Source organism: Oenanthe melanoleuca, chromosome 5 (genome assembly GCF_029582105.1).
Source record: "Oenanthe melanoleuca isolate GR-GAL-2019-014 chromosome 5, OMel1.0, whole genome shotgun sequence".
Classification (NCBI taxonomy): domain Eukaryota; kingdom Metazoa; phylum Chordata; class Aves; order Passeriformes; family Muscicapidae; genus Oenanthe; species Oenanthe melanoleuca.
Window position 1 is genome coordinate 58536350 of NC_079339.1, and position 120352 is coordinate 58656701.

Here is a 120352-nt window from a genome sequence, read left to right on the forward strand (position 1 = left end):
GTCCAGGCTGTGCAAAACATACTCTGAAAGGAAAAGCACAGCTGAGAAAAGTATTATCTTTAATAGTGACCTTGCATTGATGGTTTCTCATTTTGCACTTTAAAAAGTCCTTGATAGAGACGTGATTTAATTTAGAAAAAAGCCTTTTAGACACCCAGATTTCACTGGTGCTTTTTCCCCCTCTGATGTTCACAGGGATTTCAGAACCTGCTCTCACTTCAAGGACATCACTTTTATCAGCCACATTCACCTCACCCCTCCTGGCCAGGATTCCTCCTGGTTTTTGGGAACCCACCTGGGGCAGGCAGAATTCCAATGACCTAAAAGTTGTCACTTTTGGAAAAGGGAATTTCTGTAAGCAAAGCTAAATGGAAGTGAAATTTGTGGCTGGGAAGTTTCAAGGAAGGAAAAAGGAGGGAAAAGGGCAGGTTCAGGCAGAAGCTCCTCTAAAAGTCAGGATTAATCAAGGTGGGGAGTTTGGGAGGTAAAGAAAAGCTGGTCCTGGTGGGGAATCAGCCATGGAATGAAATCAGGAAGGGCCAAAGGTGATGTTGTCCAGCTCAAACCAACAACTCCAAGGACAAGACACCTGCAGGAGACACAATTCTCCCTTCTTCAAGCAAAAAAACCTTAAAATTGAGATTGTATCTGGTGTTTCTAAAGCAAATGGATGGAATTTCATCAGTCATCATCACAACTGAAACCACTGATTTCCAAGCCAACCTTTGGCAACCTGGCAAACACCAACAGCCAGCAATTCCCAGACTTTTTTTCCATTCCCAACCATTTTAATATCTATAAATACTCCTGCTTGACTTTTCCCTTGGATTTTTTTTCCTTCTGTCATTATTTCCTGTGGGATTCTCAGTTCCTCACTCCTGTCAGGGAGGAGCTGAGAGCATTATTGCACTTTTCCAGAAAATTCCACACCTTCAGAGCTACCAGATGCTGAGCAGCCATTCCCAAGGGCAGAGATGGAAGGAACAGGCAGAGCTCCAAGCATTCCTTGCCTGGATTTGTCTTCTCCACAAAGCTTCTTTCACAAACTGGAATTATCTTCCCACTCCAGGATTAATCCCAGTGTTGATCCCTTCAGCTGCTGGGGGTGGATGCAGAGTGGGAGGGCCCATCTGCACCTCCCACACCTTTTAGGCCACCACAATCACCAAAAAAATTAATTTTAAACATCATTTGTCAGCCCCAGTCTACATTTTTCGCTACACAAAACCAGATTTTATTACAAATTCTGGCTAAGCCTGGCATAAGTGAAAGGTCCTTCCCAAGCCAGTCTTAGCTAAAAATCACTCAGTGCAGCTTTGATTTATTATTCAAACCTGAATTTTCAAAAATACATTTTTTAGCTTCAAGGTTACCATTTTTATCCATGGAAGCAGCTGTTTCATCACTAAGCAGCAAGAACCTGACCAAGGAAAAAAAAATAAATAAAAGACACAAACACAGGAATCCAAAACTGGGGTTTTGGTTGGGGTTTGTTTTTTTTTTTTTTTTTTTTTACTTGAAGACTCTCTGAAAAACAAAATTATTGTTACAGGTCATTAATTCTTTCTGGAGTGAAACAGGCCTGGTCCAGGTGATATGGAAAGGGCAGTCTGGTTTTTACAAAATTGATATTCAAGCAACATCAGAAAACACAAAGGACAGGCTCTTACACTCAGGTTACATTGCTCAGCCCCAGTAAACATCTTTGGAATAGAGATTTTTAAAACAAAAATAAATCAAGGAATTTAAATATACACAGGACAAAACCATAATATTATGCAAAATGTGAAGGGTGAGATTAGCAGAGATCAGCAAACACAGGATTGTGGATAATCCAAGCAGGAGTTACACACAGGGGCTGGATTCCCACAAGGCAGGTTTGGGATTTGGTTCTGTGCCTAAGGCAGGGAGAATGAGCAGCAGGCAGAGAAAAAAAAAGTAAATTAATGCTGGAAGTTCTTGTCCAAGCAGCAGCCCACAAGCCCAGCACAACAAAGGAAAGGTTGGGTGTTTTTTAAATTAAATATTAGCCCAAATCAGCAGGGTGTCCTCTCTATATTGCACCAAGTTTGGTTGTGAAATGGAAAAATTAGAAAAGTTACATTTCAATATATCTCAAGTGGAGGGAGCAGAATTCAGCTTTTCAAACAATTCTGCACTTTTTCCTACCAGCTGCAACATTTCTGTCTTCTCAAGTCTCTCCAAACTGAAAAACTGCCACTGGTCAAGGACAGTGTTACTGCTGCTCCTCAGTGTTTATTTATTTATTGCTTTATTTATGAGTGCCAAAGGCTAAGAGATGGAAATTTATAGAGGATTTAAGGCAATTCCACAAAATCATCATTTTAAGGGTAATTCAGGCCTTCATCCCAATACCAGGAGAGGTTTTATCTTCAAAAAAAAAGGACAGGGACACTCAGATTTTAGCCAAAAAGACCCTTTTAAATATCAGTTTATCTTTCTAACACACAGCACTGAAGTCAAGTCATTCCAGAGCACCAATGTAGAGAAAAGAAAAAAGGGGAAGAAGTCAGATGAACAATTACAAAAAAAAAACCAAACTAAATTACTACAAATAAAAACTAATCACTAAAAAACCTAAATAACTACAAATAAAAGCTAAAAACCCATAAAGCTAAACAAGCAAACAAAGTATCAGAAACAGGCTTGTAAAAAAAAAAATCTAAATGTGCTCAGTATTAGGCTCATCCTTCCCCTGCAAAAAACTTTGGAATTTAATTAAAATTTAATTTAATTAAAAGATCATGGAAAACTCTTTACAACACTGGTCCAATGGGCATGTGCATTCTTTTTATTTCTATACAGAGTGAAAACAAACACCATACAGACAAGGGTAAACTAATCTTTAAAAAAAAAAAAAAAAAAGAAAAAATTCGGGTTTAATGTTCCCAAAAAAAAAAAAAAAAAGTTCTGTAAAAGAAATAAAGAAATAGAAAAGAGTCATTTTAACTTCAGGCCAGGATTTGAGTAAGAAATGATGGATTAAAAACAAGCAGAGTCCTGCTGGCATCCAGGAGGAGGAATGGAGAGGATTTGCACAGAGAACCCTGTGTGTAAACTCTTCCCACATGGAGTCACAGACACAGACAAGACTTCAAGGTGCTGCTTGTCACTTGTTCCTAGAGAAAAAAATACTTTGCCAAGAAGCTCAGAGAGTTTTCTACAGCTTTTTCTGGAAGAAATTGCTGCAAGCAGCAGGTTTCTGGTCAGCCAGAGGACCCCACTGCAGAGTGCTTGTGCTAAGTTCCAGCTCTTTGTAAGAAAAAAAAAAAAAAGGTTTGGGGGGGTTGTAGCACTCATTGTCATAGCAAAAAGCAGGTTTTGTCATGTAAAAAGCCTAAACTAAAGGAATTGTAGTTCCATCACTAAAGGAACTTTTTCCCTCAGCATTTCTTCAGGGCACAGCTGGAGAGATTTATACTGAAGAACAGTACAAGGACAGGGAACCCTTTTGGGAGGTTTCACCAACCACCAGGTGAGTGCATTTTCCCTGCTAATGCTCCCTAATGCAAGAATGACTCTGGTTTACACTCTCTTCCAAACAATCCCTAGGGAACAAATCATTCCAGAAGCCACAGCAATCATCCCTTGGCACTTCTCTGCACACAGGCAGGAGAAGTTCCAGCCATCTGCAACAGCAAGATTTCCTTTGGAATACCTTGGATCCTTTGGATGCCTTTTTTTATTACTTTTTTAAATTAAATTATTATTTCCTCCGAATTCAAGAAATGCAGCAATGTTACCAAGCCAGGAGTCATTCTTCTCTTCCAGCTGAAGGATTTGCCATGGATCTCCCCTAATGCTGGTTGAAGTGCAGCTAAGATTTCTCCAGGGGAGCAGCACTGGGCACGGGGCGCTGCCGGACACCGCCCGGGGATGAGTCTCTCCTGCTCCCCTCCTTCCTCTCTGCTTCATCATCTGAGATATCTCCCTCATCTGCTTCTTCATACCTGTTCTTCAGTAGATGAGCTGACTCTGGACCTTGTTTCCCTGAAGGAGAAAGGAAAAATTCACAAATTAATACCACTCCCAAGTAAAATCCACTTTTTTAACATCACGGGCAAGCACAGCAACACTGAGAGCTCCACTCCAATTCTCTCCCTGCCCATGTGGAATTTCATGTCTTGCAGCCTCTCAAAATTTTTCTATCCCTAAAACCAGTTTTAAAAATTCCTCAGCTTTACTAAAGAGAAAATCCCAACCCTCTATAAACCTTAAGGGTGAGACATCAACCCCAAATGCAAAATTCTACACTCCACGTCACATCCTGCAGACTCCAGGATTTCTTTAGCATTTTCTAGAAATGAGATTTACCAAACAGCTTCACTGCATTGGAAGTTTGCTGTGGCTTACTTGGCTGAGGCTGGAGCTGTGGTGGTCTGTGCCTTTTGGAGGGACAGATGCAGTCTGCCAGGAACACCATCATCTGCAAAAAAGAAACTCCCAAACATTCTGCACATTGGAACTCTTTAGGTTGTAAAAGACTTTTAAGATAAAATCTAACCATTTACCCACAGGTGGATCCCATCCATAGATTATGGGGGCTCCATCCTGCTCCCCATTCCTGTGTTCCAGCTCAGGATACCCCAAAATTCCACCCCAAAACTGAGGTGGAGGCAGCACAAGTGTAACAAATCACAGCCAGCCCCAAGCACTTCACTTACAAGTCCCAGGACCATTCCCAGGAACAGAGTTGCAAATCCAAAAGCAGCATAGGAGCCCCAGACTGGTATTCCAAGGTTTTCTGTTAAATAGCCATGGCCATGCTGGAATAAAAGACAAGAGAATCATTTCAGCAAGAGCTGAATTTCATAGTGAGGATAAAATGAAGTAGAGATATAATCAGATACCCTGATCCACATGGACAGCTTGAACAAGGCTGACATGCTGCTCATCCTGAAACAAAGCACAGAAGAGGAACTGAGAACACTTTAAAATCAGCTCAAACCTGTGTGAAACAACCTCAGCATGTACAGCTATAAATTCCCAAATTTCTTTAAAATGGATCTGCTGACATGTGAATCTCAAGTTGCTTTTCTGTTCTATCTGGACCAATGGTCTGTGAGAAGCCAGCTGGAACTCCAGTCAAGATAATAAAAAAGAAGCATCAGGAGGTTTTATTAAAACAAAAAATTAAGCTTTTAAAAGAAAATCAGGTTGTAAGGGCTGAGACATCTTCAGACACTTAAGTTTGGTGTCTGAATACAGAAAAAATAGAGAACTTGTTAATGGTAAGTCAAATATCCAGCTTCAAACACTCCTTGGTGTGGGATAGTGCTTTGTAAGAGAACCACCCTCACAGCCAGGAATTCCTTCCACATATCAAACCTACATTTCCCTTCTGGCAGTTTGAACCCATTCCCTTTTTCCCTGTCAGCTCCTGATGGAGAATCCCTCTGTGATTTCCTTCCAGGTAGTGGAAGAAATTTCCTAGAATTTGAGCAAAACCATCTCAGTGCCACAAAAACCAAACAACTTCAAGAGTCAGCAAGGTACCAAGAGTTTAGGAAACAATGAAGTCTCCACAACCTCTTCAAGCCTTAAACTTTGGGGACATCTCTGCTATGGTGACAATGCTCAGGTCACCTCTGCTATGGTGACAACCCTCCCACAGCTGAGGAAGAATCAGGACACCCCTCCTGCCCACACAGAGCTGGGAACAGGGAGCAGGACACACCTCAGGACATCTGATAATAAATTCTTACCAAAACCAACCCCAAACTTACAGGAAAGAGGAAGGACCAAACCAGGAGGACACTGGCTCAATGGATTTCCATTCTTCATCACTGATGAAATTAATGAAGGCAGCTTTGGTCCTTGCTCCCTGGTACCTCCTGAACTCTCCATCTTTGCAGCTGTAAAACAACAACAACAACAAAATCCTCTATTTTATATGATCCAAGCACCAACTGCAGCATTTGTTTCCATCCAACAAATCCCCTCCCATCACCTTGTCCATTTTTAAACATTTACTTATTCAGTGTTAATTTTTTAGCTGATATTGCCTCTAAAAAATATTTCCCAAACACCTGGACTAACTCCAAGTTATTTCCAGAACACTGGCTCCACAAATACCTTGGCTAGCTTTAGGCTGTGATTCCATAAAATAAAATAAAAAGATAATGATCTTCCTAAAGCCCTTGCCACACACCTGCACTGAAGATCAACCTACAGAAAAATGATTGCAAAACAGAAACACCCATGAAATGGCAGAAGAAATAAAGCCTGAAGGGAAAGGAAAAGAAATCATCTGGCAGCACAAGGTCAGAGCAGGTGAGACGGTGGCTGTGTCAGTGAAAAGCAGCTCCTATTCTTAAAGAGCATAATAAATCTCATTGATTTGTCCCAAAAAAAGAGGGGAAAAAATGCCCACTCTCACCCCAAAAAAATCCTGCTGTGTTGTGTACTTACTGATAGATGGTAGGGAGGGCTGTGATGATAAATCGTCCACTTAACCCTGTAAGAAAAGTTATTTTCAGAGTACTTTGAGTAATTTTTATGGAAAAAAGAGGTAAGAAATATTGTAACACCCCAATATACAACAGCAGGATTAAATATAATCTTTTAATGCAATCCAACACAACCTTGTGCATGTCAAAGCAGCACAAAAAACACCAAAAAAAGTCCCTGGACAAGGAGCAAGGAAATTTATCCATGGGGAAAATGAGATATCCAGGGATAACTTTTGCTTTAGCTGTTTAGAGGGAGACACTCCCCTTGGCACATGATCTGCAGCCTCCAGAAACCCTGAAGAAAATAATCCAAGTGAGGCAAGTTTCAAAAGTAAAGCAATTCTGGAAAAAGAGATCAGCACGGGCAGGGCCAGGTTTACAAATCCCACACAGGCAGGAGTTCCAGGAGAGGAGAGCAGATTGTCTGCACTCACTTCTACCAACCAGAAGGACTGGAATGGCAAGGCTGAAACCTGTTTTTGCTAAAAAAGTATGGCAAAAAATCTCCTTGAGATCATGCTCTGGAGAAAACCTCTATTATAGGATATCCATTATTTATTTTATCTACTGTCTGACAGTCTCCTCCTCGGCACAGGGTGCCCAGAGAAGCTGTGGCTGCTCCTGGATCCATGGAAGTGTCCAAGGGAGGTTGGGACAGTGGAAGGTATAGTAGTGAGGTGGAATAAAATGATCTTTAAGGTCCCTCCCAGCCAAAATATTCTGGGATTCTATGAAGCAAGATCAGGGCGTTTAGCCACACAGAATTTGGTAGAGATAAGCAAAACGCTTTTCTAACCCCTATGAGTTTGCTTCCCATTGGAGATGAGCAGGCCCAAATCCCTCAGCTCCCCCAAAACCCCCACAGGGCTCAGGATCCCTCACCCGGCTGCTCCGTGACATCCACCTTGGCCACGTTCACCCCCAGGTCCTCTCCCCACTCGGCGAACTTCTCCCACTCGGGCTGCAGGTTCTCGCAGGCGGGACACCAGGGCGCGTAGCTGTGGGAGCAGCACAGCGCCGTCACCCCCACACACCCCACACACACACACCGCGCACCCCCAGCGCGCCGCTCCCCACTCACAACTCCACCATCCACTCGTCCTGCAGCAGCTCTCGCCACATGCCGTCCGACAGCACCTTGACGGGGCTGGGCTTGCCGCGGGCGGCCGCCAGCGCCAGGCAGAGCAGGGCGCAGAGCGCAGCCCTCAGCGCGGCCCGGCGCTGCGCCGCCATCTTGGCCCCCCCCCCCTTCCGCCTTCCCGCCGCGTCATGGCCGCGCCCGCCTGAGGGAGCGGAGCGGGGAATGGACGGGCAAGGAGCGAAATCCCGCTCGTTCCACCCCCCGCCGGGATAATTGTAAATGGTTCTTGTTAATCACGGAAGTTTTGGAGTTTGTATAAACCGGAATACTTCAAATAAGAAAAGAACATGGAGCTAGGTAAAGGGAAATATATGATTAAACCCACTCTGTTTAAATCCCGCTGCTATGAATTTTGTATGTTGAATGTTGTATACCAGTTTGTAAAAGCAAAACAAAAGGGGTTTTCCACAGTCTGAAAGGTTTTTTTATGCAGAATCAGATTCCTGCCTTTGTGTAATCAATCACAAACTATCTGCTAAAGATCAGACTTCCCACTTCTTCTGTTTTTACCTACCAAAACCAGATGGTTCCACGACCAATTGTCCCAAGAGCTGCAAACCAAGTTGGGTGGAAATGTGGAATGGGCGCTGATCCCTCACGTTTTCCCCAGCGCTGCTTGCTCTGGCTGTATAAAATAAACCAATCTAAATTTTGCTGAATATCGAGACTTTATTTCTCATTTATAACAGTGCCATGGGCAGGCACATTTAGAGAGCTGCTCCAGCCTGGCCTTGGACGCTCCCAGGGATGAGGGAGCAGCGTGTGGCCTCGCCACCCTCACAGGGAAGGTTTTATTCCATACAGCTTAAGTTCCATTCAATTTGCTCCCTTTTTCTTCAGTTTGCTGCCTTATCACAGTATCATTGAGGTTGGAAAAGATCTCTGAGGTCGTTGAGTCCAAGCTGTGCTTATCCCCACCTTGTCCCCCACAGAGCACTGAGGGCCACATCCAGGAATTCCCTGGACTTCTCCAGGGATGAGGAATCCACCATTCCCTGATCAACCCCTTCAATGCTTGATGTTATAAATGAGAAACAAAGTCTCGATATTCAGCAAAATTTAGATTGGTTTATTTTATATAGACAGAGCAAGCAGCGCTGGGGAGAACGTGAGGGGTCACCCCCCACCCCACACTTCCACTGAACTTGGTTTGCAGCTCCCTTTTATAGGATAGTTTTCCTTGTTGTCATCAATAATTGTTATTGTTTTGTTGTAGTAATTCTGCAAGGTAAGCAGTGGTGGGCAAAGAAACTTCCAAACTTCCGTGGGACAGCTCTTGGGACAATTGGTCATGGAACCATCTGGTTTTGGTAGGTAAAAAACAGAAGTGGGAAGTCTGATCTTTAGCAGATAGTTTGTGATTGATCACAAAAAGGCAGGAAATCTGATTCTGCAAGAAAACCTTTCAGACTATGGAAAACCCTTTTTTTTTTTTTTTTTTTTTTTTCTTTTACAAGCTGGCATACACAATAGTCATAACAGGGGGATTTAAACAGAGTGGGTTTAATCATATATTTCCCTTTATCTAGGTCCATGTTCTTTTCTTATTTGAAGTATTCTGGTTTATACAAACTCCAAAACTTCTATGATTAACACGAATCATTTATCAATTATCACAATATCCAACCTAAACCTTCTTTGGCTTAACTGGAGGCCATTCCCTCTCCTCCTGTCCCTGTTCCCTGGAGCAGATCCCAAATCCCCCCTGGCTGTCCCCTCCTGGCAGGGAGCTGTGCAGAGCCACAAGGTCCCTTCTGGTCCTTTTCTCCAGCTGAGCCACTTTCCCAGCTCCCTCAGGAATTCTCCAGCCCCTTCCCAGCTCAATTCTCTGCTCACTCTCCAGCCCCTCAGTGTCCTTCCCAAATTTAGGGGGTGTTGGGATCACACACTGCAGGCTCATGTTGAGTTTGGCATTAACCATCACCCCAATCTTTCTCCACAGGGCTGCAGTCAGTCCCTTCTCCATCCTACCTGTGTATTCGGGATAAAGGGCAGCCACAGCTTCCCCTGTGCTTCCCCCTGGAAGTGTCCAAGGTCAGGTTGGATGGGGCCTGGAACAACCTGGGATAGTGGAAGGTGTCCCTGCCCATGGCACAGGTTGGAACTGGGTGGGATTTAAGGCCCCTTCCAACCCAAACCATTCCATGATTTTGTGATCTTTACTTATGGCAGAAAGAAACAGCACCTGAGTGCTAATTCTCAAGCAGAATTCAGGGAGAAGGTCAATGTTAATAAGCAGATAAATCCCACAGCAACTCACTCCTGACTCTCAGCACCTGAAGCATTTCCAGGGCAGGAACCTCTTTTTCCATATGCACAGACTTTCTTTAACACAATTTTTCCCCCCAGCTCCTGTGATAATGTCACCTTCCCTTTCCTGCCTGGAAAGAAAATAATAAGATAAAAGATAATTTCTTTGCCTGCCCCTTTGCCATAATTTCATATCCCGCAGTTCAGAGCCTTGGCAGCCATTGAGCTGTGCAGGGAAAAGAGAATAAATCAGCATTTGGGGATTTTTTTTAAAATTTTATCTTATTTTGGCAACTTTTCTCCAGTACAACGTGTATGTTCCTGTCTGTAGGAGAACAGGCATTATTAAGGACTTGTTATTCATTGATTCAGCACTCAGGAATAAATCACTGCTTGCAGCACTCTGCTGACTGCTGTTTTAGGCATAATTGAATTTTTGAAATTTGTTATTGATAATCCATGAATATTCTGTTCTGCATCAGCAATCAGGTGAAATGCAAAGAGCTGTCTCTGGGTAACAACTGGACTCAATGATCCTGAAGGTCTTTTCCAGCCTAAACACTTCTGTGATTATCCCTGATAATTTGAGATATGTTGAGGAATAAGTGCATAAAAACATGTTGTGTAACCATCTGTAAATAAATTTACCACTGTGAGTAAAAAAATTTTTTCAAAGGCACACTGAGCTCCCTATGGGAACAGCTTGAAAGACCCTGACAATTATGACTTCATACCTCCCCTGCTTGGTTCCAGGAATTATTTTAAGTGTGATGACTGCTCTAAATTACTTTTATCTCTGTTATAACATTGACATTGTCTTGTTTCTTTGGAAAGTTTTCAGAACAAGAAAGCCTTAACCTTATCTTTGAGGCATCTTCCTCCAGCCTGTTCCCCTCAGCCCTCCCAAGCTGACAGGAGAAATATCTGCCTCATCTTTCAAGGTTCATGGCAGGATAAAGAGAGTTAATAACCAAGTGACCTTAAGAAAGAAACACATCTTTCATTCTTTTTTTTTCATGTTCTTTTTCAGTGCTGCCACACAGAGGCAGAGTTGAGGCTGCTTCCAAAGGGAAAGAGTGAAGGAGGAGAATCCTTTTTGGTTAGAAATTACCTGGATTTCCTGCTGGGGACACCCCATCACCTTTCAAGGCTTTTTCCTTATCCCAGAACTCATGGTTTAGGTTGTTTTCCTGAGGTAAAGGGGATTTTCTGGTCAGTTTAAACCTTCCCATCAACACATAACCACAAATTGATTGTGGTTACAAAAATACCACCACCAAAGAGTCTTTAAGTTTCATGAAAAGAATTGTGAGCAGCAGTGATGCACAGGAAGAAGCACAAGCCCAGATAATTGTTTGACAGAGGGAAAACTATGAAAATCTTAATCTGGTCTAGTGCAAGATGTCACTGCCCATAGCAGGGGGTGGAACAAGGTGGACTTTGAGGTGTTTCCAACCCAAACCAATCTGGGATATATTCTCCTGTCCACTGAGCTGTTTGGTTTAGATACAGGATGGAGGATGATGAAATAAGAGAGGCTTGTGTCATAAAAATTCATCTTTTCTTGATGATGTCCTCATAAAATCAGATGCTGCAGGTAGGAGTGGAAATGGAAAGACTCAGCTCCCTTTGGGCTTTGCTTTTTTTTTGAGCTGAAAATAAAAATCCTCAAACACTCAAATGCCTCAATGTTGTCCCCAAAGCTAAAACCAAGGAGATGAACAAATTCTACAGACTCACTCCATTCTGTAAGTGCTCAAAACCACTTCAAAAAATTGCACTCAAATTGACTCACTGTGTTTCTCTTTTGCAAAATGTTGATTCATTTATATTTTAAATTGGAACAAATTAAAGCAGTTCTATTTTCCCTTATTTTATATATTTTTTCTCTCTATTTTTAAGCACCTTTACATGTCCTGAGGATGAGCTGAACACTAAACCAGATGAACAAGCTGCAGGAGCCCAGCACTTGCCCACCTGGGGCTGACCTTTTGAAGGATCACTTGAAGAGAGCAGAAATTTGGCCAGGTGATGATTCCAAGCTCTGCAGTCCCTGGATCAGGTACAGCATCAGAGCCCTGACCTCATTTACAGCTCCTGCATTCCTGAAATGCCAAGAGATGATGCAGAGAGCTTTCCTGAGTGTGATCATGTGAGGCAGGAGACATGAAATCATCCTCCTAGAGCCCAAGGTGAAAACCAGGCTGTCCCAAAAAGTCCCAGCCAGGCCTGGAGCTGCATTTTGTGGTGCTGCAGGAAGAAAAACTGCTCCTGGCTCATTTTTTCTAGGTGGTTTTGCTAAGGTGAAGGGGATTTTGTGATCACACCAACACACAACCAGAATTTGAGCAAGGTTGGGGTTATAAAAATACCAAATGTCTGTGCATTTCATGAGTTGTCCTGTTAGAGTGAGCTGTTTCCTGGCTTCATCCTTTTGGGAATGTTGTTGCCATCTAGAATTCCACTCAGAGCAGTTTTCTGGGCATCAGCATTAAAAAAATAAAAGTCAAGATGTAATTATTTCTCTGTGACTCAGGATTTCATTCCAGGAGCTCTACCCATACATGAATGCTTTTTCCCCTACAGAAAAATCCTGGATTTCACAGGAAATAATTCATCCTGGGCTGAAACCCCCCAGAGATTTCAGTGACTTCTCAGGAGCCACACTGAGCTTGGTGCATGTGAACATTCCCCACTGTCCATGTCTGGGAAGGATTAACAGAATCCCCTCCTCCTACCCTAGGAAGCACATTCTCATCCAACAGGCCCATTCCTTCTGCTGCACAGCACCTGTTCAGGTTTTTGGGAGCAGAGAGTTTCCCACCTCAGCTCTGCCTTTACACAATCAGTTTGCTGCTTCCCACTTTGAAAAACCACTTGGAAGACCTCAGAATTATTCTCACAGTCCTCTCTGAGCTGAGAAACCCCAGTAACTGCTAATTATTCAGTAATTAATTGTCTCTCTGGGGTTGTAATTGTGAGTGTGGCCTCTCTCCATCACTGTGTGCAGCAGTTTCCTCAATGCCCAACCAAATTCTCTTTCCCATTTGATCAGATTACAAAATTGCTTTAAACTCAGTGGAGATGATTAGGAAAAGTGTGGTTCTGCACAGGAGTTACCATGGGAACTAAAGTAGGGAGAAATCTTTGTAAACCAGAAGTCAAGCAGATTGTGTTTCAGACAATTAATATTGTCTCATTCATTAGCTTTAACTCTTCTGTGCTCTGTTCCAAAGTAGTTTATATCTCTTTTTCCATATCAAATGCTGTCTCAGAGAGGTTCTGCTCCCCTGAGGGTTCATCCCTCCTTCTCCTGCAAGGCCACCTTGCTGAGCCCTGCTTAGCTTCATCTTCCTCTTCTGCTTTGCTTTTGGGGCTGGGGACATCTCTGGGGGCATGCAGGTAGGATTTGGTTTGGGATTGGCACAGACATGTGGGGAGAAGTGTCCAGGCTCCCATCCTGTCCCTGTGACCAGGGCTGCTGGCTGAGCTGAGCAGCTCTCATGCTTCTGCTGCATGAACCCCTCTGCTCTCTTTCCCAACACCTTGGACTCCTCAAATCTTCTTTTCTTCTAATTCCATGTTTGGCACTTCAGGGAGGAGCAGCTGGGAACTGACCCAGTGCCAGTGGCTGTCCCTCTGCTCTCCTCTCTTTCCATCCCTCTTTTTCCAGCTCTCAGCCCCATCCCATCTCCTGACTTCTCTCCCTGCCATCCTCTGGCTCTCCCCTCACAGCACATGTATCACACTTAAAATAATCAGCAAATCAATGTCCTTATTTTCCTTCAGACCTCTGCCTGACTCTGTGAACAGGAGGAATTCCCCTCCCAAGGGAATTCAATATTGATGTATTTAAAAAGCAAACTCCTCCTCAGCCCTCTCCCCTGTGTGCTGCTGACCTCCTTCCCTGTGCTGGATACAGAATTACTCATTTTCCCAGGGGCTGACCCATCACTTTGTTGTTTCAGCTCTTCACAAACAATATTTCTGTCCCACCAGAGGCAAAAGCTGAGTTCAGCACAAAACTACTTCATTTTCTAGCTGCTGTTCAGATCACAGGGCCTTAATCCCTCTTTTTCCACCATCCCACCTGCAGCCACAGTTCATCACCTTGGAAAAGGCAAGAGACAAACACCAAATTTCCAGTTTCTAATCAAAATCCAGGAAGAGTGAAACAACCTCAGAGAAACCTGGGGGAGAATTAGCATTGCATGAGGCAAACCTCCTCCTTTCCCCAGCTCCAGTCTCCAACTGGTTTTGGCAGAAACCTTGCAGAGTATTTGTTCTGAGGCAGCCTGGAATACGTCAGTGGGTGAGATTTCAGCTCAGGGAGATGAGATGAGAAGAGAATGGAAGCAGAGGCTTGCAGTGGGAAATGTTGTGCAGCCAGAAATTGAGGTGTTGGCATTTCCTCTGCAGATTTTACTGCAAAATGTGAACAAACCAGAGAGTGCAGAGTGAAAAACATGGATTGAGGATCCTCTCACACACCCACCTGCAGAGCCAGATCAAAATGAACACCTCCTGCCCTCCAAATCCTGCTTTGTCCAGGTGTAAATCCCTTCTGACCTGCTGGTTTTCCAACCTGAGAGCTGCTCTTGGTTCTGGGAGCCAGCAGATGTTGTGCTGACTGAAACCCATTTTGCTGTTTTAGTGACAAGAAGCCTGCTGCCCTGAGGCCAGCACAGGAATCTGCCTGAGGGTGGCCAAAGACATGGAGGAGGAAATGGAATTAAAACTGCTTCCTTGTAAAATGTCACTTTTGCAGGAGCAAGGTCTGGGAAGGTATTTTTGTGCTTATTTAGGAGCTCCAGCAGCCCATACAGGCACAGGCCTTGCTCAGACAAGACCAAAAATAGGCCATATTGAACTCCACAGCCCATAAAAACATTCCAGCTTCTATCCTTAAAAATCCACAAGGCAGGGGGGATGTCTGCATGCATGGAATTTCCCTGTCACCATGGAGAAGGAACAACCTGAGCCAACCTGAGAAGCTGGAAAAAGAACCAGAAAGTGCTTGTTGTGGCCAGTGGTCCATGTGGAAGCATCCCTGGGTACCTGCAGACCAGTCCCAGCCTTGTGCAGGCAGAAAAGATCAAACCTGTGTGTTCACTGCAGTCCCTGAGGCTGGAGGGATTTTTCTGGGAAGCTGGGAAGGAAGTGATGCTGCTTTTGAAGACAAAAAAAAATTCTTTCAGATGACTTAATCTGTAGGAGGCCCTTTATTCAGTCTCAGATAATGCTGATGAGAGGCAGGTCATGACCTCCTGTTGGATTACTAGATCAGATTAAATTAGATTATCTTCCTGGATATTGAGGTCACAGGGGAAGAGAGGGATAGGCTGGTTTTCCACATATCCCCAAATGCTCTTCCTGGGGAATCACCTCACTCCTCCTTTTCTTTACATGCCTATTCAATTTAGTTCTGTCAGGGAATTGATGCCAACCTCTTTCTAGCCATGTCCTCACTGCTGGGATCAAACCCACAGTGCCAGGCAGTGCCACAAAAAAACCCTGGAAGCATTTGTGCCCTCAGAGAGAGCCAGGCTGGCTGGCTGCTGGCAGAAAGCCTCATTTTAAAAAGGGATTTTAAATCAAATTGGTGGTTTGTTGTTTTTTTTCTTTTTTTTTTTTTTCTTTTTTTCTTTTTTTCTTTAAATGGAGAGCTCAACTTCAAAGAATCAAACAGAGCAGCACAGAAACAGCTCCAGAGCATCTGAGGAGGCAGAGAATGACACTCCTGACCCTGGTGAGGCAGCAAGGCACACAGAGCTTCCAAAGTCATCAGCTTTGAGCACCAGGGAACATTTCTCCTTCTGTCTCTTCTGTTTTCCAGCAAAAAGAGAAGCCCAGTGGTAGCATGGCAAGAGAACAAAACTGTTCTTCCAGGAGGAACCAACAAGTCCAGCCAGATATCCCCTCATTGACACCAATGGGCTCTGAGCCAGGCTCACAGGAGGATGGAAAATTCTCCCCTGATGGATATTCACTCTCCTGGCTGGGATTAGGAACTTGCTTGGACCCCAAAAAAACATCCAAACTCCCTGAGACTGGAAGAATTTAGATCTGACTGTGGCCTTTATTATTTACATTTGTTTTTTCCTGGCCACGTGATTTTGCCTTTTTCCAGTGGGTGTGAATTTGCCACACTTGTTCTACCAGACAGCTTGTAAAGGTTTGCTAAAAACTTCTCCTGCTATTTTTATACCTAATATTTCCTTTGACTCTGTGGGGATTGCAGTCCCAGCCCCCAGGGAGCTGCAAGGCACCAGCTGTGATAAGGATGGACGTGCTGGCTCACTCACAGGGGGCTGGTTTTGTCACACTGTCCCTTCCCCTGCTGCTGTCACTGAGGGCCTGAGGGGTTACCTGCAGAGAGGAGCTGGCTGAGCTTTATGTCCTCTTGCAAATCCAAATGGAAACCTATTTTCACTAGCAAAATATGGATTTATTCACTGCTTTGCTGTAAAAACACAGTCACTTTAATCTGCTTTCAGGGCATAATTGAGTCAGTGACTGTGTAATGAGAGCTCTGTCCCCTGTTCCTCAGAGGGGGTTCTCTCTGGCACATTTATCCACATTCCTGCTGGGAAGAGCCCTGAAGGAGCTGCCCACGCTGGGACTGCTGTGTGGGCTTATGCAAAATGTTCCTTCACCCACCATCCCTACCTGCCTCTGCCTTGAAATGTCATTGACAAACCAGCCCAGAATCCTGCCTTAGTGGAGAAATCTCTGCCAGGAGTCTGCTCCAGCCTGGACCTGCTGACCTGGAGGTGGCAGCCCCAAATCTGCTGCAGAGTTTGAAAAGTGATGGGGGGTTTGGCATTCAAAGGAAGAGCATGGGGGATATCTGGTTGTGTGAAATCATAAAGTCACTGACTGGTTTGGGCTGGAAAGGATCTTAAAGGTCACCTTGTGCTGTGACAAGGGACACCTTCCACTGTATCAGGCTGCTCCAAGCCCCATCCAACCTGTCCTGGGACACTTCCAGGGATCCAGGGGCAGCCACAGCTGCTCTGCTCCAATGCCTCAGCACCCTCACAATAAATAAATTCTTCCTTAAATCTAGATTGAATCAATCCTCTTGTAGCATAAAACCTCAACACCCTCACATCCAGGAATTCCCAATTCCCACTACCCCATCCATCCCTGCCCTCTGGCAGTGAAGCCATTCCCTGTGTCTGTCCCTCCATCCCTTGTCCCCAGTCCCTCTCCAGCTCTCCTGGAGCCCCTTTAGGCTCTGAAAGGTCTCCCTGGATCCTTCTCCTCTCCAGGTGAGCACTCCCAGCTCTCCCTGCCTGGCACAGGAGTTCCAGCCCTCCATGACCTCCCCTGGGCTCATTCCAACAGATCCTTGTCCTCCCTGTGCTGAGGAGCCCAGAGCTGGGCTCAATATTCCAGCATGGTGAGCTCAGGGCTCCTGCCCCACAGGAACAGAAGATGCAAATGGTGGGAGAGAGTCTGAAGGTCAAACATCAAACAAGGAAAAGTGGGACCCAGAGGTTTCTATCAAACATCTAAATTGGAAGCTGGAGCCAGGAGGAATTTTGATAGAATGGGTCCATAAAGGAGCAGCTTTTCCTAGCACTCAGGCTTGCCTCTCATTTCCATTTATTTCTGCTTTTCCTCACATCAGCAACAACCCCATGTGCTTTGGAATCAAACTGAACCTCCAGACAAGCAAACAAACAGGCAATAAAATCCTCCCCAGGAGAAAGGGGTTCATTTTCTGAGTACATAACCCAAGGCAGCACTGGCAGGGAGAGGAACTGGCACTGCCATGCAGCTGAACTCTGCTCTTTAGCAAAATCCATCCCTCCCTTCCCTCCCAGTGCCTGAGCAGTCCCAGGAATGCAGCACCTCCTGCACAGAGTGTCTCATGCTGCCTCTTCTGCAGCAGCCTCTCCTCCTGCCTGTCTGCCAGCTGCAGTGAGACAAGTCAGCTCTCATCACTCCCAACTCTTATTCATCCAGGGTTTGGGAGGCTGCAGCAGCAATTTCGTGCAGATCAGTAACTCCTGAACATTTTAAAAGTGTTGATTTCACTATGGTTATAATAGAATTAGAGAATCATAAAATCATGGAGTGATTGAGTTGGAAGGGACCTTAGAAACCATCTGCCATGGGCAGGGACACCTTCCACTGTCCCAGGTTGCTCCAAACCCCACCAGCCCGGCCTTAAACAGGTATCAGATGGCAGGGGGATGGTTTTAAGGTGGAAAAGGGTGGATTTAGGTTGGATATGGGAAAGGAATTCTTCCCTGTGGGTTGGAGAGGCCCTGGCACAGGGTGCCCAGAGAAGCTGAGGCTGCCCCATTGCTGGAACTGCCCAAGGTCAGACTGGACTTTGGGCAGCCTGGGATAGTGGGAGGTGTCCCTGCCCATGGCAGGGGGTGAAATGAGATGATCTTAAAGGTCCCTTCCAAACCAAAGCATTCCATGATTCTATAATTCTGTAACCTCAGAGTCCTTCCAGTGCCTAAATGGAGCTGGAGAGGGACATGGGACTGTCTGGAGTGCCAGGACAAGGGGAATGGCTTCCCACTGCCAGAGTTCAGGGTTAGATGGATTAAAGCTGGAGATTTCCAGAATGAGAAGGGGAGAGGAGACAGCTGGGACACAGCTGTGGGAGCAGCACAGGTCACAGGAGAGCTGAGAGCACAGCCCAAGGTGTGGCATCCTGCTTTGTCACCTTGTCACCCCCACATTCCCAGGCACAGGGGCTGGGCTCTGATCCCATTGTCACCTTGTCACCCCCATTCCCAGGCACAGGGGCTGCTGCCCTGATCCCATTGTCACCTTGTCACCCCCATTCCCAGGCACAGGGACTGCTGCCCTGATCCCATTGTCACCTTGTCACCCCCATTCCCAGGCACAGGGGCTGCTGCCCTGATCCCATTGTCACCTTGTCACCCCCATTCCCAGGCACAGGGACTGCTGCCCTGATCCCATTGTCACCTTGTCACCCCCATTCCCAGGCACAGGGGCTGCTGCCCTGATCCCGTTGTTCCACACAGGCTCCCTGCAGAGAAAATCCCTCCTAATGAAACGCTTCCAGCAGTAATTGGATTCCCACTGCAAACGAAGTCATTATGCTGATTGTCCTTGTGCTTTTGCAGATGAGACAAGTGGCAGTGAGTGGCAGCTGTGGCTCGTGGAAAGTCAAGTCAGGAGAGGAACATCAGTGTGTGTGAGGTTCAGGAGGCTCCAAAGGTTCTGCTTCTGCTCCCAAAACGGGGTGGAGGAGAGGCTCTAAAGGGGACAGGGCACTTCCAGCATTCCCAGGCACAGTGTGCCCTCCCTGTCCTGGCTGAGTGACTTCCCAGGCTGTGACTGCAGAGCTGCTCAGGGAAGGGCTGGCTGTGTCCAGGGCTGGGAATGCAGAGATCTCCAGCCCACAGAATGGTGGGAGGAGGAGCAGGGGAAGGATGGGTTCCAAAAGTAAGTGTCAGCAGCAGAGGTGAGCTCTGAGCTTCTTGATTTTGGAGAGCTTGGCTGAGCTGGTGCCAAAAATCTGCTCCTGACTGGTGGAAAAGAGGTGAAGGCAATTTTAGGACACTCTTGGAACAACCAAGACAACAACAATTCCAGCTGGGGCTTCAGCAGGGATTTGTCATCGTGGTTTGATCAACAGCACATCTCTGCCTGTGCCACCTCCTCCCCCTTTTGTTTTTCAGGTTCTTTACTCACATAGGGAAATGTCAGGCTTAAAAAAAAACTCACAGAACAAAATCCAAAGCCCAAGTGAAAAGGAAAATACAGCTGCAATCTTTCTGGTTGGTTGTGACTGAAATCCTTCCAGCAGTGCCAGTAAGCCACACAAAGACAAAATGCCATGGGAAATGAAGGTGCCTTGTTGGATTTGGGATTGGTGAGAGAAATAAGTAGCACAAGAGGAAATGGCCTCGAGTTGCACTAGGGGAAGTTTTGTGTTGGATATTAGGGGAATTTCTTCATGGGAAGGGTTGTCCAGCCCAGGGTGGTGGTGGAGTCCCCACCCCTGGAGGGATTTTAAAGCTGTGTGGATGTGGGACATGGTTTAGTGGTGGCCTTGGCAGTGCTGGATAACAGCTGGACTCGATGGTCTCAGACCATTTTTCCAGCCCAGAGCTGATCCCAGTTCCCAGGGAGGCAGCAGGGAGCTCAGTGCTGGTTCCCATCCCAGCTCTGGGGTCACTCTCCCTCTTCCCTTGTGTCCCCATGGCCAGAGGCCAGCAGGAAGAGCAAAAACCTGCACAGGGCTGGCTGGCAGCTGGCAGGAGCTTCCCAAATCCAGAGCACACAGACAATTTATTGCATGTCCAACCAAACTGCTGTGAAGAACCCTGTCCCTCTGGAGCTGGGGCAGAGCCAGGCTCACTCCTGTGGAAGCAGCACCAGTGGGAAGCAGGGCCAGCCCTGGAAAAGTGTGGCCTGGGAGATTTTAGTGCTTTAGATGGGATGTGGGGCTGTCTAACCCCAGTTTTGGCAACGAGCAGGAGCAACTTGGAGATGCTGTGTCCTTCCTCTGGTGCTGCAGGAGCCTGTGGCTGTCCTGGCAATGTGGAACAAAGTGGGGAAATCCCCTCCAAAGACCTCTGGGAAAGCCAAAAGTTGAGGAAAGAGGGCATGGAAGGGAGAATTCTGGAGACTGTCCCAACAGATAAACCACATACAGATGAGGAAACACACAGGTGATGGGAGAACACAGAGAATAAATCAAAAATATTGTCCTGCTGTGACAGCACCATCCTGATCAGAGGAAAGGAGCACCTCTGCTGTGAGGAAAGGCTGGGAGGATTGGGATTGTTCAGCCTGAAAAGAGATGGCCTAAGAGTGACCTAACCCTGGTCTTCAGGCACCTGAAGGGAGCCTACAAGGAGGATGGAGAGAGACTTTTGACAAGGGATGGAGGGACAGGACACAGGGAATGGCTTCACTGCCAGAGACCAGGGATGGATGGGATATTGGATACTGGGAATTCTTCCCTGTGAGGGTGGGCACAGGGTGCCCAGAGAAGCTGTGGCTGCCCCTGGATCCCTGGAAATGTCCAAGGCCAGGCTGGACATTGGGGTTGGAGCACCTGGGACAGTGGGAGGTGTCCCTGCCATGGCAGGGGGTGGGATGAGACTTTAAGGTGTCTCTCACCCCAAAGCACTCTGGAATTCTGTGATGTTAAGCACACACCTGGAGACATGCACCACGTGCACCAGCGTGGCCATTCCTCTGATCTTATCCAAATATAGCTTAGTTGAGATCTGCCTGAAAATTCAGGGGAAGAGAGAAAGTTTAATATCCACATTACCAACAATGCAGAGACAATGCAGCCCCACTGTGCTGTTCCCAGGGGGGAGAGGTAAGGGCTGGAGACCTTTTTGATCTAATGAAAACATGCATCATGATACCTGAGGGCAAGGAGCTCGAGTCAGAGAAAAATTCTGGCTGGAAATGAGATTCACATTTTTAAGGGAAGGCAATGAATCACTGGAGCAGCTGGCCCAGGGATGGGATAAACATTGCAGCTCGTGGAGCCCTGCAGCCACACCTGGATCTCAGAGGGACAGTCTGTGTGGAACCACCAGCCAAGTTCAGCCACATCAAAACTGCTGCCCTGAAATCTGGGATGTGTGTTTTCCATGGAAAACAATCCAAAGGATCACAGGTTTGGCTTGGAAAGGATCTTAAAGCCCATCCCATTGCAGCCCCTGCCATGGCAGGGACACCTCCCACTGTCCCAGGTGCTCCAACCCCAATGTCCAGCCTGGCCTTGGACACTGCCAGGGATCCAGGGGCAGCCACAGCAAATCTGGGAATTCCAGCCCAGCCAGGAATTCCCATTCACCAATATCCATCCCTGCCCTCTGGCAGTGAAGCCATTCCCTGTGTCTGTCCCTCCATCCCTTGTCCCCAGTCCCTCTCCAGCTCTCCTGGATCCCTTTAGGCCCTGGCAGGGGCTCTGAGCTCTCCCTGGATCCTTCTCCTCTCCAGGTGAGCATCCCCAGCTCTCCCAGCCTGCAGCAGAGGGGCTCCAGCCCTTGGAGCATCTGAGGGACAAACCTACACAACCCCCTGTTTATCCATGCTCCATTTCCATACCCCATTTCCCTAACACTTCTCCTGGCTCCCCACACTTTGACCCATGGATTTGGAAAGAACAGACTGTGTCCACTCAGCTTGGGTTCAATTGATCACCAAGTCACGTCTCTGTTTGCTCAGTGACCCAAGATACCAAATTATCACATCTTAATCCAGCAGAACATAGGCCCAGGGAATACATTTGTAACACTTCCACTTAATTTATTCACACAATCAGATTAGTAAATGAATGTGTGCCGAGCCCTGTCTCTGTTACTGTCCATGGATATTTCTCCTTGCATCTGGATGTCTGACAGTTTGTTTACATGATCACAGACATGAATAACTTAAATTATTTGGCTTAACATCCTGAGCAGCCTCTATTTTAGCTGCCTGCAGTGGCAGCTCCCAGTGAATTTTAATAAGCCATTAACAATATGTGCAGGATTTGTTGTTGTCAGCAGAAGGAGGAGGGGACAGATATTTCCTGAGGGGTACAAGAGGATCAATAATTTATTTTCCTGCATAGCTGAGCTGCCTGGCAGGGTGGGTCATCCCCAGGCCAGAGCACAGACCCTTCCCTGACTCCTGAGGGAATGGCTGTGCCAGGGGAGGTTTGGGTTGGATTTCAGGAAAGGTTCCTCCCCCAGAGGTGCTGGGCAGTGCCCAGGCTCCCCAGGGAATGGTGACATTCCCGAGGCTGCCAGAGCTCCAGGAGAGTTTGGACACCAGGGATGCCCAGGGTGGGATTGTTGAGGGACAGGAGCTGCACTGCATGATCTTTGTGGGTCCCTCAGGATATTCTGTGGTTCTGTGACCTGGCAGGAGCTGTGCTGTCACCTCTCAGCTTATTCTCTTCAAGGAGACTCATGAAGAAGAAAAGGGTTCATGGTCACTGCCCAGATCTTTCCCATCCTCCTGGCAGGTTCTTCTCCAGCACTGGCTCATGTTGCCCACAATCAGCTGTCTGGAATTCCCTGGTTTGGAGCTGAACCATCCCAGCCATGATGTGTCACTGGGGCTCTGCCAGCAACGTTTCCAGCAGCTCTGGGGCTCCTCAGGGCCTTCTGCAGCCTTGGGAAGAGCTTTGCTCCAAACCCTCTGTGCAGGAGGGTTTGTGGCCATGGGGAGCCACATAGGGTGGTGGCTGAGTGCTCTGAGGAGTTTTCTGCTCAAAAAGAGAGAAAAGCAGCTCCAGGTGTTCAGCCCTGGTCTGGGCTGGGTTTGTGCTGGTCCCAAGTGAGGGAGAGGCATCAGGGGCACATCCCTGTGCTCAGGGTGGAGCAGAACTCCCCTTTCCCAGGCAGCTGCCTCTCCCCCAGTCTCCTCCCAAAACCAAGGATCATGGGGAGCTCCCACATCCTGCAGATCCTGGGACAGATCCCAGAAACCCCCAACTCTGTAAGTGGAGCCCACACCAATTAAAGGGACCCCAGGTCCCTCCTGATCATTCCCTGCTCTGTTCTGTGAGGAGCTGTCATTAGGAGGGAAATGGGCTCAGTTCCAGTGTCCTCCCAGGGGGACACTATGTTCACATGGTCCTGGAAGCTGGCAGGGAATGCTGGTTAATGAGGAGTGACAGAGCATGTGTGGGTGCTGGGAAGGTCTGCTTGGGAGTTTGGGCTCTTCATCCCATCTGATGGGCTCCAGGAGAGACCACAAAAATCATCAGAGGGCCAGAGCTCTGCTCTGGAGCCAGGCTGGGAGGCTGGAGAGGAGAAGGATCCAGGGAGAGCTCAGAGCCCCTGCCAGGGCCTAAAGGGGCTCCAGGAGAGCTGGAGAGGGACTGGGGACAAGGGATGGAGGGACAGGACACAGGGAATGGGACACTGCCAGAGGGCAGGGATGGATGGGATAGTGGGAATTGGGAATTCCTGGATGTGAGGGTGGGGAGGAGCTGGGATGGAATTCCCAGAGCAGCTGTGGCTGCCCCTGGATCCCTGGCAGTGTCCCAGGCCAGGCTGGACATTGGGGCTGGGAGCAGCCTGGGACAGTGGGAGGTGTCCCTGCCCATGGCAGGGGGTAGAACTGGATGAGTTTTAAGGTCTCTTCTAACCCAAATCATTCCATGACTCTACAGGCAGGGATGGCAGAATTTGTCTCATGGCCAGATCAGACAGCAGCAGACCTGGAGGACAGGATTTCAAACAGAAAAATATCCAAAAGAAAGGGATTTTATTAGAACATCTCACAAGGGAAGTTTTCACCAGAACCAGGTGCAGAAATGACCCATCCGGTTTTCCCCAAGCCCAGGAGCTCCTAAAAAACCTTTTACAACCAAATCCTGAACTTGAGCCAAGCCACATCTCACCCTCACTCCTTCCACCACCCCGGTGAGTGCAGAGCAGCATCCCAGCAGGAAAAGCAGCCAGCTGGCCACAGGTGCCCCTCGAGGGACACATGCAGGATGACAGGGGTGTGAGACACCCCCCGGGGCTGTGCCGTGCGGGAGGAGAGGCAGCAGGAGCAGCTAAAACGGGATTTGCGCACTCTCCCGTTTTAGCAGCGCTTTAGTCAGAGCAGCACGTCCTCCCCGGGTATTTTTATCTGTTCGGCAGCGCATCCTCGGGAATGCGGCTCCTTACGCAACATCCCGCTCGCCGATGTCCCCCGGCTGCTCCGGTCCCTGTCCCGCTCCCCACGCCTGCAGGGGATTTGGAGAGCTCGGGGAGAGCCGGGAGTGGTGGCATTCCTGGTGTTTGTGCACTGGGGATTTGAGCTGTTTGTCCCGCGGAGATGCGGGAATCATCCTTCACTTATAATATCCTTGGGGATGATGACAGAGCCACCTGTGACTTCAGCCTGACTCAGGCTTTCCCTCCTGCCCTTCCAGAGCATCCTGGAGGTGGCACCTCCTGCTGGGCCCCTTCCCTTTCCCATCACCTCATACTTTAAAAGCATTTTTGGGATGAGATCAGCTGAGCTGCCTCGGAGGCAGGCTCAGGTTGGCAGCCTGTGGAAGTGCAAAAAGTGGTTTTTGAGAATTAAAACCACCATCAGTGGGGCCCTCTGACTTATTCCTCTGCCTGGAGATTAAAGTTTGTTGGGGCTGCTTGAAATTTTGCCATGAAAAGTAATTTCTCCTATAAATACAATGAGTCAGTGATGCCTGGGAATTGTTGTGTGGAAGAGCTTTCCTACCTCCAGAGTCATCTTCTTTTGAAAAGGCAAATGTCTTGTTTATTCCTTACTTGGATAAAGGTTTTTCTTTACCATTTATTATTTCCTGTGAGTCAGGGCACCTTGTAAGGTTGTGTCATGCTCCAGCTGGTTTTTTATGTAAGGCATAGATAATGACAACAATTAATTGGGAATTAAGGAATTGTGTTCAGTCCCCAAACAGCTTTTTTGCTGCACAAAGGCAGAAGCACAGCTGTAATGAGCACAGCAGAGAAGTTCCTCACCAGGGCTACTCAGGGCTAAAGAAACATCTTCAAAAATCGAGTTAAGGCCTGTTTGAGAGCCAGTGTAAAGGTGATTGAAGCAGCTCAGGCAGAGCTCAGTGTCCCACAGAGCCTGGCCAAACCTTGGAAGATATTTTCAAAATACAGATTAAAGGAGGGTAACTTATGAAATCTTTTCAAAACCATAAATCCTCTGCATGAAGGATAACAAACATTGCCCAGAGCAGCTGTGGCTGCCCCTGGATCCCTGGCAGTGTCCAAGTCCAGACTGGATACTGGGGCTTGGAGCAGCCTGGGACAGTGGAAGGTGGTAGAACAGTAGACAGTGGTAGAACTCTGTGGGTTTTAAGGTCCCTTCCAAACCATTTCAGGATTCTATGCAAGCTTTTCCATTTTTGCTCTGTTTAGATAAACAGTGAGGCTCTCCTTAGCTTGTAGGATTTTTTTTTTTCCACAGCCAGGCAGCATTTGCAGTGTGGGGACATCTGTCAAAAATGATTCATCCCTTCCCCTCCTCTCTCCCTGGTATTTTCCTCCCAGCCATAATAATACTCATTTTTCTCTCCTAATCTTCCTCACATTTCAGTGTTTGGGGTGTTCCATGCCCCAGGAGGGATTGGTGAGGAGAGAAGTGGGTTCCCCTCAAGGGAGGGAGACCAAGATCATGGCATGGGGACATCCTGACAGCCACCTCCTCTCCTGGAGAGCACAGAGGAACAAAATCCTGGAATGGTTTGGGCTGGAAGGGACCTTAAATCCCATCCAGGGACGCCTCCCACCAGCCCAGGCTGCTCCAAACCCCAGTGTCCAGCCTGGCCTTGGGCACTGCAGGGATCCAGGGGCACCCTGTGCCAGTGAGGAGCCACAGCCAGCCTGGCACTGCCTCCAGCCCTGTGTGACCAGGCAGGGTGTTCCCAAACCAGCACAGATCTCCTCTGTTATTATCACTTGGAGATGTACACAGAAATGCTCTGAGAGCTGCGTTTCCTCTGCTCTGGAGCCAGGCTGGGAACGCTGGGGAGGAGAAGGATCCAGGGAGAGCTCAGAGCCCCTTCCAGAGCCTGAAGGGATCCAGGAGAGCTGGAGAGGGACTGGGGACAAGGGATGGAGGGACAGGACACAGGGAATGGGACACTGCCAGAGGGCAGGGATGGATGGGAGATTGGGAATTGGGAATTCCTCTCTGAGAGGGTGGGGAGGAGCTGGGCTGGAATTCCGAGAGAAGCTGAGGCTGCCCCTGGATCCCTGGAATTGTCCAAGGCCAGGCTGGACATTGGGTTTGGAGCACCTGGGACAGTGGAAGGTGTCCCTGTACGGGCAGGGGTGGAACAGGATGGGCTTTAAGATCCCTTCCAATCCCAACCATTCCATGACTCTGATTTTTAACCCCTCTCGTTCCAGCCGTGGAATCTCATCCCCAGAGCCCCTCAGCCCACGCTGGTGTGAGGTTCAGGAAGCAGAATCTGCCGAGCAGATCTAACAGGGAGCTTTTGGCTCCTGTTTCCAAGGCAGAGCCGGGCACTGCTAAATTTTCCCGAGCTCAGTGACAGAGAAGACAATGGAGGAGATCTCAGGCGCTGCGATCCCATTCTCTATTCTCTGCCTGCCTTCGCCTCGCTCATTTCTCTGCCCACCTCCTGCTCCTCCTCCAGCAAACCCCCGCCCCCGGGCACAGATGGAGCTGCGGCATCGGGGAGGGTTGGGAGAGGAAAGGAGCTGGGAAGGCGCTTGTGCTGCCCGCACATCCCTCTGCAGAGCGGGATGCTCCGCTGGAAGTGTCGGCACCGAATCCACCCCATTCCTTCCCCAGCCCTGACCGCATCTCCACGGGGTTTTCAACCAAACAGCTCAGCTCAGGTCCAAAGGTGGAGCAGGGTCACTCATTCCCTTTGTGTTCGCTGCTGGAGACACTCCCAGCCCGGGCTCCACACCCATGGTCATTCCCGTGCTCGTCAATGGTCACTGCTCCCATTCCAGAGCATCCTTCCCAAAATCCCTCCCCTTGCTCAGTCCCACACCAGCAGCTGCTGCTCCTTTTGATGCCCATTGCAGATGAGATCATTTGATCTCCAGATTTCTCAGTGCAGCCAAGTCGGAGCTTGCAGTTTCCTTTCAGCCGCATTAAGTTCCTGCATAATTTGCAATTCACTCCTCTTTTGTGGGGGATGAATAGAGAAGGGTGTTCTCTGTCAAAGAAGGTTTATTAAAATGCAAATAAACTTCAAGCTGAAGGTCCATTTCCACTGAAATCACTTACATCAACAGGGAATATTATATTGGGTCACAAGAGCTGAGAAGCAGAACAAGGAGGGGACAAAACATCTCTGCCACTAAGAGACTTTTATCTGTGACTTGAGGCATCACCCCAAACTCCAGGCAGCCAGAGCTGGCATTTCCCAGGCCAGGTTCCCACCTGTCTTCTTGGAAAAGTCCAGGCCAGGTCAGCCACTCTTGAGGAAGAATTAAAAGCTGCAGGAGGGTGGACAAGTGCATGGGTGAGGACTCTTGGGAGAATTGGTAAATTCAGGCAGTGACACCTCCCCATCCATGGCTAAAGCTGCCCAGAAGTGGCACCCAACAGCTGAGCAGGGTGGGAGAGAGACTGGAAAAGGGATGGAGAGACAGGACACAGGGAATGGCTTCACTGCCAGAGGGCAGGGATGGATGGGATAGTGGGAATTAGAAATTCCTTGTTGTGAGGGTGGTGAGCAGCAGCTCACCAGCTGTGGCTGTCCCTGGATCCCTGGAAGTGTCTGGGTTGGATGGGGCTTGGAGCAGCCTGGGACAGTGGGAGGTGTCCCTGCCATGGCAGGAGTGGAACTGGATGAGCTTTAAGGTCCCTTCCAGCCCAAACCACTCCTTGATTTTACGATTCTATGAATCATTGCACACAAGACCCAATTCCTGCCATTCCAGGTGGCCACAACCCAAAATAACCCCTCAGAGCTTTCCAGCACCCAGTCCTGGAGCACCCACAGGGAGGTGGGAGAAGGGAGCACATCCACCTCTCTGTGCCTGCAGGGACATTCCCAGCTCTGCCACACCCCAGGGAGCTGTGTCACTTGTTGATTGATGTCCCTGTGGCCATCTGCAGCCAGGGAGGCCAAAGCCGTGACCAGAATCCATCCAGGTTGCCATGGCAGCAGGAACAAAAAATTTAAAAAAAAAAAAAAAATATAAAAACAAGAAAAAAAAAAAAGTCTTAGGTATGGGAGAAGGAATCTCCAAGAAAATAAAAAGCCAAGATGATCTCAGCCAACACAGACCTGTGGAAGCTCCTGGGAGGAGAGGGAGGTGTGCTGGCACAGGGATGGATGATGGATGGATGCAGAGCAGTGGTGGGAGGAGGAGGAGGAGGAGGAAGGCAGGTGCAGCATCACCAGTTTGTCACTCTCCTTCAGGGAGGAAAATGCCCTTTAGTGCCTTATGGGATGTCTGGATCAGGTGGAGGCATTGCCACAGCCCAAACACTCAAAAAAATTCCATTTTTTACAGACAGAAATGCTGCAGTGTTTCCTTGTTCTTTTCCAGTTGCTTGTGCTTCACCCCTGGCTCTGGGCATCCACTGATTAAAAGAACCCATCAGAGAGGATTTGTTCCTTACCTGGACTTTTCCAAGGTCTAAAAGAACTGAACTGACTCATTTTTACTCCCTCCATTTTTGTTTTTAGGTTGATTTTTCCAGTCCTGTTCCCCACACCCCTCTCTGCTCCCAGCAGTTCTGCACTAAGACACAAAATTATGGAATTAAAGAATGGTTTGGGTTGGAAAGGACTTTAAAGTTCATCCCATCCCACCCCTGCCATGGCAGGGACACCTTCCACTATCCCAGGCTGCTCCAGCCCCATCCAGCCTGGCCTTGGGCACTGCCAGGGATCCAGGGGCAAAGAATTCCACAGACCTTTCATTTTCCTGTAATTCTAGCAGCCTTTTCAGATGGAATGCTTGTGATTGAAGTCTTTTTGCTTTGTTGGAAGGAGCCTTTGGAGTTTCTTTCCCAAAAATCAAAGCCAAAAGCAGGGATGAAGAATAAGAGTCTTCAGAAAAGTGTCCAGCACATCCCAGGGAGCACTGATGTCCTGGTGTCCACATTTTCCTCTTCCCATGGTCCAGACCTTGCTTTTCCCTCATTTCCCCAGGCAGGGAGTCCCACAGCTCTTCTCTCCTAAAACCTGCTGGATCAGCAGCACAGCAAGGAGCCTGCAGGAGGGAAGAGCAGTCACAGAGGGTGCAGTGAGGACCAGGGGCAGTGAGGAGATCAAATAAAATGGCCCAGAGGATTTTTCCTTCCCACTTTCTCTCCTCTTCACCTACTCCAGCATCTACTTTCACCATGTCTGAACCAGATGAGGTGAACCTCTTCCATCCCTGACCCCAGGCTGGATGCTTGAGTGGCAGACCCCCTAAATTTGCAAGGGGTATGCCTGTGGTTGGTATTAACATCCCCAAAAATGATTTCCTGTTGGAGTCAGTGAGCCAGGGGTCTCTCTGAATTCTTCAGAGAGAAATCAGAGTGCAGGGATTGAATTAAATCAGCTTATCTTAAATATATCATTGTAAGTTCTAGATTTTTTCTCATTTCTGCTCTTTTGGCATAATAATTCCCATGCTCCTTTTTTTTTTTTTTAATTAACCTTGGCCTTGGCACAGCAGGAGGTTGCAGTGGTGTGTGAGATCAGCAGCCTTGGCTGTCCATGGACACACACACTGGATGTTGCCCCAGGATGACCTGAGATCAAACCACAAAACCATGGAATATCTCCATGTGCCAGTTTCTCTGTGTTTTGCCCTTTTATTGAGATTTAAAATGCTGCTTTGCCAGCCAGAGGTGGGCAGTGAGGAATGGGAACAAGCCTGGTTTGCTTCCCTCACATCTCCTGAGCGCTTCCACCACCACCCCCAGATTCCTGTGAGTGTGCCACTGCAGGCAGCAGTGGGAACACCCACACCCCAAAATCCAGGCTGGGAATGGGGGGAGACGTGTTGGGAAGCAGAGATTCCTCTGGGAGGGTGAGGGACAGCAATCCCACCCATCCCAAAGGGGCAGCTGAGGGGTTTGGGGAGGGGTCTCTCCTGCTGTGCTTCCTTCAGTTTGGGAGGTGTTGGCTCCATGGCAGATCCACAGGGAAGGGTTGAGCCTGTCACAGCATCACTGTGGCTGCAGCTCAGGTCAGTTTTTATCTGCTAGGACCTCAAATCTGGCCACCAGACCTGGATCTGAGTGACCCCAGGACATCCCCTCTCTTCACCCTTGTGTTCTTGTTGCCTGGAAAGGCTGAGCTGGAACAGAGACCAGGCAGAGCAAAAGGAATAAAATCAGTTTTTATTGAAAGGATTCACCAGGGTTGCACCCAAATCAAATCCAAGATGGATCCTGGTCAGGAGTTTTACACTTTTATAAGTTTTGGTTCATCTTGGGGTCAATTGTCCAACCACAGCCCCAGGCTGTGAAGTCTCAGCCCCTTCCCTTCCCTTCCCTTCCCTTCCCTTCCCTTCCCTTCCCTTCCCTTCCCTTCCCTTCCCTTCCCTTCCCTTCCCTTCCCTTCCCTTCCCTTCCCTTCCCTTCCCTTCCCTTCCCTTCCCTTCCCTTCCCTTCCCTTCCCTTCCCTTCCCTTCCCTTCCCTTCCCTTCCCTTCCCTTCCCTTCCCTTCCCTTCCCTTTTATTTTTTATGATTTTTGGGTACCAGTTGTCCTTGATTCTCTAGGTAGAAAGGAATTGTTTTGTCCAGCCGAAGTTTCAGAGTTACACACCAAGCAGCAGAGATTCTGAAAAATATAAAAGCTAAACCCCAAGGCATCATTCTTCCTGGTGAGAATCCTCTTCCCATGCTGGGGATCCTGGAAAGGAAATCACAGTGGCACGAGCACAGGAAAGCCAGGCCAGGCTGGATGGGCTTGGGGCAACCTGGGCTAGTGGAGGGGCAGGGGGCTGGGGCTGGGTGGCCCTGAAGGTCCTTTCCAACTCAAACCATCCTAACATTCCATGAGGAATGGTGGCACCTTCTGCTGACCTCAGCAGGACATTCCCAGCCTCTGGTGAAGGCTCTGCAGCAGGAGGAGGGTCCTGGAGCATCACCTGAAAGCCATTTGGAGCAGCAGAAAAGCTCATCCCATGGGAACCATCCCATCATCTCATCCCAGATGTCCACCCACACTGGGCAGGTTTCCCAGGCTCCCTCCCCAAGCCCCTGCCTGCTCCCAGCTCTCTGATTTGGGAAGAGGTGATGGAGCCCTTGGGACTCCTGGGCTGTCCCCCCTCCAGGCTGCCTCTCCACGCCCACACCTGCACAGGCAGCTTCCCAAAGTGCAGGTTTGGGATCCAGTGCTGTATTTGTGGTGATTTCCAGCAGATGGACACTGGCACCGGATCCCAGCAGGTGTGAAACAGCTGCTCCAAGCACCTCATTCCCAGCAGAAACCCCCCAGAGCACAGGGCACAGACTGACTCCCAAAGTTATGCAAAGATCCAAGCTGGAGCCAATTCCTGTAATTAGGGAGTGTTAAACCCTGTTACATAATGATTACAGATTCCAGGTCAGATCCCCCAGACGTCACGGCAGCATGGAGTGTTTTGACATTTATGGGAATGCTTCTTATTTTTAGTTAGTTTGGTTGCCATGGCAGCAAGAAATGTGCACCAGCCTCAGCCATACATTAGGTTTGAGCCTCCCACTTGATACATCCAAAAAAGTTTTCGGCTGTTTTCTCCCAAAGTTCTCAGCCAGGAGCTGTGAGGGGTGGAAAGAAAATATCCCACTCCATCAATTAGTGGGAAAGCTGCTCCTGAAGGCTTCTCTAACACCTGGGTGGCTGCAGGCACTCATCAGCAGATCCAGTTTTAGCATTATATTTAGATATAATTTAGAGTTGAGAATTTAAAAGTTTATAATTTAATTTTTTTAAGAGATGTCTGTACTGCATAAGCTAGGAGATCATTTTGAATGACAATTTTCTGCTCAAAGGAAGCAGAAGTTCTCTGAAAATGGGAATATCAGAGAATCTCAGAATGGTTTGGGTTGGAAGGACCTTCAAGCTCATCTCATTCCAACCCCTGCCATGGGCAAGGACACCTCCCACTGTCCCAGGATACTCCAAACCCCATACAACCTGACCTTGGGCACTTCCAGGGCAGGCCAAACAAACCTTGAGTTGTTTGTGAAGCCAATAAATTTTGGACAAAATTTCTTTTTCAATGCTGAAGACACAGGGAATGTCCCACCTTCAGCACATCTGAACCACCAAATGTTCCAGCTGAGTCTTTGGGCAGCAGGGAAAGGAGGGTGGAGACAAACTGGCTGTGGGAGGAAGGACAGATTTTACTGGTGGGATGAGTTTAATGTTGCTGTTCTCCAAAATGAGTCACAAGCTGGAGAAGTGGGGCATTAATCCCAGAGGGGATGAGTAAGTGGGCAGGCTGGTCAAAGGAGCATCACAATTTCAACTTGAAGCTCTGCTCTTCCCATCTATTAGCAATGGTTTCTGCTCTGTTCTGATAAAAATCAGAAATTTTCCACCAGCTCTGGCTAGAAAGAAAAAAATCATAACTTAAAAATAAATGATATCACCCTTGAAAGTAAGCAGCACATTGAGATTTACAGGGTTTTTTTCAGTACATCTCACTCTGAGGCATCATTTGAGCTTTAACTTCTCCTCTTGCAGTCAGACATCCCCAGATCCTGCCACCTTGCCAGCCTGGCTCCTACTGGATGGAGCAATTTTGCCACCTTATTTCCAGAAGTGATTTCCAGGAGATGTTTTTGGGAAGCATTATCCCCTGTCAATGCCCATGGTCACAGCTGGAATTCCTCAGGGAAGAGCAACCTCCTCTGACACCTGGGGCTTTATCCTTACCCTGGATTTAATTTGCAAAATGTGTTCTCAGCAATTGTAATTAAAATCTGGTAGAGAAAAAAAAAAAAATCATTAAATATTTCAATCAATTAACAGTTAATGCTGCCATTAGTGTTTTTCAAATCCAGCTCCCTGTGCCAGAGCCAGGAGCAGCCCTGGACCCCTCCCTGGTCCTTGGGAAGGGTTGGAGCAGTGGGGAACAGGGGCTGTTTCACACCCACTCCATGTGGGGGGTGATGAGCAGCTTTGCTGGTGTGGCTCAGCAGCCAAACCAGCCCTGAGTGTTTGGGAAGAGAGGGAGGGAGGCAGAGATCCCTGAATCCTGGAATGATTTGGGTTGGAAAGGATCTTAAAGCTCATCCAGCTCCATCCCTGCCATGGCAGGGACACCTTCCACTGTCCCAGGTGCTCCAAGCCCTGTCCAAGCTGGCCTTGGGCATTTCCAGGGATCCAGGGGCAGCCACAGCAAATCTGGGAATTCCATTCCAGGGCCTTCCCACCCTCCTAGCCAAGAATTCCTTCCCAATATCCCACTTAACTCTGTTAGTTTACATCCATTCCTCCTTGTCCTGTCCCTCCATCCTTTATCCCCAGTCCCTCTCCAGCTCTCCTGGAGCCCCTTTAGGCTCTGCAAGGGGCTCTGAGCTCTCCATGGATCCTTCTCCTCTCCAGGGGCACATTCCCAGCTCTCCCAGCCTGGCTCCAGCCCTTGGAGCATCTCCTCCTCTGGAATGTCTCCAGCAGCTCCACATCCTTCTTGTGCTCAGCCTCTTTGTCTGCCTCCTACACAACAGGAAACATTCTGACTGTTGTGCCATTGGGAAGGTTTCCTTCAACTTCCATAATCCATCTAGCCCCAGGAAAGCTCACTGCTCTCCCAGGAAGCTGCAGCTCCCTGCCTGCAGCACTCAGAGTGATGGGAAGGAACCTGTCCTGGGTAAAGAGAAACTGGTTCTGGACAACTGGGCATCAGAATGTTCAAAATGCCCAAAAACTGGAAGGTCTGGCTGCAGGCATGAAGCATTTCCTGGATCCTTCATGTTCGTGCCACTGAGATAAAATGGGCCAAGATGCCACCTGCACTCAATGAAGTGGATCAGCCACAGAAACCTGGCACTTCTCCTTGCAAGGAGGAGACCTCAGAAGGAAATGGGAAGGGTTTTCAACTTTCTGAGCTGCTGAAATGGTGCTTGGAGCAAATGATGTCACCAGTAAGGAGCTCTGGAAGCTGTTGTGGGATGCAGCTCCTGCTGGAACAGCCCTGGAGCCTTTCCAGGCACGGTGCCAGCATTCCTGACCATGGTCTGGGCACCAGAGAGCAGAGTGAGCTCAGCACCTGTCCTGCTGCCAGGAGTGTCCCCAGGACAGGGACATCAGGATGTGCTGAAAGCTCTGCATGACCTGGGGACACAGGATGAGCACAGGACAGTGCACACAGGGGCTCACAAACAAGGATTTCTCCTGCCAGCCAGGGGCTCATCCCTTCAAAATGACGGAGGAGGGGGAACAGCGGGGTGTGTTGGTTGGTGACAGAGTGAATGATGAGCTGCCAATGTCTTGGAGTCAGAAAAACAACTCCAAGCTCTGGCTGCATCTGCTGAGGTGCTCCCAGAGAAGTGTTCCAGCTCCACGGGTTCCACAGGAGCAGCAGAGATCCTGTGTAGGGACAAGGTGGCACCTCCAGGCACAAGAAGAAACTCATTCCCAGAGCCTGAGGGAGGTTTCCCAGGTGGCAGTGGAAGATCTGCTTGCATCAGACACCTCCAGCAGCATGGGAACACCTCTGGAAAGGTTCTGGTGCTCCCAACCCTCTCCTCTGAGGAGTTCTGAGCCCTTCCACTCTGATTTATCTCCTCAAGGTGTTCTGGGCATGGGATGAATAAAGAGACTGCAGAGTTGTTGTCTTGGTTCATTTTTCTCTTTTATTTATGAGCTCTAGCCCAGCTCAGATATTTATTACAATTCACCAAGAGGATCCAACAGCACTTATAGAGTCTAAATTACTTCCATTTATCTCAGCCCAGCAGTGGATTTCCACACTCTCCAGAGCAGAGGCTGGTTACAACAGGAGATGCACCAACAGCAGGAGATGGAGCTGCTTGTATGGCAGGAAAATCCAGGAAAAATTTCATAATGGAAGGGGTGGTTGGGAATCCCCATCCCTGGAGGTGTCCAAGGAATGACTGGACGTGGCACTCAGTGCTCTGGGCTGGGGACAAGGTGGGAATCAAGGCTGGGCTTGATGATCCCAAGGATTTTTTCCAATCTCAATGGTTCCATCATCAATGATTCTGTGTGAAGGTGAGGCACCTGGCAAGAGCCAGCTGAGAACAATTTCTCCACCCTTCCACTGATCACAGCCACGTCAAACAAATGGATGCTGAAGCTGGGTCAAGTAATTATTGCAGGTCCAGAGCTGTGCAGCTCTGGGGGCAGTGACAAGTGTGACAGTTGTAAATAAAACACAGCCAGAGCCTGAGCAGCACTCGAGCTGCAGTGCCAGGAGGAAAACAGCTCAATGTTTATGACCAAGGGTTGCTTCCAAAGGCACTGGCTGTGTTCCTCTTTCTGCCCATTTCCATGATCTGCAGGATCACTCCAGCAGAAAAGGCAATCCTAGACCTGCCAGGGTGAAAAATGGCCACAGGAAACAAGAGGCAAAAAAGGAATGATGGTTTTATTTTGGCAAAAGGGCAGCTCGAGGAGGGAAAACAGGAGGAAAAAAAATGATCAGCTCTGAGCAGAGACAGCAACAGGGAGCTAATGAGGAATGTTCAGCAGAGACCAGGGGAAGCCACGGTCAATACAGAGCCAGCAGGAGCCTGAGGAAGCAGAAAAGGAAGAACAAAGCACACTGGAATGGAAAAGAGAAGCACTCAGAAATTCCTTTTCTCCTTACCACTTGTCCTTCTTGTCAGGCTGGGAAATGGTGGTGCCTGCCTTGGGCACCTGGGCTCCTGGGCTTCCCCCTGCCTGAATATGAGTGTGGGAGGTTGGAATTGCAGCTGCTCCCTGAATCCTGCATGGACCCACTGCAGAGGGGAAGGAGCCCCTTGTGTCCTGTCAAGCAGGGGACTCACAGCTCTGGGTGTCCCCAGTATTTTTGCCATCCCCTCACCATGGAAATGGTGCCACGGGCAGGGACACCTTCCACTGTCCCAGGTTGCTCCATCCAGCCTGGCCTTGGACACTTCAGGGATCCAGGGGCAGCCACAGCTGCTCTGGGAATCCTGTGCCAGGGCCTCTCCACACTCACAGGGAAGAATTTCTCCCTAATATGGACTCTAAATCTTCCCTCTTTCAGCTTAAATCCATTCCACTCCATCCCTTGTCCCCTTGTCACTCACCCCTTTCCCTCTCCAGCTCTCCTGGAGCCCCTTCAGGCTCTGCAAGGGGCTCTGAGCTCTCCCTGGATCCTTCTCCTCTCCAGCTGAGCACCCCCAGCTCTCCCAGCCCTGGGAGCATCTCCATGGCCTCTCTGGACTCACTCCAGCAATTCCACGTCCTTCTGACATTTGGGTCCCAGAGCTGGACACAGCCCAAAGCCATCACAGAGCTGAGCACCGAGGGGCAGCCCCAACCACGGGCACAGAGAGAGGGAAATAAGAGATAACCCAGAGACATCCCAAGCAATCCTATTTTCCCATTGGCTGTGCCGCTCCGTTGCCAGGAGAGTTTAAGACCTCAGCCGACCTTCAGAGCGATCAGGGTTGAGAAGCCAAGCCCGGGGAGCCGCTCGGGCTCTGTCGCCGCTGTCCAGTGGCGGAGCGTGTCCCCACGGGGGCGTCCCAGCCTCAGGGACCGCTCCCCACGCGGAGCATCCCGCAGCAGCATCCCCGGAGAGCCGGAGCGCCACCGAGCGCGGCCACTGTGATAACTACAACGGAACCTGAGCACCGCATGCATCAGCATCCCTCCATCCATCCTCGTGCGGCCACAGGGGAAACCGCAGGAGCGCGGGGAGGGGATGCTGCGGGCACCGCGGGGTTGTAGAGCCGGGAAGGGAAGAGCAGCGGGATGAGCAGCGGGATAAGCAGCGGGATGAGCAGCGGGATAAGCAGCGGGAAGAGCCGGGGAAGAGCCGCGGGCAGCGCCGCTCTCCCCGCACCGGCCCCGCAGCGCCGCCGCAGCCCCGAGCGCAGCCCCCGCAGCGCCGCCGCCGCGGTGACGGACAGGCGGCTCAGCCAATCACAGCGCGCAGCGCGCCCCCCGCTCCCGCAGTGGGCCAATGGCGGCGCGCGGGGGGCGGGGCCCGGCGGCGCGCGCGGCGGGCGGGCGGCGGGCGGGCGGCGGGCGGGCGGCAGTCGGCGCTGAGGCGCGCTGCGGTGCGGGTCGCTCGTCGGGCTCCTGCCGCGGCCGCCGCAGCCGCGCCGCCGCCCCTCCTTCCCTCCCTTATGGAAGAGATGGAAGAGGAGCTGAAATGCCCGGTGTGCGGCTCCTTTTACCGGGAGCCCATCATCCTGCCCTGCTCGCACAACCTGTGCCAGGCGTGCGCCCGCAACATCCTGGTGCAGACGCCGGACTCGGAGTCTCCGCAGAGCCGCCGCGCCTCGGGCTCGGCCGTCTCCGACTATGACTACCTGGACCTGGACAAGATGAGCCTGTACAGCGAGGCGGACAGCGGCTACGGCTCCTACGGGGGCTTCGCCAGCGCTCCCACCACGCCGTGCCAGAAGTCTCCGAACGGGGTGCGCGTGTTCCCGCCGGCCGCGCCGCCCCCCCCGGCCGCGCTGGCGCCGCCGCCGCCGCCGCGCAACGCGTGCCTGACGTGCCCGCAGTGCCACCGCAGCCTGGTGCTGGACGAGCGCGGGCTGCGCGGCTTCCCCCGCAACCGCCTGCTCGAGGGCGTCATCGACCGCTACCAGCAGGGCAGGGCGGCGGCCCTGCGCTGCCAGCTCTGCGAGAAGGCGCCCAAGGAGGCGGCCGTCATGTGCGAGCAGTGCGACGTCTTCTACTGCGACCCGTGCCGCCTGCGCTGCCACCCGCCGCGGGGACCGCTGGCCAAGCACCGCCTGGTGCCGCCGGCACAGGGCCGCGTCAGCCGCCGCCTCAGCCCCCGCAAGATCTCCACCTGCACCGACCACGAGCTGGAGAACCACAGCATGTACTGCGTGCAGTGCAAGAGCCCCGTCTGCTACCAGTGCCTGGAGGAGGGCAAGCACTCCAGCCACGAGGTCAAGGCGCTGGGAGCCATGTGGAAGCTGCACAAGGTGAGCGCAAGCCAAGCCGCAGGGTGCGAGCATCCTCTCCCGTCCTCACCCATCCTCTCCCGTCCTCAGCCATCCTCTCCCTTCCTCACCCATCCTCTCCCTTCCTCTCTCATCCTCTCTTATCCTCTCCCGTCCTCTCCTCTCCCAATATATCCTCTCCCGTCCTCTCCTCTCCCAATATATCCTCTCCCATCCTCTCCCGTCCTCACCCATCCTCTCCCTTTCTCTCTCATCCTCTCCCATCGTCTCCTATCCTCTCTCATCCTATCCCATCCTCTCCTGTCCTCTCCCATACTCTCCCATCCTTTCCCGTCCTCTCCCATCTTGTCCCGTCCTCTCCCGTCCTCTCCCATCGTCTCCTATTCCCCGAGAGCAGCGTGTCCCCTCGGTGCCGGTGATGCTCCCTCTCCGTGGGTCCCCAAATCCAGCCCTGCCACCTGGACCCGGGGGTGGATCTGCGCCGCGGAGCTGGGAAAGCAACAGGGAGCGATGGTTTGGGGAGGAGGGAGGTGTAAAATCCACCTTGGGCATGTGGGAGCGGGGAGCCGGGGGTGCCAGCTCCTGCCGCACACCGGGAGGAGGAGGAGGAAGAGGAGGGGTGGCAGCCGGGAATACTGAATACTGTCCCTGAATGCCGATCAGAGCGCTCGCTCGGTGCTGCAGGAGGGTCCCAGCGCTTGTGGCCACCATCAGCTCCATCCCCGCCTCCCTCCTCGCAGCAGGAACTGGGGCAGAAGTGACTGGGACACGGGCGGACAGGGCACAGGGCACAGGCACGGGCGTCATTCCTGCCTTGAACATCGCTGTAATTGGCCCCCGCTCCAAACTGGAGCAGGTGGGGGGGACCTGTGACAGCGTGTGAGCTCCCGGAGCGCTGGGAATGTCTGCTTTCCAGGAATATCTGCTTTCCAGGAATATCTGGCAGGTTGTGTGGCAGCATGTGGTCTGGGCAGGGTGGAGATCTGCACCCCGAACTGGGTCAGTGAGTGCATGCAGGGACAAGCTGTCACTTGTCACCGTGCCCCAAAAAGTGGGGTGACCACGTTATGTTGTGGGGAGAAGGGTTTGGTGGTGCTTGTTCCTGCCAGCAGCAGGAACAGCTCCTCTCTGGATTTTCAGAGATGTGCCAGAGCAGTTTGATGCCCCTGTCCCTACCCGGGGGTGCAGTCACTGATCCCAGCAGCAGGAACATGCAGGTGTGGGATGCCCAGGATCAGGATGGCACAGGCTCAGGATGCTCACAGGGAGGCAGAGGATGGAGCCAGGCTCTTGTGGTGTGCAGCAGGTGGATGAGCAGCAACAGGCAGAGTTTGGAACACAAGGAATTCCAGCTGGGCATCAGGGAGAACTTCCCTGCTTGAAAGGGCTTGGAGCAGCCAGGTCCAGTGGGAGGTTGGGCAGTGGGGTTGGAATAAGATGAGCTTTAGCTTTTCCTCCCAAATCCCTTTGCCCAGGGGAGAGCTTTAGCCAGGCACTGTTTCACTGATGTAGCTGGCAGATGTGCAGCTGTAACATTATTTCAAATTATGATTTTCATGCAGTTACTATCAGAGTTTTGGAAATTGAGCAGTGAAGTCTCACCTGCCTTGAGAGAATTGTATTTCAGCAGGGGTTCACTGGTATTGCCTGGTGCTAATTTGCTTTTTAGGGAGGGGAAGAGTCTGTGGAGTTAAATGTGTTAAGGAATAATTAAAGGAGTGATTTCAGGGCCAGGGCTCAGATTGCTCCTTGAGATCCCATCCAGCAAAATGAGGGAAAGAGGTTATTTACCTTGAATTTTGTTACACACACAAAAAAAAAAATAAAATAAAAAAAATCAATACCCATGATTTCCAAGTTTGATCCTGGGCATTAGGAGCCAAACCACCTGTGGGTTGGAGTGGTGATCCTCTTGCAGAAGTGTCTGGTGGTGTCATTTTTTGAGAGCACAGGCCCTTGACAGTGAGACAGATTTGCTGAAAGGGTGACTGTCCCTTTTTGCCTGATCTTTCCTGTGTGATGGGCAGTGTAATGATTCCTTCAGCTCACAGGAGGGAATCATGGAATGGTTTGGGTTGAAGGGGCCTTAAATCCCATCCAGTCATGGACAGGGACACCTCCCACTGTCTCACTGACCTGTCCAGCCTGGCTTTGGGCACTTCCAGGGATCCAGGGCAGCCACAGCTTCTCTGGGCAGTGTGTGTTGTGTACCACCCCTCCCCACCCTCACAGCCAAGAATTCCTTCCCAATATCCCATCTAAATCCACCCTCTTTTAATTTACACCCATCAGCCAGCTCCTGAGTTCTCTTTCACCATTCCAGCACCTCCTGGTGTGGATATTCTTTGGGATGCTCTTCCCTTCTGAGGCTGTGATTGTCCCCACAGCCTGTGCTGGCATCCAGGAGTGCCTGGGTGAGCTGTTGTCCCTGAGAGCAGCAGTGTTCACTCCTCAGGAGGTGATTTCCAGGCTCAGGGCAATCAATCCCTGTTAAATGCAGCCTGCTCCCCTTGGAACCAAATCCAGGGGGGTTTTTCCCAGCCCTCTTTGGGAGCTGCCCCAATTTTCCCTTTCCTCCCTGAGGTTCTCCCAGCTGATCATTTAAAACAATCTGTGCTGAGGCACAATCAATTGTCATTCAGGGATTTCTAAGCTGGACACAGATTGTGACAAATCCTCACTCTCCCCATCTTCCTTTCAGCTGTTGGGAGCAGGGTAAATATTCAGAGAAACTCAGAGGGAAATGGGTTTTTAATCTGAATTGTCCCAGTTTTGCACAGATATTGCAGCTGTCTGGGTTTTTATCTTGATGAGCTGGAATGCTGCTTGGCATGCCAGGAGCAGGAGCACAAGATGGAGCTGAATCATTTATTCCTCACACATCTGAGTCCCTCTTGTCTTCTGCTGGGAGTGTGTGGGGAGTGCAGGCTCAGCAGCTTGGTGATGGGATGGATGGATGGATGGATGGATGGATGGATGGATGTGTGTGGGAGGAATCTCCAGGGACTCTGCTGTCTCCCACAGCCCTGAAATCCCAGTCACTTAATCAAACTCAGTCTTAAAATAATTTTGCTGTTGCTGGCACAGGTTACAAAGGTCTCCCAGAAGTTTGTGGATTCTGGTAGCACATTTTAAGCAGGTTTGAAAATGTTCTGGGTTGGAGATGAGAGGCAGTGATGCAGGGCAGTTGTTCCTGCCTGTCTCTCAAATGCTGAGTTGTTACCTTCACTCTTGTACCTGCTCTGGAGTCCCTGGCACAGGTCATGGCTGGACACCTCCCTGGGGGTGGGACACACCTGCAGCAGCTGATTTTGTCTTTGCCATCCACATCCCAACTGCAGCAAAGGTGAGCCTGGGTTTGCCATGCACTAAAAACAAGAAACTGGAGAGGTCAGGGTGAAAATCTGCTGGTTTTGGGCAGTGCAGGAGGAAGCCTTGGGCTGGGATTGTGGGGCTCTGCCTCTTCTCTCCACTCTCATCCTCATTCCTTTTGTTTTCTGCATCCGAGGAAGGGCAGCAGAGCTGGTGAGGCTCTGGAGCACAAGTTCTGTGAGGAGTGAGGTGGAGTCCCCATCCCTGGAGGGGTTTAAAAGCTGTGTGGATGTGGCACTTGGGGACATGGGGCAGTGGGGAAAGGGTTGGACTCAGTGATTTTAAAGGGCTTTTCCAACTTAAATGATTCCAAGATTCTAAACCAAGACTCTGAGCTGGGATCACTCTCTCCTTGAGGAGCTCAGGCAGCATCTCCAGATCCTCTTGGAGAGAAGCAGAAACAAATCTTGACTTCAGTGGAAGGAAAACACTGCTCCTCATTTTAATTTTACATGGGATTGAACTGCCTGGGAACTTGCCCAGGCTGAAGACACAAACTGTCCTCAGATTGCAAATCCCTGCAGATCCCAGCCCAGCCCTGGGAGTTTCCATCCCACACAGTGTGGGATCAGCAGTGATGATCCAGGTGTCACCTGGAGCTCAGCTCCTCCTGCCCCAGCACAGATGGAATGAGGGATGCAGATTCAGGACCAAAAATCACACACTGAGACTTTATCCCAGGGGTGGGAAAACACTGCAAGGGTTTCTCAGTGTGTGCCCAGGGGATGCCAGAGCCAGGACAGGGATGAGCAGAGAGGATTTTCCTTGGCTCACTGGGCCAGGGCTCTGTGCTGGCTGCCAGAGGAACTTCTGAGGGGAGGTTGGGACACTGGGAATGTGTCCATGGGAATTCCTGCAGCCCACAGCACTTGGGGAAGTATCCAGGGAGTTGCTGTAGGACCAAGATCTGTTTGCATTTGCAAAGTAAAATATTTGCTTCTTTCAAGAGAAGCAGGGAGAATCCTTAATGTTTCCCAAGCCTTGATGTGATGGCTTTCCTGAATCCCATTTTCCAGCTTTTTTTCCATCTGCAACAGCAGAATCCATCCTCTCCTTTTCCAGCAATGCCCAACACCCTTCCCACCTCCTCCAGTCCTCTGGGGCCAAATCCAGAGGGTGGCAAACAGGCTGAGAAGTCAGAAAAAGCAAAGAAATGTCAGGATCTGGAGCAAAAATCTGATGAGGAGAGGCTGAGGGAGCTGGGAAGGGGCTGGAGAATTCCTGAGGGAGCTGGGAAAGGGGCTGGAGAATTCCTGAGGGAGCTGGGAAAGGGGCTGGAGAATTCCTGAGGGAGCTGGGAAGGGAATGGAGAATTCCTGAGGGAGCTGGGCAGGGGCTCAGCCTGGAGAAAAGGAGGCTCAGGGCCCTTGTGGCTCTGCACAACTCCCTGACAGGAGGGGACAGCCAGGGGGGATTTGGGATCTGCTCCAGGGAACAGGGACAGGAGGAGAGGGAACCTCAAGTTGTGCCAGGGTAAGTTTAAATTGGATATTTGGAAGAATTTCTTCATGGAAAGGGTAGTTAGGCACTGGAAAAAGCTTCCCAGGGGAGTGCTGGACTTCTGTCCCTGGAAGGATTTAAAAGCTGTGTGGGTGTGACACTTGGGGACACAGGGGATTTCATGATTTACAAGTCTTCTTCTAAGTGATCCTGTGACTCCCAGCAGCCCAGGATCCAGAGGTGATGCTGCCTCCTGTGCATTTATTTGGATAAAAGCTTTCTGTCAGGTGGCTCTTAGCTTTGCACTGGCTGCACTTGATGGAGTAAGGAGCAGCCCCAGACTCCCTGTTAATCAGAGGTAATGTGCTGCAGCAGGTTCTCCCAGGGGTCCCTGGAGCCCAGGAGGCAGGAGGTGACCTCTGAGTTATCTGCAGATGGAAATGGGCCCAGGGGCATCTCAGAGTGAGTGTAAATCATTGCAGCTTTTATTCCATTGCAGTGGGAAGTGTAGATTAGATACAAGGAAAAAATAAAAATTCTTCCCTGTGAGGGTGGAGAGCCCTGGCACAGGGTGCCCAGAGCAGCTGTGGCTGCCCCTGGATCCCTGAAGTGTCCAAGGCCAGGCTGGGACAGTGGCAGGGGGTGGAATGAGATGGTCTTTGAGGTTCCTTTGAACCCAAACCACCCCATGATTCTGTGGATGTACAAAAATACACAATCTGCTGTGTGGCACCATCTGGCTCAGGCTCTCCACAGGCTCTGAAGCACCTCCACAAGCAGGTTGAGCTCTGCTGGGGTCCATCTTCATCCACAGTACACTTTGTAAATACCAAACCTTTCCCATTCTCTCACATCTTTTTTCTTCTCTTGGCCACTTGATGAAGAAGGATCCCCCCTGGCTGGATCTTGCACCCAGCTGGGATGGGGGGAATTAACCCAGGAAATTTCAGCAGTATCCACACCCAGAGATTCCCCTGTCACCACATCCCTAGCCTGGAAAAACAGGACAATTAGGAAGCAGAGCAAACACTGTGCCTGGTGTTAAATAAATTCCTTGGGAGTGTGGAAAGGCTTTGCTGTTCATTAACCAGGTTCCACAGGATGCTTTCCAAGAGCTGACACTGCTGCAGGCTGGATCTTGGGTGGGAAAATGTTCTCAGGAGGATTTGGGGCTGCTCTGCACTGCTCATTCCTGCTCTTCTCAATAACCCAGCACCCACAGCTTTAGGCTTTTGTCTTGGGGTGATTTTAGGATGAAAAATATTTCTCCAAACCAGTTAAGGCAAAAACTACTTAAATCTGTTTCCTCAGAGAACCACATTCAAAGATTTTCTTCCCAATTGGCCCTAAACCAAGGCAGCTTTTAAAGAGAAAACTTCGGTGTCACAAAATCCCAAAATGAGTTGGGGTGGAAGGATCATCTCATCCCACCCCTGCCATGGGCAGGGACACCTTCCACTATCCAGGCTGTCCCAGCCTGGCCTTGGGCACTGCCAGGGATCCAGGAGCAGCCACAGCAAATCTGGGAATTCCATTCCAGGATCTCCCCACCCTCCCAGCCAGGAATTCCTTCCCAATGTCCCATCTAAGTCTCTCCTGTTTTCTCCCTTTGCCACAACCTCTTCCCATATGAGCACAAATTCCTTTTTGGATTCCTGCTGAGCACTTCCTAGCAATGCACACAACTCATAACCACTGGGAGATATTTCCCTTGCCTTTCCTGAACTTGGGAGGAGCTTTCAGCAGCCTTTAATTAACTGGTGTTACTCACACACATTCATTTAGTTCAGAGTGCCTTCAAATTGCATTGCTCTTCCCAGCTGTATGAAAGAATAATTAAAGAAAAACTTGGCTGAAGCATAACAGCTCTCAAAGCTGCTCTTCTGTCAGCCTTGTGCCTTGTTTTGTTTGTTCTTGGGACCAGGCATTTTACCTGTTAAATTGGCTTATAAATAAACCAGTCCATTCAGCTTTGTCCTGCTGGGATGAATTGGATAAATTTCTATTTAGAGCAAGCACATAAGGCAGAGAGAGCTGGGGGTATAAATCTCTGGTGATGTCCTGGAAGGAGAGGCAGAGGCTGGTGTGGAATTCCTGTGAGGAGTAAAAGCTCTCAGGGTGAGTTTCTCCAATCCCCATGGACAATCCAGGGAGAGGGGAGGATGGTTTGGGGTCTGGGACCACCACTGAGGGGTGGGTGAGCTGGTCATAAATGGGAAATGGGCTCAACTCTTCACCAGGGAGACAGAAATAAATAGAAATGAAGCTCAGCTCTCACCTCTTCCAGTGGCACCTCCCTGATTAATGCAGGGCTGAGAACAGCAGGTCAGAGAATTCACCTTTCCTATTGAAAGGAAAATGTTGTTTGCAGTCTGAACAAGCTGCTATTTTGCCTTCAGAATTAGGTGCAGCTTTGGGGACAGCCTGACCTGGAGGTGGCTGGAAAAGCTCAGCAGAGACTCTGATCAGTGCAGAATTTCTGGGTGGAAAACACAAAACCCAAGCTCAGTTTGAGATTTTCTTGAGCAGCAGGAGAGGGCAGAGGGTGACTGGGAGGGTGATGCCAACCTCAAACACTTGGGCACAGCATGGGCTGGGGTTGGGGCCACGTTTTTGTATTTAATTAGCCAGTAAATTCCCCTTGTCACAGACATAGAGGGGTGTTAATAGGAGCCTGCTCAATCCTGTAGCAGCAGAAATTGCCCTGGGAGGGATCTGGCAGTTGAGGGATTTCCCATCAGTGTTAATTACCCTTTCCCCTTTACTAACCTTATAGGAGTTGATGGATTTAAAAAAAAAAAAAGCTGGGAATTGGATGTTAATAAGGCATGCATGGATGTTGCCTGGAGTGCTGAGAGCCACAGTTGCCATTCCCAGGGTGGGATGCACAGCTGGGATGGAGGAGCACAGCTCCATGGAAGCAGATGCAGCAGCACAGAGCCACTGGAGTGGAAGATCACATTTGTGACTTCCAGTGCCTCCTGGAAATCCCAGGAAACCTCCTGTGGGCATCCCAGCCTGGCTGCTCCACACTGGGCTGCTGATTCCTGCTTGTATAAAATCAAAATATGGGAAATATTGGTGAAATTATTTTTAATTTAATCTCCAACCCTGAAAATGTGGAGCATCTTCCAACTAGTGATTTTTATTTTTTTTTTCTTCTTTTTGGATTTTGGAGCCTTGCACTAAATTCTGTCATTTTTCCCTTGCTCCTGGCCTGGATTTGCATGGTCAGTTCTGTGCTTGCTGCTGTTCCTGTGGCAGGACTGTGATGTGTGTGAATTAATGGTGGGCTGTGGCCTTGCCTTCAGCTCCAGGGTGCACAGAGCACCCAAGGCATCATTGCTGACAGCCTGTGCCTGCAGCTGCAGCTCTGGGGGATTCTCTGGTGAAATCCCTTTGTTTTCCCAGATAACCAGTGCCCCTTGAGTCAAGGTGTGTTAATTCACTGCTGCTGTTAGCTCCATCATTTTTCTCCTCCCTGCTGCCTTTGCCTGGCAGTGTTCCAGGCCAGGCTGGATGGGGCTTGGAGCTGGGATGGGGAAGGTGTCCTTGCCCATGGCAGGGTGTACATGGGGCAGCTTCATCACCTCATTAGTGCCTCATCTTCATTTTCTTCTGCCTTCACTCAGAGTCAGGATTAAAAACACAAAGGAGACAAATTTCTTGTGTTTGGGCTTGGTTGTTTATTAAATCTTATATAGTACAGAGAGTTCTGCAACACTTCCAGCCACCAGCTAAAAGTGAGGAAATGGAGCTGAATTGAGCTGGTTACAAGGTCTTTTAAAGCTAAACATTCCAATAAGGAGCTAACACCTTTATTATTTATACTTTTGACTTAGTAGTCGAACACCTGTGACCCACAGTGCAGCACTAACTGTCCAACCAAAAATTACAACCTGAAATCATGAAGAAGAAGGAAGAAGAACACAGAAAGAGACAACACTCAAAAACCTTCATCTTGTCCCATACCTATGATTATATTCCAAAAACCTCAAATTCCAAACCCTTCACCATGTGAACTCACACATTTCTGTTTAACTACACACCTGTGATTTTAACTCCATTACTCAAATTTGGGAGGTTCTCCAAGGCCTCCAATAAAAAGCAGTGTTCTCCTGGGGGTCAGTGGCAGAAAGCTCAAAACTCCCAGATTTCTGGGATCCAGCAGGATGGGATTTAAGGTCCCTTCCAACCCCAACCATCCTGGGGTTCTGTGATGCTCTGACCTGGGGGTTTGCTGTGCCTGGGGGATTCCTGCTTGGGAAGGACCTTTCTGTCTGCAGAGGCAAATCAGAGGTTTGATTTTTATCCTCCTGCCAAAGCAGCTTTCTCTGATTCTGTGTCATGATCTCTGTCAGAGGATGTAAAGCTGGGAGGGGGGTTGTGTCAAGCTTTGAAATGGATTATTCCTAACAAGGCACATTTATTGATTTGGAGACTCTGCTCTGGGGGCAGAGGCTCTGTTCCCTTCCTGGCAGGGCTGTTTCTCCCAGGATCCAGGCTGGAGCAGGGCAGGAGTGGGAAGATGCTTCCAGGTGCAGCCCTGGCTGTTTATTCTTCAGCAGGGGAGGGAATTTTGGCAGCATTTCCCTTGAGGATGCTGCAAAGGGAAGGGGTGGGCTGGAGATCAGCTCTCCCTGCCAAGGATTTGCTTCATCCTCCTGAGCAAATAATTGCACAAACCCCTGTCTGTCCTCTCCTAGGAAATGTGTGTTTAGCACCAGTGCCCTTCCTCCAGCCCAGCAGCAATTATCATGGGAATTCACAATGGAACACGTGGAGATGAGCTGGGAATTTCCAAAAACGAGGAGGAGCTGGGTGAAATCCCATCAAGGACACAGTGGGAGCATCAGCCTCCCTCCCTGGGCAAGCACTTCCATCCCTGCTCAGACTCACACTGAAGTCTCAGAGGTTTGAGGGCATGGCTTAAATGCTTGTTCAGGCTGGGACAGGTGGGATGATGGCCTGGGGAGGTGCTGGGTGAGGGCTGGTGCTGTCCCTTGGCTCTGTGACAGGTGCCACCATTCCCTGCGAGCACAGCCCTCATTTTTGGATTTTTGGGCAGGGTACAAGGCAGAAGTGTAAAACAAGCTTCAACTTCCATGGCCATTCCCTGCTGTCTGTGATTATCCTGATGTTCCCTGCTTGCTGCTCCTTTGTAGCTCAGCCCTCTGTAGCTCAGCTCCCTCTTTGCTGTGCCATTCCTGCTGCCCAGCAGCTCCCTGTGGGGCTGTTCCCCCCAGCAGTGGTGGCTCTGTCAGGCTGTCACACCAAGCCCACACAGCCCAGGCTGTGCTGGCTCCATCCTGCACCAGCTCCTCTCCCATCCTGACATTTTCTTCCCAGGAAATGAGGAGCTCAGAGGGCATTTTGCTGCCCACACCTTGGTGAATCAGAGCCAGAGCTTAGGCACAGTTTCTCACCTCTGAGATGATTTCTCACCTCCCCCGGAGCACAGCAGTTAAAATTTGTGAATATAGGATTTTTTTATGTAATTTTTTTTTTAACTGTTGCCCTCTGGCAGTGGATGCTGCACCTTCCCCCTGCCCTGCTAAGGCCAGATGACAGATGGAGGGGCAGGGAGGTCATTTTTTGGGGCTGGAGCCTTGCTGTGCTGCTGGAGCTGAGCCAGCACTGACCCATCTGTGCCTTGGGCTGTGCATTGATTTCCTGCCGTGGTGCCAGGCTGTCAGATGGGGAAGGACAGGCCACAGGCAGCACCTTTCTCCATCCCTGGCTGGCAGGTGCTTTGCCCAGCCCTCTGCCAAGCTGCCAGCTGAGCAGTGCTGGTGCAGCAGGTTTCTGCTCCTGGTCCTTGCTGTGCTGTCCCAGATGTGCCTGGTTGGCCTGGGATGGATTCCTGGGGGAGCTGGGAGTGCTGGGAAGGTGCCAGAGGAAAAAAGGAGGCTCAGGGGCTCTGCACAGGTCCCTGACAGGAGGAGAGGCTGGGCAGCAGCAGGAATTTCCCCATGGAAAGGGAGCTCAGGGACTGGCAGTGCCCAGGGAGGTTTGGATTCTCCATCCCTGTTTAGGAATTCCTGGATGTGGCACTCACTGGGATGGGGCCAAGGAGGGCATTGGGCACAGCTGGGACTCCATGGGAAACCTTTCCAACCCCAGGGATTGAGGATGTCCCATGTCAGGGAAGCCTGAAGGAATGTTCTGCACGGGGAAAAGTGGGATCCTGCCCACTGCCAGCATCCTCCATCCCCACCTCACACCTGGACAGGCTTCAGGGACAAAAATATTTTGTTCAGTTCATTCCAGACTGGGTTGAACAGGGCTTGGAGCAACCTGGTCCAGTGAGAGGTGCTCAAACATGAGCTGTGAGCTCCTGTGGGGTGTTCTCAGCCCAGGGAAAAGCAGGATTTTTTGGAATTGCTGGGATCTCTGCAGCCTGGCAGAGGCAGTGATGGGTGATGCTGCACAAGGTCATTAGTGGCAATTAGCACAGATTGCCTTCCAGGGACCTGTGCACTCAGCATTTGGTACCTCAGTTCATCTGGTGATGCTCCCAGAGGAGAGTCAGGGGATGATTTATGATTTATGGGGTGGGGTGGGATAAAAGCCCTTCCTGCCTTGTGGCTGGGAATTGTTACTCATGAATCACATCAGGTCCAGAATTCTGGGTTTCAAAGCCTGACAGTGACCCCAAGAGGGAGGGACAGAATTTGTGATGGTTTTATGCTACACGAGGATTGGTTCAATCTAGATTTGAGGAAGAATTTATTTATTGTGAGGGTGTTGAGGCATTGGAGCAGAGCAGCTGTGGCTGCCCCATCTCTGGAAATGTCCCAGGCCAGGTTGGACACTGGGCTGGGAGCAAACTGGGACAGTGGAAGGTGTCCCTGCCCTGGCAGGGGTGGGATGAGATGAGTTTTAAAGGTTCCTTCCAACCCAAACCATTCTAGGATTTATTCAGAATTAACATCAGGCTCAGTTCCCTCAGAGAACGTGTTACAAACAAGAAAATAAATGTAATTTAAAACAAAACCCACCAGTGGGGTTTGTATTTATGCAGCCCTTCCTGAAGAGGTCACATCCCAGCAGGGCTCCTGAACCCAGGAAAAAATCCAATTTCCTTTTAAATATAACAAAGTTTATGGGGCCAGCAGCATCACCTAATTTAAATTAAATATAACAAAGTTTTTGGGGGCAGCAGCATCACCTGGTGAGAGCAGGTGCTGCCTGTGGAGTTCAGGGGGGCTCCACTATCAAATATGTTCCTAAATGTGCTTCACAGGGATCCAGGGCAGAGTTTGTGCCTGATCTCCATCTCTGGGAAAAGCTTTTAACCTTGGTAGAACTTATGAAATCAATAGTTATTTTATTGCAGCCATTTGATTTAAACAGCTCACATGGTTTGGGGTCTCCAAGCTGATTTGCAGCTTGAAGGAGCCAGGAGATCTGTGAGTACAGAAATGTCACAAATGTGTGTCCAGTGTGGGATTTAAGGCCTGATCCTGCCTCCTTCATTTCTGCTGGATGTCAGGAATATCTGTGCTGACTTGAAGTGATTGATTCCTTCAGCAGGAGCTTGCTGGAGTTGGAACATTTCTGTGCAGTTTGGAGGTAATTTATGTAACACTTTATATAACAACTTGCTGCCTTCACCACTCTGAATGTGCAAAAATGCATCAGCCAAGCTCTTCCTGAGGGAGAATGTTTTGGAGGCAGGTGGTCTGGGTGGCTGAGCAGCTCTGCAGCAAAAAATAGGTGTTTATTCTGAGGCAGGGGTGGTGTAGAGATGATTATTTTTTGATGCCTGTGTTCCTATTATGGTCTGTAATTAAATACATGAGACATCTCTGGCCCTGGATGGGATGTGGAGATAATCCAAGGGTTTAACCCCTCTGCTCTGGGAGAGTTGGGAATGTTCAATTGGAGAGGAGAAGGATCCAGGGAGAGCTCAGAGCCTCCAGGAGAGCTGGAGAGGGGCTGGGGACAAGGGATGGAGGGACAGGACACAGGGAATGGCTTTAAACTGGAAAAAGGGAGATTTAAATAGAATATTGGGAATTAGGAATTCCTGGCTGGGAGGGTGGGGAGTGGCTGGGCTGGAATTCCCAGATTTGCTGTGGCTGCTCTGGATCCCTGGCAGTGCCCAAGGCCAGTCCAGGGCACACAGGTCCCTCCTTGGTGGCTTTTCCACGTTGGTGACAGCTCAGAGCCCATGGAGATGTTGGCTCCTGGTGCTGCTCCATGTCCTGGGAATGTTTTTTGTTGTTTTGTTTTGCTGGGAGAGAAAGATGGGATGGACAGGCCTGGGCAAGCTTTGCTTAACGAGCTGCTTTTCCTTTCTGTATTAAAAACTTTAAGTTTAAATGGAAACATCTTTAAATAAAGCAAAGCCTTCAAGGGAAAGGAGCAGGCACTGGCACTTCTGTGGCTCAGCCCTCACCATGGAAAAGCCAAGGAAAAAAAAAAGGAAAAAAGCCCAAAGTTCACATTTTAGGGCTGTATTAAAACCCCTGGTTCTCTGTGACAGAAATTTTGGTTTGGATTCCATCATGAGGAGGTGCCAGGGCTCCAGGGCTGGGTGGGACACATAGGACAAGGGACATCCATGGGACAAATCCATCCTGTGCTGTGCCTCTGGATTGTCATGGCAGGGACACTCAGGCTGGCCACCTGGCAGCTAATTAAAAATCAGGGCTAATGAGCTCACTGGGCTAATCCTGCTGGGCATGCAGCTCTGGGGACATCCCACAGATGGGACAGGAGGAAACAGCCTCAAGCTGCACCAGGAGAGGTTTAGGCTGGATATTAGGAGAATTTTTTTCCTCCAAAAGGGTTGTTCTGTCACAGCACAGCTGCTCAGGGCAGTGCTGGAGTCCCCATGGCTGGAGGGGTTTAAAATCCATGTGGATGTGGCACTTGGGGACATGGTGGCCTTGGCATTCATCACCATCATGTTTTAGTTCTGATCTGTGACTCCTTTCCTCCTTTGCCTGTTTTTTCTTTTCTTTTTTTTTTTTTTTTTTTTTTTTTTTTCTAGAAAGCACTTTCCCCTAAACCCCCCCAAAAAAACCCCAAACCTCTTACTGAGGTAAATGTGAATTATCCCCCTGCTCCCATCCCCTGGCATCTCCTGGATTCTTCACTTCCCATCAATAATCATGAATGGCTCAGTGAGCCCATCCCTGGTGACACAGGATGTATTTCTCTGCTCCAGCTGTGGGGACAGAACCCCCTCACTCCTCCTCCTCTCTAGAAACACTGACAAGTTCTTCATTACTTCCTAATCAGCCTGACATCCCTACTTATTAAAGATTAATTTTTTTAAAGGCAGTCATTATCTCAGCTCTTCCAAGGATTATTGATTTATTCTTTCTTTTTTTTTTTTTTTTCCTTTTTTATTAATGGATCTACAACCTTCTCATCATCCATCCAGTGCAGTGATTCCCCTTCCTCTCATCCTCCTTTTCCCTACATCCCAGTCCCCTCCTTCAGTGCTTTTATCACTCAGTGCCTCTCTCTGGGGTTTATTTTCCTTGGGAATATTAATATGGGCTCCCAAATGTCTGAGCTTGAGGGAGTGGGATTTCCAAAGAGAGTTTGGGTTTGTTTTCCTGTGGCCACTTCCAGAGGAGGAAAAGGAGCCTGGGAAATTCTTCCTGTGCTCTGTCTCTGGTGGGATTTCTGTTTATTCTCAGCCTGGGAAGGAGGTGCTTCCCCATCTCTGTAAATCCAGCTCTCTCCATGGTTTGGAGTCTCTGTAATCCAGGCTGGTTGTTCTGGGTATCTGCTGCACCTGGTTGCTCCATTTTGGGATTAATCCCAAATTTAGCCCTTTCCAAAATGGGAGGTTTGCATCCAGCTGTAGGAACTCAGAGCCCAGTGCTGGAAGGAGGAGTTAACCTAGAAGAAAAGCTGAATTCCTGTGTTTTTCCTGTGTTTTCCTGCATTTGGGCTTCCAGGTGTGTTTTCCTGGCAGCATCCCCCCAGCCTGGCTGTGGTGAGTGGAGCATTCCCAGTATCCATGGTGATGGCAAGGGTTTCTAAATCCTGCTGCTTTGAAGGGAATGTGAAATCCTGCTCTTGCACCTTCCCTTTGGTCTCTTGCAGAGAGCTCCCAAGGACTGTGGGTAGCCCAAAGGGTCTGGCAGTGGCCCCAGCTCTGCTTTGTCCCCTCAGTGAAACCACAGTGGGTGACAAGGTGGGAGCAGCTCTGCTCAGGAAAAAAATGTTCCTGGCAGGCAAAACATCTTTTTTTTTTTTTTTTTTTTTTTTTTTTTTTTTCAGTCACACAGCTTTGGTCATAAAAAACCTCAGATTAGGAGAGATCTCTGAGAGCTCAAGTCCAGCCTTTTGCCCAGTGAAAGAGAGTTTTCCAGAGAAGGGAGAAGTTGGGTTTTTTTTCTGCCCAGAATTTTCCAGAGTGATTATTTTCCAGAGTGATTTGTGTTGGAAGGGACTCAAATCCCATCCATGCCATGGCAGGGACACTTTCCACTGTCCCAGCTTGTTCCAGCCTGGCCTTGGACACTTCCAGGGATCCAGGGGCAGCCACAGCAAATCTGGGAATTCCTTCCCAACATCCCATCCATCCCTGCCCTCTGGCATTCCCTGTGTCCTGGCAGCTCTCCACATCTTCCAGGCTGCCTGGAATCTTCCAGAGCTTCTGGCTGAAACACAAATATTCCAAAGTGATGCTCTCCAGGGAGCATTTCCCATCCTGTTGGAGGGGGAAGCAATGAAGCAGAAAGAGCAGGTGATCCATATTTCCCTCCTCCTTCCTGCTGCTGTGTGAATCCAGCAATCTCCCTAAAAGCAGAAAGCATAAAATTAATGATAATTAGCTGAGGCCCTGATGCTGAGCAGGTGGAGAAGTCAGCTGGGCAGAGCTGCTGTTTCCTGGAGATGTGGGGGGGAGCTCAGGGAGTGCTCAGGTCCCTGAAATGTGTTTTGCTGATGGCTCTGGGTACCCAGGACATCTCAGGAGGTTTAATGTCAGCACTCGAGCTGTAAAGCACTGGCCAGGAGCAGTGCTGAGTGAAACAGCAAAGAGAATGTTTTGGGAGAACCCCCACCTCCTGAAAACGTGTCAGACAAGCAGAGGGAAGGGTTTCTGTGCTGTCTGCAGTGATGGGTTTTCCTGGTGATGCTGATGGTGTGCGGGGATTTATTTGGTCAAGGCAATGGAACGAAAGCACAGAAACCACCCCAAAAAGGTGCTGAGAGCTGTCCTGAATATTGGGAAGATTGCTGCCAGCCCAGCCTCACTGGAGGATGGTGGAGTGTGGGGCACCCAGGGATTGGGGGGGCTGCAAATCCTGGTGGAGAGAGGCTGGAAAAGGAGACCCCAGGGAAAAGCAGCAAGCTGGGCATGCTGAGAGGAGCTGCAGAGGGGACTGGGGGGTCTCCAGGCCTCAGGCAGGCTGGGGCAGGCTTTGTGTTTCCATGGCTGCAGCAGCAAGTTCAGCACTTCAATCCTAGCACTGGAAATGTGGTTAAATTGACACTTCTGCCACTTGGGATTGGGAATTTTGGCTCTGGGCCTGAATGAGTGCTGATGACCCCAGCACCATCTCCTTCAGCAGGGATGAGCCAGTATCCCATCAGGAGTGGCAGAGATGGCCTGAGGCTGATCTAGGTTTGAGCCAGGGATGGAAATGACCAAATGCAGGCTGTAGTCATAAAATCATGGGATGGTTTGGGCTGGAAGTGACCTTAAAAGTGAAGAGCTCCCACCCCTTCCAGGCTGATGCTGTTTCACTTCCCACCCCAGGCTGCTTTCCACAGTGGCTCATGGTGCTGAGAAGCAGCCCAGAGGAACACACAGGGAAATCCACATTTTGTACTTTTGTAGGACTTTGGGTGAGTCCAGGGTAAGATTTTTGTTTGGCCCCTTCCCTTGGGAAAGGCAGAGAGGTTTTGGGGTGCAGCAGCCCATCCCTGGAGGCTGCAGCACTGGCTGATCAGGAAATGCCAGGAGATGGGTGCAAAGCCAGTGGGGATGCTCCAGGATATTTGTGCTGCCTCCTGTCCAAGAATGAGAATGGGAATGAGATGCCATCTCCCATCTGTGCCTTTCAAACCTCCCTGCAGCTAAATCCACGAGTAAATTGTGGAGAATCCCAGTTTTGGGCAGCAGCCAAGGAGGCAGAGGGCAGTGAAATGAGGAGCTGCTGCTCAGGGGTGGTGGAGAGCCGTGGTTTGGGTGGCAGGGACATCCTGGTGACAGCCAGGACATCAGGAAGGAATCAGGCTGGAAGGAATCTTAAATCCCTCCCACTGTCCCAGGCTGCTCCAGCCTGGCCTTGGACACTTCAGGGATCCAGGGGCAGCCACAGCTGCTCTGGGAATTCCATCCCAAGGTCTCACCACCCTCACAGGGAAGAATTCCTTCCATATATCAAACCTAAATCTCTCCTTTTCCAGCTTAAATCCATTCCCTGTGTCTGTCCCTCCATCCCTTGTCCCCAGTCCCTCTCCTGGAGCCCATTTAGGTCCTGGAAGGGGCTCTGAGCTCTCCCTGGATCCTTCTCCAGCCTGGACACCCCAGCTCTCCCAGCCTGCATGGCCACCACACAGCCACTCCCAGCTGGGATGTGTTCCTGTCCCTCACTGCCTGCTCAGAGCTGGAGAATCCAATACAATTTGCATTTCTAGGCAATTAAATGTCAAAGCAAAGTCAAGATGCTGTCAAGGCTGTGTCTGCCTGAGCCTGACTCCATCTGAGCACCCAGATGTTAATTAAAGGTTGTAGGAGAAGGCAAAGGGATGGTCAGTGCACTCCCTGCAGGGAGAGGAATTACCCCACAGGGCTCTCAGCCCTGGGTTAGAGCCAGGACTGGGGGGGAAAAAAAAATAAATCATTGTTTATGCAGTTAATCAGGTTTAAATTTAACTCCAAACAATGTAATCAGATTGAAAGACTTAATGCAATAATGGGATGGGAGAGCTGGAGTGTGAGTGAGGAGGCACTAATGGGGTTGGAGGCAGATGGAGCAGAATTTTGGGGCAGAAAGCAGCAGAATGAGCAGTGTGCACATGCCTGGGTGCTGGGCAGTGCCTGGATGGATGCAGAGGATGCTTGGTGCTCACACCTGTGTGTTCCTGAGCTGCATTTTAGGGCTGTGAAAAAAATAATGCAACACAGTTCCTGGTCTAATGGAGGAGCAAAAAGAGCTTTATTTAAAGAAACACTGCACATATGTAAAGGGTAGTTTGTGCAAAACAAAATAGAAAAGAGTCATGGGTCAAAGAAGGCAACACCTCTCTCAAAACACACTTTTACAAAACCTGCAGGTGTTTAATCATTGTTATAATTTCTTGTCCTTGTGCAGCCTGAGAAACCCAAGGCTGCTGTTTCCCTGGTTCCCAGCAACATTCCTGTGCTAATTCTACCCCAAAAACTGGCTGTGCCCATCCCCTGACAGCTTCATGGCCTTGTTTTGTCCACAGCACCTTTATTCTGTATCACTTTTAATCTTCTTTTTCTCTTCTGCCAGAGTCAGGATTAAAAGCAAGACAGAATTTCATGTTGGGGCTCAGATGTTTATTAACTCTTATCTGTGTTACAGTGAGTGTTACAGCACTTGGAGCTAACAAGCTCAAAAAGGCAAAAATGGTGATTAATTTGTCTCATTATGAGGTTTTTTTAAAGCTTAATTGTCCAATTAAGAACTAACACTTAAATTATTTTTACTTTTGACCCAATGACCAAACACCTGTGACCAGCAGAGCAGCATTTTCTATCTAATTAAAAAATGCTGCCTAAACCCAAGAAGAAGGTGAAAAAGATAAAATACACATTTCTGGCCACATCCTGTGTTGCAACCCAAGGCACCAGCCCTGAACAAGCAGCCAGGAGAGATCCAGGAGGTGGAATGTTGACATGGAGCTCCCTCCCCACTGCTGGGGAACTCAGTGCACAACAATCAAAAATGATATTGCTCATCAGTGCCAGGTCATCAAGGCAGTGGATGCAGGGATGAGCAGCCTCAGGAAGCAGAGTTCAGCTGCTGGAGGAGCTCAGAAGGAATTGGCTCCCCTATCTCAGGCAGCCATAAAGAGCATTCCTGTTCTTCTTAAGAAGCAACAAATTCATTGCAGGGCCTTAATTAGAGAGAGAGGCCATTAATGGAGCCAGAGCTGCATTTCCTGAGCAGGCTGCTTAGCAGCTAATCCCCCCCACCTCCCCAGCTGATCCCTGCTCCTTGGGGCATTTTCCCTTCTCTCCTGAGCCTCAGAGCCCTGGGTTCCCCTCAGCACCCTGCAGCAGACATAAGGGAATAGGAATTAAATGGTATTTAATAGGTATTAAAGCCTCAGCTGCTGGCCTGAGCTCCAGGGTCAGCTCCAAGCCTTGCCTTTGTTCCCTGAGGTGCAGAGCTCACATCTCCCTCCAGGTCACCTTCCCAGGTCCTGTGGTCACCTCTGGCTCAGGGGAGTGGCTACACAAAAAATCCCAGTCTGTCATTTCCAGGGCACACAGAGAAGGAGCTGCCTCTGCAGGAGATTTGGAATTAAATAAGGGGCAGTGCAAGAAGCTGAACAAGAAATTGGATCAGGAGGGTGTGGAGATGCTGGAGAGATTCCAGAGAGGCCATGGAGCTGCTCCAGGGCTGGAGCCAGGCTGGGAGAGCTGGGAATGCTCACCTGGAGAGGAGAAGGATCCAGGGAGAGCTCAGAGCCCCTTGCAGAGCCTAAAGGGGCTCCAGGAGAGCTGGAGAGGGACTGGGGACAAGGGATGGAGGGACAGGACACAGGGAATGGCTTCACTGCCAGAGGGCAGGGATGGGTGGGAGATTGGGATGGAATTCCTGGCTAGGAGTGTGGGAAGGCCCTGGAATAGAATTTCCAGAGAAGCTGTGACTGCCCCTGGATCCCTGGAAATGTCCCAGGCCAGGCTGGACAGGGCTTGGATCAGCCTGGGACAGTGGAAAGTCTCTCTGCCCATGGCAGGGGTTGGAACAAGATGGATTTTAAGGACCCTTCCAATCCCAACCATTCCATGACACTGATATTTAACTCATCCCAACCCTGCAGGATCCCAGGACACAAGCATCAGCCCTTAGCAAAATTTGGGTTCTTCCTGCCAGAGCTCAGATCCCCAAAAAAGGCAGACTCAGCAAGGATCTGGAATTCTCCTGTCCTGATTTCCCACCCTGATGTGTGCAGGGCTGCAGCACCTTTCAGGGACACAACCAGATGTGTCACAACATCTGTCACACAAACAAACTCCTAAAACACAGAGAGTGAACCTCATCACCAACTCACCCAACAAATATTTGGAGTTTTTAGTTCCTGTCCTCACCTTGTTTGCCCCTCTCTGTAGCTGTGGGAGAGCAGCAGCTCCTGGCTGAGTTTTTCTCAGCCCTGTAATAGATCCTGCAGCTCTGTCTGTGCTGTCAAAGGGACCCATGTCAGGTGTTGGCAGGGAAAAGCTGAGATCATTTTCTGTTCTTTGTTAATGAAGCAAACCAGGAGTTAATTGGACAAAATCAAAGGGTTGTGGTGAGGTGCTTACACTTCTTCTCCCTAAAAATGAAAGCAAAGATCCCATATCAAAGCAAGGACAGAGAATCTTTAATTCATCCTCACAGTCAGGAGCAGCCCAGGACATCCCATAACTCTGGGATTTGTTCAGTCCTAGAAAATCACATGAGTGATCCACATGAGTGTCCCTGAGGGTAAAACTGGCTTCAGCCAGCCTGGACTTGCTGATCTTGGAGGTCTCTTCATTGATTTTCGGGTTCAGCAGGTTGCCAGGAATCACCTGGAGCTGCCTTTTTCCAGGGGGATGAGCTAAACCAAGGCAGATCCCACTGGGGTGGGGAAGGTCTCTGCAGCTCTGGTGGGATCTGGTGACTCCATCTGGTGTCTCCATGATTTTGGAAGGCTCTTACCTCTCAGGCCACTTGGGATTTGTGTCTGCTGGGGAAGATCTGCATTTGCCCCTGGAAGAAATGGGATCAAAGGGCAGGGATGCTGGAATTTGGGGGTTCTGCTCACCCAGGTTTCAAGTGAACACAAGGATTCCCAGCAGGGATAAATGCTTTGCTGTTCCATTTCAGGGTGTGACCTGTCCCTGCAGCATCCCAGCCAGGCCCTGTTCCACATGGCTCCCAACAGGGTCTGGAGGCCAGGCTTGTTCTTTCACAGCTCTGACAGAAATGTTCTGTGCCTTACAATCCATGCCAAGAGAAGAATTGCTGGGTTTACCCTAAATCTCCTGATTCTAAAACATTATAAATCTCCTTTCAGGGAAAACCCCCAAACCTGGGGGCTGGTCAGGGTGTAGGGTGAGGGATTCTGTACAGATGGATGAGACTCTGCACTGCTGCAGGATTGTCACCATGACCAGGCTGAACAAAACCCTAAATCCAGCAGGAATCCAGCAAGGCTGGCAGCAGTGCTCTGCCCAGGGCCAGGGGATCCCACATGGGAGCCACTGAAAGGCTTTTAGTAAGGTCATGCTTGAAAAGAATCTATCCTTGTTTTATTTCCAGGCTGGAGCTTTTGAATCAGTTGTGCTGCTGAGGGAATACAGAGCCCTTGTGTGTGGCTGAACAAAGCCAGGCTGGGGCCATCTGTGCACCCAGGGACAGCACTTGGGGGCTGGAGGCTTCAGCTCTGCCTCTTTGGGACACCCTAAAGAAGAAAAAAATCCTACAGGTATGGGGTGGAGCCCAGAAATGGTTTAGCCACATGTGGAAGGGGTTGGCTGGGCATCCCAGTGCCATCCAGGCTCCTGTGGGACAGGTCCAGGACACCAGGACAGGTCCCTGAAGGGTCCCAGGACACCAGGACAGGTCCCTGCAGGGCCCCAGGACACCAGGACAGGTCCCTGCAGGATCCCAGCACACCCGGACAGGTCCCTGCAGGGTCTCAGGACACAAGGACAGGTCCCTGCAGGATCCCAGGACAGAAGGACAGGTCCCTGAAGGGTTACAGGACACCAGGACAGGTCCCTGCAGGGTCCCAGCACACCAGGACAGGTCCCTGCAGGGTTACAGGACACCAGGACAGGTCCCTGCAGGATCCCAGCACACCAGGACAGGTCCCTGCAGGGTCCCAGCACACCAGGACAGGTCCCTGCAGGGTTACAGGACACCAGGACAGGTCCCTGCAGGGTCCCAGCACACCAGGACAGGTCCCTGCAGGGTCCCAGGACAGAAGGACAGGTCCCTGAAGGATCCCAGGACACCAGGACAGGTCCCTGCAGGGTCCCAGGACAGAAGGACAGGTCCCTGCAGGATCCCAGCACACCAGGACAGGTCCCTGCAGGGTCCCAGTACGTGGCACTCTCTGACCCCTCAAGGGGCAGGTTCAGCCCAGGCTGCAGCTCCAGGTTTCTCTCCAGAGGCAGCCTTGAATCCAAAAGTCAGGCACTCCTGGCTGGAGCCAAAAGCCAGTTAGCAGCAGTTTAGCTTCATCAACTTCCTGACTGAATGCAAGTTTTAATTAAACATCCCATTTTAATCAGAGGGCAGGCCTCAAGATTCACAGGCTGCAGGTCCTGTGCTTTAAATAAAAGAGAGACTTGCATGGGTTCAGCTCCAGCATCTGTGACAGCTCCTCATGCTTTGGAGGAGCAGAGCAGCTGGGAGCAGCTCCTTTCCCTGCCATGTATTCCTCCCCTCCTGTGTTCCACGTGGATGCTCTGGTGGAAGCAGTGGCTGGGAGGTGACTTGGTTGGAAGGAGAGAAGAGGCAGGGGCTGGTGCAATGCTTGGGGGGTCACAGCAGGTGCTGGTGTGGTGCCAGGAGCTCTTTTGGGGTGAGTTTTGGTGAGTTTGGTGTTGGTTGACAGTAGCTGAATGTGTGGCCAGGTGGGCAAGGAGGACAAAAGCACCTGGCTTGTACAGAGTGGCCACAGGAGCAGGGCACCTCCAGCCTGGGGACAGCTCTGGGCCCCTTGGAACAAGGTAAGAGGGGCTGGATCATGTGCAAGGAAGGGAATGGAGCACCAGGAGAGGCTGGGAAGGGGCTCAGCCTGGAGAAAAGGAGGCTCAGGGGGGATTTTGTGGCTTTGCACAACTCCCTGACAGGAGGGGACAGCCAAGGAACAGGGACAGGAGGAGAGGGAACAACCTCAAATTGTGCCCAGGGAGGTTTAGATTGGATATTGGGGAGAATTCCTTCATGGGAAGGATTGTCCAGCCCAAGGCAGTGCTGGAGTGTCCATCCCTGGAGGAATTTAAAATCCCTGTGGATGTGGCACTTGGGGACAGGGAATATTTGGGCTCCAGGATCTCAGAGGGTTTTTCCAGCTGGAGCAATTCTGTGATTTTATGATCCTGCTCGGTGCCAGAGCCTGCAGACAGGCTGGGGTTTGAAATGGGACCAGTTTCCTCACCCCTGCTGCCCCCAAAAATGACAAACCAGCTCCCTCCTCACCCCCAGGTCATGGCTGAGCTCCATCACTGGCAGCTGGGTGCACAGGAGGAAAACCAGAGCAGTTTGATGATGCTGAGTTAAAATGATGCTTTTCTCTGTTTTTTGGAGCCTGCTCAGCTCTCCTGAGCCCTCAGCCTTCTGCTCTCATCCCTGTGCTGGGACAAGGGAGAGCAGGAGAGTGACAGAAATCCCTTTGTCAGCCTGCCTGGGAAGGAGGAGGGTTCTGGAGCTATTAGTGAGCACAAAGAGAGGACAGATTCTCTCCTAAGTGCTCTGGGGACAGGGAGATTTAAATGCTTAGTTCCCCTTAATGCTAATGTGAACCACAGAGGTCTCTTCTTACTGCCTTGGAGCAAGAGTGCTGAAAAAAGAGAGCAGCTTTCTGCAAAGAACACATCTTGAAGCTCCAGTGAATGGGATTTTTCTTCATTTCACACTCATTAATTTCCCTGCCTGTGCTGGTTGAAGGCTCAGCTCCACTCCAGCACATGGGATGGGTTCCCAGCCCTAAAAAGCCACGAGGATTTTGGTGTCACACAGAGATGCAAAGTGCAGCATCCCAGGTTGTTGCAGAGAGGGGAAATCCTTCCATCAGAAATATTAACAGCTCCTAAAAGAGCCCCAAGAGGGGCTCTGCACAAGGGATGGAGTGACAGGACAAAGGGAAACCCTCAGCATGAGGGGGGACCCATCCTGGAGATGGGAACAAAGCTCCTGCTGGTGAAAAATTAAATCTTGGAGCTCCTGTGTCCATGAACAGCCTGTTCCCACCCACATGCAGGAGCTGACCTTAACATTATACATTTGAAATATAATTATAAAATAAATATACACTTGTATGATTAAATTTTATACTTACATAATTAAAATATACATTTATATAATTAAAATATACATTTATATAATTTAAATATACATTTATATAATTAAAATATACATTTATAGAATTAAAATATACATTTATAGAATTAAAATATGCACTTATATAATTTAAATATACACTAATATAATTTAAATATACACTTTCCAGACTAGATAATGCCTCTCATTCTCTTGCATTGGAGGCATCAAGAACAGCTGGAGCAGAGGGAAGGGCTGAGCTGAGAAAGGGATGCAGGGATGCTTTGAGCTCATGGACCATTTTTTTATGGAGGTTCCAGGCTTGCTGCACCATGGGAGCCTTTGTGCTGTGAGTCTGGGGGTGCCTGGGGTGAAGCAGCTTCACACACAGGCACCACAGAGCTCTTAGGAAATTTTAAGGCCACTTTGAAAAAGCTTTCCCATCAGGAAAGCCTCAAAGAATTATGTTGATCTAAAAGATACCCTTTATGAAATGCATGTTAATGGGGAAAAAAAAAAAAAAAAAAAAAAAAGCCTTCTAAAGACTTTAAAGGGAAAAAAAAAAACAACCAAGCCAACATGCTGCAATTTTAATGAGGAGCTTGTAAACACAACCAACCCCTGCTGATTTTTTCCATTAATTGCCTGTGTTATCAGGGACCAGAGCCCTGCAGCATCACAGCTCTCAGCAAACACCTTGCTGGGCTTGGGGCATCTTCCCAAATCCAGGAGGGCTGGGGAGGCAGGTGGAGGCTCTGGAAGAGGCAGGGCTGGGCTCTGACCTTGGCTGGGGGAGGGAGGAGGGATGGGGGACCTGCTGAGCTGATTTAGCCATCCCATTTTTATTAGAGATGCATTCACTGATTAGCTCCACATCCCAATAAATCACAAAGGAAATGCAGGAAGCACTTGGGTGAGATGAACATCTCCCTGGGAAGCAGCAGCCAGGTCATTTTCTGGGCCATTATTTTCTGGGCCATTAAAGGCTCTCAGCTGGGTTTGGGTTTGATTTGTGCCCAGCAGCAGCTCAGCAGAGCCCTGCTCCCTTCTCATCTCCCACATGGAATCCAGGGGGCTCAGCACCCCTGGGAAGGGCTGGAAGGATGCACACAGTCGTTTTTTGGAGATTTGGGGACATCAGCCCCCTTCCCATCTCCCTTCTGTGTCTGCCTCAAAGGAAGATCACCCCCCAAAAACCCTCCAAACCCAGGGGGTGTTTGCAGCCAATCTGCAGCCCACAAAAGAAGCAAAATCTCTCCAGGAGAAAATTGCTGAGGGTGATTTGGCTCTTGAGATAATCCACACACTGCTGGAATCAGGGCAGGAGGGGGAGATTGGGAAGATCCCTGAGTGAAAGTGCCATGGAAATGGAAAAGCTTTTGATGAACATAATGATTGTTATTACCATTGTTATTGCTGTTCTGCTGCTCAGCCCAGCAGGGCCAGGCTGTGGGAGTGTTCCCACTGCAGAGGGAGAAGGAGCAGGCAGGATTTTGCTTTAAACCTTCACTTTCAGGAGGGTTTGGGTGGTTTTCAGGGCAGCCTGACCTGTGTTCCCAGCAGACATGGCTCAGACCCTACAGAAATTTTGATTTTTTGATTTCCTGGAGGACACAGATGCACTGTGAGAGGCAGAGTGGATGTGGCTTGTCCCTGATCACCCAGGGGACCCATGGAGGAGGTGGGCACTGAAAATCTGCTTCCCAAAGCCAGGAAACCCGAGCTGATGGTTAAATCTGCTTTTCCTCTCCTTGCACTCAGGCACAGCTTGGTGGGATGCTGGAGCTGCAGCCCAAATGGATGAGTCTGGGCATGGAAATGACCTTGCTGTTTGCTTCCCCTGCAGAGCCAGCTGTCCCAGGCCCTGAATGGTTTGTCAGACAGAGCCAAGGAGGCGAAGGAATTCCTGGTCCAGCTCCGCAACATGGTGCAGCAAATCCAGGTATGGAGTGTCCAGGCTGAGAAACTGCAGGATGAGCCATCCCCTGCCCTCCTCCCAGCTTGGGTGGGTGGGTGCTGTGCCAGAGGAACCCACACTGTCCTGCTGTGAAGGACAGGTGTCTGCCAATAAAGGCAGGAGCTTCTCTTTGAAATGGAGAATGTAAACCCCCTCCCTCCAAATTATTGTTATAATTTTGAAATTAAGGGGCTCTCAGGCAAAGATATGGGAATTAGGAATAACAGTTCTTTACTAGGAAAATTAAAATAGAAATGCAGTATTCCACAGAACAATCCCAGCCCTGCCAGAGTCAGAATCCAAGCTGACACCCGTCAGTCAGTCAGGGTGTTGGCACAGTCCCATTCAATGGTGGCTGCATCCTCCTGCAGGGGCAGATGTGGTTCAGCTGGAGCAGTGCTCCTGGAGAAGGTGCAGTTTCCTCTGAAGCTCCAGGGATGATGTGCAAAGGTCTGGTTTTCCTCTGGAATCCAGTGGAAAGAAGGTGCCTTGGTGTCCAAAATCTCAGTTTTTATCTGGGTAGGAAAGGCTTGGCTCCTCCCCTGGCTGGAGCATCTCCCATGGGATGATGGAATTTTATCAGTCATGCCCTGGGACTCACTGGCCATGAACAGGAGATATCTCCTGGAGGGAGGATGGGCTGTGGGAAGATAAAGATGATTGCCCAGCTGGTTTAAAGATGGCCCATGAGCAGATAATGTGTGCCAGGAGATCAGGGGCACTGCCCCAGCTGGGTTAACAGATGGGGACAGAATTCACATTTCTGGTCACATCAACCCAACACAACAGCTCAATTTCCCTGTCACTTCCCTGAACCCTCCCCAGAACTGCTCCTCCCAGCATCCTGGGGGGAACAGCAGAGTCCTGAGCCCTTCCCTTCTCTGCCATGGGTGGATCCAAACCTGTTCCTCACCTGCCACCACCACATTTTCCACCATCCAAGCCCATAAGGATCCCACATCCCGTGCTGTGGATTCGTGGTGCAGCTGCACGTGCACAGAATGGCCCGTGTGGCACCAATAGAGAGGAAAATGCACTTTTCCCTGGGCTGTGAACTCCCTGTGTGCCCCACAGGAGAACAGTGTGGAGTTTGAGGCTTGCCTGGTGGCCCAGTGTGACGCCCTCATCGATGCCCTCAACAGGAGGAAAGCCCAGCTGCTGTCCCGGGTCAACAAGGAGCACGAGCACAAGCTGAAGGTGAGTGAGCCTGGCTGCTCACAGAGCTCCCTGCAGCGTGCACTGGCTGGGAAGGAGAACTGGGTGCTGTTTTTTGGTGAATTCCATCTTGCTGCAGATGTCCAACCCACTCACAGCACATCCCTGACAAAGTGCTGCTTCCTCCAGGTGGTTCCCACTGATTTATTGGGGTCATTTCTAGTCCTTAGGACAGCAGAACCATGTGTACAGCATGAAAAAGTGACTTTGTTCATGTCTAATGTTGCTCCCACGCTTCTGGAATGATCCTGCAGGGTGCTGAGTGCTTCTGCTGAAGTCCTGAGCCACTTGGAGTCATGAGTTGTCACCAGGAGCAGCCTTGACCCTGGTTTCTCTGCTTTTGTGGCCACAGGGTGGTGGTGGCACTGAGATTTTTGGTGTTAGGGAGCAGAGGTGCAGCTCAGTTGGAGGTGTGGGTTTGTGTCATTCCCACATTTTTCCAGCTGATGTGGGGCTGAGAAGGGAAACAAAGGAGCAGATCTCACCTGTGCAGTGCAACAAGAACAGACATGCCCAGAATTGTTGGGCACCCTGGCCATCAGGGATGGAGTCCAGCTGAGGGATTCACACCCACATTTGGGATTCCAGGTCCCTCTCCCCAGGTCATTTCAGTGTTCTGCCTGGAAACTTAACTCTTAGCCCTGCTTTGAGCCACCCAGGAGGCTGCCAGAGGGATTCCTAAAGCAAGGAGAAGGCCAGCAGCCCTCTCTGCATGCAGACCATTTCCTCAGGGACAGGGACAATGGCAGCTTTGTGGGGCTGAGCCCCCCATCAGTGCTCAGTGCCAGCAGCACAGCACAGAGGGGACCCCAGGCCTGGTGGGCTCCCTCCCCCTCAGCCCCTTCAGGGCATGGTTAATTAAACTCTCACAAAGCCAGGCAGCACAAAGCAATTTCCCTGCTCAGCACAACCCACAGAGGCCTGTGGCTGGAGGAGTGGATCTGCATCCCTCTGCTTGTCCATGTCCATGGAATCCATGGATCTGCATCCCTCTGCTTGTTCCTGTCCATGGAATCCATGGAACTGCATCCCTCTGCTTGTTCCTGTCCCATCCATGGATCTGCATCCCTCTGTTCTGTCCCATCCATGGATCTGCATCCCTCTCCTTGTTGCTGTCCATGGGATCCATGGATCCACATCCCTCTGCTGGTTCCTGTCCTGTGGTTTCCATCCCATCCAGAGTGGTTTGGGGTGAGAGAGACATTAAAGTCTCATTCCACCCCTGCCATGGCAGGGACACCTCCCACTGTCCCAGCTGCTCCAAGCCCTGTCCAGCCTGGCCTTGGACACTGCAGGGATCCAGGGGCAGCCACAGTTTCTCTGGGAATCCTATTCCAGGGCATCCTCACCCTCATAGACAGAATTCCTTCCCAGTATCCCATTTAACTTCCCACTGGAGTGATTTGCACTCATCTGAGGTGACCCTGGGCCCATTTCCATGTGCAGATGAGCCTGAGGTCACCTCTGGCCTGTGCTTTGTGTGCAGATGTGGCCAGGGTGAGTCCTGCAGGGCTGGGGCTTGTCCTGGGAGATGTTCCCATCAGCACAGGACATTTCTGCCTGTGGGACTTGTGCTGGAACTTCACAGCAGCCTGTCCTGTGTGCCCTGTCCTGGAGCATCAGCCTAGGAAGGAGTGCTCCCAGTGAACAGTGCCAGGGAGCCCTTTCAGGTCCCAGCTGGAGGCTCCAGCAGCTCCTGGCTCCTGTCCTGGAGCCCATGGGCTGCTGCTCCTGCCCAGTGGGATTCTGGCCACCCTGGCACCGTGGAGGGAGCAGGAGGGGCTCAGGGGACAGAGCCAAGCCCTGGCACAGGGCACAGGCACCTCTCAGGACACAGCCCGAGTTCCCATCTCCGTGTGGCTGTGCCCTGGCTTTGGGGTCAGCCTGGCTTTGGGGCTGCCCTGCTTTGTCCTGACACACATTCCATGGAGGCAGGCACAAATCCAGGCCTGACTCTGGGCCAGCACTAATTGCTGCAGAGCAGGGAGAGGCTTCTGAGGACACCAAGGGACATCCCTGCCTTTCTCCAGCCTCCCACTGTGGCTGGATTAAAGACTGAGAACCTGGGCTTTGAAAAAACAACATCTGGAGGAGCACTGGGGCAGCTGCCTGCTCCACCTGCAGGACAGACCTCCTGTGTGTCCTTCTCCATCCTGCTCCTGCTTTTCAGAGCAGCACTGGGGTCTTTCCTGAGGGATTCTGTCCTCCAGCACATCAGGGGACACAGAGGAGGGTTGTCCCTGGAGGAAATCTCTCCCCAGCCCACCACAAACACATTCTGAGCTCTGGGTGCACCTCCTGAAGCTCTCAGAAGCATTATGGAGCATTCCAGTCTTTTTCCAACCTTCAGGCCATAGATGCCTTTGCTCCATGAATTCTCCAGGCTGTTCAGGCATTTGCCACGTTTCCCAGGAGAGCAGATTACGTAGAAAACACTCACCAAGGGTTTTTATCCATGGCACTGCATCTCCAGAGGTGGAATGCTGCTCCTTCTACAAGGCTGCAGTCAGGATTTCCCAGTGGAACTCAATTGGATCAGGTTGCTGCTGGTGCTGACACAAAACTCTGCTTTTCCTGGCTCCAGCCTGAGCCTCCTTTCCCAAAAAAAAAACCTGTGGTTGTGGGGTGCAACACACTCAAACCTTGCCAGGGTCTGCCCTGGCCATTTTTCCATCTGGGATTTGTCCACCAGCTCCATGGGGAAGCACAGGGCATCACTTCCATCCCTGCAGGTGACCCAGGGTGAGGAGGATCCATGGGCCATTCCCAGCAGGACTCACCCCAGGCACTGGGGAGGTTGAGTGCCTTGAAATGTGTTCTCCACCCAAGCACTAAAAAAAAGGAGGAAGAGAGTCGAGTAGAGCTGAGTGGAGATGTTATTGCTTTCCAGGAGCTGCATTAAAATTAAAATGTAAATTATAGTTAATGTCATCTCAGGGAAGAAAAGCTCTTGAAAGAGCTGTCCTATTTAAAGGTTGTGGTGAGTGCACAAAAACCCCTTTTTATAGGCTGGAATTAGCAACCAGGTTCTGGCTGTTTCCTTATTTAGCACTTAAAGGAGGAGGAAATGGTATTTGGTAAAAATGATCACAAAAATGTATGGAGCTTCCTAAATCCCCTCAAAATCTGAGCCATTGCAGAGTGATTGGTTTGAAGGACAGGTGTCTGCCAATAAAGGCAGGAGCTTCTCTTTGAAATGGAGAATGTAAACCCTCTCCCTACAAAGTATTATTATAATTTTGAAATCAAGGGGCTCTCAGGCAAAGATATAGGAATTAGGAATAACAGTTCTTTACTAGGAAAATTAAAATAGCAATGCAGTATTACACAGAACAATCCCAGCCCTGCCAGAGTCAGAATCCAAGCTGACACCCGTCAGTCAGTCAGGGTGTTGGCACAGTCCCATTCAATGGTGGCTGCATCCTCCTGCAGGGGCAGATGTGGTTCAGCTGGAGCAGTGCTCCTGGAGAAGGTGCAGTTTCCTCTGAAGCTCCAGGGATGATGTGCAAAGGTCTGGTTTTCCTCTGGGATCCAGTGGAAAGAAGGTGCCTTGGTGTCCCAAATGTCAGTTTTTATCTGGGTAGGAAAGGCTTGGCTCCTCCCCTGGCTGGAGCATCTCCCAGTGGGATGATGGAATTTTATCAGTCATGCCCTGGGACTCAGTGGCCATGAACAGGAGATATCTCCTGGAGGAAGGATGGGCTGTGGGAAGATAAAGATGATTGCCCAGCTGGTTTAAAGATGGCCCATGAGCAGATAATGTGTGCCAGGAGATCAGGGGCACTGCCCCAGCTGGGGTAACAGATGGGACAGAATTCACATTTCTGGCACATCAGCCCAAGGCACAGACCCAGGCTGGGCTCTGTCTCATCTCTGAGGTGACAAAGGGAAACAAATCACTTCAGGGGAGATTTAGATTGGGTATGAGGGGAAATTTCTTCATGGAAAGGGTTGTCCAGGCCAGCAGTGGCATCATCCCTGGATGTGATAAAACCCATGTGGATGTTCCAGTTTTCCTGGGAATCCTTCATCCCTGAGCACAGCACAGGCTCTAGCACGAGTCCAGGGCTTGAGGAGCTCCCAGATTTCCCTTCCAGCTCTCTCCATCAACAATCTCTGCATTACTGGGGTAACAGGGAGTGGAAATCCCTCGTGCATGAGCAGAATCCCAGGATTCTGTGGCTTAAGAATCACAGGATTCTAGTGGCTTAAGGCCATGTGGAAAATAATTTGGCTTTACTGACTCCATGGGTTTAGACCAGGCCTTCAAATTTGTGAGAGATGTTTATGTCTTATTTCTAAAGGCTTTAATTCTGCTAATCAAGGTGGCTGATGGAATATTTCTGTCTTGTTCATCCCATTTCTCCTTTAAAGCCACAAAGTCCCCCCAGATCCCAACCAAAAATCCCTCTTTTTGCCTTAAAAGCAGTTTGGTGCTGGTGAAGGCAGTGTGCATTTCCAGTGGTGGTTTTTGTGCAGTTAAATTAAAATGCAGTTTAATGCCCTGGTTCTCCAGATGGATGATGCTGGATCCTTGAGAGGATCTGAATTAGAGAAGGGCTGGGACAGAGCTGCAGCTTTGGATTCACCTGCAACAGGCTGCCCTGGGCTGCCCACCATGGGTTTGGAGTGTCTCTAATTCTAGACTCCACAGCCTCCTCTTCCTGGTCTTTGACCACATTTATAGTAAAAGAAAAAAGCTTTTAATATGTTTTCACCCAGCAAATGCTGTTCCCTGGGCTGGAGGGAGCAGATGGGCAGTTCTGCTGGAAATACTGGGAGAGCATCAGCTCCAGCAGGGAGAGGTTCACAAATCCATTATCCTGGGCAAACCCAGACAGAGATTTAAGCTGCAAAGAAAATAAGAAGATTGTTTCAGCAATCCCATCCTTGCTGCCTTCCTGTGGCACGTGCATTTCCCCACAGAGGGGTCTCACATCTGCAGAGGGATGTGGCTTTTCCAGCATTCCAGGAATCCCCACTCACCAATCTGCAGCCCAGCAGGGAATGCAAAAATCTCCAGGAGCAGCTTTTGGCTCTGCTTTATCCTTCCAGGACCCAAAGGGGCTCAGGAGAGCTGGAGAGGGACTGGTGACAAGGGATGGAGGGACAGGACACAGGGAATGGGACACTGCCAGGGGCAGGGATGGATGGGAGGTTGGGAATTGGGAATTCCTGGCTGGGCTGGAATTGCCAGAGCAGCTGTGGCTGCCCCTGGATCCCTGGCAGTGCCCAAGGTCAGGCTGGACACTAGGGTAGGAGCAGCCTGGGACAGTGGGAGGTGTCCCTGCCCTGGGGCTGGGTGGCTTTTAAAGATCCCTTCCAACCCAAACCATCCTGGAATTCTGTGATCCACCCCAGCAGAGCTGTTCCAGTGCACTCAGGTGTTAGGAAGTGACATTCAATGAACTCCCCACTCTAAAACATCAGTGTTTGAGGCCAAGACCAGCCTGTGCAGGTCCTGCTGCACAAAAGCTCCAGCCCTGAGCCACCAGCATCTCCCCAAGCCTCTGGTCCAGAGGAGCAGTATGGGAGCTCCCTCTGCTGCCTTGTCCACCCTGCAGCCCCTGGCATGCTCCAGCCTGGAAACAGCAGCCTGGGATTGCTAAAAGCAGCAAGGAATGGCTGCTCCCTAAAAACCTGGAGAGTGTTTGATGGCATTTCACACAAGCAGTGATGTTGTCCCAAGTCTCTCAGGGAGCAAGGGATGGATGGGATGAAAGGAAACAGCCTCAGGGAAGGTTTAGAATGGATATCAGGGAAAAAAGGGGTGTCCAGCCCTGGCCCAGGCTGCTCAGGAGTCTCCATGCCTGGAGGGATTTAAAATCCACGTGGATGTGGCACCTGGGGACATGGGGAGGGGTGGCTTTGGGGGAACATTTGGCCTGGGTGGTCTCAGAGAGCTTTTCCAACCTGAATGAATCTGTGCTCTAAGCTGCAAGGCTGGTAATTCTTTTCTTCCTGCTCGGTGATTAAGCAGAGGTGATTAAATTTTAATTAAGCAGCACGTGATGGCATTGATTGCCCTGCAGGAGTCACCCAGGTTCCTTCACCATGGCAGCCTGGGTGCTGCTTTCCCCTGGCCATCCCTCAGACAGGAATGCTGGAGGGATGCTGGCAGCAGGAGGAGATGCTCTCCAGCTCTGGGGGCATCCCAGCCCTGCTGAGCCTGTGGAGCAGCAGGCACTGAGCTCCCAGCAATGGTCATTCCCATTTATTGCAGCTTTTCCCATCTCCTGCAGCTGCTCAGCTCATCCTCACAGCTCATCCTTGCTGTAACACTCCACAGAGCTGCTCAGCTTTGCTCAGTGCTAGTGGAGAGCTTTACACAGCTCTTTACAGCTCTTCCAGGAGCAGAAAAGAAAAAATCTTCCATGAGTGTTTGAGCACAAGAGTAAAATCTCTCTTCTGAGCTGCTCTGCCATTTCTGCTTTCCTGCAGCAGAAAACCTGCAGGATTCAGTGTGAAGGAGCAGCTTTCAAATAAATCCTTGTGGCATCCCTCTGCTGCTTGCTGTGCTTCAGGGAGGGTCAGCAGAGCCCTCAGGCACCACTAAGCCACACACTGTGCTCCTCTGCTGGGGTGTGATCCCTTGGGGAACGAGCTGGGAGTGCAGGAGGTGCCCCAGGCAGAGCTTGGATTGATTTATTCATCTCCTGTCCCTGGATTTCTGCAGCCTGGTGCATTCAGCTGATGAGCATCTGAGGGATGAGGCTGGGTGTGTTCATTCCTCCTGGGAAGAGCAGCTGCCAGGGTCACTCCCCATCCAGGCTGCCCCAGAGCCAGGGAGGATAGGGTAGCTGTGGGTCTGGGCAAGTTGGCATTTGCTTTGCACAGAGCTCACAAGCTGCCATGTGGAAACTGGCTTAATTAAAGGCAGGGCACAGAGCTGCCCTCCTGCTCTGAATAATTATGTGTGTTAATGATGTTGGGCTGAACAAAGCTTGCTCAGAGAGATTGTGGACTCCTCATCCCTGGAAGTGTCCAAGGACACGTTGGATGGGGCTTGGAGCAACCTGAGATAGTGAAAAGTGTGGAACAAGATTTGTTTGGGTTGGAAGGGACCTTAAAAACTCACTGGGGTTCTGTGTTGTTGTTGACCAGGATTTGAAAGATCAGGAGTTGAGTGTGTGGGTCCTGGGCAGCTGTGGCTGTTCCTGGAGTGCCTGTGACCCTGCTGTCCTTGTCCCTGCAGGTGGTGAGGGACCAGATCTCCCACTGCACGGTGAAGCTGCGCCAGACCACGGGGCTGATGGAATATTGCCTGGAGGTCATCAAGGAGAACGACCCCAGCGGCTTCCTGCAGGTCAGAGCTGAGCCTGGGGGTGCAGCAGGGCTGGGGGTCCCCAAAACCAGGGATCTGAATGTTCTGATCATCCCCATGGTCACAGCAGGGCTGGGGGTCCCCAAAACCAGGGATCTGAATGTTCTGATCACCCCCATGGTCACAGCAGGGCTGGGGATCCCCAAAACCAGGGATCTGCCTCCCCATGGTCACAGCAGGGAGGAGCAGGGGCAGGCAGGGAGATTTCAGGAGCAGGGATCACACCATGTATAACAGAAAAGTATTTGAATGTAAAATCTGGAAAAAAAAAATAGCAAGTTTTGATACAGAAGAAAAAATTGGTTTTGATACAGAAGAAAAAATTGCTAGGTAACTAAGATAACTAAGAAGCCAAAAGGTAAAATGAATTGGAAGGGGCTTTTATAACTCAGAGCAAAAGATAAATCCACCTCAAGCAAAAAAAGTTATTACCAAGCAAAATTTCACAGGCAAACAAAAATGCCATGTTGCAAGTAGAAAGAAAAATCTCAACATTTTTTCCACTGGAAGAAAACTGTAGCTTCAACTGTAACACACTAACTTTTTGTGGTTGGAAAATTGGTAATTTTATGGTTGTTTTAGTAGTTATGATAGGCTGTAGGTAATAGTAAAGGTGTTGATTGGTTGTTATGTATTAAAAGGAAAATATCTAAAAATAATATCTAAAATAAAATAATATTATAAATATAAGAAATAATAATCTAATAAAAATATCTAATGCATTGTAACCAGAACTAGAGGGATTTCAGATGAACCCACAGCTGTGGCTGAAAAATCTGTGGGCTAGGCTCTTGTCACCCACAACCTGATAATTGCTGTAGCATCTGCACACAATAAAAGCAGCAAGGAATGGCTGCTCCCTAAAATCCTGGAGCTGTTCTGGAAAGTGTTTCATGGCATTTCACACAAGCAGTGATGTTGTCCCAAGTCTCCCAGGAAACAAGGGATGGGATGAGAGGAAACAGCCTCAGGGAAGGTTTAGACTGGATATCAGGAAAAATGTCTGCATGGAAATTTCTGCATTTTAAATACTCAATAAATTGCTGTATGGAAGATTTAGACTGGATATTAGGACAAATTTCTGCATTTTCAATACTAAATAAATTGCTGTATGGAAGGTTTAGACTGGATATTAGGAAAAATTTCTGCATGGAAATTTCTGCATTTTAAATACTCAATAAATTGCTGTATCAGGTGGATAGCATAAACAGCATTTACAATACTCAATAAATTGCTGTATCAGGTGGATAGAATAAAGAACATTTACAATACCCAATAAATTGCTGTATCAGGTGGATAGAATAAAGAACATTTACAATACTCAATAAATTGCTGTATCAGGTGGATAGAATAAAGAACATTTACAATACTCAATAAATTGCTGTATCAGGTGATAGAATAAAGAACATTTTAAAGAGCCACCCGAAATCCCTGGTTGTGGCTCTCAGTGACATCATGGGGAGGGGCAGAGCAGGGTGGGCCAGGGCCAGGGACACATCCAGGTTGGCTGAGCTGCTGCTGCCCCACAGATCTCAGATGCTCTCATCAGGAGGGTGCACCTGACCGAGGACCAGTGGGGGAAGGGGACCCTGACCCCCCGGATGACCACGGACTTCGACCTGAACCTGGACAATGCCCCCCTGCTGCAGTCCATCCACCAGCTGGACTTTGTGCAGATGAAAGGTAAGCATCCTTCCAGTGCCTTCCCACAGCCCTGCTCTGCTCCTGCTGGGAGCTTCCACACAGGGAAAAGGAAAGGAGAGTTGATCTTCTCCCAGCAAGACTGAGCAGCCCAGAGCCAGAGTTCTGTGTGGTTTGCACCTCTGTGCCAGAGCAGGGTGCCAGGAGATGGGCTTTGCCTGGAAAAGCAATCCTGCTGCATTCAGAAGTTATTAGGGCATTAAAAAGTGCTCTGACAAAGTTATTAGTGCATTGGAAAGAGCTCTGCAGGTCTTTTGAGAGCAGCACAAGGGTTTTCCCAAACCTCTGCTCACATCTCAGTGCTGAGAAGCATCTGTCACAGGCCAGATGTCCCTCCAAACAGAGCCAGGTCACTTAGCTTGGGCCCTGCCTTCCCTCTCCTCACCTCAGTGTTAGATCATCATTTTGGCTTTAATTTCCTCACTGTTCCCCATTTTCTCTGTGCTTCTTCTCCTTCCAACCAAGGGCTGCTGCAGTGTCCTGGTGTGAAGGGCAGGTGTTTGCCAATAAAGGCAGGAGCTTCTCTTTGAAATGGAGAATGTAAACCCCCTCCCTCCAAATTATTATAATTTTGAAATTAAGGGGCTGAAATTAAGGCAGAGATATGGGAATTAAGAATAACAGTTATTTACCAGGGAAATTAAAATAGAAATGCAGTATTACACAGAACAATCCCAGCCCTGCCAGAGTCAGAATCCAAGCTGACACCCGTCAGTCAGTCAGGGTGTTGGCACAGTCCCATTCAATGGTGGCTGCATCCTCCTGCAGGGGCAGATGTGGTTCAGCTGGAGCAGTGCTCCTGGAGAAGGTGCAGTTTCCTCTGAAGCTCCAGGGATGATGTGGAAAGGTCTGGTTTTCCTCTGGAATCCAGTGGAAAGAAGGTTCCTTGGTGTCCAAAATATCAGTTTTTATCTGGGTAGGAAAGGCTTGGCTCCTCCCCTGGCTGGAGCATCTCCCAGTGGGATGATGGAATTTTATCAGTCATGCCCTGGGACTCACTGGCCATGAACAGGAGATACCTCCTGAAGGGAGGATGGGCTGTGGGAAGATAAAGATGATTGCCCAGCTGGTTTAAAGATGGCCCATGAGCAGATAATGTGTGCCAGGAGATCAGGGGCACTGCCCCACCCAGTTCAACAGATGGGACAGAATTCACATTTCTGGCCACATCAACCCAACACATGCAGCCCATGAGAAATTTGGGATTTGCAAGCCCAGGGAAGCTGACGGAGATGCAGAGGGGCTCAGGGGGACGCTGACCATGGGCTGGACCCTCAGCTGCCTGCAGGGAGAGCCACCAGCTGCAGGTCTGGCACTGCCCTCATTGCCATCCCAGCTGGAATTGCTGGCCCAGGGGCTGTCTGCACACACCAGGGTGTCCCAGTGGCCGGGGACAGGAAGGATGCTGGCCACCCTCTGTCCCCACAAGGAGCATCCTCAGCTGATCCCCTGCTGGTGCTGGCTGCAGTGAGGAGCTGCCCGTGCTTGCTCTTCGTTAGCCAGGCTGTTAATTGGAAATGTCAGGAATATTTTTGGGTAGCAAAGCCAGGGAGGGCTGGATTGCTGTTCCACATGCCTGTGTTCCTGCCCTCCCTTCTGCAATTCAGCCCAGAGGGTTATTTTTAATTAATAAGAGCAAATGTGCTGCTGGTTTAGCCACCCACCCTCCTCTTACCAAATCCCTCCTCCTCCCCCAGCTCACCCTCGCTGTGGAAATCAGTTGTTGGTTTTGGAGACTTGCAAAGGTTGGGTTTGCATCCCAAATCTGTGTCACAGCACCAGGGGAGGAAGGGCAACACCTGGGACCTCAATAAAGAGCAGTGAGCAGTAGGTACAAGGCATCCCACACCCACTGGAGGATCCTCCTGGGGCTGGAGGAGTCACAGAGCGTGGATGCTGAGCCTCTGCCAACAAGCTCAGCTTCTTCCCAGGCATCCTCCCCATCTTGTCTGGGTTCTCCATGTCTGTTTCCACTGGCTCCTGTCACTTTGGGCAGTGAGGATGAGGATGGTGCAGCTCTGTTGAGAGATGTGTCAGGGGACATCTCCCTGTCACTTCTCCTGTGCTGTTCAGAGCAGGGGTGGGCTGTGGGACATGGGGAGGTGCCCAAACACAGCAGAAATAAACCTTTGCAGTCCTTTCTGTCTCCTGTGCAGCTGGTGGGAGCCAAAGGGGGTACTCAGCCCCCCAGTTTTGTTGCAGTGAATTTATTGAATGGAAAAGCAGATAAATCCAGACCCAGGATTCTGGAGAACATCCCAGGTTTGGGACTGGCTCCATGAAAAGTCCAGGCAGCTCAAAACAGGTGCAAACTCTCCAAAATTAATTAGAAAATGAGAATAAAGCAGAAAAGCTTCAGCAGGCTGGTGGGAGGGAGGAATTTGGTGGGAGAACAATCCTTTCTGCTTCCTCCCCTGCACCCTGAGCTGCCCTCCCAGCAGGCAGGGCATGCAGCCTGCACCCCCAGGGCTGCAGTAATTGCACTAATTGGTGATCAGTCTCCTCCCCAGTGCCAGCCCCACCCATCCTGCAGCTGGAGGAGTGCTGCACCCACAACAACAGTGCCACCCTGTCCTGGAAGCAGCCCCCTCTGTCCACGGTGCAGGTGGAAGGATACATCCTGGAGCTGGACGATGGCAACGGTGGCCAGTTCAGGGTAGGTGCCTGGGGCAGCCCAAGGGAAGGGATGTTCTCCCTGCCAATGAGAATTTGTCCCTCATCCTGTTTTTTTGCAAATCCCTCTTCCCTGCTGCCCAGGGAAGCAGATGGTGCAGACAAGCTGTGGGGTTTTGGGGTGATTTGAGGGGGTGCAAGTGCCTTTCCAGTGGCCAAGTTGACTTGGAAACTCAAAGAAAATTTGAAGCTTTTGTTACCCAGAGAAACTGTGGCTGCCCCTGGGTCCCTGGAAGTGTCTAAGGCCAGGTTGGATGGAGCTTGGAGCAACCTGGGATAGTAGAAGGGGATTGGAGTAAGATGATCTTTAGGGTCCTTTCCAAGCCAAAGCATTCCATAAAGGTCCATATTTTTAGGCTGCTGAATATTTCATGCAAGGTATGCTAATTGCCATGAAAGCCTCATGGTTTGCCAGCTGCCAGCAAGCAGTGGTGTTTTAAGGCCTGAGGGCTTTTAAATTGCTGTAATTACACAATTAAAATATGATTTTTCTGTGATCCGACACAGCAATAATTATCCTGGCATGCTCACATCCACTGAGAGCAGGCACAGGACCAGCCCATTGCACTCTGAATTTATCCACAAGGAGCTCAGGCAGGCAGGAGCCAGAGCAGATTGAGGCAAAGGAGAGGTGACATGGGTGGGACCTGGAGAGGAGGCTGGGTGTGGGGGGAGAACAAGGTCAAATAATATTCCCAATTCCCAATATCCCATCTAACCCAGATGAAGCCATTCCCTGTGTCTGTCCCTCCATCCCTTGTCCCCAGTCCCTCTCCAGCTCTCTTGGAGGCTCTGAGCTCTCCCTGGAGCTTTCTCCTCTCCAGGTGAACATTCCCAGCTTTCCCAGAGGGGCTCCAGGATCTCCTCTGGACTCTTTCCAGCAGCTCCTGCTGATGCTGGAGCCCCAGACTGGGGGCAGAGCTCCAGGTGGGATCTCAGCTGAGCAGAACCCCCCTCTCCTCCTGCTGCTGCAGCCCAAGAGGAACAAACCCCATTTTGCCCAGCCCTGTCCAGCTCTCAGGGAGCAGAGCAGGGTGGGATCCATCCATCCTGAGCCCTGGGGCTGTTTCCCAGCCCTGCCATTCCCAGGCTGGCTCTGACTGGGGGTGTTGCCTTGCAGGAGGTGTATGTGGGCAAGGAGACCATGTGCACGGTGGATGGGCTGCACTTCAACAGCACCTACAGCGCCCGGGTCAAGGCTTTCAACAAGTCAGGAGTCAGCCCCTACAGCAAGACCCTGGTCCTGCAGACCTCAGAGGGTAAGGAAGTGCTGCAGCTCACCCCTGCAGGAACCAGCACTCACCAGAGAGGGAAAGTTGTGCCAGGAGTCCCCAAGAGCGCTCCGAGAATTTCCCTCTCACCCTTTTCCTTTGCAGGGGTTTGGATTTGGGGTTACAAAAGGTTTGGGAGGCTCAGATGTTTTTGCTGGTCCTGTTTAAAGCAGAGCACTGCCTGCATTGCTCCTGATTGTACCATGAGCACAGGATTCAGGGCTGGCAGTGCAGGACAGGGAGCAGTGTGGGTGTCCTGTCAGAGCCAGGGATGCTCAGGAGCCTCCCAGCATCATCTGCATCCCCCACAGCACTCAGAATATTAAACACTCCCTTGCAGGCTGCAGGGGAATCTCCTGCCTGGCTTTAAGCACATTTGTCACACCAGGCACTTAATCCATTGTGGAAAATTGGTTTATTCCTGACATGCAGGTGGAGAGTGGCAGGGCTGGCTGCTGTGGAGGAAGGGATCAGCCCCCAGCAGCACGTCTGCTGCCCCACAGCCAGGCACAAAACCCTCCTCTGGGAGCTCTCCACGCTTGCTGGAATCCCTTTTCCTTGCTCCCAGATAGAAATCTCTCTTTTCCAAGCCCTGTGAGGGTTTTTTCCCAGCATCATCCAGCTGGCTGGCAGCTGGGATCAGAAGGGAGCACACACAGCTCGTGGGGCTGCTGGGGGTGGGAGGAGGGTGAGAGCTTTCCTACCACACAGCAGCCCTGGGGGCTTTGAGCAAGGAGGAAAATGGGATTTTTGCTGAAAAAATAGAAGACAAAAGCAGAGCAAGGCCATGCAGAGTGTTTCTCTTGCTGCCTGCAGATCACCATTCCAGTTTGGAAGCCTGGGCAGGTCAGCAAGGAGTGAGATTCATTCAGAAGAGCAGACAGCAAAACTCTGACAAGCTTCTCACAGGAGAGGCAGGGAGGTCACAGCACAGAGACCTTGGCTCTTCTGCCAGAGACACATCAGGGCCTGTTTGCAAACAAAGAAGCTGCAGAAATTCCTCTGGAGAACCAGAGATGAGACAAACTGGATCCAGGTTGGCCAGGACTGCTCCCAAAGCCTGAAGGTCAACAACTCAAACTTTAGCAGGAGACAGCAGAGCTTTGACTTCTCATCTCATTCAACACAACACATTTGAGACACAATCTCCTCATCAAAACCAGCTGGGCTTTAATTGTCCCAGCCAGGAGTTCACTGTGATCTTCCCAGTTTTGATTTCCTCTCAGAGGTGTTCTCACCTTGAGCCAAGCTCAAGCCCAGCTCCAAATTACAAAGGAATCTGGGAGAAAACAGCTGCTGTGGTCCCAGCAGGGCTGTGCTTGGTCTGTGCCCCCAAGGAGAAATTCCTCTCTCCTTGCATTCATTCAGTCTTTTCACTCCAATGAGCTTTTGCATTTGTTATTCCAGCACAGAAAGAAACAGGGGGGAAAAAAAAAAAAAAAGTCAAACAGGCCTGGAGCATTTTGTGCTCTTAGAGCTCTTTTGGATTCCAAGAGAAATAAATCACATCTGTGTGTGCAGCTCCCGGATATCCGAGTGACTTGTTGAATAGAGCTGCCTCTCACATCCCAGCCCTTGGTGAGGCTTTTATTCCTGCCTTTTACAGCAGCATCAGGCCTTTTTAAGAGCTATTTTGTCTGAAGTAGGCTCAGCTTCTCCCTTCAGCTGAGCTCTGCAGCTTCCTGCAAAGTGGTTGTGTGGGAAGGGAGGACAAAAGAAGGGACGGGCTGGATGTGAAGAGAACATCTCTCTGAATGTGGCTGTCCTGATGGAAGAAATTCTGGTGTTCAAGAGCTGGTTTGTGGTTCTGGCCCATGAGATCTCCATCTGCAGCCTGTGGAAGGGAACTGAAGCCTTTCTCCTGCTTTCTGTGAGCAGGGGGTAGTGGGGAGCAAAGGGTCCTGCAGGGCCTCAGCTCCTGATGAGAAGAAGGGGATGTGTGTGGGGCTGTCTCTGAGGTCCTGAACAGCCCCAGGCAGCACTGGTGGGAAATCCCATGGGAATTTTCACACAGAGTCTGCAGCAGGAACACCTTCCTGTGGTGAGAGGCAGCTTCTGCTCATGCCAGAGAAACTATTGCAGGGCACTCTTCAAAGCTGGTTCCTGGCTGTGCTCCAGAGCCCTTCCCATCTGCTGGGGCTGCCCAGGGAGGAAGATCCCTGTGGCCAGCACAGCAAGGGTTGAAGGTGATGGCCTTCCCTTGAGCTGTGTCCCCTCCTGAGCTGATTTTGGGCTGTTCCACACAATCCCTGGGAGTGTCTCTTGCTCTGTCACATCTCAGCCCAAGGCTCTGCCTTAACCTCTGTTTCTCCAGCACCTGGATGGAGCTCAGCTGTGTGCTGGGAAGTGAGCCTGGAAGTTTCCAGGGTGACCCAGACACATCCCAAAGCTTGGCTGGTGGCAGCCCTGGGCTCTCTCCCACCTCTTCCTTCTCCTTCCTGAGCTGGGCAGCCCCTGCTCTCCTGGTTTTCCCTCACCCAGCAGATTTCCCAGCCTCTGGCCAATCTCCTGCAGGCTCTTTCTACATTCTGCCCAGCAATCTGGGTGTCAGGATGAAGGACCAGCTCCCTCCAGCTGGAGATGGAGCAGTGGAGCTCAGCAGTGCCTCTCAGGCACAGAGCTTCCACCTCCCCCAGCCAAACTAGAACCTTTTCTTTCAATCCCAGCTCCTCATCTGGAGCCCAACTTTAAATTCCTGACCATCCATTGGGTGACCCTGAGCCTTTTGGAAAGGGTGAACAGCCTGCAAGGAGCTACAGGGAGGTGAGGGGCTAATTAGGGAGAGTCATGAGCACAGCTACTCCTGGTAGTAATTCCTCTCACTCTTGGTAGGGTTAGGAGCTGTTCCTCCCTAACTTTGAGCTCTGTTAATTGGTTGTTGTGCAATAATTTCTCTCCTCTGATCCCACTGATGCCCTTTGCTTCCACAGCCTCAGCAGCAGCGAGTTGCAGAAGTTACAGCATGCAAAGAAATGTTCCCTTTTTATCTGTTTTAACACAATTCCCAGCTCAATCCATCCTCACAGCAGAGCTGGGAAAGCTGGGGGTACAGTGTGAATGTGTGGATGGTAGATTCTACATTTTCATGTTAACATATTCCTGGAAAAGGTCAGGGAAGAAACTGCTGGAGGTGACTGTTTGTGGTAGCAGGGAACAGAAACCACCAGAACCAAGAGTTCCCTCTGCTCTGACGTTTTTGCTGTGAATCCCACAAGTTAAATTCTTGCTGTAAGGCTCAGATGTGTTTTGACAGGTACAAAGGGATACCAAGAACACAACCTCCCGAACAACCCTTGAGTAAGGTGGGTGCTTGGTGGTTTTTAGGGTGTCAGAGCCCAGCACAGCCCTGCAAAATATCACCAGCTGGGTTTTCCACCCCTGATTATTGTGCACTGAAAAGGTTTGGGATGTGTTAAAGCACAGTGGGACACATGCATAGTAACCTGTGAATTTTTTTAGGTGCCTAACTGTGAAGAGGTGCAGGACCCCACCCTTTAAAATCTAGTTGAATTTATCACTCTGACACAGGGACATGGGGAATGTGTTTTCCTCACTGTCAGGGGGACACTTGGGAAGATGACCATGTTTTTCTTGCTGTCAGGGGACACTTGGGAAGATGACCATGTTTTTCTTGCTGTCAGGGGACACTTGGGAAGATGAATGTGCTTTCCTCACTGTCAGGGGACACTTGGGAAGATGACCATGTTTTCCTTGCTGTCAGGGGGACACTTGGGAAGATGACCATGTTTTCCTTGCTGTCAGGGGGACATTTGGGAAGATGACCATGTTTTCCTTGCTGTCAGGGGACACTTGGGAAGATGAATGTGCTTTCCTCACTGTCAGGGGACACTTGGGAAGATGACCATGCTTTCCTCGCTGCCAGGCTGCCCTGAAGGGTCTCTCTGGGCTGCCCAGGGTCCATGCTCAGCTGCAGGGTGCAGCTGGGGCTCAGGAGCGATGCTGCCCAGCAGAGACCCCAGTTCTGATGTGCAGTTTGCATTGATCTTACGTTTAGACACGCAGTCAGAAGAACAGACCCTCCCTTTTCCAGTGCCTTTGGAAAGATCGCAGCTGCGTAGGATGAGTCCTTTCTCCTCCACCCTTAATCTGCAACCCAGCTTCTCGGGGAGATCCTACTTTGAGCTAAGATCTTCGGCCCACCAGCTGAGCTTGCATTCTTCCTTACAGTCCCTGAATTCAGCCGGTGAGCTGAGCACCTCTGGCCTTGCCTCTTGGTCTGTGCTTCTGGGCATCTCCAGCCTCTCTGTTTGTTCTGTTGTGTTTGTTTTTTTTCCCATGACATGCGGATGGCAGTGGGGGTTCTTTCTGTTTGTCAGTGCTGGGGTTCTCCTGGGGGTGTTGCAGTTGTGCCAGTGTGAGGTGTGGGCTGATGTGATTCCTCACCTGGGTGCTGCTCTTGGTAAGGCTGAACCCTTTGGTGATCAGAAATCCCTGAGTGGTTTGGGTTGGAAGGGACCTTAAAGCTCATCCACTTCCAACCTCCTGCTATGGGCAGGGGCACTTCCCTCTAGAAGATTTCTAATTTCTAGTTTGTGTTGAGCTGGTGTCAAGGGATAATCAAAAAAGACATTCCCTGGGTAAAACCTATCAGGGTATCCCCATGCTTTCCTTTCCTAATACAACCAGGAAATGCAGCCTCTGCTGGGAGATTTGGTCTGTGAAATTAGTTTGGTTGATTAAATCTAGGCCCCTCTGAAGAAAGAAGTGAGTCTGGATGCAGGCAAGGTCTGGCTTGTTCCCCAGAGAGACTGTGGATTCCTCATCCCTGGAAGTGTTCCAGGCCAGGTTGGAGCAGCCTGGGATGGTGGAAGGTGTCCCTGCCCACAGCAGGGGTGTGCAGTGAAGTGATTTGTGTCCCCTCCAACCCAACCCACTTTGGGATTCTGTGATTCCAGCCCAACTTAGGCCTGGAGACGTGGGCTCTCTTCTGCTCAGCTTTGAGCACTGGGCTGGGCTTTTCCAAACCCAGATGGGACCATCCCAAAGCCTTGTTCCCTGCAGGGCAGAGGACACACTCCTGTGGTTCCTCCCTCTCCTGGCAGCCCCCAGGAATGTTTGGTTCTGATCCCTGTGCCCAGAATCGCTGTGGTGGGATGCAGGCAGGTCAGGCAGAGCCAGGGATGGATTTGGGCAGCCAGCAGGGAGCCACAGGGATCTCTCAGAGCTGTTTTCTAACCAGTCTTTGCACATCTTCTGTTGCTAAAGATCCTGGGCCCTGATTCTTCCAGCACTGTGGATTTACCCCCTCCAAAGGTGCTGATTCCCCAGTGTCAGCCCTGGAAGAATGGGGGCCCCCGATTGTTTGACTTCATCCCATAACACTGAATGAGGAATGCTGCAGCATGACCCTTCCAGATTAACCTGGGTGGGGGGACCCTGCAAACTTCCTTTTTTCTTTGTGCTTTTTTATGTTTGGTTTCTCATCGTGCTGCTGTGAGCTGATGGCTTCCAACATGTTTTGTGACGGACGTTCCTTCCTTTGTGTCCGTGCTGGGTGTGCACCACGGAGTCCTGCAGCCCCTGGGGTGGGGGGACAGGGAAACACGGGGGCCTGGAGGCCAGAACAGGGTCTGTGTGTCCCCCAGGAGAGCTGGAGAAGCAGTGTTGGAGTCGGGACACGGGGCAGGATTCATTAAAGCAGCCTCAGGAGGAGCCTCCTGGCTCAAGCACAGCCTGGAGCTTCCACCAGCACCCAGGGAGGAGGGACAGCCAGGCACAGAGCTGGGCAGGGCTCACCCTGAAAGCAGCCCCCTGGTCAGTGCTGTCCCATGCAGGGCTTTGTGTTGGCTTCTCCTCCTGGTGAGGACAAGCTCCTGGATCAAGGACAAGTCCCTAGGTCAGGAAAAATTTCCTGGATCAGGACAAGCCCCTAGGTCAGAACAAGCTCCTGGATCAGGACAAGCCCCTAGGTCAGGAAAAATTTCCTGGATCAGGACAAACCCTGGATCAGGACAAGCTCTTAGGTCAGAACAAGCTCCTGGATCAGGACAAGCCCCTAGGGCAGGACAAGCTCCTGGATCAGGAAAAGATCCTGGACCAGGACAAGCCCCTGGATCAGGACAAACCCTGGATCAGGACAAGCTCTTAGGTCAGAACAAGCTCCTGGATCAGGACAAGCCCCTAGGGCAGGACAAGCTCCTGGATCAGGAAAAGATCCTGGACCAGGACAAGCCCCTGGATCAGGACAAGCTCTTAGGTCAGAACAAGCTCCTGGATCAGGACAAGCTTCCAGGTCAAGAAGAACTCCTGGAACAGGACAAGCTCCTAGATCAGGAAAAATTCCTGGATCAGGACAAACCCTTAGATCAGGAAAAATTCCTGGAACAGGACAAGCTCCTAGATCAGGAAAAGCTCCTGGACCAGGACAAGCCCCAAGGTCAGGAGAAATTCCTGGACAAGGACAAGCTCCTAGGTCAGAAAAAAGCTCCTGGATCAGGACAAGGTGCTGAATCAGGACAAGCTTCCATGTAAAGAAAAACTACTGCATCAGGAAAAGCTCCTAGGTCAGGAAAAACTCTTGGAACAGGATAAGCCCCTAGGTCAGGACAAGCTCCTAGGTCAGGAAAAATTCCTGAATGAGAACAAACCCCTAAGCTTGGCAGTTTAGAGAATCTTTACCAAGCAGCCAAGATACTCCACCAAGGCTAAAATTTCCTGCCTCTTTCCTGGAGAAAAGCAGAATAATTTGGCATCCTGAGCAGTCAGACTTTGTAGAGTCCACACTCAAACTCCCAGGCTGTGTTTGCCACCCCTCCATGTGCCCTCTGGCTTTTTAATGAATCAGGCCTCCCCTGGCTGCTGGATGTTTAATTAACAATGAAGTGCTCACGATGTTTGTCAGGAGGTTGTTGTTCCTTAGCTGTGATGTGTGAAATGTAGTATCTCTTTATAGGATGCAATTTTGACACACAAGGATCGCCTTACTCCCAATTAGGCAAGTATCTTAATCACAATTAACTGGCAACTACTGCATGTTGCTTCATTCTTTTTGCTTTTTTCTCTTTTCTTTGGTGACTGAGCAGCATTTCTTGCTCATACACTGCTTGCAGAGCACTCCTGGATGCGACAGAATCATGGAATTGTTGAGGTTGGAAAAGCCCTCTAAGAATTGAGTCCAGCTATTCCCCAGCCCTGCCAAGGCCACCACTGACCCCTGTCCCCAAGTGCCACATCCACGTGGCTTTTAAATCCCTCCAGGGATGGGGACTCCCTGAGCAGGAGGCAGATTTGGAGAAGTTGTGATTGCTGGATGATGTAAAAGCATTTTGGTTTTCCCCCACATGGTTTTAAAGAGAAGCCTGAGGTCAGTGCTCTGGAAGTGGCCCTGTAATTTAAGAACTGATCCTTCTGCTCTCCTCCTCTTTTAAATGGAAAGAGGGCAGGGTTAGGTTGGATATTAGGAAGGAATTCTGGCTGGGAGGGTGAGGCCCTGGCACAGGGTGCCAGAGAAGCTGTGGCTGCCCCTGGATCCCTGCAGGTGTCCAAGATCAGCTTGGAGCAGCCTGGGACAGTGGAAGGTGTCCCTGCCCATGGCAGGGGGTGGAACAGGATGATCTTTAAGGTCCCTTCCAACCCCAACCATTCCATGGTTCCATGATTCCTGCTCATTAAGGCACTTGAACGTGGGCTAAATGCCTTGGATGCAATTAGCCCCTCTGCAGCTAATTAAAGCAAGGTGGTTCTGCTTGCCTGTCCTCTTCAGACTGTCTGCAAGGCTCATTGCCCTGGGAGCAGGATCCTGCAGCCCTGTGGGATTCCTGACCCTGCCCCCTCTCATCCCCAGCCCATCTTCCCACCTTGATCCCAAACCCCAACAGATCCATGCTCTGGAGTCACAGACAAGCAGCAATGCTTTCTCCTCCTTTTCCCTGCCCAAGCTGACTCTGTTTTCTCTCCCTCATGCCTTTCCCTGGGAATGACCACAGTTGACATTAAAAAAATGGTGGCAGGTACGGCTCCCCCGAGCGCGGCGCGTGCATGGCAGCTGTGCTGGGAAACCTTCCAAAAAACACTCAGTCCTCTCACACCAGGCTTTTTATTCTTCAAGTGTTCTGTGGATGTGTCAGTTCATGTTTTCAGCTGGAGGAAACCACCTGGGGAGCCAGGCTGGTGGCTTGGGAATGAATGCCTGTCCCTCTGTCCCTGTCTGTCAGATTTGCAGTAACCAAGTCCTGTGCATTTAAACCAGCAGCCCTAAGGAATCCTGGAGGTTTTGGGGCATTTTCCAGCCTTGCCATGAGTTCTTGTCTTAGGTGTGGCTCGTTGCTTGGCAGGGAGGTTTCGTGGTGTGATGTGGCATCTCAGTAAATGAAGATGTGTGTGTGTGTGCTTTTGGTTCCCAAGAACAGCCCTTAAATACACACAGAGTTTATCTGCTGATCCTCAGTCCCCTTCCCACACTAACCTGACTCTGTAAATTAAACAACACTTGGTCCTGAGAGTAAATCACATTTCCAGGCCAGGTTGGACAGGGCTTGGAGCAACCTGGGATAGTGGAAGGTGTCCCTGCCCATGGCAGGGGTTGGAAGGAGATGGGCTTTATGATCCCTTCCACCCCAAAACACTCCATGATTGCACAACTCTGTTAGAGCTTGGAGATCTGGTGAGGATCACAGCTCCTGCAAGGGCCAAATTCTAGGAGACCTTGAGGATCCTGCAGGGTCACGAGCCAAGACATTGGGAGCCAAGGAGCAGCGGGAGCAAAACTCCTACAAGTCCTGGCCATAAAACCACAGGCACAGTGGCAGCTGCAGCCACAGGAGCTCAGAGCATCCCTCCGTGGTGGAAGTTGTCCCTCCATGGTAGAAGCTGTCTCTTGGTGGTGGAAGCTGTCCCTCAGTGATGGAAGTTGTCCCTCAGTGATGGAAGTTGTCCCTCAGTGATGGAAGTTGTCCCTCAGTGATGGAAGCTGTCCCTCAGTGATGGAAGTTGTCCTCAGTGGTGGAAGATCTCTCCATGGTGGAAACTGTCCCTTGGTGATGGAATTTGTCCCTCAATATGGTGGAAGTTTTCACTCTATGGTGGAATCTGTCCCTCAGTGGTGGCAGTTGTCCCTCCATGGTGAAAATTGTCCCTCAGTGATGGAAGCTGTCCCTCAGTGATGGAATTTGTTCCTCCGTGGTGGAATTTGTTCCTCCGTGGTGGAAGTTGTCCCTCAGTGATGGAAGCTGTCCCTCCACGGTGGAATTTGTCCCTCAATATGGTGGAAGTTTTCACTCTATGGTGGAATCTGTCCCTCAGTGATGGAACCTTTCCCTCAGTGGTGGAACCTGTCCCTCAGTGATGGAACCTGTCCCTCAGTGGAGGAACCTGTCCCTCAGTGGTGGAATTTGTCCCTCAGTGGTGGAACCTGTCCCTCAGTGGTGGAATTTGTCCCTCAGTGGTAGAACTTGTCCCTCAGTGATGGAACCTGTCCCTCAGTGGAGGAACCTGTCCCTCAGTGATGGAACCTGTCTGTCCCTCAGTGATGGAACCTGTCTGTCCCTCAGTGGAGGAACCTGTCCCTCAGTGATGGAACCTGTCCCTCAGTGATGGAACCTGTCTGTCCCTCAGTGGAGGAACCTGTCCCTCAGTGATGGAACCTGTCCCTCAGTGATGGAACCTGTCTCTCAGTGATGGAACCTGTCTGTCCCTCAGTGGAGGAACCTGTCCCTCAGTGATGGAACCTGTCTGTCCCTCAGTGATGGAACCTGTCTGTCCCTCAGTGATGGAACCTGTCTGTCCCTCAGTGGTGGAACCTGTCCCTCAGTGGTGGAACCTGTCCCTCAGTGGAGGAACCTGTCCCTCAGTTCCGTGTCCTGCATGCAGCATGCCCTGTCCATGTCTCCCCTCCCCTCCATGTCCCCCCTGCTCTAACCCTGCACTTTTGTCCTTTCCAGTCGCTTGGTTTTCTTTCGACCCCTCCTCGGCCCACGCCGACATCATCTTTTCCAACGACAACCTGACGGTCACGTGCAACAGCTACGACGACAGGGTGGTGCTGGGGAAGACGGGCTTCTCCAAGGGGCTGCACTACTGGGAGCTGTCCATCGACCGCTACGACAACCACCCCGACCCGGCCTTCGGCGTGGCGCGCCTCGACGTGCTCAAGGACGCCATGCTGGGCAAGGACGACAAGGCCTGGGCCATGTACGTGGACAACAACCGCAGCTGGTTCATGCACAACAACTCCCACACCAACAGGTGGGTCTCCTTGTGCTTGGTGACTGTGGGAGTCCAGAGTGTTCCTCTTGGGGGTCTCAGAACCCCCCTGGCAATGGTCTCAAAGACCTCTGGTGTCTCAGACGCTGAATTCAAATTGCCAACACAGAGGGAATGGAAACAAGCCACCAAATCAGGTTGTTAGAACGTAGATAAATAGACTTTTGGGGATGTTTGTGGTAAGGGACACGTGGCCAAGGTGGAGAATTTGGGGTGTGGATACCTCTTCATACTGGGTGAAGAAGAGTCAGAAGCTGTTTTCTGAGGTTTCCAAGGTTGTTTATTCTTCCTTACCTAAGGAATTCTTTCTCTGACTAACAGAGCTCTGTCTAGCAGGTCAGTCAGAGGCACACTGCCTGCCCTCTGGTCAGGTCTTATCCTTTATACTATAAATTACACACATGATGTTTACAGTTATTTCCCAATACATGACCCTTACATTGCCCTGTCCAGCTTTCTCCCAAACCAATCCAGAGGTGCCATCCTAACCCAAAAGATGGATGCCACCAAGAAGAAGAAAGGAAAGACATACCACACCCAAATTCCTCCATCTTAGCTCTGAGCCCCTTATCATAAACAATTTTATAAATTCACTTTTCTACCTTATAACAATCTAATTTATGCTCTACTTATTTTTTGTGACTTGTAATTCTTCCTGTAATGATGGTAACTTTTCCTAGGGACTGAAATCAAACCCACAGGGGTCTTGGGCACTGTGCCAAGGCCTCTGAGCCCCCTGCCTGGGTCTGGAGGCATCCAGGGAAGCCAAGAACACCCTGGATTCCCACAGTAGGGGGCATGGACAGGGGCTTCTGCCCTGTGGCTTTGGCAGTGGCACCTGCAGGTGTCCACAGGGAGGGTGATGTCAGTCCTGGTCAGCTCTGTTGGAGGATGTGCCCTTCCCTCTGGGAGCCTCGGGTGGATGGTGGTCAGGACACACTCAGGAGCTCTCTGTGTTCTGGGCTTGATGTTTGCAGGTTATTACATAGGGTGTGGGTTAAAAGGGCCCTGCAGGAGCTGCCAGCCACAGCTCAGAGCAGGGCAGAAAGAGAGATAAGAGAGAGAAGTAAGAGAGGTAAGAGAGTGATTTTCCCATTTACAACACAATAAATCTTCTATGTTGAATATTCTCATTTCCACCAACCAATCTAATACAAGATGCAAATTCTCTAACATTTTCATGCCACCTATAGGAATTGCTACATCACCATGTTTTACTGCTTTCTTATCTCTAAACCTTATCTGGGACCCTTCCTGTCATGCCTGGAGAGGGTCTCTGCTGCTCTTTGGTATTTGCAGCAACTGGTGGTATCTAAACAAAGGGAGAAGATCTTCAAGCATCCACATTGCTGCTCTCAGCCACTTAGTTGAAAACTGCTTTCATTTCTATCTTGCTGATGGTTTCCATGTTCTCAAAATCTTTTGCTAGGCAATCATATTGATAAGGTTTTCCTGATTCATCCTTCCCAACACTTCCCCAGGTGGGGATCAGGCCCTGCCTGGTTCCAGGAGTCCTTCCCTGCCTTCCATCACTGTTTCCATGCTGACTCTTGCTGTTGGCATCCCCTTCCTAGTAACAGCCAAATCCTTGCACTTCATTGCCATGATCCCTGTGCCACAGCTGCTGCTCATGTCCACATGGGACTGGGGACTTTGCTTGGGGAGAGCCAGGGCTCACCTTCCTGCAGCCCTGAGGGCCATTCCCTGCTGGATCAGCAGGTTTTGCTTCACAACTCCCTGTGCTTTCTCCCATGGTTGTGTGGCTGAGGCTGCTCTCAGGGTGGCTTTTCCCTTGGGGACATCATGGCAAGAGGACAGCAGCTCCATGGCAGGGTGGAGGAGGAGGTTCCCAGGAATGAAGAGCCTGGCTGGGATTGCAGCAGGTGATGGGCTGGCTCCTGGGTGAGCTGTGGTGTTCACCATCATCAGCCCTTGAGCTCCATGGCCTGAGCCAGGAGCACAGGGGACACTGAGCCACTGCCCTTGAGACACTGGTTTTAGAAAAGTTAAGATTTTAGCTAAAAGATTTGCTGGAATTAATTGAAGCAGATAGATAGATAGGCCTTGCTGGAAATAATTAAGAGAAGCTGGACTTGAGATGGTTACCTGAGATTTAAATAATTAATTGCTTGTCATTTTTATGTTTGCTCAGCTGGGTTTGCAATGAGAAAAGGAGAAACTAAAGGAACACAGGCAACTGGAAATCTTTTACACCTCAAAACCAATTGAAAAGTCACAGAGGGAGGAAGTTGGAGTTCTCCCAGAGACCATTTGTGTTGTCATCCATGGGAGGGGTTGAAAGTTCAGGATGAGAAAGACTCACCTTACTTCCTCTTCTCACAACCCCTCCCCATAAAAAAGACCACAGACCCAATTAAGAGAAAAAAACACTAATGCTTAATTATCATAGGAGGAGGGGAATGGGAGGTGCTGGTGTTATGAATATGTAAACACTCAAAACTTTTGTAAATAAATAGACTCTGGAATTGTTTGTAACTTTGGGGATGACCCCACAGAGCTGCCCAGCACTGAATTAAACATTCCCTCTCTAGCTCTGAACTGTTACAAAGCCTTTTGTCCCTCAGAGTTGAGGATTTTAGTATTTCCTATTTTAGTAAACCCCCCTTCTCCTCCCCCAGAACCGAGGGTGGGATCACCAAGGGTGCCACGGTGGGAGTGCTGCTGGATCTGACCAGGAGGACTCTGACATTCTCCATCAACGAGGACCAGCAGGGGCCCGTGGCCTTCGAGAACCTGGAGGGGCTTTTCTTCCCCGCTGTCAGCCTCAACAGGAACGTGCAGGTACGGGGGGCAGGCAGCTTGGGGATCCCCAGCCACCAACCTGAACCACTTCTCAGCTTACTGAGAGCAGACTGCAGCATCAAATCTCTGAGAAATCTCCTGACAAAGTTGCTGAAGCTCCCCAACAAAGACAAACACATTGTTATCACACCCATTCTTCTTGCAGAGTTAGGAGAAATAATGCAGTTGTGTAGTCTCATATTTCAATGGGACACCTCAAGCCAAGGTGCTAATAATCAAATTTGCTTTATAATAATATCTTGCTATTATTCTAATTAGCAATTCTAATTGCTAATAATATTTTGCTAATAATCAAATTAATTTTCTCACCTTACAGATCTCCAAAAGCAATTTTTACAACGTTAGAAGTGACAGCTCAAATCATAATCAGGGCCAGAGCAAGATTGTTAGCAATGGCAGGCAAAGATTTTAAAATTATTTATCTGCCATTGAAAAAGAATATTTTGATTGGACATTGCAAAAATGCATTGTTAGGTTATTCAGGTGTCTGTTCAATTCATTTTCCAAGCCATAAGTTGTTGCAAGCAAAATTAAGTTTTAGAGAAAAACCCATATTAAGTCAAGTTCCATTGGATGCAGTAACACTGTTCACTGGTGGTCCAGAAAAAACACATAAATCAGTAATAACATGTGTTAATAACATTCCCAGCTCTCACACATTCCTTGCTGTCACACTCTCCTCATGCTGCTGTCACTGCAGTGCCATTGCTCAGGAGCAGGAGGGTTCTAAACTTGCCCTAAAGCACCTGTGAGTGTCCAGAATCAGGACAGGAGCCTGGCTCCAGGTTCCTCCCCCCAGAGCTCTCCAGCCCTCCCTGGGATGGGGTTTGGTAACTCTGTTTTGTGATGCTCCTTCCCAAGAGCCTCCCCAGGTCCTGGATGGGAGCAGGGCACCTTCCAAAGCCTGTTTTCCTCTGGGACATTTCAAACCCCTCTTCTCTCCCTCTCTCCCAAGCTCTCAGCTCTCCTCAACATGCCCAGGCGGTGACACCCTGAGCCAATCTGGTATTTCCACCTTTCATTTCCCTTCTCACTGATCACATCCCTGCTGTCCTCTGTCCCAGGGAATCCTCCACAGCCTGGCTTTGGCACATCCCCCCTGCCACTGCCTGCACCTCCAGGGACACTGCACATGATGGATCATCTCAGGGTGTTGAGTATTTTGGCAGGGTCAAAGCTGGAGAGGGACTTTGGAACAGAGCCTGGAGTAACAGGACACAGGGAATGGCTTCCCACTGCCAGAGGGCAGGAAGAGATGGGATATTGGGAAGGAATTCTTCCCTGTGAGGGTGGGCAGGCCCTGGCACAGGGTGCCCAGAGCAGCTGTGGCTGCCCCTGGATCCCTGGAAGTGTCCAGGTTGGACAGGGCTTGGAGCAACCTGGGATAGTGGGAGGTGTCCCTGCACACGGCAGGGGGTGGAGTGAGATGGGTTTTGAGGTCACTTCCAACCCAAACCATTCTAGGATTTTATGATCACCTCTGTGCAAGGGCAGAGACACCAACTGACCTCTCTAAATTCAGGATCCATTAATTAGGACGTGCTCTGCTGTGTCCATCAGGATCCAGAGTTTACTGCTCTGTCACCAAGGCAGTGGCAATTTCCCAACCTTGCCCATGTTGTCTATGCTGGGTTTAGAGGTGCTGTATTAATTTGGTGTGGTAAAAACATCCTGCTGTGTGCTGGGTTTAATTCCTACCTCAGTCCTCTGCACACCCATAAGGGACAAGGAATTTCTGGAGCCCCTTGGCTTTGTGAGTTCCCTGGGCAAGGCAGAGTCTAAATCCCCTGACAGCACAGAAATCCGATGGAATGCTGATAAAAGGCTGCTAATTAAGCCAAGCCATTTATTATGCTTCTTCAGAGGTATATCCCTAATTGAAAACAACTCTAATTAGGAGGGGAATCACTGTATTTTAGACAGTTTTCTTTAAATCTGTATCTGGGGGGGAAAATGCTGCTGCTGCAATAAAAGGAGGAATTGGGAATTTAGAATTCTTCCAAATGAAAGCATTTGTGGAGGGAACTGAATTTCACCAGTGCATGGCCCTATCCCAACATCCTGATGCTGCTCAGCTTCCCCACACAAAGCTCCCTCCTCCCACCAGCCATCAGCCACATCCCCTCCACTGTCCCTGTCCCCTCTCTGTCCCCATCCCCACTCAGCTCAGGGGTTTCTCCAGGATCTCCTGTAATGTTCTCACTGTCCCTCAGCCCCCCACTCACAAAGACCCAACTCCTGCCATGTCCCACCTCACTGGCAGCCAGCTGTGGGATTTGTACACAGCCAGCTGGGAGTATTTGGGGCTTGGCATGAGCAGTCCCAGTTCACTCCAGCAGCACAGAAAAGAGGAACAAGCCAGATGGAGGCACTGCCACAGTTCTGGGGACACCTGCATCTCCGCTCACACCCTGCCTGTCCCCAGTGCTGCTCCTGCCCTCTCTGGGGACAGAGTGGCAGCTGCCAGGCAGGAGCTGTCCCAGCAGCACTCTGGAGCCATGAGCCCGTGTGTGTCCCTGCAGGTGACGCTGCACACCGGGCTGCCCGTGCCCGAGTTCTACGCCTCGCGCTCGGCCATGCCCTGAGGACGCTCCCGGAGCCGGCTGCCTCTTCTGGGATGAGAGGAGCCAGCCATTCCCTCCTGCAGGACGAGGCCAGCCTGCCCAGCTGCTGGGCCACCAGATCCCTGCTGGGCCACCAGATCCCTGCTCAGCCTCTGGCTGGAGAAGCAGATGAGGAAGGAAGATCCGGCTTTCGGCCGCTCCGCTCTCCGGCCTCCGCGCTGTCCTGTGTGTGTGCGCTTCGCTCTTTAGCTCTCTTTGGCTGATGAAGTACCTAGGTAGCCTGAGCTGTTCTCCTGTGTCTGCTTTTAGGTTTGGTTTTCCTGATTTCAGTTGGGGTTTTTGGGGATGGGGCAGTTCCGTGTCGCTCTCCCCTCCCAGCGGAGGGACCCCAGCACGGGAACGCTTCGCCCACGCCAGCCTGGTTACTTTGCAGGATTCTTTCTTTCCCCTGTGGCCTTTCTTGCAGAGCACCCTCGGTCATGTGTAGAGGTGGGTCCTGGATTACCAGTCAGTCTCCATGTCCTGACCAGAACACCCCACTCTGTCCCCTGTCCCCCTGGGGCGTCTCTGCGGGGCAGGGGGTGGCCATCCTGTCCCCAGGTGCTCTGGGTGCTGGCAGACCCTTGGTCGGGTGCTGAATGCCATGGGGGGGCTCTCACCCCCCCATCCCCAACCTAAACCCACACCTTGGTGCCAGCAATGCGCCACAGCCATAGACCAGAGAGCCCTCCTGGCTCTTTGGAGATTAGTGTTTATTTTTTTATAGTTGCCATATAAAGCCTAGCCTTAAATTCAACTGATAGTGTCCTTCCAATCACCGGAGAATCCATTCTGCAGTGAGGGTCTGACAGAGCCCGGGGGTGGGGATGGGGTGGGGGAGGAAGGAGAGCTGGCCACAGCCCTGCCACGCACTCAGGAATCCGCAGCAGTTCCCGTCAGCCTCCATCCCCTGCTTGACTTTCTGGTAATTCAGAGGCAGGAGAGGAGCGGTGCCAGCCCCGTGGCCGAGCCCAGAGCTCCTGCTGTCCCCTGCGGAGCCGGGACGGGCAGCGGGATCGCTCCCAGCTCCGGGCGGGGCGCGACGGCAGCGCCGGCCCAGCAGAAAGACAAGTGTAAATATCAACAACCCATTCCCTGCCAGCGTGCCCTCCTCTAGGACAGCCCCCTTCATCCCCGTGTTGCTCCAGCATTTCAGTTTTCCTAATTTATTGGATGGGTGCTATCTCGTTGACTCCCACCAAGGAGTTCCTCCAGCTGCCGGAGAGCCGTGTTGCGGGACAACGCCGGGCAGCTCCTTGGTGCGTTCTGAGGAGCCTCTGTGGCCGGCTCACCCGGCTCCTCTCTCTCTCTGAGCTGTCATTCCCCGTTCTTTAGGGTGTTCATGGTGCTTCTTAGAGTCCCAGTGATTGTACGACGTCGTCCCCGTTGCGCGATGGTAGCTGCACACAGCCGCTGTACTGACCACCGGTGTCACGTTTGCTGTTCTAATAAAGGACTTTTACCAGAGAAGGGCAGAGCTCCCAGAGCATCTCTGTGCTTCATTTCTCATCTCACCCCCTGTCCTGGTGTGAAGGACAGGTGTCTGCCAATAAAGGCAGGAGTTTCTCTTTGAAATTATTATCATAATTTTGAAATTAAGGGGCTCTCAGGCAAAGAGGATGGGAATTAGGAATAACAGTTCTTTACTAGGAAAATTAAAATAGAAATGCAGTATTACACAGAACAATCCCAACCCTGCCAGAGTCAGAATCCAAGCTGACACCCGTCAGTCAGTCAGGGTGTTGGCACAGTCCCATTCAATGGTGGCTGCATCCTCCTGCAGGGGCAGATGTGGTTCAGCTGGAGCAGTGCTCCTGGAGAAGGTGCAGTTTCCTCTGAAGCTCCAGGGATGATGTGCAAAGGTCTGGTTTTCCTCTGGGATCCAGTGGAAAGAAGGTGCCTTGGTGTCCCAAATCTCAGTTTTTATCTGGGTAGGAAAGGCTTGGCTGCTCCCCTGGCTGGAGCATCTCCCAGTGGGATGATGGAATTTTATCAGTCATGCACTGGGACTCACTGGCCATGAACAGGAGATATCTCCTGGAGGGAGGATGGGCTGTGGGAAGATAAAGATGATTGCCCAGCTGGTTTAAAGATGGCCCATGAGCAGATAATGTGTGCCAGGAGATCAGGGGCACTGCCCCACCTGGGTTAATGGGAACAGAATTCACATTTCTGGCCACATCCTGTGTTGCAACCCAAGACACCCCCACTGTGCCCCTGGTTCACTTCCCTTCACCCCCTCAGTGTCCTTGTCCAGAGATAGCAGCAGAGAGCAGACAGAACTCAGTCAAAGAGAGGGAGGGGGCCGTGGAAGCCACTTGAGGAAGGAATTCCTGGCTGGGAGGGTGGGGGAGCCCTGGCACAGGTTGCCCAGAGAAGCTGTGGCTGCCCCATCCCTGGAAGGAGGGAGGAATGACCAAGGCTGGATACAGAGCACCATCTCCCCAGGGAGATGGAATAGAGGCAAAATGCTGAGGGGTCAGTGGAGGGGGAGCCATTCCCAAGGGAACAGCGTGGACAGTTCTCCCAGGGCCGTGAGAAGGACTCGCTGCTGGGATATCAGTGCCTGCTCTGTTTTCCCAGAGCGACTCAGGAGAGGTTTTCAATGTGCAGCCCCTGAGCTCATCATGGGCTCCAGTCCAGGGCTAAAGAAGAAAATGCTAATGGATGAAGTGCATCTCAGAAGGATGCTTGTTCTTTCCAGAGTGGGAATGTGCCCAGAACACCGGAGATACAGGAAACTGCATCTTCCTGCAGCATGTAAAACCAGCCTGTAAGCCGTGTACAGCACAGGGAACAGCCCAGGCCCAGAGCATCTGTGGCAATGGGACAAGGGGGGATGGTTTTACACTGACAGAGGGGAGATTTAGATGAGCTGTTGGGAAGAAATTCCTCCCTGTGAGGGTGGGGAGGCCCTGGCACAGGTTCCTGTAGCTGCCACATTTCTGGAAGCGTCCAAGGCCAGGCTGGACAGGGCTTGGAGCAGCCTGGGTTAGTGGAAGGTGTCCCTGCCCTTGGCAGGGGGTGGGACTGGATGATCTTTAAGCTCCTTTCCAGCCCAAGCCACGCTGTGATCGTGTGATTCTGTAACTCTGCATGTGGATCTGTGCGTGGATCTGTGCATGGATCTAATCTAATCTAACCCTGCCCTCTGGCACGAGGAAGCCATTTATTTCCCCATCCTGTCACTCCAGATCTTTGTCCCACTTCAGCTCTCCTGGAGCACCTTTAGACCTTGGAAGGGGCTATAAGGTCTCCCTGGAGCCTTTTGTCCACCAGGTGAACATTCCCAGCCCTTGCAGAGGAGAAGGACTCCAGCTCTTGGAGCATCTCTGTGGCCTCCTCTGGACTCATCCAGCAGCTCCACATCCTTCTGATGTCGGGCTCGATGCAGGACTGCAGGTAGGGCAGAGGGGCAGAATCCTATTTCCTTGCTTTACTGCCCGCCCTGCTGGGGATGAGCCCAGAAGAGGGAAAAGAGCCTGGAAAGGCTGCGGGGCCATGGCTGGAGAAGGAGGAGGAGGAGGAGGAGGCGGGGGAGGAGAAAGTGTTGCGTTGGAAGCTCCTATCGGATATTTGTGCCCTTGGGAGGAAGCGGAGGCAGGGCAAGGTCCTGCGGGCAGGGCAGGGCGCTGCGGGGAGCTGCGCAGCCCGGGGAAAGAGATCCACGCCATTTCCAGAGGGATTGCGGGCAGGCAGAGAACAGTGAGGAGAGGGGGGAAAAGGGAGGGGGCCGGGAAATGCTGCGGGGGAGAGCGGGGGGGCAGCCGGGATACTGGGAGAGGACCGGCACACAGGGATGGGGCGGTGACACGAGGATGCATCGTGACACGGTGGGACACATCACGACACTTTCCCGATTTTCCCTCCGGGCCCGGAGGGAAGCACCTTCCTCGTACGTGCTCCGGGAGAGGCTGTCCCGCGGGCGGGGCCCCGCGTGGGGCGGTCCCTGCCGGGGGCGGTCACTGCGTGGGTCAGCGCTGGGTGGCGGTGACCGCGCCCGGACGGCGGAGCTCCGCCCGGGGGGTGTCCGGCTGTGCCCCAGCCCCGGCCCCCTCCTCTGCACCTGCCCGGGACACCCCCTTTGCGCATCCCTCCCTTCCCCCTTTGCCATCCCTCCGTGCCCCCACCGCCCCCTTTTGCGCATCCCTCTGAGACCCCCGGGATCCCCTCCCCAGCTTTGCAGACCCCTCTGTGCCCCAGCGGGTTCTTCCCGGCTTTTGCCACCCTTCTGTCCATACCCAGGGTCCCTCTCCCTTCTCTGTGACCGTCAGGGTGCCCCCTTTGCACACCCCTCTGAGACCCCGCCAAGGGGCGTCCCCGGAACACGTTCCTGGAGTCCCCCGTTTGCACTTCCCTCCGTGTATCCCCAGGATTCTTCCTTTGCAATTCCCTCTGTCCATCCCCGGGATTTCCCCCATTTCCACCCCACTCTGTCCATCCTCGGGGTCCCCCCTTTGCACTGCCCTCCGTGCATCCCCGGGATTCTCCCTTTGCACCCCCTCTGCCCATTGGGATTCCCCCCTTTTCCCCCCTCTGCCCATCCCCGGGATTCCCCCCTTTTCCCCCCCTGCCCATCCCCGGTGTCCCCGCTTTTCCCCCCATTGGTGCCGCCTCTCCCGCCCCACTCGTGGGCGGCCCTTCGCGGGGCCCGTCCCCATCCCGTCCCCATCCCGTCCCGTCCCGGGGCGGTGCCAGCGCGGGGCGGAGGCGGAACGCGGCTCCGGAGCGCAGCCCGTGTATCCGTGTCCCCCTCGCCCGTGTCCCCGCAGCCCCGCCGCGATGTCGCGGCCGCTGTCGGACCAGGAGCGGCGGAAGCAGATCAGCATCCGCGGCATCGTGGGCGCGGAGAGCGTGGCCGAGCTGAAGCGGGGCTTCAACCGGCACCTGCACTTCACCCTGGTCAAGGACCGCAATGTGGCCACCCCACGCGATTACTACTTCGCGCTGGCCCACACCGTGCGGGATCACCTGGTGGGGCGCTGGATCCGCACCCAGCAGTACTACTACGAGAAGGATCCCAAGGTGGGAGCGGTGGGATTGAAGGGGGGAGCCCCTCCGTGCGGGGCGGGGTGCTGGGAACCCCCCCGGGCTGGGTCCCGCTTTGTGGCTGGGGTGGGAACCATGGGAACCCCGTGGATGTGAGCGCTGCCTCCGCGCTGGGATAGAGGGATTGGCGGGGCTCGGTTTTTCATGGATTTAGGGCTGTTCCGGTAACTTTTCCGAGAGGAGGGACTGGACTTTACCAAGCGAGGCCACTGTCCTTTGCTCTGCAAAACAAACAGCGCGGCTTGGCCGGCAGCGGGGTGCAGGGCATGGGAACGCCGCTTGTTGTCCCGCGGCGCCGGCGTGGGTGCTGTCTACCAAAACCAACTCCAAAGCCTTCCCGGGGGAATTACTGGAAAGGCTTAAAGGCACCCCAAGCCAACCGCAAACAGATCTTGTTTAACACAAGTGATGCCAAGCGTGAGAGATCCGGTTTGTGCAGGAGTGGCTGCGCTGCCGCCCGTCCCGCTGGCTCGCTCCGGGCTCTGCCGCGGGGGGATTAAATCCTAATCCCCCTCCTGACACCTGGATGTCCCTGTCGGCATCAATTTGCTCCCTGCCAGCACCTCGCTGGGAGCGTGCCAGCCGCGATAGCTCAGCACTCCCCCGTGTTGTGTAAAAGGAGCCTCTCGCAGGGTTTGGAGCCGGGACTCCCCCGTCCAGCCTGCCTGGAGCCGCTGCTCCCAGCTCTGCTGGAGTCACACCAGTAAATCCCAGTGGATCCCGCCCAGCACATCCAGCCCGTGGCAGGAGGGATGGAACGAGACGATCTTTGTGGTCCCTTCCCAGCCCAAACCATTTCAGGACTCCAGGATTCTCTCCCACCTCCATTCCCGGCCCGACCCCGCGCAGGTCCTGGGGAAAGCTGTCGAGTCAGCGACTTCCCCCAGCCTAAATCCTTCCTTAAAACCTGCCGGTGCTGACGCCGGGGCTCGGCTTACACAAGGCCGGCCCGGGCGCGGTGTCAGCGGGAGAGTGTCCCCTGCTGCAAGGGGACAGCAGAGGAAGCCCCGTGTCCCCATGTCCCCATGTCCCCGCGGGAGCGACAGCTCGCTCGGTTTTCCGGAGGCTTTGCAGCCCGGAGTGACTTTAGGGAACGGCTCCTCTTTAAAGTTTGGTGCTGTCACCGGCATGGATGGGGTGACCATCCTGGAGCTGTCCCCACCCTGGGACAGGGCAACGGGGCTCATCCAAATAAAACAATCTTCCTGGTTTGGGGAAGAGCAGGAGAGCCACAGGAGCCACAGCTCTGAAATTCCTGCTGCAAACCCCCTGCTCTGGTGAGAGCTGGGTTTTTTTCCTGTTTGTTTTGAGATATCACCCAACAGCAGCTTCTGGAGCCCAGGGGAGCCTCCTCCAGCCCTGGGAAAGGTGACCTCGGGGTGGTTTTCTCTTCCAGAGGATTTATTACCTCTCCCTGGAATTCTACATGGGGAGGACGCTGCAGAACACCATGATTAACCTGGGGCTGCAGAATGCCTGTGATGAGGCTGTCTACCAGGTGAGCATCCCACCAGGGGTGAGGACATGGACTGGGAGGGATCCATGTTTACCAGCTCCTGGGAATGTTGATGTTTTGGTACATTGGCTGCAAAGTGCTCCCTGAGCCACAGGAGATGATTTAGGGATTAAAGGATGCTCTGGAGCTGCCCAGCCTGGCTGCTGTGTTCTGGGGAATGCAGCAAGATTTTATGTCCTGGAAGGAAACTGGTGGTTCTGTGGGTGAGGCTGTTCATATCCATGATTAGTGGCAGGGAGGAATAAAACCTTGAATTAAGCCCAGCTGGGTGCTGGCAGCAGGTGGCACTGGGGTTATCAAAGGGCTGCTTTTGTCCCCACCCTGTCACCTCTTGTGTTCAATGTCATCAGATGTGGCCAGGGTGGTTGCACAAGAGCAGGAACAGCTTTTGTGCAAACATGTCAAAGGAGAGGAACTTATTTCTAGGGGAGGTTATATTTTTTTATCCCCACTTGCTGTGACCAGGGGACATCAGGGCAGGGCAATGGACCAAAGGTCTCCACCTGAGCTCCCTGAGGAGTTTTGCATAAGCAAAACCACTTCCTCCTACAGCATCCTGGGCTGAAAAATTTAAATGTCCCTGGAAAAAGGGTATAGATGCTTCTCACTCTAAAGGGTGATGCCTGCAGTTGGGAGGAAAGGCAGCTGGGTGCCTGTTCCAGAGGATGGAGGTGCTGAGGGAGCAGGAACACACCACTTGGGTCCTGTCCCCAAGGGATTGGGGTGCTGGGGGAGCAGGAAGATGGCACCCAGGTGCCTTCCCCCAGGGAACAGGGGTGCTGGGAGTGCAGAAATATTCCAGCTGGGTGGCTGCCTCAGGGCATAGGGGGTGCTGGGGGAACAGGAACCTGGTGCCTGCCCCACAGAGAGAGGGAGCAGGCCTGGGAATAAGCTCTCAGAGCCTTTGGAAGTGTCTGGAACCCCAAGGGCAGCACCCTGATTATAGTTTGGTGCCCCTCACCCCCAGATCTTGCCCGTGGTGAGGTCAAGGGTGTGAATGTCCTTTGTAAAGCCTGGTAGAGTGACTTTAAAAATGGGAGATGGCCCCTGCCATGGCACAGAGACACAGCTGAGGGGCAGAGCAGCTGCTCTGGGTTTCAAATCAGGGTGTCCCACCTGCAGAGATGGGTCTTGTGGAATTGGGTGCCTTTCCAGCCCTCCTGGAAGGGAGTGTGTGCCAGCACTGCCTCCCCTCTGTGGGGCTGGGCACCCTGAGAGTCTCCAGCCCCTCTCCTTTTTCTCATCTGTAGCTCGGGCTGGACATGGAAGAGCTGGAGGAAATCGAGGAGGATGCTGGGCTGGGCAATGGGGGTCTGGGCAGGCTGGCAGGTGAGTGAGTCCCCAGGAGGGGGGCACATCCCTGAGGGCTTTACATCCACTATGGGAAGTACCTAATCCTGGGGGGGTTATCGTGGTGCTGGGTGGCTGCTGGCCTTGGCTGCTGGCCCTGTGGGGCTTGTGGCTGTCCCAGGGAGAAGGGGGGCCCAGCTCACTGCTCTCCCCTCTCCTGAGCAGCCTGCTTCCTGGACTCCATGGCCACGCTGGGGCTGGCAGCCTACGGCTACGGCATCCGCTACGAGTACGGCATCTTCAACCAGAAGATCCGGGATGGGTGGCAGGTATGGTTCCAGATGTGTGACCTCACTGTCCCCTGGCACAGCTGGAACAGACATTTCCCTCAGCTTGGAGGCTGCTGCTGTGATATTTCAATTTTAGCAGATGTTTTCATGAGCAAATTTAATTTCTTCCATCAGTGCAAGCTCACAGCATCCATCTTTTGTTCCCTGCTCAGGGCCACCCCAAAAGCTGCTCCAGGGCTGCCTGGAGCAGGTGAGGATGGGGCAGTTGTGTCCCTGCTCCTCATGGAGCAGGGGGGGAGAGGCTGGTTTGAAAATGCAACATTAGCAGTGCACTAATAAAACCTTGGGTTTGTCCCCATCCCCATGGAAGGCACACCCCAGAGTTCAGGGTGGCACTTCCAGGTACCTGCAGGGCCAAAATCCAGGTTTAGGGCAGACAGAGCATCCTCCCCTTTGCCATGAGCAGCCAGAGCCTTTCCCAGCCATCCTGCAGGGCTGGCTGTCCCTGTCACTGCTCTGGTCCCCCTGGCAGGTGGAAGAAGCTGATGACTGGCTCAGGCACGGCAATCCCTGGGAGAAGGCCCGTCCTGAGTACATGCTGCCCGTGCACTTCTACGGCCGGGTGGAGCACTCTGCCTCAGGTGCCAAGTGGATTGACACCCAGGTAAGGGCTGGGGACAGCAATGTCCCTTGCATGGCTTGTGCTGTCCTTTGGGGGCTCTCCCTGGCTGGCTGCACCCCAGGGATGAGTCCTGCAGAATTTCTGGGATGGAAAAGGCAGTGGTGGGGCAATGTTGGGGCAAACTGGGGAGGAGATGGGCATGGGGGTGAGGACAATTTAAATTTAAATTTAAAGATTTGGCTGCTCCACATCTGCAGCCAAGCTCTCCATCCCTGGAAGTGTCCAGGTTGGATGGAGCTTGGAGGAATCTGATCTAGTGGGAACTGTCCCAGCTCATGGCAGAGTTGGAAAAAGGTGGACTTTAAGGTCCCTCCCAATCCAAACCATTCTGGGTTTCTATGAAATACCACAAGCAGCTTCAGCAGGTCTGTGTGCTATGTGCAGCTCTAAATTAAACCTAAATGAAGCTGCTCCTGGTGTTTACAAGCCCCTCTCCACGCCCTGAGCACTTGTGGCAAACACCAGCCAGCAGGCAGAGCCACAGGGGTACCAGGGACATCCCCACCCACACAACCACGCTGAGCTCAGCCCTGAGCAGGAGGCTCTGTGGGATGGGAGGGCTGCAGGGGCAGCATGGGGGGGATCCCAGCCCAATTCCAGCTGTCCTGGGGCTGTCACAGGTGGTGCTGGCGCTGCCCTACGACACCCCCGTGCCCGGCTACATGAACAACACCGTCAACACCATGCGCCTGTGGTCAGCCCGCGCTCCCAACGACTTCAACCTGCGCGACTGTAAGTGGCGGCTGGGCGGGGGGGCAGGGCTGGGAGGGTCCCACGCCCACCTCCTCACTCTGCTCCTCCCCAGTCAACGTCGGGGATTACATCCAGGCCGTGCTGGACAGGAACCTGGCAGAGAACATCTCCCGGGTGCTCTACCCCAACGACAACGTGAGTCCTGGTGTTCTAGGGATGGATGAAGTGCCCACATGGAGGGAGAAGGGGAGCAGCCCCTCACTCCAGGTGCTGCTGAGATGGTTTTTGTTGTGGTTTAAGTTGCCTGCAGTGCTTGGATGGGGGTTGCTGTCTGTTCCCTGGGTGGGATTTTGAGGAGTCGGGGGATTTTGGGCAGAATTTGGGGGTTCAGGGGAGGTTTTGGGGGGCCAAGGGGGAGTTTGGGGAGTTCTGGGGGAGGAATTTGGGGGGTCAAGTGAGGGGAGGATGAGCAGCCCCTGCTGCAGAAACATTCCTTGAGTCTCAGAATATAACATCAAGGCAAATTGCTGAACGCTGCTGGTGTTACCCTGGTGGCCTCTTTGCAACCCTGGGATCAGAGGTTGTGCCTCAAATTGCTCTTTGCACCCCATCCCTCTTGTTCTGGGAGTTCTTGCCAAGCTGGTGCAGAGGTGTGGTGGGACACACAACCCTTCACTAGCCACAAACCAAGCTGTGGAGCAGGAAAAAAAAAAAAAAAAAGGGAAGCTCTCCCTGCCCTGCTCTGCAGCCTGTTTAGGGTGTTTTTCCCATTTAATCCTCCTCCAGCCTTCCCAGCTGTTGAGGAGAGCTGGGGGCACTGCAGTTCCAGTGGTGAGGTTGTCTCCTGCAGCTTTTCCTTTGCAGACCAGCAGGTTGATGTTCTGTGCTGCATGGATGGTGGTTAAATCCTTGTCTTGGAAATAGCTCCTAAGGCTTCCCTTCCACTGTCCTGGTACTTTTCCTTGCAGCCAAAAAGTTCAAACCACAGAGAACAGGTTTTGACAGTGCTCAGCTGGGATTTAAGCTGTTTGTACCAGCACATCCTAAACCCTTGTGCTGGAATTTGGGAAGCAAGAAGAGCTTGGGATTGCACCTGATGCTGGGGGAAGCACAGAGGGGTCACACCCTGAGAAAACCTTCCCAGGAAGGGAAGTGCAGTGAATCCTGTGGGAATCCTGCAGTTCCTGCTCCTCTGCCCACAGTTCTTTGAAGGCAAGGAGCTGAGGCTGAAGCAGGAGTACTTTGTGGTGGCTGCCACCCTGCAGGACATCATCCGCCGCTTCAAAGCGTCCAAATTCGGGAGCACGGACAGCGTCCGGACCGTGTTTGATTCCTTCCCCGACCAGGTAGGAGCCAGGGCTGCTCTGACCTCTGCCCTGCAGCTTGTTTCCACACCTCCCAGGTGATGCAGATGTTTGTGGGGCTCCCAGTGTCCCCCCTGTGTCCCCACGTGCCACCCCGCTCTCCCAGGTTGCCATCCAGCTGAACGACACGCACCCTGCCATGGCCATCCCTGAGCTGATGAGGATTTTTGTGGACATTGAGAAGCTGCCATGGGATGAGGTAGGGACACCCCAGCTGGTCTCCTCCACTTGTACCCCCCTGCCCATGGTGGAGGAGCCAATTTGGTGGCTGCTGGGAATGACATGGAGCAGTCAGGCTGGGTTTAACTGGTGTGGACTGGGAGTGGGAGGACCAAAGGTGGGTTCTGGCATTTGAGGCGTGACTGAGCACAGCTCTGCCCTGCCAGGCCTGGGACATCACCAAAAGGACCTTTGCCTACACCAACCACACGGTGCTTCCCGAGGCCCTGGAGCGCTGGCCCGTGGACCTGGTGGAGAAGCTGCTCCCCAGGCACCTGCAGATCATCTATGAGATCAACCAGAGACACCTGGATGTGAGTGCCTCCGGGGAGGGGACAGGGATGAACTGTCAGGACAAGGGGATGCACAAACTGATGATGTGGGGTGTGTGGATGGGGGATTCCAGCTGCCATTTTGGGAGTTGATGTGGAGGGAAGCCCTTTCCTACCAGCTCATTGCCATCCTGCAGTTAGTGACTGTTGAGGCTTCACCTGTTGCTTCAGGGACTTGAGAGCTGGCATTTCTTTGCTTCCTAAATGCTGAATTCATGCTGGGAAAGATGTTGGGAGTGCAGAGGAGATGGTGGTTTGACCTCCCGGTCTGGCAGCACGAGGCTTTTGCCAAAATGTCCTCAGTGGCCAAGTGTGTGTCCCCAAACCCTTCTGTGTGGCAGCCTGGGGGGTCCTTCTATCCAGAGACATCTGTGCTGGGCCAGATGCACTGGGGACATTGGCATGGCCCCTGGGGGCCATCCCTCACGCCACCCTGTCTGGCTCCACCGGCAGCACATCGCGTCCCTGTTCCCCAACGACGTGGAGCGGCTGCGCAGGATGTCCCTGATCGAGGAGGGGGACACCAAGAGGATCAACATGGCGCACCTCTGCATCGTGGGCTCGCACGCCGTCAACGGCGTGGCCAAGATCCACTCCGAGATCGTCAAGACTCAAGTGTGAGTGAGGGCAGGGAGGGGCTGCTTCCTGGCAGGGCAGGGGTGCTGGTGCCAGCTGGGCACGGCTGGAGCTGTGCCGCCCTCGCAGGTTCGAGGATTTTGCGGAGCTGGAGCCGGAGAAGTTCCAGAACAAGACCAACGGGATCACGCCGCGGCGCTGGCTGCTGCTCTGCAACCCGGGGCTGGCCGAGCTCATCGCTGAGGTACCGGCCTGGGGGGAGCAGCCACGGCCTCTGACCCTCCCTGCTGAGCCAGGGGCAAGGAGAACCTCAACCGTGCACATCCTCTGGGTGGTTGAGGGTCCAGGGAGGGGATTCTGCCCCTCTGCTCCGCACAGGAGACCTCACCTGCAGAGCTGCCTTCAGCCCTGGGAGTCTCCAACATCAGAAGGATGTGAAGAGAGTCCAGAGGAGACCATGGAGATGTGCCAAGGGCTTGGGTCCTTCTGCTCTGGAGCCAGGCTGGGACTGTTCAGCCGGGAGAAGGATCCAGGGAGAGCTCAGAGCCCCTTCCAGGGCCTAAAGGGGCACCAGGAGAGCTGGAGGGGGACTGGGGACAAGGGATGGAGTGAGAGGAGAAGGGGGAATGGATATAAACTGACAGAGGACAGAGTTAGATGGGATATTGGGAATAAATTCTTCCCTGTGAGGGTGGAGAGGCCCTGGCACAGAGTGCCCAGAGAAGCTGTGGCTGCCCCTGGATCCCTGGAAATGTTCCAGGCCAGATTGGACAGGGCTTGGAACAACCTGGGATAGTGGAAGCTGTCCCTGGATGATGTTCAAGATCTCTTCCATCCCAAACCATCCCACCATCAGCAAGTGCTCTTGCTCCTGTTGCAGAAAATCGGGGAAGACTACGTGCGGGACCTGAGCCAGCTGACCAAGCTGCACAAGTTTGTGGACGACGACCTCTTCATCCGGGAGGTGGCCAAAGTGAAGCAGGTGAGGGGTGTGGGCAGGGGGAACAGAGAGCTGGGGCTGCTGTTGCCTGGGGGCTGAATGTGGTCCCTGCCCTGGCCCAGGAGAACAAGGTGAAGTTTGCACTGTACCTGGAGAAGGAGTACAAGGTGAAGATCAACCCTTCCTCCATGTTCGACGTGCACGTCAAGAGGATCCACGAGTACAAGCGGCAGCTGATGAACTGCCTGCACATCATCACCATGTACAACCGTAAGCCACCATGCCCCCAGGGGACAGAGTGTCCCAGGGCTGCAGCAGCACCCCTGTGGCCCCTGCCCCACAGTAACACTGCTGTTCCCTCCAGGAATCAGGAGGGATCCTACAAAGCTGTTTGTGCCGAGGACGGTGATCATTGGAGGCAAGGTAAGCTGGGTCAGGAGTTTTAGAGATTTTGGAGGAAGTCATTGGATGTGGGGCAGGTGTCTCATGGGGCCCCATCTCTACAACTCCCTGACAGGAGGGAGAGCTGGCAGGGGTCAGTCTCCTCCCAGGGAACAGGACATGACAGAGGAAACAGCCTCAAGCTGTGCCAGGAGAGGTTTAGATGGGGTTTTAAGAAAATTTTCCTCATCAAAAGGGTGCTCAGGGCAGTGGTGGAGCCCTCATCCCTGGAGAAACTTAGAAGCCATGTGGATGTGGCACTTGGGGACATGGGTCAGTGGTGACCTTGGCAGTGTGGGGGGAACAGTTGGATTTGATGATTTTAGAGAGCATTTCTGACTTAAACAATTCCATGGTTTTGTGTCCATGAAGTTGTCCAAGAAGCACTGGAGTAGCACTGCTTTGGGTGGGGTTTTGACAACCTTCTGTGGTCATGGAAGCCCCCAAAAATGTTGTGGTGTAACATGTTTAGGATTAGGTGATGGGACCAGGGATGAACAGGTTGTTCCCTGGACAGGTGGGAGCAGGGTGTGCCTCACCAGCCCTCCTGGCTCACCTGTGGCTTTTCTCCCAGGCTGCCCCAGGATACCACATGGCTAAAATGATCATCAAGCTCATTAACGCCGTGGCTCAGGTGGTGAACAACGACCCCATGGTGGGCAGCAAGCTGAAGGTCATCTTCCTGGAGAACTACAGGGTGTCCCTGGCAGAGAAAGGTACCTTGGGTGGGGCATGCTGTGGGGAGGGGGTGTCCCTCAATGCTGTGGTCCTTCAGCAGGAAATAAACCCAAAGCTGGTCACACCACCGTGTGTTTTGTTGGCAGTGATCCCTGCCACCGACCTGTCGGAGCAGATCTCCACAGCGGGCACCGAGGCCTCGGGCACGGGCAACATGAAATTCATGCTGAACGGGGCTCTGACCATCGGCACCATGGATGGAGCCAACGTGGAGATGGCCGAGGAGGCTGGAGAGGAAAACCTGTTCATCTTTGGCATGAGGGTGGAGGATGTCACGGAGCTGGACAAGAAAGGGTGAGGGCTGGGGTGGCACAGGGTGCCAGCTCAGGTGCCTGGGGCAGCGCTGTTTTACAGCCTCCTTCCCTCCAGGTACAATGCCCAGCTCTACTACGACCGGCTCCCCGAGCTGAAACAGGCTGTGGACCAGATTAAAAGTGGCTTCTTCTCCCCAAAAGACCCCAACCTCTTCAACGACGTGGTCAACATGCTCTTCCACCATGACAGGTGAGGCGCCACGGCACCGTCCCTCCCCTGGGCTGGGTCTGTCCCGTGGCCACAGCAGGGCTGGGACCATGGATGTGGCTCCTCAATGGCACGGATTAATGTCACATTAATGCCTTTGGGCACACAGCCCTTCCAAGCGATTTGAGGCATCTCAAGGCTTTTCCTGGCCAGAGCACTGGTCAGCCATGGGCATTGGCATTGCAGGAATGTGTTCCCCTTTACCAGCAAGGTTTAGGGAGGGGATATTTGACTGAAGGCTTTGTGCTGGAGGACACCTGCCAGAGACAGGATTAGATCGATGTCTGGAGCTGTTTTTGGGGTTCTTAGGACGCCTCTGTGTGTGTGGGGTTGCGGTGCGGCCTGGCTTTCTGCTGAGGCACTGCCCAAACCCCTCAGCCTGGCAGAGCTGTCAATCATGCGTGGGTTGTGCTAACCGAGCCTCTGATTGGCCGAGCTCCCAATCAATCACACGAGAACAGCGCTGATTGGTGGGGAGAGCAGAAGTCCCGCCTAGGGGGCGGGGCCATGAGGAACTGCGGATATAAAAGGGGCTGAGGGCATTATGGCCGCTGTCCTGCCCTGGTGCCTTCCTCGGAGTTCCTGCCTCACCCACCCAGGAGTTGGTAGCTGTGTGTTTTTTCTCTACCTTTTCCATATTTCTCACTCTTCTTCTCTTAATCCCTTCATATAGCTTTATGGGTAATGTAGTATCTTAAGGTTTTAGCTGTTTCCCAGTTAAATGGGCTAAGCAAATGCTAAATAAATTCTAAGTAAATGCTTAATACTAAATTCATGCTAAGGAATGCTATGATAAGTGGTTTTACATTGAATTCAGTGTCGTATTTACTCCTTTTGCCAAAATTTCCTTAATTTGCTCTGTTTTTGCCAGTAAGCTTTTGTGTGAGTATCTGGTGGGGATTTCTCCTTTGCACCGAAACAGAGTAAAGAACTGTTATAAGTAACAGGAACCTTTAGTTTAACCTCTGGATTTAAGGTGTAACAGGCAGCTTGCATTCCTGTTTCTCCTAATCTTGACTCCTCCTTCCTTTTCTGCCACAGGTTTAAAGTCTTTGCAGACTACGAGGATTATGTCAAGTGCCAGGAGAAGGTCAGCGAGCTGTACCTGGTGAGTGCCAGCCCGGGGACAGGGCAGAGACACAAAATCCTATTTTGGAGGGAGGGATGTGCTCAGATCCAGCCTTGAGCCCAACCCCAACGCCACCCCCTGTCCTTGCAGAACTCCAAAGCCTGGACCAAGATGGTGATCAGGAACATCGCGGCGGCCGGCAAGTTCTCCAGCGACCGCACCATCAAGGAGTACGCGCGGGACATCTGGCACGTGGAGCCCTCGGACCTGAAGATCCCCCCTCCCAACGAGCCCCGGGACGCGGGGCAGGACAAGACCCCCAACGGCACCGCGGCGTAGGGACGCCGGGCCGCGTGTGTGCTGTACAATTCTCTGCTGTCTGAGTCTCTGTGTTGCTGCTGCTGCTGCTGCTGGCTTTCCCTAGGGGTGGGCACACGGGGAGGGGTTTTTATAACGTAAGTGTCCGTGTGGAAAGCGAAACCACGTCGCCCTGCTGCTTGCGTTAGGTGCTAAAAATAAAAGTGCCATTGGAGTCCCCCGAGCGGGATGTTTGCTGGAGGCTGAAATTAGGGCTGGGCTTGCTTCTGCCAGTGCTCACGCAGGAGGAGGGCTGGCCAGGGGTGGGGTGGGCAGCACAGCTGGATGCAGCTGGGCACAGCTGTCTGGGGCCTCAGAGGTGCTGCTGAAGCAGGATAGAGGCCATGTATCCCCACCAGTGTCCTGTGGGATCTCCCAGTCATGGCCCAGACCACATCAGTGTCTCCATCCCTGCAGCATCCTGGAGGCAGAGGGTGACTAAAAAGTTTCTCAGTAGATTTTATTACTTACAGCAGTAAGTTCAGTGCCATGGGGGGAGTCCTGGAGTGGATGTGAGGGAGTGTGGGATCAGTGCAGGCAGCAACTGGCATCACTTCTTTTTAAGAAGTCTCTGCAACAAGATGTAATAAATCATACACTGTGTCACTGACCCTCCTGTGCTGTGTCAGAGCCTGATTTGTGATTCCTGGCTGAGCTGGGTTTGGAGCATCTCTGCACCCAGGGCAAAGAGGAGCTGGTGTCCCCAGAGCCACCTCCCCAAGCCACCCAGGCTGAGGACAGGCTCAGGGCAGTGGGGAGCACTGAAGTTTAGAAAGTGATGCCAGCAAACACCGTGGGAAGGGGAAGGAGCAGGGAGCAGGCAGCTCTGAGCTCACAGCAGGAGAAGAGAAGGCACTGGTGGAAGGGGAGGCCAAGGCTCATCCTGTGCCCCCCCATTTCTGTGGAGCAGCACTTACTTCACCAGGGCAGGCAGCTCTGGGTTGAAGGAGATGTAGTCGTGGCCCAAGCCCAGCTTTTCAGGAAAGGTAATGAACTTCACCTTGGATTTGTCCCTGTAGGCTTTGTGTGCTGTCTCATAGAGCTGCCACAGAGTGAGAGCAAGGTTACTGCATGAACAGGGGACCCCAAACCCCTCCTGCTGCATGGCCATCCCCTCTCTGGCCACCTCAGCCTTGCAAAGCCAGGCTCAGAGCCCGGCTGGCAGGTGCCCACCTTGCGTCCCAGCTTTGGAGGCAGGACTCCATCATCTTCCGCATGCAGGATGAGGAGGGGGCAGCCCAGCACCTTCACACTGTGAGCAGCAAGAACAGCCCTGAGGAGTCTCCCTGGAGCCAACAGACCCTCAGGAGCCTCCCCAGTCCCTGTTAAAATTCCCACTGCACCCTGACCCCCCTCATGCCCACCTGAGTGATGCCTGTGCTGCTTGCCCTGCCATGGCAGCACCCTCATCACCTTAACCCCCACTTACAGGGTCAGCAGGTTTCAAAAGCACCCATAAATCAAAGGGAATTTGGGCAGGCTCTGTGTGCTACAAGGAACAGGAGCACCAGAAAAAGGATGGTGGCTTGTGGACTTTGGCCAGTCATCAAACTGATGCCTGGCATTATGCAAATAAAAAGTCACTGTTGAAGTATGAGTAAGCTGGGTAAACACAGAGTGCAGGAATTTCAGTGGGGTCAGTGACACCTCTCCTGGGCCAGGTGGTCCTGGCATCATTCCCATCATTCATTCCCTGGCATCATTCCTGGGCTCTGCTGTGACCCTTCCCAGCAGGAACTCACTTCTCATCGCTGCGGAAGAACATTCCTGCCCGAGCCATGGAGTCCAGGATGAGGGACTCAAAACCTGGGAACTGCCGGTAGATCTGCAGGGAGAGAGTTTGGAATGTAAGCCACGGTTTGGATTCAGCTGTTGAGAGGGGGGAGAGCCAGGAAGCTGGAGCTGACACTGCTGGGGGACCCCAGGGGCAGAGCCCCCAGACTCACCTTGGTGATGGGGATGTTGGCAGCTGCATCTCGGATGCTGGTGTAGGGAGACTCCAGGACCACAGCATCAACCTGGACCCCTGAGAGCAGAGTGAGGTGGGAGTGGACATGGCTTTGAGGGGCTGTCCCTGCTGCCATGCTGCTGCCACACTCCCCTCCCAGGCAGCAGTGGGGCCAAGATGTCCCCATCCCAGTAGGGAGGATAGGGAGGGCTCCTCATCACCCAAAATCAGGGCAGAGCAGAGCCTCAGGGTGACACTGCATGGGGACAACCCATCCATTCTGGCCCTTACCTCGCTCCTCCTGCAGTTTCCTCGCTGCATTGGTGGCAACCCTGTGACAGGAGAGGTGACAGTGAGGGGAACAGCAAAGGGGGGATGCACAGCTCCCTCAGATTCCCCTCATTGGCTGTGTTTGGCTTTGCAGGGGTCTCTACCAAGGAGCAGCTCCAAGCCCTTGGTCCATTCCCAGGTGGCACCAGTCTGGCAGCAGTGTCACAGGGCACAGGGTGTGTCCCCACCCCACCCCATGCACCTACCCTGTCCCCAAAGAATGTCCCCAGAAGATGATCCTGCTGTTCCCACTCCGTGCTTTCACCCAGTCATAGAGTGCCAGGACATCTGTGGTGAAGCCACTCTCTGAGGGGTGTCCAGTGGAGTCCCCATAGCCTGTGGGGGACACAGCTCAGTGTCACAACCCTGGTGGGGACAGTCCCCAAGAGGGGGATCACCCAGCAAGAGGCAGGGGGACAACTTTACCTCTGTAGTCGAGAGCCAGGATGTGGAAGTCAGCAGCCCCCATCGTCTGTCAGAGCAGCACTGAGTTATGTCCTGGTGGGGGATTCACCCCAGGACCCCCAGCATGGCCTGTTCACTCTGCACAGGCTCTCTGGGGTCCCCAGAGCCAGCAGGAGCCTTTCCCCCAGCAGGTCCCAGTGTCCCCACAGGCCACCACTTACCTTCAAGAACTGGACACGGTGACTCGCAGCCCTGAGGGGAAAACAGGGTTAGAGTTTGGGGAGACCCCAAGGGACCCTCCCCTCCAGCACCAGTGCAGGTGAGGAACCAGGGTGACTTATCCCAGCAGGGAAGAGCTGGGTGCTGTGGGGTGGGTGCATTTCGACTTTTCTTTTTATTTTATGGGGCTTTTCCTTGACTGCTGAGGTCAGACCCCACAGCAGCAGCCTAGCCCTGCAGCACTGCTGCCTGCTGCATCGAGTTTGCTGCTTCTCACCCCAGAGCAGCCATCCTGGCCTGGTCCTGGCCCTGCAGCAGCAGCTCAGGATCTCACCTGGTGCCCCCATTGCCGTGCAGGTAGATGATCACGGGGTGAGAATCAGCAAGAGCCTCCTCGAACCAGCGCTGGTCCTTGCCCTGCGCCTCGGCCCCTCTGCTGCCCGGCACCGTGTGCCTGGGGGGACACTGGGGTCACCCTGGGGGCCCCAGCAGGACTCTGCTGTCCCACAGGGCACACTGAGCACATCCTGCTCACCAGATCCCAACTGTGACGCCCGGCTCGGTGGTGAGGTACAGGCTGATGGTGTTGTTCACCAGCAGCTCCGGCCGCCGAAAGTCCACGAAGAAAGGGAAGGCCACTGATGGAGAAATCACAGCCATCATCCAGAATCCTCCTACCCAGCTGTTTCTTCTACAATTCTTTCTAAATCAGCGTGTTATGTGATTTAAATTATCGAGGGCCATGCTGAGGCAGGTGAGCTCAGCCCTCTGCCGCCTCCTCCCACCCAAATTTCCAGCCCTGCTGATGCTGAGCCTGCCTGGGCGTGTTGTGGCTGCAGGCAGGAAACAGGGCTGGCAGCACCACGTTATTAGAGCTTGCAAAACACGGGGAAAGATCCCTCTGTGCCTCCTCTGCAAGCCCACGGCACAGCAGGAATTGGATAAGCACTGGTCCCACCCATGTTTTGGGGGGTCTGCAGCAGGCAGCTGAATCCCTGTGGGGGTTCTCCTGGCTGGGATACTCACGGAAGTTCAGGTAGACAAATTTGGTGAGCAGGCTGGGGAAGAGGCGGACGAGGAAGGGCACGGAGGCGTAGGTGAGGAGCGGGGCCAGGAGCAGGGCACGCAGCCCGGGGAGCCAGGAGCGCCGGGCCCTGCAGGGGAGGCACTGCTGAGCACATCCCTCCATCCCGAGGGGTCTGGGGTGCAGCACAGCAGCCTCCCCATCCCCAACCCCAGCCAGGACGGGTGGACGCAGCTTTTTCCTACAAGCTGATCCCAATCCCTGTGGGAGTGGGAACTGGATCCCAACACCGATGTTGTGCTTGGCTTTTGGGGACAGAGTCAAGGTGGGGAGCAGCCCCACGGCGACACAGGGTGACAAAAGCCCTGATTCGGTCTCCCACGCTCTCCCACGGACGCCGGGAGGCAGGAAGGGCAGGGAATGTGCCAAGGCTGGGAGCTGCAAGTCCAACCAGCAATAAGGAGCAACCGATACTCTGTGACAACACCCCGAGTCCTGGCTGGAAAAGCACAGCCGCAGATGTGGCCCCGAGCCCGGCAGTAAAGCTTCTGCAATACTCCAGGGAAAAGGAGAAAAGTGGGAAAAGGGCTTGGGGGTGATGTCCCCCAGTGTCACCACCACCACACCTGCAATAACAAGGAGGAAGGTGGGGAAAGGTGCTTGGGGTGATGTCCCCAGTGCCCTGCTCCGAAGGGCTGGGGGCCAGATCCAGCTGCTGTCTGCAGCACTGAGACACAGCCCCAGCCCCCAGGTGGGAAAGGAAAGCCAAGGGCTGCAGCTTTCCCAGAATCAACCTCCCTAGTGGGCTAATGGTGATGGGGAAACCAGTCTGGGCATGGGGGATTTAGGGCAGAGGTTTGTGATGGGAGCCAGGCACAGCACATGAGCAGGATCAGCATCCCCCTGCACATCCCGGTCCATTCCCTGCCCTGGGAATGCTGCAAGGCCCCAAGGAAGGACTGCACAAGGGTGTGATGGCACAGACACCCCTCCTGGGATGGGGTAGGATGGCAGGAGCTGTGCTGGAGGCACGGGCAGCTCCTCAAATCCCAGTTATCCCCCAGGACACGGGGCTGAGCACACGGGCAGCGATGGAGCGGCCAGGAATGGCCTGGAGAGGCTGCAGGAACTGTCGGTGCTGCAGGAACTGTCGGGTGCTGCAGGAACTGTCGGTGCTGCAGGAACTGTCGGGTGCTGCAGGAACTGTCGGGTGCTACAGGAATTGTCGGGTGCTGCAGGAACTGTCGGTGCTGAAGGAACTGTCGGTGCTACAGGAACTGTCGGTGCTGCAGGAACTGTCGGTGCTGAAGGAACTGTCGGTGCTACAGGAACTGTCGGTGCTACAGGAACTGTCGGTGCTGAAGGAACTGTCGGTGCTACAGGAACTGTCGGGTGCTGCAGGAACTGTCGGGTGCTACAGGAACTGTCGGTGCTGAAGGAACTGTCGGGTGCTGCAGGAACTGTCGGTGCTACAGGAACTGTCGGTGCTACAGGAACTGTCGGGTGCTGCAGGAACTGTCGGGTGCTGCTCTCGGTCTGCTCGAGTGCGGCTCAGGCCGGCCCTTGCACAACACCTGGTGCAGGTGAGCACCGGCCGGGGGGACAGGGCACCTCCGACAGCTGGCACGGTGACAAACGCGACAGCGCGGCACCGCGGTGGGGTGCGACACGGCCACACGGCAGGATCGTGTGACAGGGTGACATGGGGACATGGCCACTGCCCGGGGTCACGGTGGTGGCAGGGTGACACGGGGACAGCACGGAGTCACCGTTCTTCCGAGATGACCCGGGGGCATGGCCACAGTGACAGGGTGGCAGCGGGGACAGACACGGGGTCACGGCCCCAGCAGGGTGACCAGGCCACGGCGTGGGGACACGGGAGCACGGGGTGACAGCCCCGACACGGCGACAGAGCCACGGCACGGGGACAGAGCCCCGGCACGGGGGACAGAGCCACGGCACGGGGACAGCGCGTGGGAGCGACAGGGGACACGGCTGGGGACGGGGACACGCGGCTCGGGGCAGCACGGCGCTGTCCCCACGGCGCTGTCCCCACGGCGCTGTCCCCACGGTGGCGAGTACTCACCGTCCCTGCCGAGCCGCGCCGGACCTGCCCTGCCCGGGGCCAATGTCGCCGCCTCTGTCGCCGCTGTCGCCGCCGTCGCCTTCCCCGCCGCGACGCCGCATCGCTGCGCGCCCGACAACGCCGACAGGCCACGCCCACGTCACGGGGACACGCCCGTGTCGCCAGGCCACGCCCACGGCGCGGGGACACGCCCAGACACGCCCCGTGTGCCCCTTGCCATCAGGCCACGCCCATCGGTCACGCCCATCGGTCACGCCCATGACACGCCCACCCGCGCCTCGGGGACGGGGACAGGGACAGGGACGGGGACAGGGACAGGGCCACCCGCAGCCCCTGTCCCCCAGGGCTGGCCGTGTTTTTAGGGACACCATCAGGGTGACAGTCCCCTGTCCCCCAGGGGATCTGCAGCCCTCTGTTCCCCACCGACGGGTGAGTTTAAGGGGAACCCCAAAAAATCTGCAGCCTCCAGGGACCCCAGAAGATGTGCAGCCCCCTGTGACCCAAGGCTGGCTGGGTTTAGAGGGGACCCCAAAAAACCTGAATCCCCCTGTGACACAAGGCTGTCTGGGTTTAGAGGGGACCCCAAAAATCTTCAGCCCCGTGTGACCAAAGGCTGGCTGAGTTTAGAGGGGACCCCAATAGATCTGCTGTGCTGTGTCCCCTAAAAGAAGCCAGGGGGAGCATGGGGCCAGCAATGAGGTGACACACCAGGGCAAGGAGCACAGAGGGAAAGCTTCCAGGTTAAAAAATAAAATTTTAAAGTAGTTTGACATTAAACCTGGTGTCCCTAGGATTGAGCAGGACGGGTGGAAAGCTCCTCTCTCAGCTGAGCCTCCCACCTGCAGCTCTGTCAGGATGAGTCAGATGCACCTTTCCAGGATGAAACTTCTCACTGGGAAAGGAATATCCCTGTTTCAGCAGAATTGCCTGTGAAAGGCTGCCAGGTGTGGGAGGATGTGCTGCTGGAAGTGCCATCCCTTGCATCACCTCACCTGTCAGTGGGGCCCACAGCAGGGACCCCATAAACCAACTGTGGGAGGGCTGGGGACAAATCTTTTCCCAGAGGAGCAGCCACCCAGGCTGGCGTCTGGAGCTGCTTTTATCCACCTGCCCTCCAAAGTAAAACCTGTGCTGCTTTTCCTGAGTTGGAATCATGGAATCCCAGAATGGTTTGGGTTAAAGGGGTCTTGAAGCCCATCCCATTCGGATCTCTGCCATGGGCAGGGACACCTTTCACCATTACTGCTCCAAACCCCAATGTCCAGCCTGGCCTTGGGCACTTCCAGGGATCCAGGGGCAGCCACAGCTTCTCTGGGTGATGTTTGCCAGGGCCTCCCCACCCTCCCAGGGAACAATTCTTTCCCAATATCTTATCTAACCCTGCCTCACCAGCAAAATGCACATGCAAAGACAAACAGGTCCAGTCAGACCGGGGCTGTGAGGTGGTGTCTGCATCCCCATCAGCAGCTGTTGCAATCAGGTGGCACAAGCCAGCCCAGAGCTGCCCACAGGGGCAGGAGAACGGGGGAAATGTCCAACACACCCGGCTGCTTTCACAGGAAAGAGCTTTCCCTCCACCTCCAGCATTTCCCCACTCCCAGTGAGCGCTGGGGCTGAATTCTCACGGAGGTGATGGGAGAGGAGATCCCCAGCAAGCCCAGTTTGATGCCCAGAGGGTGGGCAAGGTGCCAGAGGGCTCTGCAGCCCCTGAGGGCTGGAAGGGGCTGGCACGGAGTTGGAAAAACCACCCAAACACTTCTTGCCGTAAGAAGCCAGCACAGCAAACGCGGAAACCACGAGGATTTCCTGCGCTGAAGGGAAAATCCCGGGTGGGAATCAGGCGCTGGGAGCGGGATTGTGCGGCTGGACATGGGATGGCAGCAGCGAGCCGCGGCCGGGGAGCGGCGATAGCGCCGCGGTTAGCCGGGCTCGCCTTTGTTTAGTGCAAAAAATAGCAAAGTTTGGGCTTATGTCATTCCAAACTTCTCCCGGCACCAGCTGGGAGATGGGGAGGTTCCCTCCGGATTTTTTTATTTTTTTCCACAGCGTCTTTTCCTTTTTTCCTTCATGTTTTGCTGATTATTTAATGGCCTTTCCTTTTTTTTTTTTTTTTTTTTTTTTTTTCTGTTTTATGTTCCTTCTCCCGGTGTCCTGGCCGGGGTGAGGGGTTCCTGTGGCCAGCATGGCACAGCTGGAAAGAGCCCAGGAATGCAGGAGCAGAGCTCCCCCCCAGCTCCCCGTGCGGCAGCCGGACTTTTCCTCGCCCCAGAACAAAGCACCCCATTGTTCAGGCGAAAATGGGAAGGAAAGCGTGACGGAGCAGCCAGAGCCAAGCCGGGAGGGTGTTTCTGCACCCACTGCCTGCGCAGCCGCTGACCCTGATTTTGGGTGGCTCTGTGCCAGCCCCGTGGATCCATCTGATGTCCAGAAATCCCCGTGTTTCCCACGTGTCCCGATTTTTGTGACAGCGTGAGCCGGGGTTTCCTTCCTCGCTGTAAATGCCATCCTGGAGAGCAGCTGCTCGCTGGAAAAGGGGGTTCCAAAAATAGTCTGGAGTGTCTGGCAGGGCTCCGTGGCTCCCTAGAAACACGCTTTTCTCCTATGGGAAAATAAAATCAGGATGCCTCTGCTAACAGCTGGTCCTAAAAATGAGCCGGGAATTTGCAGTGGGATGATGATTCCCAGCGCTGCCGAGGCGGGGGGGCCGCACATCCCAGTGGGGTGGGGACATGGGGACACTGAGCGTGCTGCCTGTCCCCATCGCCCAGCCCTGCACGCGTGTGCTTTGTTGGGGGACAGGGGGGGATTTTTCGGGACTGTCGCTTGGATTAGCGAGGAGGAGGAGGAGGAGGAGGGTGAGGGGGATAAAGGTCCTGGCACTCGCCGGGCTCGCAACAAAACAAAGCACCAGATGGTTCCAACCTCAGCATAATACGCGGAGAAAAAGTGTTTGAACCGGGGATGGAAAAGCAAATGTGGAAAGAGAGGGAGAAAGGAAAGAAAGAAAAACCCTCGGCAAGTGTCAGAGCAGAAGAAAGCGGCGGAGAAAAATGGCAAATGTTAAAAACCGAGACAAAAAGCACTTGGCCAGCACAAAGCCACGGCTGCTGACATCTGTCCGGCAAAGCCTCTCGCCAAGGGCCCCTTCCCTTTGGAGTCACCTTGCCTCGCTTCTGTCACCGCAGGGACACGGCCACATCCCTGGCCAGGGCTTTGCTGGCTGCTGGGGACACGGTGACATGTGCCACAGCCACAGCGCTGGCCCTGGGCCAGGTGGCAGCGACGCGGAGCAGAGCTACCCCTAAATATTTTATTACAATATTTTCTTACAGCACTTTTGAAGCTCTTTACACTGTTACCGCACACGTCCCAGATGTTCTTGTGCGGTGGCAAACCCGCCCGGCTCCGCTGTGTGATCTCGTGGGGTTTTAAGCCTGGTTTACGATCTGAGCGAGGTTTATGCAACCCCCTGTGCGAGGCTTTTGTGCTCCCCACGAAATTTCTTGAACCCGCAGAGCAGAGCCACCTTGAAAAAGGGAAGAAGGCTAAAAAGTCATCTCGCCCCTGGCATTTGCACCAAAAAAAGCCACAAAATGATGTCATGCAATTGCTGGAGAGCGGGTTGCAGCGTGGGTGGAACCCCTTATTAGCCAGCAGAGCATCCACAAGCCCTGGGGACCGCCGGCTCCCTGCGGCTCGGCTGGCGCTGAGCAGGAGCGGGGGCGGGCGGCGGCTCCGGCTTCCAGCCGGGACTGCCGGGCTTTAAACCAGGGCTGGGGCTCTGCTGGTGCCTGTGGCTTGTGTGTCACCGCCCCAGGGATGGCTCCTGCTTTTGTCACCCCTCTCAGAAGGAGCGAGGGGCACGGGTGGGACAGCGCAGGGCCACCACCGGGGCTGGGGTGGTGGAAGGGATGGATGCCACTGGCTCTGCAGCTGTCCTGTGTCACCGTGACACAAGGATGTTGTCCCCAGGCCCAGGGGTGGCAGGGAGCTGCGGTGCCGTGTCCCCAGGGCGGGGGACAGCGATGTGCTGCTGTGACCTTCAGGCGTGGGACAGCCCAGGTGACCTGACACTGTTTTTTTGGGACAATGAGGAGCTTCAGGGCT

The 120352-nt window shown here is 52.1% G+C and overlaps 4 protein-coding genes across 10 annotated transcripts; 2 read left to right on the forward strand and 2 right to left on the reverse strand.

Annotated features, from left to right (window-relative positions):
- Positions 1–1696: 1696 nt before the first annotated feature.
- TMX1 (thioredoxin related transmembrane protein 1) lies at positions 1697–7760 on the reverse strand. Its single transcript, XM_056493895.1, has 8 exons — positions 7555–7760; positions 7356–7471; positions 6433–6478; positions 5748–5876; positions 4872–4917; positions 4686–4787; positions 4375–4447; positions 1697–4011 (listed from the first exon to the last, which is right to left on the reverse strand). The coding sequence occupies exons 1-8, from the start codon at positions 7704–7706 to the stop codon at positions 3839–3841; spliced, it is 837 nt and encodes a 278-aa protein (XP_056349870.1). The 5' UTR covers positions 7707–7760; the 3' UTR covers positions 1697–3838.
- A 29692-nt stretch (positions 7761–37452) lies between these two features.
- Positions 37453–95746, forward strand: TRIM9 (tripartite motif containing 9). 6 transcript variants are annotated; one of them, XM_056493474.1, is made up of 13 exons: positions 37453–38383; positions 64214–64309; positions 65399–65521; positions 72735–72845; positions 74393–74546; positions 77063–77220; positions 78358–78496; positions 82524–82712; positions 85422–85463; positions 86455–86478; positions 88408–88711; positions 91369–91531; positions 94075–95746. In XM_056493474.1, exons 1-13 carry the CDS (start codon positions 37568–37570, stop codon positions 94135–94137), a joined length of 2382 nt encoding a protein of 793 aa, XP_056349449.1. In that variant the 5' UTR covers positions 37453–37567; the 3' UTR covers positions 94138–95746. The 6 variants fall into 6 exon arrangements, with proteins under 6 accessions (XP_056349449.1, XP_056349450.1, XP_056349453.1 ...); XM_056493475.1 differs by having other exon boundaries at positions 77075–77220; XM_056493476.1 differs by lacking the exon at positions 82524–82712 and having other exon boundaries at positions 37479–38383.
- A 1737-nt stretch (positions 95747–97483) lies between these two features.
- PYGL (glycogen phosphorylase L) lies at positions 97484–110843 on the forward strand. Of its 2 annotated transcripts, none has more exons than XM_056494230.1 (21): positions 97484–97557; positions 98928–99180; positions 100601–100702; positions 101971–102049; positions 102236–102339; positions 102833–102964; positions 103603–103714; positions 103788–103870; positions 104878–105021; positions 105146–105238; positions 105426–105572; positions 106044–106207; positions 106296–106410; positions 107047–107148; positions 107229–107376; positions 107471–107529; positions 108122–108263; positions 108372–108579; positions 108655–108789; positions 109849–109915; positions 110027–110843. In XM_056494230.1, the coding sequence occupies exons 1-21, from the start codon at positions 97532–97534 to the stop codon at positions 110213–110215; spliced, it is 2604 nt and encodes an 867-aa protein (XP_056350205.1). In that variant the 5' UTR covers positions 97484–97531; the 3' UTR covers positions 110216–110843. The 2 variants fall into 2 exon arrangements, with proteins under 2 accessions (XP_056350205.1, XP_056350206.1); XM_056494231.1 differs by lacking the exon at positions 97484–97557 and adding an exon at positions 97732–97860.
- On the reverse strand, positions 110677–116520 carry ABHD12B (abhydrolase domain containing 12B). Its single transcript, XM_056494234.1, has 13 exons — positions 116246–116520; positions 114162–114289; positions 113671–113773; positions 113470–113589; positions 113138–113168; positions 112938–112983; positions 112718–112847; positions 112473–112513; positions 112180–112259; positions 111976–112058; positions 111407–111485; positions 111151–111275; positions 110677–110804 (listed from the first exon to the last, which is right to left on the reverse strand). Exons 1-13 carry the CDS (start codon positions 116503–116505, stop codon positions 110762–110764), a joined length of 1269 nt encoding a protein of 422 aa, XP_056350209.1. The 5' UTR covers positions 116506–116520; the 3' UTR covers positions 110677–110761.
- Between the last annotated feature and the right edge of the window lie 3832 nt (positions 116521–120352).

Excerpts from the sequence above, each read along its gene's own strand:
- TMX1 (XM_056493895.1), bottom strand. The coding sequence starts at position 7,706 with ATGGCGGCGCAGCGCCGGGCCGCGCTGAGGGCTGCGCTCTGCGCCCTG. Across the intron at positions 5,877-6,432 it reads GCCCTCCCTACCATCTATCA|CTGCAAAGATGGAGAGTTCA; the intron begins GTAAGTACACAA and ends GTTGTTTTACAG. Across the intron at positions 4,918-5,747 it reads TTTGGTCCTTCCTCTTTCCT|GATGAGCAGCATGTCAGCCT; the intron begins GTAAGTTTGGGG and ends GCTTTGTTTCAG.
- PYGL (XM_056494230.1), top strand. The coding sequence starts at position 97,532 with ATGTCGGGCTCGATGCAGGACTGCAG. Across the intron at positions 99,181-100,600 it reads ACTACGAGAAGGATCCCAAG|AGGATTTATTACCTCTCCCT; the intron begins GTGGGAGCGGTG and ends TTTCTCTTCCAG. Across the intron at positions 106,411-107,046 it reads TGGCCGAGCTCATCGCTGAG|AAAATCGGGGAAGACTACGT; the intron begins GTACCGGCCTGG and ends CTCCTGTTGCAG.
- TRIM9 (XM_056493474.1), top strand. The coding sequence starts at position 37,568 with ATGGAAGAGATGGAAGAGGAGCTGAAATGCCCGGTGTGCGGCTCCTTT. Across the intron at positions 82,713-85,421 it reads ACAGTCCCTGAATTCAGCCG|GATGCAATTTTGACACACAA; the intron begins GTGAGCTGAGCA and ends ATCTCTTTATAG. Across the intron at positions 85,464-86,454 it reads ATCGCCTTACTCCCAATTAG|TTGACATTAAAAAAATGGTG; the intron begins GCAAGTATCTTA and ends GAATGACCACAG.
- ABHD12B (XM_056494234.1), bottom strand. The coding sequence starts at position 116,505 with ATGGGCGTGACCGATGGGCGTGACCGATGGGCGTGGCCTGATGGCAAG. Across the intron at positions 112,984-113,137 it reads ACCGTGTCCAGTTCTTGAAG|ACGATGGGGGCTGCTGACTT; the intron begins GTAAGTGGTGGC and ends CTGCTCTGACAG. Across the intron at positions 111,486-111,975 it reads TTCTTCCGCAGCGATGAGAA|TGTGAAGGTGCTGGGCTGCC; the intron begins GTGAGTTCCTGC and ends TGCTGCTCACAG.